General features: G+C 45.9%; 2 protein-coding genes across 4 annotated transcripts; both read right to left on the bottom strand.

Annotated features, from left to right (window-relative positions):
* Positions 1-8633: 8633 nt before the first annotated feature.
* Positions 8634-54433, bottom strand: TTC39A (tetratricopeptide repeat domain 39A). The gene is made up of 18 exons (XM_082053766.1): positions 54318-54433; positions 42554-42658; positions 36280-36411; positions 35562-35638; positions 35009-35076; positions 32161-32225; positions 29151-29250; positions 28524-28589; positions 21671-21779; positions 20994-21061; positions 20805-20864; positions 19883-20044; positions 17999-18090; positions 16787-16907; positions 13860-13971; positions 12750-12864; positions 11973-12089; positions 8634-9070 (listed from the first exon to the last, which is right to left on the bottom strand). Exons 1-18 carry the CDS (start codon positions 54350-54352, stop codon positions 8962-8964), a joined length of 1713 nt encoding a protein of 570 aa, XP_081909892.1. The 5' UTR covers positions 54353-54433; the 3' UTR covers positions 8634-8961.
* Positions 54434-59077: 4644 nt separating this feature from the next.
* Positions 59078-111885, bottom strand: EPS15 (epidermal growth factor receptor pathway substrate 15). 3 transcript variants are annotated; one of them, XM_082054495.1, is made up of 26 exons: positions 111754-111885; positions 103994-104035; positions 102546-102635; positions 102156-102203; positions 101075-101170; positions 100609-100674; positions 100018-100143; positions 99523-99582; positions 95665-95865; positions 93950-94095; positions 92908-93067; positions 88897-88982; positions 81601-81673; positions 77367-77528; positions 76559-76756; positions 74458-74655; positions 73823-73900; positions 73400-73490; positions 71934-71969; positions 70921-71057; positions 69733-69802; positions 68534-68607; positions 67860-68022; positions 62829-63007; positions 62229-62279; positions 59078-60952 (listed from the first exon to the last, which is right to left on the bottom strand). In XM_082054495.1, exons 1-26 carry the CDS (start codon positions 111778-111780, stop codon positions 60806-60808), a joined length of 2805 nt encoding a protein of 934 aa, XP_081910621.1. In that variant the 5' UTR covers positions 111781-111885; the 3' UTR covers positions 59078-60805. The 3 variants fall into 3 exon arrangements, with proteins under 3 accessions (XP_081910621.1, XP_081910622.1, XP_081910623.1); XM_082054497.1 differs by having other exon boundaries at positions 60811-60952; positions 62229-62265; XM_082054496.1 differs by lacking the exon at positions 62229-62279.
* Positions 111886-144179: the final 32294 nt, after the last annotated feature.

Raw genomic sequence — 144179 nt, 5'->3', positions numbered from 1 at the left:
TGACAGTGACAGTCAGTCGGCCCAGCGCGTGTGACTGTGGCAGTGACAGTTGGCCCAGCGCGTGTGACAGTGACAGTCAGTCGGCCCAGCGCGTGTGACAGTGGCAGTGACGGCCCAGCGCGTGTGCCGGTCGGCTCTGCCAGCACCGGTCCCTGGAGGCACCGCGGCAGCTCCGGAGCGACCCGCTGGCCCGGTTGGAGGCGAAGCGGCCGCAGCCAGGAGCGCCGCTCCCCGTGCTGGGGCGGCGCCAGTTACACCCGCAGATCAGACATGGACTTTTGTCTCGTACAACAGAAGAAAAAAACCCCAACATTTTTCACAAATCTGAGGCAGAAGAGATGCAACGACAAGTAATAAATACTCAGCTTTGTAAGACCTTGATGCTTAAAAACTCTTGCATGCTACCAGAATTACCACTTCCATCATTTTACATGTAAGGATGATAATCCTTATTACTTGTTGCTGTAGTTCATTATGTAAATCTGGGAGAAAATCACAAAATTTGTACATAAACAGACACAAACCCCAGCAGGCAATTTGTGAGGAGCTGATGTTGTAGAAGGGCTTTTAGGTTTTCGAAGTTCCTGCTGTCTTGCAGCTTCCCAGGGCTGAAAGCAACTACGTGTTTGGAAGGCTGACGGTTCTCTCTTTGCAGCTCTAGAAATGTCTATTTCTGGGCTAAGGGGTTATGAAATACCTGATTTACTTAAGCAGTGCCAGGACTCCAGTGTTTCCTGTCCTTGCGCAATCGTAGTGAAGAGAAAGATTCTTCTGGGTCAGACAGGGAGTCAAATAAACAACAAGATGGCTGAAACCAAACATACAAGGCCTCTCATCACCTAATCCTGGATTAAAATGGATTGGGAAACAAAGTGGATGGTAGTTGATTACAAATACAGTTTACTACAAACACCACATTTTTACTAAAAACATACAAACTAGTTGGTAACATATAAAACAACATGAATAAAAATCTGTTCAGAAGAACCCTTCTTGACTTATTACCCAAAATAAAAATTAGCCACCAGGATTAACATTTCCTTTTATATGGCATTTAACTTCGAAGAATGTAATTTATGCTAACCATCCTTTGCAGATTTGCATTTAAACCTGTTCTGCGATGAGAGTTTGGGGCTTCGATAAAAAGAACAGTCCAAACATACCCTGCAAAACCATCCTTTGAAGCAGAAGAAATACCTGTATTTGCACGCTAGCAACTGATTTCTTACAACATCCACTCTGCACAGATACTCAGCTCAGTAAGAGCTGTGGAGAGGAATCGATAAAATATTGGTGAAAACGCCCGTCCCTGTTTCTGGCAGCACAAGGCTGGTATGTACTTAGCACAAGGGGACCAACCGTACTACAAACGAAAAGCCCCCAACCTCCATCCTCTCAGTTGAAAAGTAGAAACAAAACCTCCATAAATGTATTGTTTGCAGCACCAACCCCTAGAAAATGTTGTCTTTATGTTAAATAAGGCATTTCAACAACAACTGCACAGAAGGGTGCGTGTCCAAGTGCTCCATGCGCCATGGCTGGGCACACCAGGCCTTGCCCTTGCTCACTAGAGGCTCTTTTGCCAGGGTTCTCACTGCAGACAGACAGACAAACCGCCACCTTTCAGCATCTTCTCCCTGCCCCGCTGGCCCGTGAGCAGCAGCTGCCTCTCTCATCAAAAGTCCCAGCTGGGTAAGCAGACAGAGGGAGACAAGGCTGAAAGTCGGGAGGAAGATGAATCGCCCCAAACCGGAGCTACGTGGGCCGGCCGGAGCCGTCCCGGGCGCTCCCCGCCGGGGCGCAGCTCTGCCCGCCCGCCGGAGCCGTCCCGGGCGCTCCCCGCCGGGGCGCAGCTCTGCCCGCCCGCCGGAGCCGTCCCGGGCGCTCCCCGCCGGGGCACAGCTCTGCCCGCCGGAGCCGTCCCGGGCGCTCCCCGCCGGGGCGCAGCTCTGCCCGCCCGCCGGAGCCGTCCCGGGCGCTCCCCGCCGGGGCGCAGCTCTGCCCGCCCGCCGGAGCCGTCCCGGGCGCTCCCCGCCGGGGCGCAGCTCTGCCCGCCCGCCGGAGCCGTCCCGGGCGCTCCCCGCCGGGGCGCAGCTCTGCCCGCCGGAGCCGTCCCGGGCGCTCCCCGCCGGGGCACAGCTCTGCCCGCCGGAGCCGTCCCGGGCGCTCCCCGCCGGGGCGCAGCTCTGCCCGCCCGCCGGAGCCGTCCCGGGCGCTCCCCGCCGGGTTGCAGCTCTGCCCGCCGGAGCCGTCCCGGGCGCTCCCCGCCGGGGCGCAGCTCTGCCCGCCCGCCGGAGCCGTCCCGGGCGCTCCCCGCCGGGTTGCAGCTCTGCCCGCCGGAGCCGTCCCGGGCGCTCCCCGCCGGGGCGCAGCTCTGCCCGCCCGCCGGAGCCGATGTCCTCCCACTCTCCAGCCCGGAACGCTTTCTGGTGAGGGTTCCAGATTGCCGTTTGTTCTGGGGTGTCTCCTTGCAGAATATACCGCCCGCTCCTTTACGACGCACCGCAAACCGACGCAGAGGGGCTGCGCCTCCTGGCCCCCTCAGCCACCATCTCAAAAGGTGTCAAAGCTTTTTCTAAAAAAAATCTTTTTTTTTTTAAGAGTTGAATTTAATAGTTTAAAGACTCCTGATAACTTTTCAAAAAGCTTTGGCAACAGAGCCTGCTACTGGTATGTGCATGAATATACATACATGGACTTTTTGTGTATATCTAGATATACTTTTATATATGTGTATGTGTGCGACAGATCACACACTTTCAACATCCAGAGACGCATGACAAAGGCACTCGGATGAGATTCCTGCTGTTCCTCAGAAACACCAAGCAGTACGTGCATCAGTGGTGAGCCCAGCATCAGCCCACAGAAACCTGGCTATCCACAAGCCCTAAGAACGAAAGCCAAAGCACATTTTCCACAACGAGAACAATCAGCCATTGGAATAATCTCCCCAGGGAAGTGGATTCCTCAACATTGGACATGTTTAAGGTTCAGCTGGACAGGACATCTTGTCTAGACAGGGCTTGTGCCAGGAAAGGCTGGACCAGATGATCCTTGAGGTCCCTTCCAACCTGGTATTGTGATCCTACGACTGAAATACCAAAACTGTAACTGGCCCTGCTGGCTGCTTCTAAAAACACCCTGTGCAGCTGCCCAGCAGAGGCTGAGTGACCGTGGCAGTGCTGACGGCTGGGAACTGTGCCCCATGAAGGTGACACTGAACATGCCCCACGTACTGTATCATCTTGAGCTAACCAACATCACTTCACCTCCCTAAAGTGAATTACTGAACTCTGTTGGAGCTGAAGTTCCTACTCTGCATCTTTGGACAGCAGGAGCAGGAGCAGGAGCCAACCCTCAGGCATCTCCCAGCACCACCGGGAAAAGCACCACGTGAACCCACGGAACACCCGCTCGCCCCAGAACCGCGCCCGACGCCAACGCCAAACACGGGCCCTGGGGCTCCAGCGTGGCACACACGTCCCGCACACACACACGTCCCGCACACACACACACACACACACGTCCCGCACACACACACACACACACACACACACGTCCCGCACACACACACATCCCGCACACACACACACACACACACGTCCCGCACACACACACACATCCCGCACACACACACACACACACACACACACACGTCCCGCACACACACACGTCCCGCACACACACACACACACACACGTCCCGCACACACACACACACACACGTCCCGCACACACACACACGTCCCGCACACACACACACACACACACACACACACGTCCCGCACACACACACGTCCCGCACACACACACACACACACACGTCCCGCACACACACACACACACACGTCCCGCACACACACACGTCCCGCACACACACACACGTCCCGCACACACACACACACACACACACATACACACACACACACACACACACACACACACACGCACACACACACACACACACACACACACACGTCCCGCACACACGCACACACACACACACACACACACGTCCCGCACACACACACACACACACACACACACAGACGTCCCGCACACACACACACACACACACACACACACGTCCCGCACACACACACACACGTCCCGCACACACACACACACACACACACACACGTCCCGCACACACACACACACGTCCCGCACACACACACACACACGTCCCGCACACAGACGCCCCGCACGGCTCTGCACGCAGGCCGCGCCCCTCACCGGCGCCTGCGGAAGGAGCGGCCGCAGATGAAAGCCAGCCCGACCTGGCGGTTCTGCTCCCGCGCGCCTCCCCACGCTGCGCGGCTGCGGGTCTGGCTCAGGAGATGAACAGCCGCTTCCTCGTCTGACAGCAGCAGCCCCCAGAGAGCGCGGCGGGGCGGGGCGGGGCTGCGACTGCTGCTTGTGCTCTTCCGGTAAAGCAGCCGAGAGAGAACGCGAGTCGGGTTCCCTGCAATACATGGTTCTGAATGAGCATTTTGCCTGTGTTTAGCCAGGATGGAAGTAAGCGAGCCCGGAGAGTTAAAAAAGCCCAGACAAAAATGGAAGCCAGCCCTGTCCTACAAAAGCATGGTTGAATTTGGAGCAAACACCGTGCAGAATTTTACCACAGTGCAAGGCAGGTATTTATTGGCTCTGCTGCTGTTCATCAACCCTGGAGACAGGGATATGCTGGGCATGCTTTTAAAAGAAAGTATCTGCATTTATATTTTTTCAAACACGTAAAGCAAACCTAGATAGCATCTTCAGAAATATTTCACGACGACAAATCATTCAATTAAAAAACTTGCCAATGCACACTTTGCATCTAATCCATCACAAAAAGGTATTTGCAGAACATAATGAGTCTCTTCAGGTTTTCTGATCTCATTCACCGGTGACGTTTCCAACCATTAACCATTTTCCTGTACAGCAGTAAACACCATGACTCACCTCTTTATCTTCTCCTCTTCCTCCCAGAGGGGGAACTCCGTGGAACACATTGTTTCCGTCATTTCATACACATCTGCCTTGGTGCTGTGTTTTTATGCTTGAGAAGGCAAAGAAGTGCGAATCGCAGGTGGAACCGGGGGCTGAGCATGTTCGTTGTTGTATTTAAACCCTGGGATGTCTGCGTTCTGGAGCTGACCTGGAGGAAGCTGATTTCACGCACAGAGCGGTGTCTGATGCTTCTGCTGGGCCAGAGGTATTCGATCATCCCACCATCTCTTAGTAGTCTTGGACCCAGGCCATAGATCAACTACAAATACTAAGCCACTCAATATATAATTTAGTGCAAAAACCAGTGTGAAATGGGAGGAAATGTTGGATATGATCCTGTTCTGTGCTGCTGTATTTTACCAAAGGCCAAGCTTCCTAAGCAAAGGTTTCAAGGCTGTGTCACGGCAGCATGAACAGCCTGAGGACAAGCGCTGTCAGAATGGGACGGTCTTTAAATGAACCATCCATGACCGAATGCATTAACTGTAGATTGTAGCACAACTGCCTATCAGTAATAACCAAAGCATGTTCCCAGGCTACTGGTTTAGTTGAACAAACATAAGTGGGTGTTTCCAAATAATAGTGGTTGTATCACGTATGTCACTTCATCAAAATCCCTTCTGATCAAGAAAACCTGTGAGCAGGTTCAGCTTGAGCCCCACTGTTCTCTGTCTGGTGTTACCTGTAGGACCCAGGTGTCAGTGTAGTTACACCTCATTAGACCTCAGCTTAAGCTGCTGGCTTTTCAGCCCATGTCCTCCCTTCAGTTTACTGAGAGAACATACATACACGTATCCCACATATCAGATCTAGTGATAAAAGTCATGTTCGTTTCTCTGCTTGTCCCTTCCTGGCCACTGCCACTTCCAGGTGACACAGGGATGCCACGAGGCACCATGGCAACCGCTGCAGACACCCGGGACACTGAGCAGTGACTTCTTCCCCTCCATGGCTACCGGCAGGAGACCATTATCCTCCCTGCAAACCTACATAGAAAAAGAAATACAGTTTATAAGTTTTATGATAAAGGTCCTACCAAGTGCAGAAAGCTATTTTCTTGCATATGAGTTAGCAGTTTGCCTTTGGTGAACTTTTCTGGCTTTGCTGAGGCCAGAGAAGGGCTGATACGAGCAGCCGTTGGCTAGAGCCCGGCACACAGGGTGGGCTTCTCGGGCCTAAGTCAGACAATTCAATGTCTAACGCAGAGGGGAGCGCTCCTTCTGCTCACCAGGGGTTGTGTTGACGATATCCATCTGAGCTCCTTCTGCTCACCAGGGGTTGTGTTGACGATATCCGTCTGAGCTCCTTCTGCTCACCGGGGTTGTGTTGACGATATCCATCTGAGCTCCTTCTGCTCACCGGGGTTGTGTTGACGATATCCATCTGAGCTCCTTCTGCTCACCGGGGTTGTGTTGACGATATCCATCTGAGCTCCTTCTGCTCACCAGGGGTTGTGTTGACGATATCCATTTGAGGCAGTACTTACATTTCCTGAATCTTACACCACGCTGAAAATTGTGATTCCATTAGAATATCTGCTGTTTTCTGGTAGGTGAATAGACTGAACACTGAAGCTGCTTGAGAACTTGCACCAATTGTGCTTTTGCTAATTCACTGTACTGGAGACTCCAGAGTGATGAAGCGATGGATCATCCTGGAGCTGCCCCAGGCAGAACTCAGCTGCTCCAGGAGGAGCGATGGAAACAGGACCAGCGCAGAGCTGCCCTGCCACTGGAGAGCATCAGAAGGGACGACACGGATGGACAAAGGGCAATGACGGGCAATTCAAAATGGAACACCTTGCAAAACGTATACAGTGACAATATATCAGACCTTCCATTTATCTTTTAGCAAGCAAGGTGTTCTTTTCCTTTAGTGAGTTCAGAATATTACAGTCTGTAAATATTAGCTGCTCTCTCAGGAAGGTGAATTTTCCTACTGGTTGGGAGCTGAAAAGCCGGAGTGAAAGCATGGGCTGCTTGACCACGATCCTGAGCTGGAGATCAGCTCCACGGTACCACCGGCGCTTGTGCTTCACCCAAGATCACCACGAAAACCGCTGGATCTCCAGCGCTCCAGGACTCGGGGCCGCCGGCTGCGCCGCGCGCTGCGCTCCGTGTCCCTGCGCGGCGCAGCCGAGAGCCGGCGGAACGGGCTGCGGGTGACACTGCGAAGGGCGTCTCACTGGCCTCGAGAGACGAATCCACAGTCAGAAGGATTGTTCACTTTCTGCAAGTACAATTTATGCTGATTTTCATGGCATTGCTTGCTTACAAGATGCTAAGACTGTTACAATATTTGGAAAGGACACAACTGGAAGAAGAGGTGTTATATGCATGAAATAGAACATTTTTTATTCTATACAAAGAATGACTGAATTTTTACACTCAAGTTTTGATATGATATATGTAAATATAGCATAACTTGTTTATACTGAACTTTGTCTGAATTAAGAAATCTATCTGAACTGAATTTATCTGAGCAAGTAACTTTAAAAAATGCGTTCGTCTACAATTTAACTTGGGAAGACTTTTATAAAGGGTGTCTATTTTTAAGACAATGTAAGTTCTCCATGTGGAGGAACAGGGGGTCTGTCTCCTTGCATATTAATTTGCAATTATAAAACAGTGTGGTTTCCTCAGAGGAGGTAAAAGCAGCGCTATAATACGTCAATTTTCTCTCCTGCTGGGAACAATCTCTTTGGAAAGAATATTCACTGTGAGGTACATAGGTATGAATATTCCTGACCGGTATCTCCATTGGAGGAAAGGGGCTGTGCAGCAGCCCTCCCCTTCTCCACAGCTCAGAGCGCGTCACGGGGTGAAGCTCTTTCAAAAGGGAGGTAGAAGTGCGCCCCAGAACCCCACAGGCACATGGACACGGAGCCAGCCTGGAGAACGGCGATGAAGTCAACCCGCGCTACGCTGACTGCACCAGTCTTGCGGAAAAGCAGCAATTAAAGCAGACCCAGCTCGTTGCTCTATTCTCAAAGCCCCTTAACACAGAAATTCCCCAAAAGATCAGCAGAGAGCAGAAAACAAAGGGCTCTCCCTTGTGGAAAGCAGAGCCGTGCCAGGGCCCGCTCCACCCACCCTGTGCCAGCACGGCCCCTCGGGCCAGGAAACCCGGGACAACGGCTCGAGAAGCACCGGGCCGGCACCGCGCCCCCGCGGCCGGCGACACGGCGCTGTGTCGAAGCACCGGGCCGGCACCGCGCCCCCGCGGCCGGCGACACGGCGCTGTGTCGAAGCACCGGGCCGGCACTGCGCCCCCGCGGCCAGCGACACGGCGCTGTGTCTCAGGTCACCTCAGGGACTTGTGCTTTACAGCTGATAGAAACTGGTCATGTTTGTTCTGATGAAAAAACTGTTTCCTAAGGACCTCTCGGTTTTTAAACCTGTCACAGAAGTGATGCAGTTTTATATCGTCACCACCTTCCTCCTCCAAATCCTCAGTAAATCATTCAGCTGCTACGAGCAGCACACTTGACATGAAAACCAAATTAAAGAAAAAGTCAAGATACTTGCATAAGGGAGACCATTCTTTTTCACCAGCAAGTTTCTTACAGAAGCAAAAACTTGACTGGTAAAAGTCACACCCACAGCCGAGATTGATCTGTCAGTCTTTAAAGCTGCGTGGTTTGATTCTCTCCAATGTTTCCCTTTATGCTGTACTTGCTTAGTAAACGCTGCAAACGCAAGGAAACGGCAGACATGATTGAAAAACGGATTACACAGATGTAAGGAATCAAAAAGCCACTGTTGGAAAAACAATATTTTTCAGAGTTATGCTTGGTTTGAGAAGATTTTTTGCCATGTTATTACACTAGATTAATGTTTTATGCATCACCTTTAAAATTACAAATGATTTGTTTTCTCACTGACTTGAAAGAGAAGGAAAGTAACTCTAAAGTGTCGGCAACTTTCTGCACCCGGGTTTTCAACCGACAGGGCGTCCAGGAGGAAGGTTACGGCACGGCCGCGGCTCCGGCTCCTGGGGCCGATCTGGCGTGGTGCAGGGCGGCCTGAATTCTGAAATGTGTTCGTGTTTCCATGGAGTAATTCTTGTAGTTTTGTCTAAAACAAAAGCAGATCCACTCTGATTAATATATGTTTTAAAAACATTTTTCAAGTTATCTTTATATGACTGTTCTAAGCAAAACAACTGTAGACACCAAAAAAGCCTTTCTTCACGAGCTGCTGTGCTGCCCCCTCTAAAACACAAAACACGCGTTCCGAGCCAAACAACACAGCTCTTGATTTGTGGTTCCACTGCCTGGCAATGAGCAGAAAAATACAGCTTAATGCGAAACTGAGTCTGGTCGACTCAACCAAATAGCACCCATATTAAATATCTGTAACACCCACTTAGGTTACAGGCGGAACAAATTTGAATACAAACATTTTCAGGATATATATTTTTAAAAATCATTTTAGTAAGATAGATTCATCTTAATTCAGCAGACACATTTCAAGCAAGTAGAGAAGAGGCAAAAAAGCCCAGGAGACAGAGAGAAGCCGTCCTGAAGCAGGAACCACCCGTCGGTGGGGCAGCAGCCCCACGCGCCCATGGGCTCGGGTAGCGGTGCCACGCTACGAGAGTTACAGAAACATTACAAGAATCTGGATTTTCATGGAAAAGCTTGTGTTAAAAAAAAAGAAAAACTGCCCCAGGACCACACGGAAGTGCAGATCCTGCTTAACAGGAATTAACACGTCATCTCCTGCAGGATGGCTACGGAATCCAGGTACCAAATGGGATCTGACTGTGGATTTTCTGTTAGAAGATACCTGTCATCTTTACAGAAACATGAACTATTGAACAGTTTACAAGCATTTCAGTTAAAAATCTGTCATCCAGTCAAGCACAGCAGCACGGTGTCTGTCACCACGGCGGTGCGGGTGAGAACACCCGTCCCGCACCAGCTCACCATTGCGTGTACACAACACCCAAGAGGCTGAGTGAGGAAAGGAGACGACTGGGTCATGCTGTGTGCTGATCTGGAGCCCTTTGGACTTTTCTCTTTACGTTGAGTAGCTTTTGCCACGCTGATATTGTATTTCTCATCCGTAGGCTGATATTCTTGCTTGTAGCTTACAGTTACACAAATGTAAGTATTTCCACGCATGACCAAGCCCAAACTGTTTATCATCCCGCTCCACTCTCTCTCCCAGAGCTGAAACGTTCCAGCCAGCAGCAGCCTGTGGATTTAGGTCAAGCAAATCGAGCGTCACCGCACAAGCCGGTGCCGTCCGCCCTCCTGCCAACTGCAAACAATTCTGCAGCCCTGAAACCCGCCGCGTTCTCCCCCTGGTGACTGCAAACACGCTCTGCATTCCCAGCTGAAAGCTTAAAACCCCAGCATTCTAACGTGGTGCAGCAGCTGCAGGTGGGAATGTAAAGACTGCAGGTTTTTAATGACTCACTGAAACAAGGAGGGGGGTTTGTGGTGGTGTTTGTTTTTTAAAAAAATATCATCACAGTTTCCTTGAGTTCTTTCCGCACAGCAAGTCTCACGTTGTCTTTCACACACTGGGCGCCAGCGTCTCCTGAAGAGCGGCGGCGCGGGGGCTCCCGTTGGGCAGCCCGTCCGCTGGGGGCCGCCACCGGCGCCGCACGGGGCCGCACGGGGCCGCCACCGGCGCCGCACGGGGCCGCACGGGGCCGCACGGGGCCGCACGGGGCCGTCACCGGCGCCGCACGGGGCCGCACGGGGCCGCACGGGGCCGCACGGGGCCGCTGCTGGCGCCGCACGGGGCCGCACGGGGCCGCACGGGGCCGCCACCGGCGCCGCACGGGGCCGCACGGGGCCGCGGGGACGGCCGAGGCCGAGCGGCAGCGCCGGGCGGGGGAGCAGCTCTGCATCACCAGCTTCTGCATCTCTGCTCAAGATGAGTCTGGGCGAAGGAAACCAGGGCAGGCGGAGAGGGCTGCTCTGAGGAATGCAAAACCAATTTAAGCACTTTCCACTGCGTTGTGCTAATGTAATTTTTGCTCTCCCATGAGCCTACAGAGAACCAGGCTGACAAGCACAGGAGATTCGGAACTGCAGTATTTTAATTCTGCGTGACAGGCTTTTGGCACAATCTCCAGCAGGCGGGCTCCCCTCTCTGCCTCGGACAGCAGCTCAACACAAAACCTCCGTCTGACCTTTCTGAGACCTGGGACCAGCCATCACCTCTGTAGCTGCTCACACCCAGTGACCGGTGGGACCCTCAGCACTCGGAAAGATGCAGAACCTGGACCCGTTCCGGATCCCGGCAGACAGGGAACTCCTCTGCTGCAGGACGCTCGGACAGGGCAAGAGCCATTTGGTTTGCATTCCCCCCATCAAGAAATTTTGGCTCAGCAGAGAAGTAAAGGCGCAGACAGGCAAAAAAAGTATTTTGTTAATTTTATAATAAAGAACATACATGATCAAGTCCAACTATTCCTGATAGACCTACTTTGCTAGAAAAATCAATCACACGAAGTAGTAAATGCAGGTGTTTCAGGTGCCTTTCAGATGCAGATGGAACAATACAAAAGTACTAAATGCAAAATGAAGCATTAATCTTAAATATATTTCATCAAGGAAAGAAAACAGCACCGGTAGCCATCAATTTGAGCAATGTTATTTTAGCCATAACTCAGAGTTTTGATTTAATTTAGTACAGCTCTTATGATTAAGCAAATAGACTACGAAGATTACTACGTTTTGTTACACATGGGTTATTTCTTATGGAAGCCTTTCAAATTCATATTAACATCTTGAAATGTTTTTTGCTCTTATCAGAATGGATGAGTAAGTGACAGACCAGACGATCAGACAATGTCTACAACTAGAAAGGTCCAAACCAAAACTAAGGTATACATGCTGCCATTCAAAAAATGGAACAATGAGTTTCCACTATATTAATGAAATGTGTCTGCTTCCCGCTAACCAATAAAATACCATCCTGACTCATCAGGCACCAGCACAGCCTTTCCCTTGCTTACTTTGCTCTTTCCAGTAGTTTTATTGCCTCTCCTCTTCTGTCCTGGTCTAGGTACAATATCGCCAGCTCCAGCAAGGCATTTGGAATGAGATAATGGTCATATTTTATCTTCTTCTCACTGCATTGGAAAAGAAATAGCCTCAAGATCTTGCAATGGTATATTGTTTCCCTCATTTAACAGCTCCAACACAAATAAATAGATTAGCTGAGAAGGAACAATCGGTCTCTGTTACAACACTTGTCATGTTCTCTGTCCAAAGCTGCCATCCAGGTTATTAACTGTGTACTTTGCAAAACCATCCCACACATCTCAGGGTTGCGAAACCTTGCCTTTATTATCATGGAAGGATTAGAAAAGATGACAATATTATGAGCTCTATCCATGTGAACTGACAAAGAGAGACGCCGCAGCGTCCCCCCAGGAGTCCCAGGGTGACCCTGCTGCCGTCCGCAGGCCGTCCGGCTTTTGGGTGCGGCGCATCTGTGACCCGTCAGAGAACGGGCAAACAAAATACGAGTGCTCTCAACATTTTTCTGCACATATAGCCCCCCAAAAAGGAGAAAACAGCTCAGTAAAGGTGCAGATTTGCAATTCTTCTTCTATACACGGCTAACAACACTGGCAATTAAAACTGCAGTTCCTTAATATCAAAGTAACTGAAATGAATACTGCAGTCCTCTCCCTTCTATTCATCTCATGGTTCCATCTCCTCTTACTTGATACGAACAGTACTAAGAAATTCAAGAGCTCTCCTATATGCCATGTAAGGAAACTTACTTTAAATAGATGTAATTAAAATGGCCTTCTGCTTCCGAGATGTTCCCCAAATGCTTGAGGCATAAGCCCTTTAACAGCTTTATCACGCACTGGTCATCTACTAGTACTTCTGTAGCTGCAAGGTGAAGTAAATGGCACATTTTAGAAAGCCCTGGAGCAGCAGAGACTGTCCTGCCTGTAAGGAAACTTTCACCAGGTAGGTGTGAGCACAACCTGTTTACTGGAACAGAAGGAACTAACCGGTCAGTGTAATTCATTTAATGCAGAGGCAAACACACACCAACCCTTCCATGAATCGACCAAGCTTTGACTAAAAATCGTTGGGCTGTTCTTTCCCTCCCTACTCCCACTGAAAGGCTGTTCCACAATCTTACTGTTCTGGCACCTGAAAACTAATTTACAGTGTCCACTTTGGAAACTCTGAGGTTCAGTTTAAAATCTTTTAACCTTCTGCCTTCACTGCCCTTCCATATTTACAGTTGTCCTTTGGCTCCCAGCCACATGACCTATTAGCACGCAAGTATTTCATCCATTCTCCGCCTTTGTTCAGCTAAACAGAAACGCGCCCAGCTCTGCTGCCCGCGCTTCCCCTCCCCCACCCCCTCACTGTACCTTCTTCTCGCTCCCAGAGTCTCCCCAGTGCCCAGTTCAAAGTCAGGACTATTGTCACCCTTTCTCCACCAGAAATTTTTTGCATAGTACATTTCAGAGAAAATACCTGGCTTTTCCATAGCCGTTCCTTACAGGCAGCTTAGTCTTAATGCTGACAAGCAAAATCTTCAGCTTGCTTGCTCATTTCCAGTTCATGAAATACTAACTAAAAATAATTTCTGCAAAACGTCCGATACCGCACCTCCTGCTATGGAATATCTCTGTTTTCACTCCTCCAAACCTCACCTGGTCCTGCTGCTGCCGCTGCAGCTGACGGAATGACACACGCTGCACGAACCAGCTGCTTCCCTGGGGACTACGCACCTGCAGTTACGGTGTATTACCCACGGCCCTCCTGTGATCAGATTAACTTTACTAATGAGTATCTCTCTTTATTCGCAGATAATATCTTTAGCTATTGCACTGTAAAATAGCTGCTTAAACCATATCACGGGTTACCTGAACTACTTGCCAATGCTGCTTCTGCTTCAGTTAAAGTCTCTAACATGCCTTCTGTTAAGTTGGGACATTTTCCAATTACAGCGTAGCCGTTCCAGATATACATCATTTCCTAGGGTCAGGGAGAAATGACAACATCATTAATTACAGTGCTGGATAAACGCAGTTATCAAATACTTCAGTTTATCTCTGTGTGATGAAAAAGTGACAGATTCCTTAAATAAACAGTTTGTCAAAACATATTTTCATTGCAATTGAAAACTTGTTACACTGGTTTTCTGAACAAATTAGCCCTGGAAGATAACTAAAGAGCCATTTACTTCATACAATGCAAGCAGCATTGCTTGAACAGAACGCAAACACAACCCCACTGAGAGATAAAGGAAAGCGCCAACACAACAGACTTAAACCATTCACGGCAGGTGGGTAGCTGTCCCCTGACCCTCCTCTTGTTTTTCGGCTCTGTCCCAGCCGGGGCAGTAATAACTATCAATAACTACCATGTGCTGCTTCCATAGAAAAATGTACGAAATCCGAGGACAAACAAAACCAAAACCCCTGACCTGTAAGCCAAGGTCAAACAAACCAACAGGATTTCAGAGCTGAACTGTGAACCCCTTAAATTCTCCAGGTTTGTTTGATGTTCCCACACAAAGCAACTTCTTCCTTATTCAACTATTCTTACAGTAAATTTTATTAAAAACTATTAGTTTCATTCCTATTTTTTACTGGGGTTCTCTTAGTACATCACCAGGCCAAATGGGCCCATTGCTGCGAGCAATCACAAAGTTAAATATACTGATATTATGTTGATGCTATATAGACTTACAACTGGTCCTGAAGACAAGCTAGTTATTCTATTTATTTACGCAACCTAGTCTGTATTTGATAATCTAACACTTTTTGATAAAATTTCTGTATAGAATAATTGAATTCTGGAACTCTAGCATGAAAACCTGTCAGGCTGGAACAGATGAGACAGCGCGTTAACCCCATTGCTGCTGCTTTCACCACCTGGTCTCTATTGATTGGAAAACCTGCACTGAGCTTACTGTGTCTACTGCAGATTTGTTAACGGGGTTTTGATACAGAAGTACTCAAACTACGCTTATTCCAGGCTAAACCTCTGACTCTCTCCTCTCAGCAAGTCCCTTCACAGTGAAAAGAAAAATGCCAGAGATGAGATTCTGCACCCAGTATCGCACCCTCGGTGCTCTGAGCGCTGGGCTGGGGCGCTGCTGCCTCGGAAACGCCACCGCAGCAGGAGCGGGACACGGCGCCCGCCGCGCCAGGAGAGCCAGACCAGCTCTGCTCAGCACCCCAACAGCCGGCCGAGCCCACCGCAGCAGAGCCAGACCAGCTCTGCTCAGCACCCCAACAGCCGGCCGAGCCCACCGCAGCAGAGCCAGACCAGCTCTGCTCAGCACCCCAACAGCCGGCCGAACCCACCGCAGCAGAGCCAGACCAGCTCTGCTCAGCACCCCAACAGCCGGCCGAGCCCACCGCAGCAGAGCCAGACCAGCTCTGCTCAGCACCCCAACAGCCGGCCGAACCCACCGCAGCAGAGCCAGACCAGCTCTGCTCAGCACCCCAACAGCCGGCCGAGCCCACCGCAGCAGAGCCAGACCAGCTCTGCTCAGCACCCCAACAGCCGGCCGAACCCCCCGCAGCAGGAGCGGGACACGGCGCCTGCCGCGCCAGGAGAGCCAGACCAGCTCTGCTCAGCACCCCAACAGCCGGCCGAGCCCACCGCAGCAGAGCCAGACCAGCTCTGCTCAGCACCCCAACAGCCCGGCCGAGCCCACCGCAGCAGAGCCAGACCAGCTCTGCTCAGCACCCCAACAGCCCGGCCGAGCCCACCGCAGCAGAGCCAGACCAGCTCTGCTCAGCACCCCAACAGCCCGGCCGAGCCCCCCTGCGCGCCTCCGCCCTCCTCAATCTCCAGAACCTGAAAGGCCAATCAAAGGAACTAATCATTTCCTCTCATTTCAGCCTTACCACTCAGCGGGAAGCGGCCCCAGTGAATACCCATGCTACGCCCTAACAAATGTAATTCTTTGAGAAGCTGTGCCACACATTCAGCTGGTGGGCTGAGAAATGACTACTCGCTGGTGTCTCCAAGAGGCTCTCCTTGCTCAGCCATTTTCCTGAAGAGTATTTACTAACTACCCATCTGTTTCTCAAACACAGCAGCTCAAAGCACTGCAAATTCTAACAGTGTTGCACTTGGCAAACCTGTGTATTCACAAATCTTTTCTGTTCTTTCCTGTGTTCTTTGCAGGTAGATTATTGTTTCAAAGTGCAGGTGGGCGAGGCAAAGGGCCCTTGTGCGGCTGCTCTCGCGTGGCCGCAGGGAACCGGCCAGCATTGCAGGAGAAAAATGAATTAAAAAAGCCAACAGTATGCAGTAGCTTTTTGGAGTGTTAAAGGATTTGGTTGCTTCATCCTGGCACCCGTGAGTTACTTTGGAGAGCAAACATTCAGGAGCCCATAAAATAGGTGCTGACCCGTAGTGCCCAATTCTTGCATTGTTTCCTTGATTTTTCCCCCTCCTCACTTGTACCTTTAAGTCTTCTTTTAGTAGTCTCAGTAAACAACACATGACAGAAGAGACCCAGGGCAAAGTTCCTCAAAAGGAATCAAAGGAAAGAAAGCTGTTAGGAGCACGCTCGTCTAGAGCTGGAATAATGAGTTACACATGCAACACAGTTACGTGTCGCAAACAACTGGCGGAGCTCCCTGCGGCTGGTGCGCGCCCCAGTTTCACCGCATTCCTCGCATTCATTTGGCTTTGCTCTGGGAACATTCCAGTCTCCTGCAGAGGTTCTACCTTAGAAACACGGAAAGATTCAACTCCATCTCAGTTTTATTTCCAGAAATTTTAAAATGATAGTAATGAAGGGGATGGGTGTGTATTTCTAACTTACCAAAGGTGGAACAGGCAAGGGAACGGGGTTTGGAGAAAGATATCGTCGAGCTTTCCGAATTGCAAATTTTTCTGTAGGCAGCGATTTCCCTGCAATTTTCAGTTTCAAACTGGGAACAATCCTGAAAGTTTAAAGGCAAATGTAAGGAATTTTTCCTCTGGGAAAACACATTCAAACATTAACAAAAAAAATCAAACCAAAGAGAACTTTAAAAAGCTGTTGCACACTGAGTTATTTCTACCTCCAGGGAAGCTGCGCAACACACATTCACAAAAGCTGCCTTTATGCGGGGCACGTATGTCTTTATGCGGGGCACGTATGTCTTTATGCGGGGCACGTATGTCTTTATGCGGGGCACGTATGTCTTTATGCGGGGCACGTATGTCTTTATGCGGGGCACGTATGTCTTTATGCGGGGCACGTATGTCTTTAGTCTTCCTCTTTAATCAGGCAGGAAGGCCAGCCCAGGTGGCGCCCCCCTTGCCAAGGGCCCATCGCCCACGGACCGAGGGCCGGGGGCTCTTGCCGGCGCTGCTCCCGTCCTCCCAAAGACCAAACTGATTCGCTTTGTGATGGATCCCACAGCCAGTGAAATCTGCTCGTAATGTTTATATATGATATAGAAGGCCTGAAAAGTATCAATATATTGCAATCACATTAAAAAGTGATATTTAGATTTTACAGAAAATTTTTAAAGCCAAAGAAATCCATTTTCTTTGGACCAACAAATTTTTGGCATTTTTGAGCTTAAACATTACAGTTAGGTTAATCCACTGTGTTCATAATGCATATATTCACTTGCACGTTTAACTATTTCATGTTTCTCTCGGACTCAGAAGCCAGGAATCGAGTTGTACTGATGCTGCCTGCACCAAGGGGACACGTCTCGCAGCCAACCCACTGAAGGCTTCCAGACTTTACAGGCCATTTGACAAAAAGAGAAAACTGGAAAAGAATGCGAGTACTGCAGGAACAGCAGCAGCCACTGCATGGCTGGCAGCCCCAATGCCCTGTCCTGAAGCGTTTCAGGACGGCAGAAATACGCTGTCTGAACTCAGAGTCCACTTCATTTCGTCCTGCAACTTCTTACCAATCCAACACTATTTGTGCGGATCCTCCAAGCTGCGCTATGAATAATTTCGCCTCTCTTCCCCCAACACCACGGCATGAAAAGACGGGAAATTGTTGTAACTGGGTGTTAGCAAATTTTACCTAAATAATTCAACTACGTTGTCTCCAAAAGGACTGCAGTCATCTGGTCCAAACATACTGAGATAAGCAGCTTTCATGTAAATGTAAGTAGCCTGCAAATGCAATCAAAAATATCTGTATAGAAAAATGAATTTACAGCATCACCATTATTGATGTGAACTACAAAACAGGAACAAAGGGGTAGAAGTTGCTGCTTTTGCTCACAAACCTAAGCAATCTTACAAAATTTTAAGCAGGAGATGAGCAGTTTAGAAAGTGGAGTACAGATTCCTTTTTTCATCACGTATGTCTTTGCTTACTTTGTACCAGTTTATAGTTTATGTCCACATTCCAAGAACAAATGTCATGTTTGTGTAAAGCGAATTTTTATTACTCAGGAATGCACGCTAGAAAACTTATGAAAAGGTCATGCTCAGAGAAAAAAAATGCTACTGTATAGTCTGTCTGTTCCCTCAAATATTAGGTTCTAGAGAACATGAAATGGTTTTTGAAGGGTTCCACGATTTCAGATCATTAAAAGTACTGATTTCATAGGAATTCCTGAGCAAACACACATTCAGCAACCAAGGAAAGCAAAGCAGCAGACAGTGTAACTCCTGCAACAGCAGAGGATAACAGTGGCTGAGTTCTTGATTTAACCATGACCTTCAGGAGTTTTTGGGAATATTTTAAGCTGTGATTATTTATTTACACAGGAATCTAACAGTGCACGTATGCGGACATCTTTCATTTAGCTCATGTAGTTACTAATTTGCTACTATCACTTTGCACTGTAGGTTACATATTTACAGGAAGCCTCTTCTCTGCTTCTCTAAGGCCCCTGCAATATAGCACAAAACTCTACACACGGCCTAAATGGACACGTTAATATTAACCCTCAAATACGTACAACGTAGAGTAGAAAAAACAGAGATACTCTCCCCACACACGTAGTTTGATCACGTTAAAACCAAACAAGCCAATAAAACTCCCACCAACCACACATACCCCCTGGCCAGACTTAACTCGTTCTGACGCATTTCCCTGGGGCTCGGGGGAGACAGAGGGAAGAAAGCTCGCGGGTGTGGGTGGAAGGGCTGCTCCCTTTCCCATGCACAGGGCAAGGCGTCTCTTCTAACTACATTTATTATCCTGGAGGCACCACCACGGCTAGCCTCACTCACCACCAAAAGAGCTTATATCCACAATAGAAATAAAGAAATGGCAACTCATACCATTAACTGCAGCGCGTTGATGACACAACCAGTAAATGCACAGCAGAACATCTTTAACAAGTTGTTCTTCATCTACAAGTCAGGCCCAAGAGGTTTCTATTTGCCCTCAATCTGTTCAGATTTGAATGACTACTATTCACATTGTTCTACATGAGCCACAGCAGACAGGGTTCATCTGCAAAGCTACAAAAAGTCAACTCAAGTCTTACGAGGGGCAGCTGTGGGAGCTGGGGCTGTTCAGGCTGGAGAACAGGAGCTGAGGGGAGACCTTCTTGCTCTCTGCAACTGCCTAAAAGGAGGGTGTGGAATGGAGGGTGTTGGTCTCTTCTCCTAAGTATCGAGTGATAGGACAAGAGAAATGGCCTCAATTTGTGCCAGGGGAGGTTTAGATTGGATATTAGGAAAATTCTTCACTGAAAGGGCTGTGGGGCATTGGAACAGGCTGCCCAGGGCAGTGGTGGAGTCGCCATCCCTGGAGGGGTTTAAAAGGCGTTTAGACAAGGTTCTTAGGGACGTGGTTTAGTGCTAGATTTAGGTTAGGTTATGGTTGGACTCGATGATCCTGAGGGTCTCTTCCAACTGAAATGATGCTATGATTCTATGACTCAATCTGATGGAGAGTTAACAGATAAGTAGAGGGCTTTCCACCCTCCTGTTGTGCTTAACTCACCTTTGACCAAGTGTTTTCCTTGCTTAGCAGGTCTGCATAGAAGAAAGCCATCTTCCACTGACGCTTGTAGGTAAAGCACCACATGAGCTCCCAGTAACACATGTGATGGAACTGCTTCCAGTACTGCTGCGCCTCGCAACATTCTTCATACCTACTCACTGCCTGAACACAGAGATTTCCAAACGCTGCCTTAATCACGTGTAAATGCGCATACGCCCATCCTATAACAGACACTGGGTCTCCGGGATCTGCCGGCATAGCTCCTGCAACTTCCCAACTATTAACAGCCCAGTATTCCCCAAGATCACATCTGCTGGCTTTACACAAGAGATTCTTGGCTCTAGACTCAAGCTGGTGTTAGCCAGCTTGCCCCGTCACAGAGCTCCTCATCCCTGGAGGCTGTATTAAGCACAGGTGAAATGAATGTTTGTGTCCAGGGAAATTAGGAAACTAAAGTCAGAGGACAGATGCTCAGCTGACACTGATTATTGCAGCTCCAAAGACTGGAAGGGAGCTCTCACACTGTACGCCAGCTGATCCTCCACCTCCGAGCACTTTGGACACACATTCTTCATTTCCCTAATTCTTTCAAGTCTTGTATGACTCTTTGCTCAGGCTGAAGGCGAAGGATTACCACTGGATGTTATTAAAGGCACAACTTGCTTCATGATAGGAAAGGCAATGAGAAAACTCTGCCATTAATACTGGCAGACTATGACCAGAATTTGAGAAATGAGCAAAATGAGCTCGTCAAACAAGCTATTCAAAATAGTTTTCAAAATTCCTATTTGTAATTCATGAACTAAAGATTACATACATGCCAAAGCCACAGGAAGTATTAGCCAAAATGGTAACATTGTTCCTGGAGGAAAGTTTCTAAAGCTCTTGAAACTTACTTCCCAAGAGCAAAAGGATTACTTACCGCATCAATATTACCCTTCAGTGTTTCTATCCTGCCTGCAAAAAACAGGAATATGGCTCCCTGTAACAAATAATAATAAAAAAACAAGTATTCTGTAACAGTTCTCAAGCTGATCATACAGTCTAGGTCTTTGTTACCTGGCAAGAAAAATTAAACAATCATACAAAACTAAATTATGATTAATTTTACCTTTGGATAGCGAGTCAAGTAAGGCTTAAGTAGTCTTTCTGCCTCCTCAACATTTCCTTTTCCTGTCCCTAGAATAAATAAAAATGCAAGTGATAAAAACAGTAAGAAAAGAAAAAACAAAACAGGAATGCAAGGTACAGATGAGCCATCCTCATCTGGCCAATACATAAGCTCCTCTTTGGTAAGTCAGTCATAAATACAGGTTGGTGTTGCACTAAGCCAGAAGAACCTGAACAACATTGTGCTTACTGACTTGAAAACTCACTTGTGCACAAACACATTTTGTAGAATGCTTTAGAGATAACAGGGAAATATGTCTCAGCAGAAAAAGTCAGGGATGACATATAAACGTGATAAAAGTATTCAGGAAGCCATTACTTATAGCCAGTATTTTAAGCTCCCAAATTATGCACCTGACTGCTGAGGATGGATTTAGCTCTCACAACGTTCTTTGCGATCCTCACCGGGTCCCTTCTCATGTGCTAAGCAAACTTCTGCCTTGAAGACTAAGACACTCTTAAGTTATGACCACTACTGTAAAATTACCCCCAAATGAGTTACATTTAATCTGGTCATGAACAAACAATTCACCAACAAAAAGGTGATGGAATAATCTTTTTCCCCTCTGTGTCCCACAAGAACTAATCAAATCCAAGAGTTATTATAAACAATCTTACCTAACACAAAGGTCATGAAAGTATGATAGCAAAGCAACAGCATGGTACACAGCACCGACCTAAAGCTGTATGACGACGCTCCCTCCTGCAGCTGCCGCAGACCGTGCTCCTGTGCAACAGAGGCAGGACAAGGCGTCGGACAAGAACCAAAGTCGTGTTTTGCTAGTTTGTCAACTTGTGCAGCGTCAGCTACAGATTGCTCACTCACCAGGTTCCCCAAATGCATGGACATCCGTCGCTTACACAGCAATCAAAGATAAAAATACAGGAATTCATCTAACAGTTTTTCATGGAGTTATTGCTTAGCCTGGAAAACATCCAATGGCAGAGCAGCAACGTGGGATGTATTACATGGTTAACAAGGGTGATGGTGGTAAGCTGCTGTTAAACAGCGATCCAGAAACACAAAACACAGAGTTTTGAAATGCAAGGCAAATAAAATGTATCATCTTTGTGCAGTGTAACCATGTTTGGTGTTATTCACTGCATAAGCAAGTTAAAGACAGCAAGAAAAAAACAACCTACAACTAGCAGGGCAAAAGGATGTTTCTAACTATGCTAAGAACAAAAGGAGCTTTGCAATGGTGTTGGCCCACTATCACCAGTGGAAAAATATGATGAAAAGAATATTTCTGTTCCCTTTGGGAAGAAGGAAAGCCATCAAGTACAATACGACGCTGCATTCATATTCAGTGAGAGCATGACGGATAACCAGCTTTAAGGATTTAAGCTCCTGAGGCAACAGCATTTAGCAGCCCATTCTAGGACCAGTTCCCTGACATCAACAGCAAGAATATAAATATGCAAACATATTAAACACAAGATATGCATACTAGTAAATATGCTCAGCGAGACATGCACTGTGTGCGGGGGAAAATTCTGTTTAAAAGTTCCACTACGACTGCAATGGAAAGTTACTGGCACACGATGTATGTGCCTATAAGGACATCCTTCAGAGCAGCTGCTCTATAAACAGGGACCCCGAGGGACGTCCACCAGAGCCGCTGCGGAAGGTACCGGCGACTCCATTCCCATCTCCGCGCGTCCGCATCACAGAGCGGCGCTTCCTGCCCACCCTCACCGCTCACCGCATGACCCTGCAGTCCGTAATCATATTCGAACTTTCATCATACGCGTACTCCTTCAGTTAACTAGTGTGGTTAAGTGTTTTCATATAAATACGGTTATTTTGTATTTTAAAAAAAATTATTAATTACTGTCCTAGAAAAAGGTGCCATTAACAGATATATTTGCAGGTCAATTAGTATAACATCTCACCCAGACAAAATAACGGAAATACTGACTTGCACGTCACTTCAGAATACATTAGAAGATAGTAAAATCAGTACTGAAAATCAATGACTTCATGGAATTACAGCCAACTTCATTTTCAGCTGAGAGCAAAGGTTTGATTGATACAGATCAGTTACAAAATATGATACATTCAGTTTCTTTAAACTGCCCAGATGAAAACCACAAATATTTGGGTTTTTTTAAAGTAGCACTAAAGCACTGGGAGGCAGAAGAAAGACAAAACATGCTCTGGAATGAATTTTGGCAGAAAAAACATCCAAAGTAGATTTCCAAAGCACATTTTTTTGAAGTGAAAAACCTTCAGGCTGGAGATTTCACCGAAATCAGCACTGGGCCTTACAGTGTTTGAAATCTTCCATATAATATAGAAATACATATAAAATGAATGCCGATCACGTTTGCGAATAGCACCAAGAACGATACAGAAACAAATTAAATTAGTCGTATAGAATAATTCAGTCATTTGTGAAGTTGATCTCGCTTATGTATTTTAGTCTCAACAATGTATTTTAACCCGCCAAACACAAAGTCGTCCTGTCGCGGACACGGCACGAAGCCCACGGGCGCCCCTGCGTCCCGGAGGCCTCGGCATGAAGGAGGCGTGGCCGCTGGCCGGCGGGCGGTGCCGCCCCGCACGCCCAGCCCGCCCCGCGCGGCACAGCCCGCCCCGCGCGGCACAGCCCGCCCCGCGCGGCACAGCCCGCCCCGCGCGGCACAGCCCGCCCCGCGCGGCACAGCCCGCCCCGCGCGGCACAGCCCGCCCCGCGCGGCACAGCCCGCCCCGCGCGGCACAGCCCGCCCCGCGCGGCACAGCCCGCCCCGCGCGGCACAGCCCGCCCCGCGCGGCACAGCCCGCCCCGCGCGGCACAGCCCCGCGCGGCACAGCCCGCCCCGCGCGGCACAGCCCGCCCCGCGCGGCACAGCCCGCCCCGCGCGGCACAGCCCGCCCCGCGCGGCACAGCCCCGCGCGGCACAGCCCCGCGCGGCACAGCCCCGCGCGGCACAGCCCGCCCCGCGCGGCACAGCCCGCCCCGCACGCCCAGCCCGCCCCGCACGCCCAGCCCGCCCCGCGCGGCACAGCCCCGCGCGGCACAGCCCACAGTCCTGCTCTGCGCAGCACGCGTATCAGAGAACGCTCACTCTGCACTTCAACACCCCTAACTTCCTGTATTAAACGAACAATACAATCAGCAGACACAAACTGAAAAAAAAGAAATCTATAAGTAGTTACGATCAGTATTACAACACTTGCTTGTAGAAAAGGTGGTAACAAAGCTGCTCCTCCTCAAAAACACTCCTGCCTTTTCAAGCACCTGCTCCTTCTCCGCAGGAGCCTCTGGAGAGCCAGCAAACGAGTCAGCTGAGTGCGGTGTCAGAGCCGGACAGCACCCCGGGTGATCCTCACCGCGGATCAAACCAGGATCTCGGGACCAGATCACGGGCAACCAGCGCCCGAGCCTAAGGAGCAGCGCTGCAAACAACCCGCGCCCACTGGTGCCAGTCACTAGGGAGCACATTATATTTAATTGTTAGGACACGCCTTCTAGCCACAAGAAACCCATAAATTTCCCCCACACCTATGTCACAAGTGATATGAGCAATCCCAGAACACCAGGAATGAGCTTCCAAACAAAGTCTATTACAGGGCGTATTGCTACAATATAAAACTGATGTCAAGGCAATAACTGCTTGTGATTTCTCCAAAATACCTAAACCACATCAACATGTTTAGGTTTTGTTTCACATAAAACGTACATTACTCTGAAGGGCATATGGTATAAGGCAGAGCAGGGAGCAATGATGCTTCTTAAGCAATAAATGTGATCCAATATGTTAACTTCCACCTTTCTGTGCAATTTGCTCGTAACATACCATGATCTCTTAATTCCCAAGACTGTCACTACATTGTATTACGTCAGCATCTCATTGATTTGATCCTTGCCCCAAGACATCCCGTGCTCCGTCCCTCAGGCCTCCCCCCAGGACCGGTGGGGATTCCCACAGCGAATGCAGGGCCAGCGAGGACACTGCTCAAAACCACTACCAGAAAATACTGAGATTGCTTGATACTTGTTTCAGCTGTCACCGACTAAAATCCATCTACCTTCCTGATGCAACAGCTCTTGAATGATATCTTAAAATCACTCCCTTTTAATCAGGGATCTCGACAACAAAAGCAAAGTCATCTTTCATGTCCCATGACCTGATGACAGTATCGCAGGCTTAGCAAGAGGGATGGATAAAATTAACAGCCTTTACAAAGAACTGACTAATTACACTGGTATACAGGGCATCTGAATATATCCCATGAAATACTTTTAGATCTAACTTCATTTCAAAGTTGCAGAAGAGATAAAAATACAATTCAAAAAGATGGTTAGTGGGGAACTGAAATTCAATTTATTACAAATTAACACATCAAAAATATTCTTCAGCTCAGCTGCTTTACGAAAAATATCCTCCCACATCAAAAATTATGATTTCAAAGAAACTGGTTCTATCTGAACGTTTTCGTGCCTTCTCCTGAAACCACGCTGTCATCTTACCCCCGACAAATTGCATTTAACATATGGTGGGCTCACATCAAACTTTTCTACAGTTTAGCAGCACAGCATTTGTAATCGTCTACAAAATAAGAATGAGAGTAAATACTACCCTGAGACTGGCAGAGAAGCCAGCAAGAAGGGCTCGGTGCCGACACGGGGACGGTGCAAGGGCTCCCATCTGAGTTAGTGCCGCGGCGCGCAGCTCCGCGCGGGACGCACGGCGCACGGCTCCCCGCGGGACGCATGGTGCTCCGCGCGGGACGCACGGCGCGCGGCTCCCCGCGGGACGCATGGTGCTCCCCGCGGGACGCACGGCGCGCGGATCCCCGCGGGACGCACGGCGCGCACAGCTCCGGGACGCACGGCGCGCGGCTCCCCGCGGGACGCATGGTGCTCCGCACGGGACGCACGGCGCGCGGCTCCCCGCGGGACGCATGGTGCTCCGCACGGGACGCACGGCGCGCGGCTCCCCGCGGGACGCACGGCGCGCAGCTCCCCGCGGGACGCATGGTGCTCCGCGCGGGACGCACGGCGCGCAGCTCCCCGCGGGACGCACGGCGCGCACAGCTCCGGGACGCACGGCGCGCGCGGCTCCCCGCGGGACGCACGGCACGCACAGCTCCGGGACGCACGGCGCGCGCGGCTCCCCGCGGGACGCACGGCGCGCACAGCTCCGGGACGCACGGCGCGCGCGGCTCCCCGCGGGACGCTCGCTCCACCTGCTGCCCAGCGGGGGGGGCAGCGCCGCCCGCACCGCGCGCTGGGCGGCAGAACCGCACCGGCCTCAGCACTCAAGTACCGTTTAACACAAATAAGCGTGTATGTTGACTAACGATACAAGGCAAAGGAACAGTGACAACAGCACAACAGCCACATCCTGGACTGGTGGGGACAAACGCGGCCTGAGGCTACTTTTACACTTAATACTTTTATACTTTCTTGATCTTATCCTACCTACTGTTCTGAGACTCCAGACTGCTGTTAAGTTGATCATGTTGGCCACAGTGCCTACAAATGGTTTAGGAGGTAATGGAGCTTTGGGCACGGCCTCATTTACTATCAGACACGACACATCTGCGAGACAAGAACAGTCCCTGGGGGCAAATCTGCTGGCCTGAAGGCAGATTAGTGTCGTGGAAGATACCACAATGTAATTTCCTAACCAGTTTTAATCAACACATGACCCACACCACAAACAAGCTGTCCTCTGGTGCGCTGTAGCTCTCCCAGGTAAACTGTAAACAGCCCAAGGCTCTTGGTTTTTGCACAAACTGATGCTCACCATGAGCACTGAAGGGAAAAGGTTGTGAGATCAAACACAGATGTATTCAAAACCCCTTTCTTCTGGACGGGGTGCAGCACATAACACACAAACCTTCCCTCTCATCTGCCACTGTTTCTTTCACCTTCCAGACTCCTGTCTGTATTGCAGGGGACACCTTCTCGCAAGCTTTGGAAAACCAATTGCAATTTTGCTTTTCGCATCTGACTCACAAACATTAAATGTAGACTTTCTAGGATATTAAAATAAATGACCATCAATGAACTTTAATCAACATGTTTAAAATACTCCTTTTTATGGTACGCAGAGAACAGGTTTTTGCTTAACTTTATGGTAATCTAGGTTATGCTTCAGTGAGTTATTAAAAAAACTGGAACAGGAGCTGACTCATCAACACAAATATCAGCCCACTCACAGCCACACAAGAAATCCCAGGGCCAAAAGAAAACATCAGAAATTCAGTCAGAGGGACAATTTTCGTTTGCAGCAACAAGATGAGTGTTCAGCAAAGTATTCTCAGAACTCTGCTGGTGAGTGCACTGCCCTTTCATTTCACGAATACTTTGCTTTAGCTGCTCTCTGTTTTCACAACTGACAGGTACAGCCATTTGGTTTTTGCCTCCACTGCTCCTGCTCAGCACACTCTGCCGCAAGCTCCTCGCTTTAAACTAGACAGTTTCTTTTCAGATCTAAGATCCTTCCTGTAAACCAATAAAATGGCGATGACACTCACCCACCCAGTACCCAAGGTGGCAGCTCTGATTAAGGAAACATTTTTCTCCTTAAAACTCATTTAGTCAATAGGAAGCATTACAAAAGAGTTAAGTTTGAACATGTTTATACAGCTTTTTGTGTGTCCGCAGGACATCAAACATTTACCTTTACCCAGTATTTAGGAAATAAATGTGACTAATGGTTAAACAGACCATGTTTTCTTAATCCAGGGACCCAATTTTGAGTGAATCTCCTGTTCTGGTGGCAGATGGAGAGACAAGAGCAAGTACAAGGCACCAAGGCCAAGATATTCCCATCAATTTAGAACCCAATTTTAAAACAACAAATCCACGAAAAACTACCACAGCGCTTTCTGTGCATCTGCCCTGCAGAGTAACTCAAGTTCATGCGAGTTTACTGGTGCCTCGTTACCGAACTTCTGTCTTTAAACGGCGTGTACAAACAACACAGGTCAGACCAGTTACTCTCTGGGCAAAAAACCCGAGTCTTTTGAGCAAAGGGGATTTAGATGCCGCACTCAAATGATCAGTTACTATTAAAGGCACAGAGAAAAAAAATCAGAAATAAGTTGAATTATTTTTTTCCCTGACTGGATGTCATGCTGAAACCTGTCAGGGAGACTCAGATGTCATAGTGACAGTAACTATCAGGTAAGCTAACATATTTAAGGCTAAGAATACACCATGGCTATGGATTTCTAAGCATAAGCACTAAAAAACCAAATGTGTCAACACCATCGTATTAGCCATTGTCTTTATCACGTACCATCACTGAAAAATGGTGTCACAATCTTTGTTAAGTGTAACAGTTCAGACAAAAATCTAAAGGAAGAGTGATCTGCATCATGTATCTCAGCATCAGTGGCAGCAGCGACCCCAGAGCCTTGCGGAGGGCTCGGGCTGCAGAGCGGAGGAAGAGGCTGTGCTCTCAGTTAACAGTGACGGGAATGTACCAGTAAGAGTCAGTTCACATTTACCTTGTTTCCAGAAAATCCAACAAACTCCAGTAATCTCAGAATCCGTGCGGGAAACATGGACAATGTCTACAGAAAGAAAGACAACAGTTATGCAGTAATAAACCTCCTAGCTCCCAGTTGCCTCTTATAACTTTTCCAAACACAAGAAATCATCACTAAAATTATTAAAAACATCTTTATATATCTGACAATTTCCAGGTGTATACCTGCTATATTTTACATACAATTTAAAGAAAAATATTTGTTTAATACAGAGACCCTGCTTCTCCAGGAGTCCCTGCATAGAAATATGCTTACACAGCACACGCTTAGTAACTCATACTTCTTGGATGTTTCATAAATACTGAGTGCATACCACACAGCACATATTTGTACTTTATGCAGTAAATCTAACATTTGGGCACGTGCTGGACTCACCCAAAGTAATGCAAGCAAGGGGAACCACCATGCACTTTCTGCAGCCCATCAACTGAACAACCACGTCACCCCTCAGCATCTCAGTCAATGTCTCTCTGACATATCATTAGTAACACGGATGTCAATGGGACTTCTCTGGTATTTAAGTTAAGATTATTTTCAGAAATGCAGAAGGTTGCAGCGCTTCAGCTCAAAACCGTTGGTACATACCAGATTAAATGCTCCAACTCCAAGTTTTACGCTGCCCTCAAAATGGAGATGGTTCTCTCCCTTGACATAATGTGGAGACTGTATGAGACTGTCCAGCTCCCTGAAAATGCACCAAGATTCTGTTACGTTGTCAGTAAACAAAATAATTAATTACAGTTCAGTAAGAAAGTAAACCAGTTACCGTGAACTACACAGTAGTTCAAAAAAGGTCTATTTGTCCTCCCACCCAGGTGAACAACGTTTACAACATTTTGTTGGATTTATCAACAAATCATTTCTGTCACATTGCTATCAATTCAAAACCACGCAGTCCTGGAGCTGAACTCCTGTCAAATACACATAGGCAATTAGCAAGCACATTTCTGCCCAAAAGTGTTCCAAGAACGGTTGTTGGGAGCAACATCAACCTTTACAACGGCAAAAAAGATGACGGGGCAGCGCAGGCGAGTTAAATTTAAACCAGCAGATTTAAATCAGCAAACGTGAGTTTCACTAATCCTGGATTAGGTATTCTCTTTTTGTGCACCTTCCTTCAAAACACTATTTTCTTATATATAGGAAAAGACAATTTTAAGAAATATTTTAAAATGGGCAGGTATATTGGAAATTACTTTTCACTTAGTTTTGTAACATTCAGGTATCTCAACTTTGTAGTGCCCCTTTATTTCCCTGTGTAATCCATCTGGATTTGAACCTGTTCTGTCTCCAAACCTTCTACGCGTTTTTCACAGTATTGTTTATTTTGTTAAGTACTAGAAGAAAAATACCGTTTCGATGGCAGCCACATATTTGTACTCAGGCCGTCAGGTTTTAATCTGCTGGTTGCTCCAGCAGGTACTTTCCCTGTAAGTGCAGCCGTCACCACGGGCCTGCGCTCAGTCACCCTCGCCCGCCCGGACGCGGGCACCATCACCTCCCTCCCTGTCAGCACCTGACACTTTGGACAACGCTTTGTGTATGTTCTGAGTTCAAATTTAACATCCTAAAATAAACCAAAATACGATGCATATTTAGCTTTCACTTTTAGAAATTATTCGTACAAGTTTGTACTACTGTGAAAGGTTTCTGATACTTTTTATTCACTAACCATTATTTCGTTCTATCTTTTCTACAGTGTATGGTAACCTTCCTCCCTCAAAGACAGGTTCAAAGACTGATCTTTGTGACATTCACTCCTGCCTTTCCAGGGCTGCTGTTGGGGACTATCCAGGAGCGGGGAAAGGAAAGATGGCGCTTCTATCAGAAACCGTGTTGTAAAAATACCGATCAATCAAAGCAAATTCTTGTTGCCATATTTCACTGTTCTCTCTGTAACCTGCCGCACCACACTCTCACCAAAACTGCAAACAATTACTTCTTCCCACATCAAAGGTACAGGATGAAACTGTAACCGCCAACCTCAGATACAAACCTTCCCTTTGTTAAAGCACATCTTAGTAATATTCAAGTTGTTGTTAGCATTATTTTGAAGACCACCCAAGGGTTACCAGATTTATAATACTTTGTTTTTACATATGTTAGAGCTGATCTTAATTTATTAAGACACAACTGAGTCTGCTTCCCGTAGTGTACATTTTAATGTCATTTTTAGAATTTACTACTGCCCTTTCGAAACCTTTTCGCATGTTGAAAGCAGCTCCCCGTAACTTCCTGCTTGAAAAGAAACCTGCTTAAGCAGATGTTTTTGGCTTATAGACACCAAGTAATGGGCATAGTGCGAGTTCAGACAAGCGACGCTGCTGGTCATTGCCAACAGCGCCCACCTTCTCCCAGAGCAGAGCCGCCGCACCTCACCAGGTCACAGTGCAGCTAACGGAGCACGTCCTGCAGCTCACCAGGTCACAGTGCAGCTAACGGAGCACGTCCTGCAGCTCACCAGGTCACAGTGCAGCTAACGGAGCATGTCCTGCAGCTCACCAGGTCACAGTGCAGCTAACGGAGCATCTCCTGCAGCTCACCAGGTCACAGTGCAGCTAACGGAGCACGTCCTGCAGCTCACCAGGTCACAGTGCAGCTAACGGAGCATCTCCTGCAGCTCACCAGGTCACAGTGCAGCTAACGGAGCATGTCCTGCAGCTCACCAGGTCACAGTGCAGCTAACGGAGCATGTCCTGCAGCTCACCAGGTCACAGTGCAGCTAACGGAGCATGTCCCTGCAGCTCACCAGGTCACAGTGCAGCTAACGGAGCATCTCCTGCAGCTCACCAGGTCACAGTGCAGCTAACGGAGCATCTCCTGCAGCTCACCAGGTCACAGTGCAGCTAACGGAGCATGTCCTGCAGCTCACCAGGTCACAGTGCAGCTAACGGAGCATGTCCTGCAGCTCACCAGGTCACAGTGCAGCTAACGGAGCATGTCCTGCAGCTCACCAGGTCACAGTGCAGCTAACGGAGCATGTCCTGCAGCACAGAGCGGCCTCTGGGCCGGGGCTGCCCGGGGACTCCGAGACAGAGAGGCGGCAGCTGCTCCGCTGTGCTAACCAGCCCCTATAAACCCATTTCCTGTACATTTGGTTAATCTTTGAAGACATTTATAACTTTCCACTGCAAGCTCTTCAGTTTATTGTCTCTTAATTTCGCTACAGTTTCATGCATTTATTATGGAATTACTTGTGCTTCAGCTACTGGTTTTGAATGTTCCAAAACGCTGCAGCTAGAACTACAAAGAAATGCCATTCTGTATGCCCAATGGCAGTGGAACCTCCAAATTATGCTATGGAGACACAACAAGCACTACATCATTCAGAATAGTTATTTTTTGCCATAATTTCAAGCATATAATACTTGAAGCAGGTAAACCTTGGGAGCTAACGGCATTAGGGTCCACTATCTCCACATTTCAAATCAACCATAGTATAAGTGTCCTTGGTTATGCAGAGGAGTGTGTGTGCGCTGAGAAAGGCTACAGGCATGAGGCTTATAATAACAGTAATTAATTTGTGAATTTGACAATTTGACCAGCGGCACTTTTTACTGAAACTACACTTAATTACACCGTAACTCTGACCTACCTGTACGTTTGGTAACTGTTTCGGACTTTGATGCCTCCTTTTATGAAGCTAACCATATTCTCATCCTGTTAGAATAGAAACACATTAGTGATATGGATTTTTAAGAATTATAAAGGGCTTTTATTTTTCTTGAGAAGAACAAGCCTTGAACGTGTCGTGACATAGGCAACAGAAGTCTCTAAGAAACAATACAAAGATTTAGGACTTCCTTCCTATATTAAATTATTTTTTTACTCTGTTGAGACATATACACTTTATTTTTATACCTTCTGAAATTAGTTTAGCCCTTGTGCCCTTTGGACCATCCGTATTTGCACCAATGAACATAAGGACTAAGCTAATGGATGGCACCCAAGGCACGTGTATTTGTGGCTTTTTCAAAAAACAGCTTTCTCTCGTTTGTCCCTCAGCGCAGTTGAGATCCAAACACCTCCTGGCTCGGCCTGAGACAGAAATAACTGCTTGTCCTCAGGAGTCTACTCCATAGAGCTTCCCATCCTAAAAAGGAAGCAGGGTAATTAAAGTTATGCAGGATACGCTCCTTCTGGTCTGAATATTCAAGTGTCTATGAGATCCATACTAATATGGTAAGATGTTACACCAGAAGCTATATCGAACTGAGAACTTACAGCAAAGTGTATTTGAGGGACCACTAGTTTACAGTCGCACCCCAAAGAGGGAACTCTTGAGTCTCCTAACTTTCCAGTGGCACCTTCTTGCCTTGCTCATCCTATATGATCTGTCACTCTGGTTTGTTTTGGTATCTGCTGACAATCTGGGATAGGAAGACTACATGTGTTTTAGCAGATCACTTTTCTGTGATGGCATTTTAAGGGGCTATATGAAGCACTGTGGAGAAAATAGCCTAGATCAGGTGAACATTTGGTTGTTTTACTGTTCCTGTTAAGGATTTGGGGCCCAATTGTATTTAGTGGTATGTACACAAGACAGAACCTGCCTCAAAGAACCTTCCATCCTCCTCTAAGTCAGGAAGATATTTCAATCAAAGTTACAGTTCAACTTCTTACAGACTTTGCTTTTTAGGAACTAGTATGGGCAGCCTCATGCTGAACTGCCCGTGTCCTTCACAGCCACCCGTAACCAAGGTGACCAACAGTGACAACTGCGGACAGGAACTATGTACCATAAATGAACATGTAATTCCTGATGATATATCCCCAGAGACTTGAATTCCAATCACACACAGACAGATAACCGCTGAGAAATATGATCCTGTTTTAATTTGTTCTGTGGAAAGTTCAGTTTTTAATTAGCAGCTGGGGGAAGGGGTATGGCAAACCTAACTATATGTAAAAGTTCAGTCATATTTTCCTTTCAGTGGAAAATGGAAAGAAGATGGTTTAAAAATGTTTAAATTCAGCATTCATTATACGAACAACAGAAGTAACAACGTGAGAATAATCCAGCCCTTGAAAAATCCCGAGACTAATTTTTACGTGTTTTCACCTGGATTTGGTCATTTGCATTAAGCAGCAAAACTAACCACTTCAACAGCTGTCGGAACCAAGTACCTTTGTTTCATTTTTAAAACCAGTTCATGTGTTCATGAAAAAAAGAACACAGAATAGAAGAGGAAGCAAGTAGACAGAGATTCTTTATGTGGAAAGGACAATAAATTATTGTCTTACTCTCATGTATCTATAAACATTTTTAAAAACAGATACCTGTGAAAATAGTGCTTAAAACAAAGAGACACTTTTCAGAGGCACAAAGAAGTTCTGAAAAGCCTTGCTTCCACAGCTTCGGATACTGCCCGAACCATCCCCAGGGCGAGAGGCTACTCATGACCCAAAGGAACACGGGAATAGATACCTACACCTTGGCCACTTCAAAGTCCATCATTTTACACTAAGTCACCATCATCACCGCTCTAAAATCCTCCAGAAGCAGCTGCTCTGGCTACGGGTTTGCCAGGAAGCGATGGTTTCTAGCAGAGGGGCACGGCGGATCGTTGACAAAGGTCACACGGTTCATAAACTATGAGCAGCGCAGATCAGAGCCCATTTGACAACTCCCACACATCACAACATCACCACATCACCACCTGCATTTCATTCTCTATCAGCATCTGTGAGCCAAGAGGCAGAAGCCCTTTGTGAATGTGACTTTGATTATCTCCTCTGCAAAGATGAAATGGGCCACTGTCATATAGCAAGTCCGGCCAAATCAAGAAGAAAATTCAGTTATTTCAACTATGATTAACAATTTAAATTGAAAGCTGGAGCCCAACTAAGTATTGCTAACGTTGATCCATCAAACAAATCAAGTTTCATTGGTACAGACAGATAAAATTCAAAGAAGAAGGAGAGCTCCCCTCCTTTCAGACCCAGGCGGCACTGTTCAGCAAAAAGCCTGTGAGGAGCCTAATAGACCAAAACAGCTGTTCAAGGACTAACAAGTGAGAAAGCAGCCTGGGAAAGCAAACACCCAGCGGACTGAAACAAGAGTCTCGCTTGCACTCCAGCAGAGCACAGCTTCAATAGCCACCCTTTTAAAAAATAATTTTAAAAAGTCTGATATCCCAATATAGAGTGTTCGAAACATCACTGCTGACCGCAGTTCCATCGCGCACATCCGAAAGGGGCTGGAGAAGGGCGTCGCAGGGGACCCAGTGATACGCGCAGTGAGACTACCACTTTAAACAACCACGAAGGACAACAGAACATTCTACTATCTCATCAGCAGGTAGTCCAGATAAAATCCAGATTTAATACGGATGAGAAAATCTTACACCATTAGGTCAAACTAGGGTCTTCTACCATTTCATTCATTTTAAGAAATGAAACCTGAACTTCTTTCCTCCCAAAGAGCCCTCGGGAATCCGTACCTGGAGGAACGTGAGTGCTGCTCTCTGAAGCAAACATTCAGCATAGCAAATCTCTGCGTGGATTTCCTCTGGTGTCACACAGAGCAGGGAAGAAAACAAATCAATCAGACAGAGTAATTGAAAAACGCTTGGCCTGTGAATACAGGAATGAGATCACAAAGCTCAAACTGAGAAAACGTTTTGAAATTTGCTGCAGTGTTTCAGTTCCGGACTACTGACGTTACCCCAAACAGCAAATGACACACAGTTCCAGAAACTCTGGAGGAATTCCTCTGGTGCTTTCCAGGAATTCTGGATCTAGAACCTTTCTAGGCATTTCCCTACTTCTTTCAAGGTGTTTCTTTACCCAGCAACTATTGGAAATGCTGAGTCAGCAGCCAACAAAAAAGTCAGTAATTTTGGATGTGGTGACACAGCAATTTTGGAAATGCCAAATCAGCAATTTTGTCAGCGAACTCACAGTCTGCAAAAACATCTTGGGTGAGCAATTCTACACAATTCACACTGCAGCAAAAAAGAGATGAAAACACGATGCACTTAGAGAGAATCTTACCTTCAGTAAAGTGCTCAAGGGTTTGCCTATGCACAAGGTTGTTGATAGAATCAGCTACTGTTGTTTTCTTCCTGAATCTGCAGAAAAGTGAGTTTGGTCATTCTGGACAGGAAGCATCAACAACAGAGAACGTTATCATTCAACTGGCCACGCATACAGCCGCTAACGTACCCCGGGTGCTCACCAAGTCTCTGCCATCTCACCGCATCCACAAACTTCAGCATATTCCACGCAGAACTTAGTCAACATGGTCCTCCTGGGGTCCATCTTTTACCCTTTGTGTGCAGAAATCTGGCTTTTTGATTCATGTTGTGTGTATGTATGTGTGCATATGTGTGCACAGAGGTGGGAGCACAGCTGTCCCCAAGACAGCACAACCGTCACCGAACGGCGAGATTCCGCAGTGTCTGCAAACGCTAAACAACCTCCAGGCCCCGCAGGAGTGGGGACACAGACAGGACAAAAATCTCATTGACAAGAAAAATCAGATATTGCAGCAAGCTGAAGCTTTCAAGGCCAGACTGCTGAAAACCCTAAATTATGCGGTCTGACCTCACAACCGACCCCCCTTTGAGCAGGAGGCTGGAGCAGACGACTCCTGAAGCCCCTTCCAACCTCCTATGTTTTCTGTGAAATCACATGTCCTTTTTTAACCTGTATGTCTTTCAAAAGTTTCCCATGAAGAGACTATTTATTGACTGAATCTCTCCCCGCTTACTTTTGACAAGTGGCTTGCGCTTCCTTCATTGTGTTTCCTGCATTCAGTATGTCCTGAGGATCAAACGTCATCATCGCTTGCATCTCCAGGATGGTGGCGTAAGTCAGTGCGTGATACATACTATCTTTAGTTCTGCAAGAAAACACAAGGTGCAAAATACAGCTGATTTGACTATATTATTACTTTTTAAAAACAAATACAAATCCAATTCCAGAAACTCACCAGTCTGATGGGAACTAGGTCTAAGTAAACTAGAAATGAAACACAAAGGATATGCAAAATAATCAAGAAATGCTAATACATCGATATTTCTACAGGAAATCACGTCCACAGCTCCAGTTTCAATACCTGTGTTAAGATGTTTCAATTCGAAGCCATGAGTAGGTATTTAACATAACAAAGCGTAAGAACTAACCACATGGCCAACTATTCAGGGACCATAGAATCACAGGGTTTTTTACCGGAGTATCTAATGAATACTACAACACGTGATGCCAATCCAATTCTTCTTCTATTTTGGGACAGCTGCTCAGGACAGACTCAAGGGGATAAGTAACACAATATTATAACCACGGCCAAAGTGGAATCTTTTCAAACAGATCTTCCCAGCAGAAGCCTTCCAGTCCACGCCAAACAGAGCGTTTTTTCTCCTCTCCTTCTCTGCTGACCTTCCGCCCCAAATTGTTCAACTTAAATATTCTTCTGTGGGATTTCAGATGGTGCCTCTTTTGCAGAAAGTCAAAAACTTTGGCATTAGTGCAAAGAAAACAATAAACTCCAACCTGCAGCCATTGCCAGCACCTTTCCTCTGGCAGAAGAGTTTTCACATTGCGCACGTTTACAGCGCTCAGGCAGCACCCATGGGTGTTCTAATCCTTTGCAAATGAGTTGCAACATCTTCAGGCCTAGAGGTCCAATAAAGATGACTTGGGAAATACACCGAAGGGAAAGCTCAGATGAATTCCTGAAACTCTCTGTAGCCCTTGCTAACCCACTCCTGACAAATAGCACGACTTGGACAAATGTGGCTAAAGAGCAGTGGTATCATCCTGACTTTCTTTGCATATCTATTTTTGAGGTCTAGGGACACCCAGCGCTGGCACAGACAGCGTTACAGCGATACCTGGTGCTTCCCTTCCAGCCCTCGCAATGACAACGAAGGGTCACGTTCTCCAACACGCCTGGCACAGAGCAGGCTGGCTGTACTGAGGAAACTTGCAGGGAACACCTTTAAAACCACTGCAGTCTGTGTTTTGTGGCTGTCCCTAGTTTCTAGTTGCCCTCACCACATCCACAGGCTACTCAACAAGCTGCTCTAACCAACCCCTAAACCGACCCAGCATAAAAACCATTCTGGGTCATCACCAGCTGCCATGAGTCCTGTGAGCCCCAGGCTGTGCTGACATCCATCTCACCTCAACACGAGCAAGAACAGACAGGTCATGAAGAGGCAGGTTTAAAATCCAGTGGAGTCAGGACAGCTCTGTCTTGGCCTCCTGCGTTACAATAATACCAAGTAGAAACAAAATGAACATACCATAAACCACCAGCCTGATGGAGTGTTCCTGCTCGTTTGATTATCATCAGCCTCAGGGGGTACAGGGAAAGACACTTCATCTCATGTTTATTAAAACATAACCCTTCCAGAGGTTCAAATTCAATGTACAAAGAAGGCACTAAAATAGTCCCCTTCCAGAATGTTAGGAATTTGCTTTCAAAATCAAAGCAGGTAAATACTAAATTCACTGCACTAAAGGGAAAATTGCTACTTTTGATATGTATGTAAAGAGGGATTTCCCTCTACAGTAATTTGCTCCTGATCACAAATTGCTCCTGCCCTAACAAATGGTCTAATCTATTTTGTTTCTTATATTTTAAAGGAGATATTAATTAACATTTATCATTAGTCAGCTGATATTTATCAACACTAACATTTACTCTCTTCTTCTCAGTGGCTGGGAGGCAGGTGGAAATGCAACCAAATGTAACAGTTTTCTATGCTATTTATACTGACCATGCAATTAAAGTTGCCAGCTACATCCTGGCATATTGCCCGAAGTCTTAAGGCCTGCGTTTTGTATGGATGGATACAGAATGAAACTAGATAGCTTTTTAATGTTTGCTTCTTTTGATTTCTCAGCAGCACTGTCCCCAGGACGCTGTTGGAGTTAAGAAGCCTTTATGACATAAACACAACCAATATTCTGATTAATGACTTATCCCAGTGGTTGGTATCACATGGCCGAATAAGAGGATTACAAGTAATATCTTCAGGCAGTTACGGAGCTCGGGCACGCGCCCGTTCTCCAGCTAGGTCATTGTCCCCTTGCAGCACCCTCCTCTCCTGAGCGCTGATGGAGAACACGGTTACTCCTGCTTGAGAACAGGTACCTGAGAGAGGACGGTGACAGCTCCTCCCTCCAGCTGAAGTACAAAAATAGAAAGGCTTGGCCTGTGTTGAAGTGACCCAGGGGCTCGTATTTTTTGTGGAAGACACAGAGCCCAAAATCCTTTTGTAGATCCTTTTATACTACGCAGCAGGCAGGATACGCAAGGTCACAGAAACCCCAGGTTCAAGTCCATGCCCACACCGAGTATCAAGATGGCGGTGAGAAGTGAAACAAATCCAACAGCACGGAGTGACAAAGACCCTCCACAGACCCCCCGTCCTTCACCCAGGTGTACCCGGGAGCGAGAGGCTCACACCAGATCTGTGTCAGGAGAACGTGGGCACACGGGCCGCAACGCTTTCCTCAGCTTTGATCAGAAGGTCCACCCCATGTCCAAATAACCCATTAGCCCTAATACATGGGCTTCCACAGAAAGTTTCTGTTTTGATGAATCAGTGTTTTCCAATAAAAACCTGTTTCCTAGGAAACTCCCAACTAGCTTTAAGTTTACAACTAGAACAGACCATTCTAATCAATCCCCAGCCGGGTTCCCCAGTTACCAGGAGCTGCCAGTCTAGTCTAAGCCTGGTCTAAGACAAAAAGCTGCCATTCCACAAGGGCACCCCCGAACCTTTTTGATCTAAGCCATTCTCCAAAAGTCGTAATCTAGTAAATTGTTTCAGCTAGGAGGCGAAAACAACAATTAAGAACATAGAAATAATTACCTTCTTCATGTTCTTGATGTTCTTTACAGTAAGTAGCCAACATGAGCTTTCTGCAGAGCTGCACACCACCTTCATCCAACCACTGTCTAGAGCTTCCCTCTGTCTCCACGTGCCTCCCCTTCCTCCCTCATCGCGCTCGGTTTGACGCTCACATCGCTGTGTTGGGTCAGTTCCCAGAGACAGCTCCTCCGCCCCACTGAACAACCTCATGTTCGCTCGTGTTCTGCTAGGGCAGGAACATTTCACCACACCATGAAAACAGCCATTACGAAAGGCTTCGTCTCCTCAGTAACCTCTTCAAGCTTTTTAAAGATCAGAGTACACAAGACAACATTTTTAATATTGTAAATTTGGTTCATATTAAAAGTTCCAGCGATAGCAAATAGGTACCAGAGAACTACACTCTTCCAATAAGAGTTTCACAATTAACCAGCAACACAATCTCTCCACGCCTACCTGAGATATTCCCGCACCAAAGGACTGAACTGGACGTTCAACCACAGCCACCCTGGGATAACACTCCACCAGGTGCTTTTTGGGGACTATTTTCAGAAATAAAAAGTCAACTGCCCGCAATGAATCATCCTCATATTGTTCTTACGATACTGCAAGGAGCAGCACACGTGTTGCAAATCATCCAGCAAGCCAGATTACTTACTCTGTGCCATTAATTTATCTTTACTATTTACCATTCTCCCAAGTGATCTGACATCAGCAAACTATCAGGTGGCTATGTCACGTTTTCCTTCAGGATAATTGTTAAAGTATTAAAAATTTCTTGGGGAAGAAGAAGGGACATCTCACCAGAAACAACTCCATATCTGCAGCTACATGAAGGCTAAAATCTAGTCAGTTTTAACCAATTTACTCTATGTGTCTCTGGGCTGAGGAAGAAGATTGAATTTTCTCCCCACTCCAGCGACCAGACGGTCTCTGTGTCACTCACTGTCACAGTTAACAGGTCACATATTGAAAACCGCTGCTGCGTTTAGTGACTGAATTTAAGGAATTTCTTAAGAGTTCTTAGTGTGAATACTCCATATAAAAGATTAATTTAATTAAACTTACTGCAGAAACCACTAGATCATTGGAGCCCACTATTGTACAATGATTGTTAATGATAATGAAGACTCTAAAACCTAAAAGGTAGCTGAGGAAACAATACAAGTTACGTAACATGAAGCAAAAAATGCCAGATGATTTTTTTAAATGAAATGAGTTATCTGCTTTATGGTGGATTCGCTTTTCTAATAGAAAAACGAACAAACAAACAAACTAAAAAGGAGCTTTATCTAAACACATGTCTAGACACCATCCTCAGATATTATTTTTAAACTGCTAGGAAACGCCTTTCCATGTTAACTCTTGTGCACTGCCAAATCTGTTCCCAGTTACACCTGGTACAAATCAGTTGAAAATACACTTATTGTGGAAGACAAACGTGAGTGATTTAGTGAATCTCCAATAATGTAACACAGAACAGAGTATGTCCTACAACATAAGTGGTGAGGCTGCAAAATGGGAGATACGAAATCCCTTACAGGCATGTAAAAACTGAGAAGTATTTCTTTAAACAAAGACAGTATGTTTATCGACGGTGAAAACCAATTTCAAACCTCAGCACGCTCAAAAGCAACAGTGAGGAACTGACGACTCCTAAAGAAAACAGTCAGCATTGCCACAGGTGCCCACTCCACAGCTCCTGCCGTTCCCTGCAGACATGGACGTGTCCACAATGAGATCAGCCATCGGGGAGCACTCGGCGCCCTGTTTCCGCTCCACACTCACAGAGATCGCTGCCAAAGGCAACAGGAGTAAGGGCCTCCTCATAACAACAGGCTAACGTGAAAAATCAGTTGCAAAATGGTTTTGCAGTATGGAATATAGTCAGGTACAAAACCAGTATTGGCTCATGAAATATGTTCTGCAGGCCCCAACAAAAGCTGAACGGAAACAACTTACAATAGGAGAAAGATGGATTTACAGGAAAAACGCCCCACAGCCCCACTAGCTTTGCAGTGTTTTGGAAACCCCCTTCCATAAAACCTCTCTCTGTTTTATGCTAAGCACGGAGCAAACATTCCCAGATGGGCACAAGGGCTTTGCTGTCAAAATTTAATGAAAACAGTTATTCTTCTTACCATTTTTATGATATCTTCTGATTATATATAAACACAAAACAACACTGCTGTGAATAAAACCAGTATTATTTATACGTCTGAGCCTACGACATATCATGAATGTCTTTCACAGAGTTTACTTACATGGTTAAGCTACAGATTCCGGCAGCAAAGACTGAGGCTGACAGCTCAGCAAAGCAGATAGCTATCTCGATGCATATCGAACACACACTACTGCGTTACCTAGGAATTTTACTTGTTTTTTCTTGTTTTGTTTAGTTGCCTCATATTCCAGTGGCCTGGAAGAAGGCACGATACAATCTGCTGATGGCTCAAAGGGAAATTCAGTAACTTGGGGGAAAAAAAGTGAGCTAACCACAAACTTCAACAAGCCAAGAATGCAGGTGGCTTCAGGACAGGGCACAAAAAATCACAGACATTGTAAAGATATAACAATTTTAGAAGTTATTTTATGACCTCACTGCTTGCAGCTGGGCCACTATTACACGCTGGGCTGCAGTGTAATTCGGAAACACAGTGTATGACCACAACACTGAATTGCAAAACAAGCTGTGAGAAAGTTTCTGCAAGTGGTTACTGAAAGCCAAACAAACAAAAGGAATTAATACCTAAAGTAATGTGTCTCAGACCAGGCAGTTCATGGTCAGCTGCTCCTTGAGACACAAAAGTCTAAATACACAAATTCTCAGAAAAATATGGGAAGAGGGGGGAAAACGTGACAAAAGATGGTTTCTATTCTCACATAGTGTACTACAGCTGAGGGGTTACTTCTTTGGACAACAAGCCTGTACGTTTTGTAGTTATCTTTGATCAATTGTGTTATTTACTCACCCAAGTGTGAAGCACTTATTCTGTCTTCCCCAAAACTTAACACATTAACTTAGCAGCCCCTTCTGAACCAAAGGCATGCAGTCTTATCGACCATTAACAGAGAACCAGCTGTCTAGTCAACTCTCCTGAGAAAAGGTGAAGCAAAGAAAAACAGACAGAGGAAAACTAGTAAAAGTGATCAACTTACTTTGCTTGTAAAGAAGCTAAAGCATCCGAGAACTTGTTGTTAAGAAATAAATCCAGAGCTGCCATGCACTCATGCAATGCCACATTGAGGTCTGATGTAGGTGACCTGCCAGAAAAAGAAAGAATAACTTCAGCACATCTGTTCTCCTTCTACCAGTGCATTAATGCTACTTTCAACCCCCCTTCTCCAGTTCCAGCCTTATTCCCATGTATAATCTGCTATTACACTGCCAGTGACTGCAAGGCAGTAAAGTGACTTTTTTTTAACTATGCTCTTACCCTCTGCCATGTGGAAAGTCACTTAAGTTTTGCATTTTCTGAAAATAAGATAAGCTGCAAGTACTGTCAATAAGGACCTGGACAAGCAGAAGTTACCGTGTACAAGCGTGGCAGCTGGATGAGCTCAGGTTTCTGGAACACAGAAGCACTGGGTGACAATGCTGATCTGCGTGTAACGTCGACAGAGACTACAGGCTGGTGACATTATGATCACGTTGTCACTTTAAGGATGAGATATTGCCAAATTGCATCAGATTATTGTATCGACTGCTGCTGGAACATCTGCGTTAGTCAGCTTGTGTTCATGGCTCCTGACCATACAACCACGAGAGACTTGCAGGTGGGTTAAAATGCCAAGCTGTGCACACTCGTGGGAACATCACCGTCCCTCAGAAGTGTTCCTGCACTCAGACAAAGAGCTGCTGCTGCCTCCCAAAGCCAGGAGATTCCCAGGGGCTCACGCAGGCTGTGCCTCTCTCCTCCGCAGCATCCCCATGTCAGCCTGACCTGTCACAAGTGTTCTCAGCTGGTCTTTGGGTTACTGACAACAGGGTAATACAGATCAGCTGAGTAAGTTTGGCCCAACTTCATCACCACCAGAACTGCTGGACAAAAAAAAAACACAGAAGAAACAAAAAGTCCTCGTACTAACCAAGTTAAGGTCACCTGGGCAACGTTAGGACAGTCAAAACATCTGCATCTAATGATCAAAGAGCCACACTGCACTACCATGTCGTATATAAGTCTGCACAAAAAAGCTCCCTCAAGAAAATGCAAACAAATCCTCACCATGTTTCTGTCTCTGAACAGCTCTGATGTGACCTGTCTTGTGACTTAGAAACTATGTTACTTCCTTAAAAAAACGGTACAAGACACAGCCTGCTAAAAGGAAAAAACAGAAAGCAAAGTCCTGGTGGTATCTCAAGGAAGAGCCAGGGGAGCACAGAGCAAAAGCGTCTGTAATAACCACTGACTGCAGCGGTGGTTTGGTTTAGTTTTTAAAGGTAATAACTGAAAATAAGAGCATAATTATAGATGTGAAAAACAATGATAAATTTGAGAGAAACATTCTGTGACGCTGTTCACAGCGGCTGCTGCCATCGCACTCCAGACGCTGAAACCCTCCTGCGCCCAGCAGCCTCCGCAAGTGCTTCGCAAACACCGATTAACCGAGTCTCGGCATCCGTCTCAAACAACATGTAGTATCATGTCTGCCCAACTACCCTGAGCCTTACTCACTGTAATAATTAAAACTTTGCCAGTCATTGTTTACATGTTACAATTCTTACCTGCCTTTTAAAAATGTGTTCCCGAACCAAAGAACATACTTAACATGATATCAAACATATTCTCATCTGTTTTAAAATATTTAGACTAGTTACATTTTACCTGGGTTTTTTGTTTGTTTCTTGTCATGCAGGAGAATTACCCCATTCAACACAAACAAACCTTTTCAAAATATTTGTTTGAAACAGAAAGATGACAAAGAAAAGAACAATGTTGAAGCTCAAAGCACAAATAAGATATATCAATCACTTGGCATATTTTCTGAAGAAGAATTATTTACACAGTGCCAGCTCCAGGAAAAAAATGCAAGTTGCACACTCCCTTCATGCTCCACGGAAAACTGACGTTTGATGTAGCTCCCAAGTAAAGGGCTGAAGACCTGAACACAATAAACACCTTAAAGAAATGCTACGAATCACCATTTGTTGCTGTTAACAGTAGGGAAGAAATACTTTAAACTAGAGAGCGCTCAGCATTTTAGCAAACTGATTAGTCATGCTTCAGCGGCTGCAGCTCCTCTCTTGCTTTTCACAGCAAGATCAGCACTGCCCCTCCATGCAAAAACCGCCGCGTGCTGCTGCTCACCCTCCTGCCGAGCCTCCGGTGTCCTCCGCCATGGTCACCGGTGCGCCCGCCCGGGCACCAGCGCGCGGCAGCGGCGCCCGCAGGGACGGGGACACGGGACAGCGCAGCACAGCGCCCGCAGGGACGGGGACACGGGACAGCGCAGCACAGCGCCCGCAGGGACGGGGACACGGGACAGCGCAGCACAGCGCCCGCAGGGACGGGGACACGGGACAGCGCCTGCCTGCCGCGCCCGGCCTGCCGCTGGTCACCGCGGGTACCCAGAGGCACCGGTCACAGCACCGCGCTCCAAACCAGCAGCCTGGAAGCCAGCGCGGGACACACGAACTTGCGCACCCTTGGATAACCAACGTGCTGCAGCTGCCGGCGTACCTGTGATCTCCAGAGCCTCTGCAAGCAGCTCCCGCTGCCTCGCATTCAGCACAATCCAGGCTGAGGTCAAACACCCCTGTAATTACAGACCTGAAACAACCAAAATTACTGCACAAGGCAGTGGACCACACTGGAAACCTATAAACCAGAAGAGGCCAGCTGATATGCAGGAGAACTGAGGCATTAATTGCTGCAAATACAAGAAACAGGCAAGAGAGACAATAAAGTGCTTCTGCCTGGCAAGGATTCTCTGCAAAACAGGCTTAAACCCCCCGGCCAAACTGCTGCTTTCTCTTGCATCCTGTAATTTTGGGAGGCAGTGAGACTTTACATATTCTTTGTCAAAATCTCTCTTTAAAGCATACAAAATGAGGAGAGTATAAGCAATTTAATGAGCGGAGTGAGATCATCTGGCTGACTCTGCCCAGAATAAAACAGCGTACGCTCCCAAACTGCTCAGCCGGCGCGTCAGCGGCTGGTCCCGCGGGTGAGACGGGCAGCGCCCCGCAGCCAAGGCGGCCACCTCCCCACAGGACAGCAGCAAAGGCGGCCACCTCCCCACAGGACAGCAGCCAAGGCGGCCACCTCCCCACAGGACAGCAGCAAAGGCGGCCACCTCCCCACAGGACAGCAGCAAAGGCAGCCACCTCCCCACAGGACAGCAGCAAAGGCAGCCACCTCCCCACAGGACAGCCACCTCCCCACAGGACAGCAGCAAAGGCGGCCACCTCCCCACAGGACAGCAGCAAAGGCGGCCACCTCGGACAGCCGGACCACGGAACCTACAGCAGCTATGAGCTACGTGTACCAGTTAGTTTCACCAAAAGCATCTGAGGTTAAAAATAATAAATGTATTTTCTCCTGTACATGGCCTCATTTGCTAGATTACACAAAGCAGTGCCAATAATGAAGACATCAACTGCTGAAGGAAGACCCAAAAATTATAAGCAAGTGAAGGATAATTTCAGGATCTGAAGACATTAACATGCCTGATTAAATATCTTGCTGTTTTTATGACATCCTGTACAGGAAAAACCTGCGCTGCATTTGGTATAAAAATTATTGCAATAGATCCAGAGGCCGCCCCGCTAATGACTCCATTGTATGTTTATAACAGCACTATGTACCTGGGCCACAGCAGCAGATAAAAGACATTACCTTTTCTTTTTTCCCAGTTGAGAAAAACGACTGGTTACAACTGAAAATTAATCAGGGTGCTTCCATGGCAGAATCAAAAGCTACTCTGGAAACATTATTTGTTGTTTTCACTAGCTGTTCATACAATTTCTAATTGATGTTGTATTTCTCCCAATAGTTTTAAAGTTCTGTGTGGCGAAGGCTCTGGCAGCTTCTGCCAAGTTCTTCAAGACCTGAGCTGGCAGGTATTTATCTGAATACCATTTCTCTGGAAACAATTATATGCTCAGACAACCTTCTAAAAAAAAAAGAGATCTGAAACATTTCCAGATTTAGGCCATCTCCCCTTGGTTTTAGAAGCCTCTTTCCTTTTTTGCTTTTTGGCAGCAGGTCTTGCAAGCACAGTCACACGGTTCTTACTGTAGTTTTACTATTTATGAAATCATCACTCTCTGCCCCAAGAACCGTGACTGGGGGCGCTCTGCAAATCATAATTCCAGTATATCCTGTGGCTTAAGGTAAGACCTGATCTCCTCACTCCACAACCTCCCCATTATCTCCAGTCAGAAGTGCAACTGCTCAGGACACCCCAGGCAACGCCCTTTTTGCTTAAACATCCAATCCTTTTTATGCCAATAGCAATATCAAACAAAATATTTCATTAATAAAAAGGATCATGAACTTTGTATTCTGCAAAATGCTGAACTACTGACTCGTTTTACCTGAGTAATTATCAGGACTTGGCAAAAAAAAAAAAAAGTCAGTCTGAAGTTTGTGCCTTTATAGTAACACTTTAAATAGTAATTCAAAAGCTCCTTCAGAATTGTGAAACACTGAAAGCAAGTTAGATCGGTCATATCCAAAATACGGATGCATTTCTCTGCCAAATCTACGTTATCTGCATAAGTCAGCTGAGGTAGCGTGCACGCAAACTTAACTTGGGGAAAGAGAATAAAATACAAAGAGTCAAGCACAACTGAGCTAAACCAGCAGCTGACGAGAAACCGCCACAGCGGCACCAAACCGCTGGTGACTCAGGAGTTGACTCTTCTCTCCATTATCAGGAGACTCGGAGCAGGAACAGTGGAAGTACATTGTGTTTTCCCCGATGTAGACTAGTCTTAAACATGCAAAGCAAGCAAGATGCAAGATCAAATAAAAACATCTAATGGAAATATTACATTCCCATTCCAAAGAAATTTCACATCGAAATCTCTATAATCATACTAGGGACTTCTGTCTCAGGGGCTGGGACGGCACCAGCGCAGCGGGGCTCAGAATGACTGACGCTGCCCTCATCTCGCTCAGAAACATCGACCAGGCTCCTCTGGTGGACCCAGCCGGGGTTCCGGCTCCATCGCTGCCCCAGCGCTGTCGGTGCTGCCCCCAGCACCCCCACCTGCCGCACCGAGGGCAAAGGAAGCACAGCGGCTCATCTGGAGGGTTACTCGTTCGGGTTACGAGTTTGCTGTTAGGTAATCTTGAAGTATTTGTTTTTCATTTTTTATTGAACAATCTGGACAATACGGTGTTTTGTCCTCTTTTACTCCCTTTATATCAAGGGCTCTCTGTGAAACGCGGTTTCAATTTTTGCACGATAATGCTAATACTATGCTATTAAAGTCAACACAAATGCTCCTAGCACTGGTAGAAAGGACTGGGTTGCACCAACACATATTTTTGAGCTGTTTCAAGCTACCTGCATCAATAGCACATACGCTTATTACTACAATGGTGGAAAGTTCACTACATACACAGGAACAACAACTAGCTTTACGTTCTCTCTATCCTTAGAAAGAGATTTAGAGAGGGTTGCTTCTAGCCACATAGTCAGAAAAAAAGCTAATAATTTCTTAAACTATCTCTTCATAGAGCATGAAATGGAACTGAAAAGAGATCAGTCTCATGTGCCCACAGCAGATTCATCTTTTTGCAAAGAGGAGGGAGACAGTAACACCATCCTGTGCCCTACAGACGCGGTGCCGCTCGGGCTTCATCAGCACTGAGACCGCAAACCGCTCACAGGCTGAGCAGCACCCCGGCACCTTTCGAAGGGCCGCGCTTCAGTTCCTAACAAAATCACATCTGAGACACGTCCAACGCCGCTGGCTCGCTGACACCGAGGCCACCACGTGCGGTCGATACCGTCGCTGGCACCCGGGTGTCCTCACCGCATGTTCTCAAAAATATCACCACTGAATGCAGAAATTCTTGCCACGACTCCACTTTCTGTTCTGATAACGCTGGATAATCAGAGACGTTACAAGACACACCGGGGGTAACTTTCCCAAGCCTTTTCCAGTTGGGCAGGTCATTCCTAAATCGATGACCACCACTTTTCTAGACAGATGACTGCTTTGAGCAACACTGCATTACAAACATTCTGAGCCCGAGGCTGAAAAAAATCCCTACATGCAAAGAAATCACTTGGGAAGAATTCTTTTCCTCTTTTGCAAACACTTCCAAAACCACGCGAGATCAGAAATAACCTGGGATGAACAGCGCTCTCACTACCGTGAACAGGAGAACCAGTACGCAACTCTTACAATCTTTGGTTACTATTCAGTTACCAGACAAAACAGAAACAACTTCATAATTTGAAAGCAAATAAGTTAATGCAAGAAAATGAAGTCTGCCGTATTCCTTCCTGTTCTCTGTGCCAAGCCAGTAACACCTCGGCATTTATCCTTCTGTGTTGTTGAACACGTTTCTGGCCCGCGACGAAACCCCCTCGGTGCCGCAGACACAGCATCGCTGTGACAACAGAGCAACTGGGGGGTCTCAGCAGCCACGTTCTCCACACATTCTGCACAGGGACACCACAGGGATGCAACTGTGGAATCCAGGCCATCGCAGCCAGTACTTCAAGTTGCACGTGAAGTAGGACAAAGTTTATTTTTGAGGTTAACTCAGCTCTGAAACTACCAAGCTGTTGATGCCTCATTTTTTGTTTAAGATACTCAATTTTTCAGCCCTTCTGTTTCAGCCAAAGCTTCACAAACAAAGGGTTGTGGCAAAGCAGTCAAGTGAGCAGAACAAAGTCCAGGGAACGCGCAGACTCGCATTCTGCCCCTGGTTCCACTGCTGTTTAACTTGAACCAAGCAGGATGCAGGTTGCATCACATTCGCAGTTCTCATCCTGTATTTAAACGGGCAAACAATGCAATAAATTCATTAAGGCAGGTTTGTTCAGACAAACAAAACATCCTGGTGTCATTTTTGCAGTTCCCTTTCCGTGTTGTGCTGCCACAACTGCTCACAAAGAGCTAAACGCACCATTGTGGGTGATTACTCACAGTCAGTAGAACTGCCTGCATCAAAGAGAATGGAAAAAACCCATATATATGCAAAGTATAGCCTGGCAAATTACAAATTATCAAACCCAGCATCCTGGAACTGCAAGAACCTATTGGAATGTAGGCAGAAAAATATAGCTCACGTTGGGTCAAAATAAAATACAACAAATATATCCAGCATTAAAGAAATTTACATGAATGCTGCAATTAAGAGCAATATTTCATCATAAATCAGCCTGTACTGATGCTTCACAAGTTTTAACAGCTCTTCCTTTTCAATTCAAATGCTCTACAATCTTTGTCACTTTGGAGGACAGATGTGATTCATATCATGCCTTTTGGGTTTTTTTTACGAGTCTTACACAACCTTGCAATATCCATTCGCTCTTTTCTGACAGTCCTGACTTCCCACAGCCTCAGTGCCCCCGCTCAACACACACTTCTGACACGGTTACTCCCGATTGTTAAAGGTCTAATCCTGCTCCTGTTAAAACTAATGAGAAACCAACAAGAGCTGCACTAGGCCACTGTCTCCAATAGTGTTGAGCACATCAGGTACCCAGCAAACAAACAGAAAAAGCATTGAGCAAAATGCAGGCTCACATCTGCCACATTCACAGTGAGAGGCCAGACAAAATCAGTGAGATTCGCTTTTGTAAGGGGTCAAGGCAGAGTTCTGTGTTGTTTCTGAAATAAGATTCGGTGAGAATTCAGGGAGGGGCGTTATGCGATTTTCCATTCTCATTACACAGCAATAACAAAGACTGACCGGCAGCTCACAAAGCAGCTGCCTGTGCACCTTCAGCGCTTTGCGCTTTTCCTTTGCGGACTCACACTCCGCTGGTTTCAGACGTCGGTGTGGTGACAAACACGAAGAGACGAAACACACCCCCTGGCACGTTCCTCAAGCAGTTCATCTGAGCTGAAATGGTTCTGGGTTTGGTATTTGGTTTGGTTTAGTTGGTTTTATTTGGTTGGTTGGCTTATTTTGCTTTTTTTGGTGTGGTGGTTTGTTGTGGGGTTTTTTTTTGCATTAAATCTATGCAAAGAATTCTGAAAATTAATTACTCTGTGCTATGTTTTGTTACAACTTAAAAAACCATGCTTTTGCTTCAGTTCCATTGCTGAACAGTACTTCAGGTTCTCATACAGAAATATACATAGGAATGACACAAAATACTTTAACGAATAGGGGTTGTTGCTTTGCCTTTCATCACTGCTTCACGCGGAGCTGCCGGCTGCGCTTCCCTGAGCGCTCCCAACAAACGGAGGTCGCGCTCCCGCGCCGCCCGCCGAGCTTCGGCCGGCCAGCGGCGCCTCCTCGCAGCCACAGCCCCTCAGTGCGCCCGGACAGCCCCTGAACCTGCTGCTGAACCCGCTCAGCCCCTCAGTGCGCCCGGACAGCCCCCGAACCTGCTGCTGAACCCGCTCAGCCCCTCAGTGCGCCCGGACAGCCCCCGAACCTGCTGCTGAACCCACTCAGCCCCTCAGTGCACCCGGACAGCCCCCGAACCTGCTGCTGAACCCGCTCAGCCCCTCAGTGCGCCCGGACAGCCCCCGAACCTGCTGCTGAACCCGCTCAGCCCCTCAGTGCGCCCGGACAGCCCCCGAACCTGCTGCTGAACCCACTCAGCCCCTCAGTGCGCCCGGACAGCCCCCGAACCTGCTGCTGAACCCGCTCAGCCCCTCAGTGCGCCCGGACAGCCCCCGAACCTGCTGCTGAACCCGCTCAGCCCCTCAGTGCGCCCGGACAGCCCCCGAACCTGCTGCTGAACCCGCTCAGCCCCTCAGTGCACCGGACAGCCCCCGAACCTGCTGCTGAACCCACTCAGCCCCTCAGTGCGCCCGGACAGCCCCCGAACCTGCTGCTGAACCAGCTCAGCCCCTCAGTGCGCCCGGACAGCCCCCGAACCTGCTGCTGAACCCGCTCAGCCCCTCAGTGCGCCTGGACAGCCCCCGAACCTGCTGCTGAACCCGCTCAGCCCCTCAGTGCGCCCGGACAGCCCCCGAACCTGCTGCTGAACCCGCTCAGCCCCTCAGTGCACCGGACAGCCCCCGAACCTGCTGCTGAACCCACTCAGCCCCTCAGTGCGCCCGGACAGCCCCCGAACCTGCTGCTGAACCCGCTCAGCCCCTCAGTGCGCCCGGACAGCCCCCGAACCTGCTGCTGAACCCGCTCAGCCCCTCAGTGCACCGGACAGCCCCCGAACCTGCTGCTGAACCAGCTCAGCCCCTCAGTGCGCCCGGACAGCCCCCGAACCTGCTGCTGAACCCGCTCAGCCCCTCAGTGCGCCCGGACAGCCCCCGAACCTGCTGCTGAACCAGCGCTCGAGAATAGAACAGAAGTACTAGTAGCAAGTTTTCTCAGCACTCCGTGTTTCTAAAGCCATTTTGAAGAGTTATTCTTATTCGATGGCTTTGAGCAGACAGTTCGTACTCTCTCCAAGCAAAAAACAACTAAGTAAGCTACATGAGGACAAAAAGCAAGAGCACGGCTGATTTTGAACTCAATCGGAACAGTGTGGGATCCTTCTGGCTTTTTTTCTCTTTGACAGGAAACATGGACCGGTCGAAACCAGAAACTTGGATGCGTACGCAGTTCACCATCAGTTCAGGGTGACAATTTCAGCCAGAGCCAAAGAGAAAGGTAAAGCTGCATGGAAGTCCAGGATTGCATTCTATTTGACCTGCATTTGACATTCAAGCCATTAAGCCACATGTATCTGAATTACCATTTGAACAATGACTCTCTTCTCATAGTTGTTTTTTTTCCACAAAAGATGAAAGTTCTGTTATCAAAGTGAAGACAAAAGCTGAAAATCTGCAAAAACAGCAGGTCATTTTCCATCACTCCTACTCAAAAAACCTGGCATTTGGTTTTTAGTTCTAACCAGTCCACTAGACCATCGTGTCCTCCAACCATGAGCTAAACGTTTCAATCTGCTCCCAAAACACACCTGAAACCTAAGAAACCACAAGCTCAGCCCTGCAAAAACATTGTCTGGGAGCTTCCTTGGGGTCTTAAAGGAGCATTTCAAGTAAAATGTGAACTACAATAGGGAAATAGTAATATTTTTTTCCAAAAATTAGCAAAAATCCTGATATGCATATATGTTTTCAACATTTTGTAGTACAGCAACCAAAACATCTGAAGCGCTTTACATCCCGGTGCAACAACTGAACACAAGAGCTGGTTCCAGCAGCCGGAGCTGCAGAAGGATGAGACCCCGCGCCGAGCTCCCCAGCAGCCTCAGGAACAAGAGTCTGCCTTGGGACAACCCGCCCGACCCAGCAAAACTCAGCAACCTCCTCCCTGCTGCTGAGCACGCCTGCAGCGTTCTGCCGCAGTTCCAGCCTTTCCGAGGCGCAGGCAACCGCAGTCCCTCAGCTTTTGCTGCTACTGTTGTCAACGCAAACGCGAGACCTGGAAGTTGCTTAATGCCATTTAAAACCACTGTTGCAAACGTATGGCCCACCTTCCTGGCACTGAGAATAAAAATAAAACATAATTTTAAAATTTGGTGGTCCACTAAAGAGTTATCGAGAGAGAACATGGCAATAAAATTGAACAAGGCTATTAGAAACACTAATACGTGACATTTTGGATGATTAGCAAGGACTTTGCTGCTTTAAGTGCCACTAGACCACCTACTTCCAGTGTCGGCAATAGCTCTAATGTTAATACAGATGCCAGCAAAAAATCTGTATTCTTGTGTACCTTATATCATCTAAAATTCAGGAAACATTTTCCATCATGGTTTCTGCAGATGAACTGAAGCCTGGGGCTTAGGTTTGCTCTTTTCAACTTTAAAATATTGGGAAAACATGCAGGGAAAGAGCAAAACACCATTTCCAACATTTCACAAACGGACCCTCTACCTCTCTTGTAAGTGGGGAAACTGCTCGCTGACCTCTCAAACAACTGCACTCTTAAATTTTAAAATTCCTACTCCTGCATGTATTACAAAGCAGATGTTTTCAAAGGTATTATGTCAAACAGGCCTTTAACGCAGCCACATCTACAATTCAACGTGCTGCCATCAGCGAGGAAGAATGTTATTTGCACACCGATTCGCTTGCACAGAACCAGCTCCCTCACACCACAACGGCCGTGTCCGTGTTCCAGGGGCAGCGGAGCGCCCGTGCCAAGGGGAAGGGAAAGTTCCACCTGCAGCTCCTTGGGAAGGGCGAGCACCGAGTGACAGTCACGGCAAGTGCTGCGAACTGTGCAAAGAGCTCCAGAAAAGCACTCGGGTCTTCCACAGGCTTCGGAGACACGACACCACCCTCGAATCGCTCTCTGAAGACCAAGGTGAACTGCTAATTACTGAAGGGCTGCAGCACAGGTATGTAGGTTCGCTTAAGCTAATACTTTTGTCTAAGGAAAAAAAAAGGCCCCGAAAGAAAGAAAAACGGTTTCTGCCCCTTCAGTGGCTGCATTAAGGTCGTTAAGCAGATGGAGAGTCGTTTGTCCATCGCTGTGTGCGCCTGGGGGGAAAGGCCCCAGGACCGCAGCCGGAGACGGGCCGGGCTGAAGCCACAAAGGCTCCGGCTCCCGCGGCCGCCCGGAGGGACCAGGCAGGTACCAGGCTCGACTATTGGGCTCCAGACCGAGGCGGCTGCTGAGCCGGGAAACGAGCCGCCCTCGCCCCCCACCTGGCACCGCAGCCGCCCGCGCCCAGACCCTCAGCTCCGGCCGGCACCGGGACGGCTGTTCCCGCCACCGCCGCCCCCTTTCCAACCCGGGACGGAGAGTCCCCAAAGCTCCCCGGGGGAGACCCCGCTGCCCGCCCCCCGCCAGCCCCATACCGGGTGTCACCGCTGGTGCCCGCCCGAGACTCCATGGAGGCGTCACGAAGGGCGTCCCCGACTCCAGCGGCTGCGGGAAGGGAGGCCGAGCCGAGGGCCGGCGGTGCCGCCGCTCCCCGCCGAGGCCGGCAGCCGCAGCCACCTCGCCTGCTGCGAAGCGGCGTCTCGGCGCATGTTCGGGCAGGGCCGGGCCCGGGCGGAGGGGCCGCCCCCGCAGGTGAGAGCGGCGGCGGCAGCGCCCGCCCCTCCGGCGGCGGCGGCGGGCGGGGAGCGGGGCCGGCGGGGAGCGGCGGCGGGCGGGGAGCGGGCAGGGGGCGGCGGCGGGCGGGGAGCGGGCAGGGGGCGGCGGGGAGCGGGGCCCGGCGGGGAGCGGGGCCGGCGGGGAGCGGGGCCGGCGGGGAGCGGGGCCGCCCTCCCCGGAGCGGCGGGAGTCCGGCGTTTCTCGGGGGCCGCCGCGCGCCGCGGGGTCTCCGCTGCGGAGCGAAGGGTTGAGCCGGCAGGTGAACTGAGGGGAGGCCTGTGGGAGCCCCAAGAACAGCTGAGAGGAAAACACCTACTGTGTGCTAGAATTAGAGTCATTTATTCCTCTTCAGAAAAAAACAAAACCAGGAAAATATAATTAATATTTAGCAGAATTTCTAATTAGCCTAGACTTTGTAGGAGCCTGTTCCCAAGAGAGTGTTTGCCTGGGCGGAGAAACACAACGGTCAGTGAGTTGTACAAAAGGAGTAACACCCAACAGTGTTTACAGTTCAGATTTATCAGTTTATGAACAAATTATTTAAAATAATACAACTCGAAAAAGCTAAACCTATTGACATTACTAACAGGCATGCAATGCTGAAAAATTGTTTTTATTTGTCCACTTGTATCAGTCATGCAGCTTCAGATTACAGGGATAAGAACAGATTAACAAAATAAAGGAGTTTGTGGAAGGAAGTAAGTGGGGAAAGAAGGCAAAGGTACACGCGGCCCAGGGAGTGGCAGGACAAACAGAAGGACTGGGTTGACATTTAGAAACAATGGGCACATTAATGAGAACAGTGGGTGTATAAGGTTAACAAAGGAAAGAATTTGTAGCTGAACACTGACGATGCGGCTGGCGACGTGGGAACCAGCGGCCCCGCGCTCCGGGCACCGGGCACCGCTGCTCTTGGAGCTGAGACAACTGCAGAGACCTCACCTGCCTGATCGCTGGAGCGCGATTCTTCAGTCAACGGGCCGAAATTCGTGATTGAATTGGATAAATCAAACATTTTTGATCAGTGATGGGCGCGGTAAGGAGGGGTGGCAGGCACCGTCACGGAGCTATTCTGGTGCAGATGCAAAGCCACATTTTTCAGCACCTGTTACATACCTTGAGCTTTTCGAATTGTGAGGCTCATACATTCCAGCTCACAGGTTTCATAATGAAGACTCTGCACTTCAGACACAACCCATTGTCAATAGCCAGCCACATTTAACCTAAAGAACATTTTATTTAATAACCACCCCAGAATATACTCTAAATTGATTTTTCCAGCTTTTAGGAATTCTATGTTGTAGGGACAGGTGAAAAAGATAAAACAGAAAGACAGATTTGTATCATTAGCTTAACTGCAGTTTGAATTATTCTCCTGAGCATATTATTTTATGTTTGTGAACAGTTGTGCTTTTAATATCTGACAGTAAAATACATATTTTTAAATAAATTGATAGCACATTAAGCAAAATTAGATAATTTAAATCTACAACTCTAACACTCAACTAGTACTTTTACATACAGTTTTCAGGGTTCTAGGTCACTGGTTTCAACCTCAACTGAATTATTTATTCAGTAAAAGTTATTACTGGATGTGGGCCCAAAATGGGATTCATGGTCCAAGCTCCTCAGAACTCTTTAGCACTCAAAGACCCCAGTCTATGTTACAGAAGAGCATTGAAAAATAAGGAGGTATTAATAGAGCTTTGGAGAAGTATTTTAAAAAAAATCTACAAGAAGAATTTTATTTAAAAAACTATTAAGCCTTTCAAAATTAGCTTTTTCTGTGTGAGGGACCACACCTGTTCCTGTAACATCTCAAGAGAGACCAAATTCTGTGGAAAACACTCCTAAAGACCTTTTGGCTTTAATATAAGAAGTTCAATGCTATATAGTTCAACAGTATAAATATTAAATCTGTCCACACAGGAAAATTAGTCTGAGCAAGTTGATCAGGATGAATCCTTGTATTGACCTGGGCACCACCAGAGACAAAACCAAGAAAGTCAGCGGTTTGCAGATGCTGTCACAAGGATCTGCTGGGACAGACCCCTGTGTCAAAGGGAAGAATTTCGCCCTGTATTGTCAGCAAGCTATTAGGAAACCCTCAAGAAAACACCTTCTTCAAAGCAGAACTTCTGTCAAATTCTTAATCTGTGTCCAGTTACTTGTATAGTCCTGGCATCCATCTCTTCTATAAGATACACACAAGTAAATGAGATAAAATTCCTTTTACTCTGGACAATATTGTCATTCTAAATTAGAGCGGTTACATAATATGCTATCAGACCTATTGTCACTTAGAAAACAGGAAGCAGATTAGCATTAAGAAATGGTTTGTCCAAAATCATTTAATAAATCAGCACGAGATAATGAGAAACAACATCCTGACCTCTTGAACACACACCCAAACAATGCATTTCTCCCTCTATCAGCTAGTTACCTGATCACCTGCTTTAAACACTAATGCTTTTTGTTTTCAGTTTAAAATCTAAGGTCCTTCAGCTCTAGATACCTCAATTTTGGCACAACAGGAATTCTTAAGTAATTCTGAGCAAAGAATGGCAATGCAGGTGGTATTATTTATGTATTTTTTTATTGTTCATGTTTCTTTAAACTTGTGAAGGGCGAGCACCGAGGCACCGAGTGACAGTCACGGCAAGTGCTGCGAACTGTGCAAAGAGCTCCAGAAAAGCACTCGGGTCTTCCACAGGCTTCGGAGACACGACACCACCCTCGAATCGCTCTCTGAAGACCAAGGTGAACTGCTAATTACTGAAGGGCTGCAGCACAGGTATGTAGGTTCGCTTAAGCTAATACTTTTGTCTAAGGAAAAAAAAAGGCCCCGAAAGAAAGAAAAACGGTTTCCTGGCTGGCTGGCTGTGGATGAAAATTACTTCTGTTACCTGGTATTACTGACCTTGACTTGATGGCTTGTCACCTGAAAAATTAGAAGTTCCTTCCCATCTTTTCTGGGGTAATAGACACAAGCCAAAATTTTCCATGAAGCTTCCCACAAAAACCCGCAACAAGGGATTCTCTTACTCATCTGTCAGTCCATAAGCACAAGAGGAAAGTATTTTTTACCTTCCCCCCCACTTACTTTTCTCCACATAAGAAATTTCTTTACATTAAGCTGTCTGCCCTCCCTGGGCGGGTACCGAGTTACAGTTCTGCAGCGAGCACAGAGCTTTAGGCTCGGAGCTCCCTGCGAACACAAGCTTTCCAGCTGTTTAGGTAGCAAGTTTGACTGCTACTATGAATAGCAGAGATACCATGAGCACAGAAGGATGCCAAGACCGTCTGGTTGTTGCCCCAAGGCTGAGGTGCGAGCCTGGAAAGCCCGTCCCTCCCCAGCGGCAGCTGTACCTCAGCCACCACTTCAGAGTTTGGTTTGTGCCCTCACCCACCTGTCACCTTCACCTGTGGTGAAGCAGGCAGTTTTCCAGAGAACTTCACTTGAATTCAACCTATGTCAGTTCCTTCATTAAGCACCTTTATTGCCATTTTATTGTTTGTCAATACTTCAGCGTAATATAACAGACTTAACATCAATCCCCAGTACATTCTTCCAATGCAGTTTCTAGTTAAGTTGCTTCAAGTAACTTGCACTGGGAGCGTAACTGTCAAGTTCATCTGCTGGACATCAGAGCATCTCTTGAACCTTTTGAGTGCAATGGTCTTCTGTGAACACAACAGAAACCTTTACATGACAGTTAGAACTTCATAGTATAGGAAGTTAGTGAAAAAAGGATATAAAATGATTCAAGGTGATTAGCAACCATCTTCAGTTTCACGATAAAGGGTTAAATAGACTGCATGCAGTTTGGAGGGGAGAGAGGGTTGAAAGTGGCACAACTAGAGGCAAAGTGTGCTCAAGATGGAAACTCGACAGGGGACTTAAAAGGGAAAAAAATAGCCTGCAGGTTTCAAACAGCCTCAAGAATGTGTGTGAAATGGAGAAAGCTATTACATTGCCCAACACAACTCATTAAAAGAAAACAGGCAGAGAGATTTGGGTCCACTTAGATGAGTGTATTAAAACCGAGCATTACCGGTCCAAGAGGATCAAAGACACCTGTAAAGGGCTGCTGGATTCCTAAACCTCTGGCCAAGCAATCTGTACCTTGACACACAGGTGACATTATGCCGACAGACACATTTAGAAGAGTCGTATGCTGGGTCCAACTAAGGATGTCTTAAGCCCTAACCAAGGATGTCTTAAGCCCTGTATGCTGGCAGCAGCCAGCAGAAGACGCTTACGTAGAATACCTTCACAGCTAAATCTTTATTATCAAAACATGTGGGCTCTGCAACCCTCGTGCTGGCAAAAATCCTCAGACAAGAGCAGCCTGAATTTTCTCTGAAGTTGCCACAACTAATGGAGCAAGTGACAGCCAGGAAAATTAACCCACTCCCAGCAGACTCCAATCAAACACTTGACATGGTTTGCATTACAGTTGAGTGTTGCTTTACAGCTCAGAGTACCCTTTTAAAAAATTAGGCAAACATTTCACACTTACGTACTTAAACTTTATTTCTTTATAATTACAGGCTATTGTTAGAATTTTTAAACAAAATGGAATCTATAAATAGAGGCTAATCCCACCTGAACGAGTTTTTTTGTTTAAAAAAAAGTTAAAACTTCATAAAGTAATGCCATTTAGCTCACAGCAGCAGTTTGTTGGTGTCTGAGTAAAAGTACTATAGTCAGAGTCAGTAACATGAAATGTAACATCAAGTGACTCAAAACTTTAAATTCCCTAAGGGAAAGCAGGAATATATATATAATATATACATATAACATTATGTTGGTCCACTGAGTATACATTTTTAACAAAAGATAAGAAACTATGTAATCCAGTTAATCATATGATTTGAAAGATTAGTATACACTCATTACAAAGATGTATAGATAAGTTATTACTATTTAATACTTGCAAAATTTTAAGTTACTTTTTTTGAGCAGGTGTTTAAATGATAATTTCCCAGTGCAAAAAAAAAAAAAAAAAAAAAATCCCAGTCAGGTTACCCATTTTTCCTGAAAAATTGAAAACTACCCTCAAACTGGTACAACAGCAGCACTGAGGGTAACGGGAAGAGCTGAAATACACGGGAGCGTGGCGAGTCCTCCCCGCTGTGTGTCCAAACTCTTCAGCTGCTTCATCAGAAACACCACGGGTTAAAAGTGCAAGGAAAAAACCCTCTTGATGTTCACGCTGCTGCCATCCATTCCTCTTACACAGGGCAAAGATTATTCTTCTTGGAATGAATTTAATGAAACTGATTCTCCAGAATAAGATTTCTTTCAAAATGAACAATAAGTTATTTTCACTAACATTCTATTAACCCTACTCTGACTCAGTGACCATAAAGAAATCATTCAGTTTAAGGTGCAACTATCAGTTGGCATCAATAAATTACATATACAGAAAACAACTGTGGTGGGTTTTTTTAAAACAAAAAGCAGACTGTTTTTTCTTTCTATTCTCAATCCTATTTCAAATTGAACTTATTAACTTGCCAGTTCAGCTGCATATTTCACAGGTAAGAGTGGCTCAAACAGCAGCAGGGTCTCATATTCTGACAGTCATCTTGGCCAACAGTAAATGTATATGAATCTTCAAATTAATTGCTTTATAAAACAAAATAGCAGGTCTGTCTGAAAACCTATGACCATGCAAGGAAAGCATTAAAGGTTTCAGAAAGTCTCACTCTTTCTGACTTAAGAAGAACCTCCATGAAGATTGTTATTTCAAATCCAAACACGGAGTCCTCAATGAGAGGAAAATCTATATGCATATGTGTAAAATAAAGCACTCCACAACTCTGGCATTACTAAAATCTCTTTAGAAGGAGAAAAGGTTTCAAATGACTAACTGTTTGACCGGAGACAGTCAGCCCTGCAGAATAATCGCTATGTTCACTTCATGCTCAGTTACCAACTGCTGACAGGTTACAGTCAAACTACAACCTTGCTATCTGCATTTTCAACTGATTTGCTTACAGCTGGGAAAATTACTTTGTTCTCCTGAAAACTCGAGAGAAACCGAATGCTAAACTTAACAGTTACTCAAACAATAACCAAAAGGATTGAATTTTGCAGAAACATTTACACCACTTTCAGAAATTTTTAACCTTTTCATAGTTTCTTGTATATATGTATTTTCTGATTAACATTTAAATAGGTTAGGTATTCAGGAACAGGGACAAAACAGTTGACATCAGACAAAATCTTATCTAAACTTCATGCTTCTGATATTTCAGATTTACTGAGTGCAATAGCCAGTTCCAAGTCTTCTTGCTCTTGCTGTTTCAGTCTTGCCAATCGTTCTTTCTCTTCTCTCTCACTTTCCCTCTTAGCCCATTCAATCATGTCTTCCTCAGTAGAATACTGCATTTTTAAAAGACAAAATAAACCAGATCAACAATACAATGATCACTAATACTGTCCAAGTCCTTGGTTTAAGGGACAATTACAGTTTTTCAAAATACTGTTTCTTTCTAGTCTTCAAATATTACTTTTTAATTTTACTACACTATTAAGCCTAAAGCTTAACTATTAAGGACTGCATTGAAGCCACCCAATTGATGTATTTTTATGAAATACGCCATGTTTCAAAATTCAGTATTAAGTTTCAAAAAAGCTACTGAGTAGAAAGTGCTATAATTTAAATTCAAACTATTCTGGATAAAAACCTGTCTATATAAGAAAAATATTGAATAAATCAGGAGAACACTTTGCAAAACACACCCCTGCCCACACTGTGGGACATCCTGATTTACCACGCTTGCAGTAGGGATGATTTTTCCAGGTGGCAATGACTGCAAAAATTAGCTGTAGAATGACTCTGTTTAATTGTGCAGATGAAAAGTGCTTCTGCTAAGAAGCAGCAAAATAATAAGGTGACTGTACAGTCAGAAGCCTCGTGGTAAAACAGAGAAAGGTCAGGGTGATACAAGAGGGGAAAAACAAGAACATTCTATGTACATCGATGTGAACAGAACGTGAATGAGACTTCTGTGGTACAATGATTACAAATCAGAGACAGGTAAGTGTATTATCTTAAATAAAATAAAAAAGGTTACGCTAAAGTTTGTTTCTAGTCGGCATGCACAAGAGGTAAGAGGCAGGTGAAGCCCGTGTCTTCATCCATGTCCCAGTGTTAAGTCTGAAAGGGTTATCATTATATACTCTGGCTAGTTTATGCATTGAGCTGCTTCTTTGGGAAATAAATACAGAAAAGCTTGAGTTTCTCTATAGTTCACTTAGTATTTTCAGTAATTGCAGCTGGAATACTTTTTCCTTCATAAAGAAAATTAATATTTTTGCTTTCTCATCCGCATTTCACATTTTGTCCTTCAAACTGGCTTCTCAGTCCCTCGAACTACTAACAGTGATCAATAACAGCATTTGAGAAATCATCATGCTACGAGACATCAGCCAGCGCAAGTCAATTCTGAGAGCCTGTCAATCCTCAGTTCACCTCAATCGAGCACATAGTTCATTAGGCCCGAAAGTGAAAAGCACTATGATCGAGATACTGTAAATGCAAATTGCATTTAACAGGTATCAAGCTTGAAAGTGAGACAATGTCTTTCAAAACTCCTATTTGCAAGAACTCAAGAGAAAAAGAAATAAATAAATATATATATAGGCACGCACAAACCTTTAGATTTGCTTCTACTGCTTGGACACCACGACTTCTATGGAATGGATTCTGGTTATAAAGAGACACTTACTACCTTTTACTTATTTTGTACATACATCTGGAATTTACTAGCCATTCAAAACTCATCGCATTATATTTCATCAGCACACACTGTTATGAGGCTGCTTATCAATATTTCAGTACATTGAAATTATGACCAAACAGTTCAGTGACAGCTAAATTAAATTAACACCTTTTGTTTTATTTTTAATTGGATAGTTAACAGTGTGCTTGTTATAGATGTATAATTTAAATCTGCTGCACAATCTTATAAAATGGATAGTTCCTAGAACATAGATATTTTTTCTAAAAGCTAGGAGGCTTCCATGAAAAAACCCATAAAAACAATACAATTTAAACATTAACTACAACATTTTGCAGCATTTTGTTTTAGGACAGCCTCAGCTGCAAACAAAATGTAAGTACTGTTTTAACTGGAAACGAGATCCCTTTTGTAAATGGGATACTTCTTAATATTTTAAATTACACTGAAGTCTTCAGCGTGAACAATTCAGAGCTGTCATTACACTGAAACAAATGTTTGAAGTGTTTACTCACAGTACTGAAGTTTGCAAAATTGTTGGGGTCAGCCTCTTTACTGACGCTGGTGGGAGCAAATGGATCAGAGAACAGGTCTGCTGCTTGTTCTTTGGGAGTGTCCGGGGTGGGGAAAGGCTGAAATGGGTCTCTCGGTTTAAAGGAATCTGAAGAGTCCATTTGATTGGTAGGTCTCTTCCCTTAGATTAAAATGAATTTAAAATAAATTTAAGATAGCAAGTAATAACATACCAGAAATAGTAAAAAACAAAAACACAACCCCAAGCCCCCCCAAATTCAAGAGCTACTCGGAATGCAACCTCTTCTAGTAACTTAGTGGACTTGCAGATACTTCAGAGGAAGGGTTGCCAACTAAAACAAAAAACCAAACTGAAACGGTACAGTCCACGGTGTCTGAAAGGGTAATCAGGTAAAAAAGAACACGTGTCTGTTAATGACTCAAGAACACCATTATGTACTAAGCAACTATTTTGGGAAGCCAATTTCTAATAGCCTTGAGCCCCTATTCTGTCAACAGTCTTTTTTTCTTCTACTTATTATCAATGTCCATGATCATTCCAGCCAGGCTCTTTTATTATTTGTTTGGATCAAGTTAACACAGTTTCATTCAGAAACCAGAAACATACTTGTAAATCTTCAAACACCATGTCCCCTCACTATCCTAACACGTGGCACTTCTGTAGTTTTTAAACTAACAGAATGAAGGAGTATGGTAACAAGCAATCACAGGCTTAACTATTTTGTTAATCCTTGCTTAAGTAGCTGCAGATAACACAGATCAGGCACAAGCCCCCACTTACTTTGTTCTTTTTTCAGCTTAACCCCAGTCAGCTTTCAACACCCTTGAAGACATGAACCCAAATACTTCCAAGAGCAGTTGAGCTGAATTTCATCCCATCATTCTCTCTGTATTTTACTGCTTACAGAAAAGGTTTCATTGCAGTTTCTTGAATTCAACTAGCTGGTTCTGCAAGCGGTTCCACACTTAAAATGGCCATATTTTAAAACTTGGTTCTGTTGCTTTTTTAAACTGCAGAATCAAACTAAAGTGCTTATTGTTTTGCATATCACTGCTGCAAGTTAGTCTAAACATTCTCTCATGGACCAAAAGAGATTCTAATTGGGCAGTGATTTAGAGAATGTAAGATTTGGGCACTTGGCAGATAACCTTGGTGCGGTGGCTTTCACCCGCTGGTGATCAGTTACCGACAAACAACGCGCATCTTCTTCTTGAATAATGTGGGAGAAGCAGCTTCAAGTGACAGCTAAGGAATTTTATTTCTATGTGGGATGGATTAGTAAGTGTAAGAATATGAAGTCTATAACCTCTAAATCTGCCCCAAAAAATCATGAAGTGAGGGTGTTTAAACTACCTAGAAAGGCAATAATTTTAGAGGGATGCGAACAGGGGAGTAATTAAAAACAAATACACTTAAGTATCTCCATTTTATATCACAGAACCAACTGGGTTGGAAAAGACCTCAGAGACTGGTCCAGCTCCAGTCCATTGACTAGATCATGGCACTAAGTGCCATGTCCAATCTGAGTTTAAAACCCTCCAGGGCCGGTGAGTCCAGCACCTCCCTGGGCAGCCATTCCAATGCCTGACCACTCTCTCTGCACAGAATTGCTCTCTAATCTCCAGCCTCAATTTCCCCTGGCAGAGTTGAAGCCCATGGCCCCTTGTCCTATTGCTGACTGCCTGGGAGAAGAGCCCAATCCCCACCTGGCTAGAACTGCCCTTCAGGTAGTTCTAGAGAGTGCTGAGCTCACCTCTGAGCCTCCTCTTGTCCAGACTAAACAAGCCCAGCTCCCTCAGCCTCTCCCCATAGGGCTTGTGTTCAAGTCCCTTCCCCAGTCTTGTTGCTCTTCTCTGGACCCGCTCCAGCACTTCAATGTCTTTCCTGACCTGAGGGGCCCAGAACTGAACACAATACTCCAGGTGTGGCCTCCCCAATGCAGAGCACAGGGGAAGGATCACTGCCCTCGTCCTGCTGACCACGCTGGTTTGGATACAGGACAGGATCCCATTGGCCTTCTTGGCCACCCGGGCACTCTGATGGCTCATGTTGAGCTTCCTGTCCATTAGTCCCCCAGGTCCCTTTCTGTCTGACTGCTCTCCAGCCACTCTGTGCCCAGCCTGGAGCGCTGCAGGGGGTCGTTTTGGCCAAAGGGCAGGACCCGGCATTGGCCTTGTTGAACTTCATCCCATTGGAATCAGCCCATTTTTCCAGTCTATCCAGATCCCCCTGCAGAGCCTCCTGCCTTCCACCAGATCGACACTCCCTCCCAACTCTGTGTCATCGGCAAATTTGCTGATGATGGTCTCAATCCCCTCATCTAAATCGTCAATAAAGATGTTAAACAGGACTGGACCCAACACCGACCCCTGGGGAACACCACTAGTGACTGGCCGCCAGCTGGATGTGGCCCCATTCACCAGCACTCTCTGGGCCCGGCCCTCCAGCCAGTTCTTAACCCAGCAGAGAGTACACTTGTCCAAGCCACGGGCTACCAGGAGTATATTATGGGAGACAGTGTCAAAGGCCTTGCTGAAGTCCAGATAGACCGCATCTACCGCTTTCCCCTCATCCACCAGGTGGGTCACCTGACCAAAAGGAGATCAGGTTGGTCAGACAGGACCTGCCCCTCCTAAACCCATGCTGGCTGGGTCTGATCCCTTGTCCATCCTGAAGGTGCTGTGTGATTCCATTCAGGATGATCTGCTCCATAACCCTGCCAGGCACCGAGGTCAGGCTGACAGGCCTGGAGCTGCCAGGGTCAGCTTTGCAGCCCTTTTTGTGGACTGGGGTAACATTGGCCAATTTCCAATCATATGGGACCTCCCCAGTGAGCCAGGACTGTTGGAAGATGATGGAGAGCGGCTTGGCGAGCTCTTCCGCTAGCTCCCTCATCACCCCAGGATGGATCCCATCTGGTCCCATTGACTTGTGAGGATCCAGATGGCTCAGTAAGTCACCAACTATTTCCTCCTGGAATACAAGGGGCCTATTTGGGTTCCTGTCTCTGTCGACCACCTCCAGAGGCCAGCTGTCCTGAGGGCCACCTGTCTTACTGGTAGAAACTGAGGCAAAGTAGGTATTAAGTACCTCAGCTTTCTCCTCATCTTTGTTAACTATATTTCCCTCAAAGTCCAACAGAGAATGGAGGTTTTCCTTGCCTCTCCTTTTGTTATTAATGTATTTAAAGAAGGACTTTTTATTATCCCTGACAGAATTGGCCAAATTAACTTCAAATTGCACTTTTGTTTCCCTGATTTTTTTCCTGCATGATCTAGCCATTTTCATAAATTCTTCAGAAACAGCCAGCCCTTTTTTCCACAGTCAGTAAACTCTCCTTTTATTTCTGATTTCCTTCGGAATCTCCCTGTTTAGCCGAGCCGGTTGTCCTCCCCGCCGGCGAGCCTTTCGGCACACTGGTATAGCCTGCCTATAGCCTTTCGGCACACTGGTATAGCCTGTCTATAGCCTTTCGGCACACTGGTATAGCCTGCCTATAGCCTTTCGGCACACTGGTATAGCCTGCCTATAGCCTTTCGGCACACTGGTATAGCCTGTCTATAGCCTTTTGGCACACTGGTATAGCCTGTTCCTGTGCACTCAAACCTCCTGCTTGAAGCGTGTCCGACCCTCCTGGGCCCCTTGTTTTTAAGCACTGTTTCCCAGGGTATGCTCTGAACTAGACTTCTGAATAGGCAAACATCTGCCCTCTGGAAGTCCAGTGCAGAGGTTTTATTAAAGGCTCTCCTTGCATCTCTGAGTATTGAAAATTCTATTATTTCATATTTCCATTAGGAAAATTAATTATTTGGAATGGTTATCAAGGTAACCACAGAATCATTTTGAACACGTGCAAATGAAAACAGGCCACTTTTTTCTGTTCATCCATTGATAAGGATGCTGCTGTTCCACTCTGAAAGTGCATCTGTTCACCACAGCATAGCCACTCCTATACAATGGGTTCATAAATCCTTTTTGTGTTTTAAGTAAGGACCAGGGTAAGAGGAAATGCTATGAAATATTCAAATTACCATCACTTGTCAACTGTTTTAATGTTATTTAAAATGAAACTGACTACTTGCAAGGCATGAACATGAACCAGATCTCACACCAACATCAGAAATTAAACACCTCAGTTTAAACCCTACTATTAATATTCCTACATATACTGTGTTTCACTTCTTCTGAGGAAAAAGATGAATACACGTTTAAGTTTCATGCTACAGTTTTCCAAAACATTCATCCATATAGGATAATAGTAAAAAGATGCAGTAGTTTTTAAAGCAAATGAAACTAAGCACAGAAACTTAGAAAGGAATACTAGCAATATATTTTCCAATCTATGCAAAAAAAAAAATTGAGAGTGAGGAGCCTGCTGTAACATGGGCTTGTTGCAACCACAAGAAGGTGTCGTCGTCTTTGATAACCATGGCCTTTTCTGGAAAGCAGGGTGGTTTGTGTCAGAGTAGACCAGAGGACTCAGCTCTCACTGAACACAAAACAGCCCAGGAAACTCAGGTTTTTTGACTACGACATTGGCCAGGTTCACTGACACGGACCGCTGGGAAGACGTTCATCTGAAAGCCTGAGGCAGTCATTTAACCCTATTTAATTCATTTTGCATTAAAACTAAAGGGTTTGCAATGAATGGAACACACTTCATGCATAATTTAATGCAAGATTCACAATGTGTCACATTAGTAACCATTTCATTTGCAGCCAAGCTATGTTCTTGCAGATACTTGTAATAACTCTGTTTTTGCTTGTTTTCTAAATCCTTTCTTTCTTCAAGAAAAAAAAAAAAACAACAACAACAAAACCAAACCAGCCTATGATCCCAAACACCATGAAAAATTCAACTGAGGAAACTGCCCAAGATAAGGAACAGACTTATTTCACATCTTGCTCAGTCATTCTAAATTCAGACACTTGACCATCCCCTCATAATTACTGACCTACTGCCAATATCAAAGCAACTAATTGTCAACAACTTCTCTGTGTCCACTCTTACCAGGGGGTGGTGGGCAGGGCCTTGTGGGTGTTCCTGTTTTCGGGGGCAATGCAGGAGGAACATCCTCATTTTTAGCTGGTGGTTCCTCAAATAAGTTTTTAGTTATGATCACGCTGTTGGCAGAACCCGATGTGGAAGAGCTAAAGGGATCCTCGTTGTTGGTCTTCAACAAAGAAAACAGCAACATACACATTTTCAGTGCAATTCTAGTATGCTTCCCCTTCTCATCATGCAATATTTATTTAGAACTAAAAGGCTGGACTAATGCAAAAAGCAAACACTTTTGTTTGGTTTTAACATCATCCACATACTTCAGGAGATTAGAAATAAAGAAAAATCAGGAATGGTTACTGTGCACAGCAATAGAAAGTTGAGCACAGTTAAACATGCAAAAGTAATACAGCTCCTGTTAAACTCATTTTTTTCCCTTAAGTAATTATAATATCACTTCAAATATAGAGAAAATAATTATAAAGCCACAAAGATTGCATTGCATTCTTTCCAGTGGAACTGCAGGACAATGCACTATAAAGACCTTTTTTCCAAGGAAGTCGGCCCTTATACATTTTTAGTAGTGGCAAAAAAGTAACAGAACTGGTGGCAGAGAGAGTAACCTACGTCTTGGTACCACAGAGTTTCATGTATTTTCTATGAACAGCAGTAGCTTCATATACCTTTGACAGCGTGCTGAAGTCAAAGCCTCCTCCGAAGGATTCATTTCCAAACACAGAGGCAAAGGGGTCGGTAGCTAAATACACAGAAATCAAGTCAACAGAATGAAATTAAAAGTTAAATATTTTAGAGGTTGACAAAAACCCTACAAGAAGAAAGCAACAGTTACATATTTTGCAGCATAGACTAATGCAAGTGAAATATTTTATGAAGTGGGAACTTTTAAGTTACTAATTAAAAATAATTCTCCTGAACAGGGAGTAATTCAAAAGAAGTACCAAGATTCCACTGAAAGTATCAAATAACCATACTACTGGATGTTTTGCTGAGATACATGTATGTATACACACAGAGGTATTTTTTTGTGTGCATACAGCCATATACATACAGAGACATATACATATATATATATATATATAAACATGAACAAGAACAAACTTCTGACTGTAGGATCACTTGTGAAATAAATTATCTAAACCTCATATACTCTCAATCTACTCCAACAGTACCTTTGCATTCTTATGTGCCTCAAAATATGTAAAATGTGCTATTCTACTCTAGAGCAAGAAGTCCATTGGCTTTACCAATACTCGCTTCTGCATCTCCAGAAAACAGCATTTTGTTCCCTACAATTGACCTGAACAGGTTTACAACATGAAATCACACACAGATTAATGTTTTGGATTATCATTGTCAGTGCAACTTGGGAAAATAGCAGATTAGAGTCTTCTCCAAAACATCTTTATCTCTCAGATGACAGAGGATCGTAGCGAAACAGAAGGGACAAACTTTAACAGTAAAAATTATTGATGAAGTAGTTGTTCTATGCCACATCTCCCTTGTATGTTACTTAGAAAGTAACATGAAATCTTTCAAAACAATCCAAATGGGTAGCAGCACGACCATTCAAAGAGTCCAACGCTTAGATCAGGATATTTCACCAGTGTTTGGTAAGGCAGAGGAACATTTTAGCAGTATCAGCGTTCAGTGATACGCACTGCAGATATGAGACAGTTTTACTTTATAAAAATACCCCCCTGCAAACTTGCACCTTATGTCATACTTTACATGAAAATCCAGGAAAAGTAGGAAATCCCTAAAATGCTCCATTGCAAATTCAGTTAAAAGACTAGAAACAAAAATGAGCAAAACAAAATAAAAATAAACCCCAGGAAGTCTGACATGTATAATCTGCTTTTACCTGGATCATTTGATGTAGTAACAGTTGTTCCACCAGGAGCAAAAGGGTCATTCTTCTTTGATATCTCTGTCTAAAATTAAAAAATGTCTTTGGAGGGAAATTTGTTTTTCAGCTTAAAATATTCCTATTTCTAAGAATACAATCACTATCTTAACTTAGAAGTTTTAAGATAAAGTATTATGGAAGTAGCTTTTACCAGTATCAGTAAACAAGACTGTCAACAGAAACTCCTCCTCAAAACAGCAATTAATGCTTTCAAAGGAAAAAAGATACAATATGTGCGTATACTTCTACCCATTTTACACACACACAAAAAACTGGAAGTGAAGAATGAACAGAAGCAGAACTGAGGAGGAAAGGAGATGGCAAAAGGATAAGAGACAAACTTATGACATGAAGAATTTCAGCTTCTTAGATTGTTTGTCTATCAGCCCTAAATATTATCTCATGTTCATCAAGTTCCATCCTACACCAGAGAAGGTTTCATGCCCAACTCTACCTTATTACAGGCTCAAGACTAATCCATAACTGCTTAGTTGTAATGTGAATAGCTGAAAGATATACCCAAGTATACCTGAACGGGGTACCTTCAGTAAGAAACTCCACATTATGAGAGGGCTTCAGTGACTCTTATTAAAAAAACAGACAAAAAAACCCACCCACAAACCAAAACAAACCAACAAATAAACAAAACCACAGAAAACCCAACAGAACCCAAGCAACATACACCTATGCAACAATTTGTCTTTTCAGAGGGGAAACCCCATACCACATCAGATTTCAGATAAGATATGTAACATACTTATTGATCCTATAAGCTTTGGAGGCAAAAGTCAAATGTCTCAACATAACTTGGCAAGATCAGTCTCAGGTTTCTTCCAATGTTTAGTAAGTTCTGCCAGCTACCAATAGAGCTTAGTTCTTGATTCTCAAATGTTGTTACAATAAAGCAATAAAGCTCCACACTGAAACATTTTAAAAATGTGTTTATTTTTGCTTTTGTTTCATCTGTAACTACATCTAGAAAATAGGACACAAAAGACAAGACAAAGCCATGGGGTAAGAGGTAACCTTTTACCTATATGATTTCTGAATATCAGCTTTTTAAGGTGTGTCCCAATGTACAAAAAAGGTTATTTTGTCCAACTCATCTACAGAAGGAATTAAAAGAAATGCTACCAAACTTACTGTGATATTATTGCTGTTGTCTGCAGTGCTAAATGGATCAGTGCCAGCAGTCACAAAAGGATCACTGGAGGATTGTTTGAAAAAACAGTCAGCTGCAAAAGGATCTGAGCCTTTGAAGGGATCACCACCAAAGGGATCTGAAAGGTAAACATCTCGTTAACATTTCTGCCACCTTTACTAAGCTTGATATTTAAAACCTAAACATTATATTGCTTTTTTCATACTGCAAGACGGTGACGCACTTAAGACCAAGGATCTCTGAAGTATGAAATTAATCTCTAAATAATTTGTATTCTGTGATTCAAAACATTAGACAAGCCAACACTTTCTGCACATCATTAAAACTCTGGATGCTGCCAGTGGTTCAGTTCCAGGATCACCTGAGCATAGAGATTCTTCAACCAAGCCCCCTAAAAATGAAGCATTTTACAAAAACTTGTGTTTCTCAGAACTCTCCTACCCTCTTCTCCCTCACTCCCCAGACAAAATGGATGTTCTTTTATTTGGCACCTGGTGCACAATGTTATTTTGCTAGAGCCTTCCTACCAGCCATTTTGCTGCTTCATCACCAGTAACTCTGTTCAGGACCAAGAAGAGAACGCAATGATGTTGCCTATACAGCCTGTCCACCTGGAGAGACTTCCCACCTTTACAATATTTCGTTCTAAAGAAAGTTGGTAAGTTAAGAGCCTTTAAAGGAGTACGGTCCTACCTGTTTCCATACAAGAAAGGCAGCGAGAGTTCTGGCCTCCTGTTCACCACTTTCATACACTCAAATCCCAACTGAAGATACTTCTAACAGCGAGAGAACTTCACTGGCAATGGGCTTCTCTGAAGAGCTTTAACACAAGCAGCCAGCTGCTACTGCCGTATGTTTATCTATCCTACGGTGACTTTGGGGACATTTCCATCTTTTTTGTGCTGAATGTGGTAACACTTTCTTTCCCCCACATACTCTTTGAGCAGGAATCATTTAGAAAAACAAACACATTAGAAGCTACAAAGTTACTTACCAATTTTCCCAAAAGGGTCATCTTTGAAGGGATCACCTGTTTTAGAAAAGAAAAAAGTAACTTATCATGCAGCATGTCCTCCAGTGGAAGCCTTTTGGATACAAACTCATTTCTAGAGCTAGAATTTAAACAACTCTCCCTCAGAGGAACAGTTTCACTATTTTCAGTGGAACTACAAGAACTAGCATTAGACAAAGCAAATATTCATTAAGTAATTCCTTACCACCATGAAACACACATAAAAGCAGCCATCTCAAAGATACGTCTCTGTTGGCTACTGTCAGTAAACACCCACATTATGCAGTATTTACCAGCGCTGTAATCCAGACAAACCACTGACAGAAGTTTAGTCCCAGTTTTGATTAATTCTGACAGGTGCTGTGGATGGTAGCACCTAAGTGCTCATTCCTGTACCGAAGCGATGGTGCTATTTGTATCACTTCTACTCCCTCATCTACCTCTAAGAGACATCGATGTATTTTCTCCTAGCTGTAGGTTTCTACCCCGGAACATCACTGAGCACACAAAGCCCATAAGATTGGTGACTAACAGATGCAGCTTTCTCCTCTGGAAGAAAGGCCGTGCCGAGTGCTGTGAGTAGGACCACTTCACTATCAACAAAAAAAATCAAACAATATCTACACAAAAACATTCAAGCTGTTTTAAAGTAGCTTGATTTATCCATTAGAAGTATTAAATATGCACTGACATTATTTCAGAAGCCAAGTGATCTGAAACAAATTTAGCTTATTTTCCCTCTGAAGCGATAAGAGCTAAATTGATCAGACAGACCATGTTGATTCTGAAAGCATGTAAAATCATATTAAAGTGGCTGAAAACATCTGCTTCAGCAGTTAATCCAAATTAACTCCCCTTCTCCAAGTGGCTCCACATAGACAGATCACTTCTTCCAACATCAAAGGAAAAAATAAAAATCAGAGCAGCAGCATTCGTAAGTGGTAAGTTCTGAAAATAAAGCACAGCACTTCCGCAAGACAAACAGATGGTGCAGTCCCACATTACCTTTCTCTGAGTGCCAAACTCACCATAAGTAGGCCACAGCCATTCACTCTCAACCACCCACACCCTCCCCACCCCACAGCTCACTGAACCCTCGGCTGATCTGTTTGTGGATCTGGGCTGCAAATTAAACGAGCGACAGCACGTGTTATTGCAAGTATGCCCACCCCTTTGAGAGGAAAAGGCAACCTCTAGGGAGTGGGGGCAGAAAGAAAGGGAAAAAAAAAAAGAAAATATTCTAAAAATTCAATTTTCACAGGTAATTAGAAAGTCCAGATGAAGGAAGGACAAACAACCTGAACTCTCCTTTCCATAATTTCTATTTTTGTAATGCTATTGGCTCCACACTCCTGTCACCCAAACACCTCCACATTTCTTCTACAAAGAGCAGTTCCAAGGTGACAAGACCTGTTTCTGCAAATGTGCACCTAGAAAAGTTCACTTACTGTCAACAAAAGGGTCAGACTGGAAGAACTCTAAGCTGGCTTCAGAAACTAGATCAGGCAACGGATGAGATTCAGCATCAAATGGATCTTCCTAGGCAATGAAATAGGAGGAGAGAAAGGAATTAAATTTATAAGATGTGCAGGATGAAAAACACATCGTCTCGTGTTACCATTTAGTGGTTTGTTAAGGCTAAAAAAAGGGACAGCTAGAATTCTACAAAATTCATCAACAGAGTTGCAAAGTATTTCTCAACAACCACCTGCCTGCTACATGAGATGAAACGTTTTCATAACATCACACTCTAAATAAAAATAAGTGACAATTTTATTTTTCTGTTGTTCTGTGACCATCATGCAAGTGACGTGATACAAGCCTGAAACAGTTTCTTTACTTTTTCCTCCTCCAAATCTGAAGAAACTCACTTTTTTGGGAGCAGTTGCAGCTGGGGTCTCCTTCTCTTCCTCCACAACAGGGGCTGTTGTTTCAGGACTATTCCTCACCTGTAGAGGGATAAAAGCAATTCACCACAACGAAGTAAACAGCAGACTACTCGATACAGAATCACAGAATACACACCATTTTAAGTATTAAATAGCTACAAACATACTAAAGGATACTTCAAGAGGTTCTTACTTATTATAGAACACAACAAAATGTTCCATAAATCTTGTGAAAGTTTAAAAAAGAAAATCAATCAAGAATCTACTGGGACATACGGAGGCACATTTAAAGCAAGACAGCTTTAGATTTTCTGTACTATTCCTTATTCCATGGAGACAGCTGCTTTCCTTTAATGTTAATTCTACTATTCCATTTATGGTATTTTGCTTGGAAACAAACACAGAAATTTTTTTATTGACACTTTCTAGGCAAGCTAAAATTGCATCCTTTTCTGCTTATCAACTTTCAGATAGCTGAAACATAGTCCCTCAGAATAACACCCTGAAATGTCACTTGTGCCAGTGTTTAAAAATATCATCAATCTTGATACATTCTTAACTTGTTCCAACTTCACAGCTGCATTGCATCACGATCAAACAGGCAAAACACTACTCACTGGAGACACACTGTTTATTTGTTCATCTTCTGCTATACTTTCCCTTTCAGCATTCTCATTAAGGTTCGCAGTTTCGCTGCTGCTGTTGCTAAGACTAGAATGATCCGCAGTTCCATTAACAAGTGTATTATGTGGCTCAGAGTGCCAACTAGACTGGTTGTTTTCCAACTCTTTGAGCTCGAGAAGCTTTGTCTGCACCTGTAAACACATAAATGTATACACATCAGGATGGCAGCACACAGAAGCCATCCTCTCTTAACTATGAGATGGAAGTTATGTATCTGAAATTCTTACTTCCAAAAACAAATATTATAAAAACCATGTTCTTTCAATCGAAGGATGAAATTTGAGAGATGAACACAAATCCGATTTAGAAGAGATATAATGTGGTTGAAGGACAGATCTGAGAACCTTCTCCAGCAGAGGAAGCGGACTGCACCACTGCCAACACCAAGACTTCTTGCTTTGTTCCTACGCTAACTCATAAGAAGAATTTGAGGTTTTTTGTTTGTTTGGGATGGTGTTTGCTTTTGTTTGAGCTTTTGTGTGTTTTGTTTGTTTTTTTAAATTATGTATTTGCAATTGCCTTAAACTCTAAATTAAAAAGGCTGCTTTATCAGAATTCTCATCTTCCAAGAAGAAAAACCACGAGTTCATTATCTCCTCCCACACGACCTTTGAAGTCCACAAAATCCACAGTACGTCTTCCTAAGTGGACGTTACATTCACATGTTATTATTTCAGCAATATGCCTAATGCAGTGCCCCCCAGCAAACTTTACAACCAACTTGTCAGTTATGAAGGGATTCTTGGACTGGGCGGATTATGCAGAAGGATGAACACAGTTCAGATGCTTAGGTGTCCAGATCCCACTGACTTCTGCTATGTCAGTCACCTAATGGAGTTTGCCTTGCCTTGGTATGTGTCACAAGTCCGGTGGCAGCAAAGGCAACACCAGGAGTCTTTCAAATACACTGACCCACAAATAATGTTTCATTATTTGTGAGCCAAGAGCAATAAAACCAAGAGTACTGACATAAAAACTATCAAAACCCCAATGTCTGTAGTACAGTCAGGCATAACCCCTTCCATTATCAACCTCAAATCTGTTCATTGCAAGGACCTGTTGCTAGTATATTAAAATAGCACAACCTGTTCTCTACCTGCGATGGAACAATGGAAAAATCCATGTGTTTACTTCTCAGTTTCTAAACCTCCAAGTCAAATTTAATAATATTTACTAATATGTTATAAGGCTCTTCAACAGAAGAAAGTGTTCTTGCACAAACACTAGCAATGGAAGTCTTGAGGAAAAAAAAATTGTTAACAAGTTACAGACCTGAGCTGTATGAAACGACCAAGCCAAAAGTCAGCCGTTTCTAGGGTTCAAAGGCAATAGGAAGGTTTTTCACTTTGTGTTTAACTTGGCAATGACGTGACTGGCTAATACATTAGAGAGCTGGCAAGTCAAAGGAGGATAATGATGAGGAAAGGGTGTGCAAGCTAACGCATCACTGAAGTAATAATAAATCACTGATTACAGACAGGAGCTAAAAGTTTCCTTTAACGTAATGGCAGACACTTCGAAGCACAGTTCTGTGCTTCAAAACCAGCACAACCATCTCTGCACGTCTCAGTATCTTGTCTCAATCCAATTTACTCTTACATTCACCTTACTTTCCCCCTTCAACACTGCACTAAGCAAATGTTATTAGTAATTTTCTACTGACATCACATCAACTAAAGAATAGTGAGAGCACACCCCAGGCCATGGCTGAGGAAGAAAGCTGAAGTGACTCCTGAACACAGAGAATTTGAACAAGCATTACAAATTTTTCATTCATTACATTGAGACAAATTATTTATGAAGTATAACAAGTTAATCCTTTTTTATTAAAAAAACTTGGAGAAAAATCATGAAGTATTTTGAGTGACCTGAGTCAGCCTCCAATAATCCTAACCGTGACTAGCATAGAACACGTGTGAGCAACTACAGACATGAGCAAACAGCAAAGAAAAAGGAAAACAATGCCTTCCCCTTAAGAAAAAACACACTAAAGGTTGTCAGCTACATTTTTTTTTGTCTTTCACACTGCCTTACTGAATGGATTTCCTGCTGTGAATCCTGCAGATGTTGCTGAAGAGGCCCCAGCTGTGCTCTCCCAGACTCTATGCAATGCTCCAGCTCGGCCGTTTCTTGCTGCAGGCGACTCAGCTCCTCCTGAGCTTTGGTCAGTTCGTCTTCATACGCTGAAATCTTTGATTCCTGGCTTGTTATTTCAGCCTTCAGCACGGCAATCTAAAGCATGGACAAATATTTCAAAGCCACATAAAAAAAACCCCCACACCTCCAAAAACATCCAAATACTATTCTTTATGACCAGAAAAAGTAAACACCTCATAGCTATTGCAGAGATGATAGATCACATCTGAATGAAAGGCTAGCTCCCTATTGGTCTCAATAAGATCACAGTATTCTAGCTGTTTTCCTGACCAACACAGATATTTCCAATACTGTAAATACCTTTTCAGACCTTAAAGAAATACCATAGCTTTATAGTACTAAAAAACTATCTAACCATAAGATGATTTTTTTTAACCGCTAAGAAATCAGTCCCAGTAATTAGTGCTTCTAATTACACTTATATTGTATTACAAATTTGCATTATTTGTTTGCACGTAAGCTTGTGTGCAAGTATAGCTCGGTAAATTTGTTGACACACCAATCCTAAATTAGGAGGTCACTGAAGTGACGTATTTCCTGTTCTCTGTTGGCGTCAAAATCTCGACACTGAGGCTGTTTCTCCATTAAAGGTTTTTCCTCCTGCCCCAACAACTGGAACGCCGCAAGGCTCAGTTCTTCAAGATGAGGCATTTGCTCTTTCAGGGGCCATCACCAGAGACCTTACCAGACGGGCCTCCTCTGCACACTTGTGCCTGATGTCATCCAGCTGCTCTTCCAACTTGGCCTTCTGCTCGTTGAGGTCGTGAAGGATTTCCTGTGCTTCCTGCTTCTGGGCTTGCAGCTTCTGCAGGTTATTGCTCTCCCGTTTTACTTCATCTTGTAGATCCTGTAACAGAACAGATCAGCTTTGCATTGATCCCTCTCTCCTAACCACGGAACTCCACAGCATAAACAGCACTGTTAACTCGGATTTCAAAGTATCAACAAATTCTTTCAAACGCTTGCAATTATTACAAGTCAGACAAGCAAGCGTTCTCAAACTCTAATTGTAAGACATATAAATAATCCGGTTATTCGCTTTTTCTTTGGTAAAAAGAATCTCTCTGAAATACTGAAGATGATGCAGAGATTAACTCTCTTACTCAGAGAAGTGAGGGTTTCGTTTTGAATTCAGAAGTGGTCTTTAATCAGGCTGCTACGTGGTCTCTCTCCTGTGTTTCAGCAGTATGTTTTACTGAGTTCCTTAAGAGAAACTCTTTATTCTGCCGCTTCCCCCTTCGAAAACACATGTCCAAAAGAGGAACTTGTTTTATTCAACATGGTAAACGACCAAGCCAGTGCATTATTAACTCCAGTGCTCTCCTTTCTAGAACTGCCGTGCCTCTAATTTGTCAAAAATCAGCCAAAAACTTATTTTCCACGTACCAGTACTGGTAAGAAACGCACATTCCTTACACAACAATATCGCATCTTTTAATTTATGGAACAGTAGTAAGTATGCATCTTGTGTTCCAAGTACATCAAGTAGCATCATATAATAATCAGTTCATTTCTGAGCAACAGGAATGGTTATACTTCAACAAACCACAGAGATAACATTGAAAAAAATGTCAAAAAAAGAATTCAGGAAGAAGAAAGAATCGTCAAAGTCAAGAGGAAGATACAATACAAGGAGATCAAAAGGATTAATACAAAAGGAAAAGTATTAGATGAAAAGAGAAGACTGCAGCCTCTGACAAAATATGGTAATTGTAGGAGGAATCACGAAAAACAGCAACAAAAAAAAGAGAGAGAAAGGAAAATGAAGGAATTTCTGATTAGATCATATAATTGTGTGCTGCTCTAGCTCAAGATCCTGTTGTCTTTTTTTTAGTGGTGTTTTGTCTGGGATTTTTTGGGTGAGAGTGCTAGTTTATCCACGTGTGTTAACACCTCCAGATAATCAAGACAAAAAGCCAGACAGAACTAGGAAGGCGTATGGTGCAGCAGTCAGATGCTCCGCAAATAGGTGACCCTAACAAAACTGTGAGACTGCCTCAAGAAACATCATAGGATACGTTTGTGGGAAAACAAAAAATAAAAAAAAAGTAAACCAAACAAAACACACAAAATCCGCCACCCAAAACCCCCCAAATCAAATGTGAAGTTCAGTAAAGGGTATATGACTGATGTACAGCAGTCAGACTAGGTGAATGACTGATTATTTCTAGTTTATGAAAGACAAAGCAGCACACACACACAAAGCTTTTACAGCAGGCTGGGACAATTGGGAGACTCCTGACCCATTCATTTTTGACATTGCTTTGGAAAGCAAGTACCAGCTGACACTCGAACGACGAGGGAAAAAGCAACCGTTTAAAGAGATTTCAGTCTCCTTTCTCTGAAAAGAAGCAAGAATTCACATGCACGCAAGCTGAGTATAGATCACCCCCCGCCTTGCTTCTGTTCCTTGAATCCCAATGTCGGTGCTGGGCACAGTGGTAGAGAAGCACTGAAGAGACCTGACTGAGCCTGATGGCTCCCAGGAGAGAGAAGAGGGAAAAAACCACGACCAAAACACAAATGTGCTCACATAACTATTCCAAAATTAGAGGCCAGAGTAGACACGACACACAGAACTGGGGATAATACTTAAAGATACATCCTCATGAAGTAAACGAAGCTTCAGTCAAGCTTTGATTTCTCAGCAGAGAAGCAGTATCTTAATGTTCAAGCACTCTGTGAGATTCTATATAAAAGACCATTAACATATTTGACGTCGTGCAAACTAGTGTTTTATGGTAATACTAATCTTTGCATTAGATTTGCAATCATTATAACCCTCCATGCTGATGTAGTGTAGGGCAAGGCAAGTCTAGAGATCTGTATTTCCACAGACAGACTGTGGATTTAATAGCTTGCCGGCCTGTACTTCTCAAAATGATCCAAGTGCTAAGGACCAGTAAACCTGAAAGAGCACAGAAAAGTTCAACTTCACTGACTTTCTAATGGCTTTGGTGCATGGCCACAAAGAAAGAATCACAGTATCACAGTATGTTTGGGATTGGAAGGGACCTCAAAAGATCATCTAGTCCAGTCCCCCTGCTGGAGCAGGAACGCCCAGGTGAGGTCGCACAGGAACATGTCCAGGCGGGTTTGAATGTCTGCAGAGAAGGACAATCCAATGCTGAGTGGGATACTCAGAGTATAAATCCATCATTCTCTCCCTCCTCCCATACAAATCAGTTCAATCCATCACAGATCATGGCTATATTTTAGATTAGTATTTGTGTCCATGGAAATAATTCTGGTATCAGAAATCCAGGAGCGTGATGCCACGAAACCAGCTTGATCCAAGGTGGCAGATTAGAACTCACTGGTGGTTTTGTGCACCACCTTTAGAAATGTCACCTTTAGAATAAAACCAGAAGAAAAAAGCATGACGTAAAGATATTCTTAGCCTGTCACCACTGGTCTCTGAAGTTCTAGACAGTTTCCTGAAACATGCAGGTCCTCTAACATTCAGGTGCAAGCAAGGGATCAAGGATGAGGGGCCAACAGCTGAAATAAATGCTGCAGCCATGTCCCATTTGATCCTGATGGTTTCTCATTTTTCTGACGAGCCAGTGACAGACTGTTCCTTTTGCGCAGACTGACAGTGCCCTATAACGTTATATCTAACAAGGGACAAATATCTTGTGTGATCACTAAGAGGTTAAAGGCCTGAGACAATAGCTTCCAACATTACTGCTCTAGATACAGTGACTTAATTGTCCTGTGATGCTGCTGACTATCAAACACTAAACACATCCTGATGATGCTAACAGTGTAACATTAAAGGTAAGGTTTTTATTTAGCTTTATATACCTTTTGTGTAAAGGCACCAGAGAACTGAACCTTCACATGAACACACACAGATTCCAGAACACGCTAACAGAACCAGCAATACCTCTAAGAATTGTTAACGGTGTGAAAAGGTGATCTGCAGAGCGGGGAGGGGAAGGACCGAACCGAGACACGGGCAACTTCCGCTGGCATTCCTGCAGCTGCTGTGGTGACTAATAGGCCAGCATCTGATTATCTTCTGAAAGGTCAGACTATTAATTAGCACCAAGCTCTGAGGATATTAAAACAGCCAAGCACAAAATTCACAACGGTTGCACCACACTGGCTCTTTTTCTGCCCAACACAAAGTAAAATGCAGAAACCCTGCATAATTTGCTCTTAATCAAATAAATACTATTTAAAGCAAAAATTCCTAAAATAACTGTAGAAATAAATGTGAGCGATCAGATATGATACTGAAGAGTATTTCTTCTTAAGTCAGCAACTCCAGTTGCTTTTGCAGCTTAAAATTTAATTGAAATATTGCTTTGCAGCATTTAATTCAGAGCTTGGCCTGACTACGAGCACCCTAAACGCTAATGCTGAAGGTATAATTCTTAATCCCCATAAAACACTTGTACATTTTCAATCTTCTGATACTCTGGAAATTCAGTGTCATGCTTTTAAATCAAAATCAAACATTATTTTTAAAGTTCACTTATGCAGGCAAAATAAACTTGAAGCAACATTCATCTCAAACTGGTCATTGCTGTGACTCTTAAGAAGCAGCCCATATAAAAGCCCTCTTAATTCAGACACTTCAGTTTATTAATTTGCAGTGCTACAGTGCCTTCTTTAGTTTTAACTACACATTAGATAGCCTTGCTAAAAAAAAAGGAAAACAATTATCTTATAATGTTTTTAAATTTCTCCATGTCCTAAGAGGCTGCACATTTATAAAAACCGACACACCTATACCAACCCACATTCCTACAGAAAATACACTTCAAAGTACACTGATCTTCTTAGCCGCCCATTTTTTTCTTTTCACTGAATAAGTGACATGATCTAAAAAACTCAGTAATCCCACTGCCATTAAAGCACCATACGGTGCAATATCAGGTGTCTGAACAATAATTGTGTGTCTCATTTACCTGGACCTCACTTGTCCTCTGCTTGATGGTATCTTCTTTCTCCTTCAGGTCTTGCTCTACATTATTCTTTTCCCTAGAAGACCAGCAAACAATGCAAGAATACTTCAGAACATCAGCTACAGCAGGTACAGTTATCCAGCCCCCTAAGCCTGTATCTCTCTTTAAATACATGGTGAAACATCAAACACAAAAGATGTAAGGGATTTCTGCTTTCCAAATTATTTACGAGACAGAAGCCCGCATAAGCGTTCTGCATAAAAAACCCCTGTCTTTCCACCCAACTGCACTTCAGTGATAAGAATGGCTCAAAAATGGAAGGGGGCGGGAGGGAGAAATCAATGAAATCCTGTCTCCAGTGATCTCACTGTTGCTATGGAGCACTTGTCTAATGAAAACTGCTGGGAAAAGTGGGAGGGATTGCATCAGATTCCATCTATTAACCCCTGCAAACACAGCGATTCCTGAGTGAACAGCGGCTAGAAAACACTTCAGCAGGCCAACCTGGCTGATCAATGAATTTTGCCTATCAGATTTTAGATCTGTGTTGGTGAGCTCAGTCAGAACGAAGTTTAGTTTCTGGAATCGCCATCTGCCTGAAGACTCCATACGCGGCTATTTGCTGTGTCATATCAACTCTGTCTCTACAGACGTTTGTTCAAGTTTAAAAGCAACTACCGATGACAGGGGAATTATCATCAATAAATTCTTGGCAGTCAGACATAACAATAGCTTTATGAAAGGGAAAAAAACAAACCAAAACATAACCCAGAAGTGTTACTGTTTAAAAAAATTATGAGTGTTTATGTCTAGACAATATATGGAATCTTTTCACCCTTCACAGATGCAGAAAAGCATTAAGCATTAAAGTGTTAACACTATCTTCTGTATACAGAAATTTACTTTCATAAAGATTTTGTTAATAAATTAGCACACACATTAAAAGTTAGAATTTGAACAAAGAGAAATGCCACAGTGAAAAGCTATTGCTAGGTTACTAGTACGTATTGAAATCAAGGTAACTTCGTATTTTAATAGCAGCAGAATGGTAATCAATCTAAAACTATTAACCTTACGGTTTATTCCTATTAACATAGAAGAAAGCAGTTCTGTTTCCAAAGCAAAGCAGGTCTAAGTTCTCTTTACTCAAGCTGAGGAATTCTTGTTTACTGCTAAACCACATCCAATGGAAAATGAAAAAATCCAGATGTCACAGATCTTAAATGTACATTCACTCAGAAAAAATAATTACTATAGATTATGCTCAGCTATTATTTCTCTCAGCACCTGATTAAAGAGCAACTTGCTGACTGTGCCCAAGGTGAACACTTAAATGGAAGGAAAAGGAAAGATGTGGAAAAAGGGACTTTGATGAACATGGTTAGTTATTTCATTACGTGTGAACCTTCAGTTTCCTAAAATTCCTCCCTCTCCATTCATCATAAAAAGAAAGGACCATGGAAATTCTAAGCAAATCTTTACCATATCCATGAAAGCTATAGCACACTCTTCTAGCTCAATAAACTAGTATTTGTGGCATAGTTGTACTTAGACATTTAAAGCGTTTCAACACAGACTTGAAATAAGTTCTGTTGATTTTTGCCTTCCATAATTTTCCATTAACAAAGGGCCTCAATCTCAATAAGGCACTTCCGGAGAGCTGAATACAAGTTGGGCTGAAAAATACCTTCAAGCCCTCAGACGTGCATCGAGCACAGCCAACAACTCAGGCATATAGCTCCTGATTGAAGACAGAAGAGAATAATTGACTAGGTAAACAAATGCTTGTTACTTCTCCTGCTTGGGTATGAAAACCGAGCAGGAAACAGAAATGCAAGCAGGCATGTGTGCTTTAATATAGGGACTTTCTATGTCTCTGTCACTCATATGCCTGCGAGACTGTCGGAGATGAGCATCACTTCCCTTTTATTTCAGCAGAAGCCAAGCCAGGTATCTCAACCCTGCAATCTCATCTATGCTAAGCAAGCAGCAGGCTGCAGTATTCACCCGCAGGCAGCTCACACTGGCCAATCACAACAGAAACAATGAACTGGGGGGAGGAAAAAAACAACATCAATTGAAAGAAGTATTGTCAGGCAGCACAAGAAAAGCTTAGGCAGCAGTCTGGGCACAGGAAAACAAGCTGAGCATATACAGCCTACACGGAACACATCCCCTCCTCCCCCAGTAGTGTGTCTTTGTTTCCAAAATAAAACCAAACCAACACGACACAGACCTACTTAATTCACTAATTTTTCTGATTGCCTCCATTTCTTTTACAAACTATCTGGTATGCCTCTGTAGGAATACTTAGCAACTGAAAGAACCAAAAACAAGTAACAAAATTCATTTATTGTATGTGACAGATTTCCTGGAACATAAAGTCCCTTACTATATCAGCGCTTAAAGAAAGAAAAAACACACCACCACAACTACCACAAACAACAAAAACCCTACAACCAACCCAAAAAGAACTGTGGTCTTCCAATAAAGGACACTTGTAACCAATTCAAGTCACTTTATGAGAGCAATACAATTTCCCTGTGTATTTTAATGGTAGTCAGGTCAGGAGAACCTCATCTCAAAAAACTAAAAGCAATGAATAAAAACACCTCCAAAATTAACAGATGGTTTCTGCAGTCCAGATGCTTCATGATTTACAATCAAATGATCTAAAAACATCAATTGAAAGAAGTATTGTCAGGCAGCACAAGAAAAGCTTAGGTATAAGCCTTATACCAATTTGTGAACGGAGTAATTTATAAATGTGAGCCAGCACACTGCAAGTATTTTTTTACAGCTAACAACTGCAGAGTCCCACATCAGCAGAAGCATGCATAGAATCACAGGATGGTTTGGGTTGGAAGAGACCATAAAGACCACCTAGTTCCAAGCCCCAGCTGTGTGCAGGGACACCTTCCACTAGACCAGGTTGCTCAGAGCAACCGGTCTTAAACACTCCCAGGGATGGGGCATCCACAGCTTCTCTGGACAGCCTGTTCCAGGCCTCACCACACTCGTGGGGAAGGATTCCTTCCTTGTATCTAACCTAAATCTAGTCTCAATTTAAATCCATCACCCCATGTCCTGTCACTAGATGCCCTTGTAAAAAAGTCCCTCTCCAGCTTTCTTGTAGGTCCCCTTCAGCTACTGGAAGGCTACTATAAGGTGTCCTTGGAGCCTCTTCTTCTCCAGGGTGAACGATCCCAACTCCCTCAGCCTGTCTTCCCAGGAGAGGCGCTCCAGCCCTCTGATCACTTTTTTGGCCTCCTCTGGACTCCCTCCAACAGGCCCATGTCCTCTCACACTGAGGGCCCCAGGGGTGAATGGAGGCAGCAGAGGAAATGCCCAGAATGACAACGTGTAGCAAACATGGCTTCTTGAGAGACGGAGCAAAGAATACAGAGGTGACGTGTTTGCAGCTCAACAGTTAGTGTGGGAAAGAGTTCTGGTAGCCAATAGCTTTTAAATCCAATTCAACAGAAACAGCATCAGGAAGTTGGAGGTGTAGGATCAGATGAAGAATAAAATGCAGAACACTTATTAGCAAGGATAATTCCTCTCTGGTAAGGAGAAAGATTTGCCTAGGGATGTTGTGGAATCTGTCATTTTGAGCCTGTCAGCACTGCTGCCTTTAAATTCTGTTTCAGTTGCACTATATTTTTAGAAAGCTATTTGAAGCTTTTTTGATCAGCATCATGGGAGACTAGACCAGATGTTTTTAATATTCTTTTTTGAGCCATAAAAACCTTTTTCTTCCTCAGCAAACCCTTCTTTCCTTTCATGCATTCAAAGCTAGCCACAGCCCACAAATTAGTGCAATTTCTTTGAGCTTTACCAATACTACATTCCTCTCTAAGCATGTTAAGTAGTTGAACTTAAGTTGGTGTATCTCACCAGAGGTACCATCCTGCACATGTGTTGGACAGCAACAGTTATCTTTTCTTGAATGTAAATCAGGTTAAAAGGACCATAAAGCTGATAAGCTGGTCTCTCTAAAGAGCAAACAGCAAAATATCCCCAGAAAAACAGGGCAACCTCTCCCTGCCATATACTTACATCAAGCCTTTGAAACAAAGTTCAGAGGTGTATACCTGCTTAACAAAGCAACAGTAAGAATTTTAACATAGGCTAGATTATTGCTTCAAACTTCTGATTTGGAAGTAACTGAGCTGTTGTAGCTGAAAAGGTTGTGGGGGACAAAGGGGAGAAGAAATAAGACAAACTGAAGTACTACTACACAAGGAATTCCTGCAATTACAGTTGTAGGTGAAAATAAGAAATGCTGGGCAACTGTGAGTGTAGATAATGCTGCCAGCTCTGTGAGTAGTCATCTGTCACTTATTATGGGAAAGACCTGTGATTTGTTTTTGCTTTTCTAGCTAAGGTGGTTCTAAGTGTTGGCCATGAAGAAACCTGGCCAGGGTTGTTTCATGTTTGGCCTCAGTTTTCACCAGCAAGAGCTCCCCAAGTCACAGAAGGCGAAGGCAGGAACTGGGAGAATGAAGAACTGCTCACTGTAAGAGAAGACCAGGTGTGAGGCCACCTAGAGAACCTGAAGGTGCACAAGTCCATGGGACCCGATGAGATGCATCCAGGGGCCCTGAGTGCCCTGGTGCATGAAGGTGCTAAGCCACAGATCGGAAAAGTTGGGGGAGTCCAATGAAGTTCCCACTGACTGGAGAAGGGGAAACATAACCCCCATTTTAAAAAGGGCAAGTGCACTTCAAGAACAGATTCAATGTCTATTACTGGGTCTCAGGAACACAGCTCTCATAGATACTTCTCAGTGGAATCATGGACCAGAATTATAACATATTGAGTTCAACAGCTGGGCAATATCACAGTATCACAGTATGTTTGGGATTGGAAGGGACCTCTAAAGATCATCTAATCCCCCTGCTGGAGCAGGAACGCCCAGGTGAGGTCGCACAGGAACATGTCCAGGCGGGTTTTGAATGTCTCCGGCGACGGAGACTCCACAACCCCCCTGGGCAGCCTATTCCAGTGCTCCGTCACCCTCACTGAGAAGCAGTTTCTTCTCAAATTTAAGTGGAACCTTTTGTGTTCCAGTCTGTACCCATTACCCCTTGTCCTATCACTGGTTGTCACCGAGAAGAGCCTGGCTCCATCCTCCTGACACTCACCCTTTATATATCTGTAAACATGAATGAGTCACCCCTCAGTCTCCTCTTGTCCAGCTCCAGAGCCCCAGCTCCCTCAGCCTTTCCTCGCACGGGAGATGCTCCACTCCCTGCAGCATCTTGGTGGCTGCGCTGGACTCTCTCCAGCAGTTCCCTGTCCTGCTGGAACTGAGGGGCCACAACTGGACAAAATATTCTAGATGGGGTCTCACCAGGGCAGAGTAGAGAGGAAGGAGAACCTCTCTCGATCTACTAACCACCCCCCTTGTAATACACCCCAGGATGCCATTGGCCTTCCTGGCCACAAGGGCACAGTGCTGGCTCATGGTCATCCTGCTGTCCACCAGGACCCCCACGTCCCTTTCCCCTACACTGCTCAATATATCTTATTTAATAATGAACAAAAATAATTTAAGGTTCAATTACACTTTTGTATAACTATCCAGACTGAAAGTGTACTTTACCAGTAATAACAGATATGTGGATTCGCCAAAGATGTAAAGTTTCCTACCCTTAGCACAGAGATTAATCTGCTGCCTAGCACTGCCACCTGTGCTGGGGAAGGTGCAGAAAAGTAACAGTTAGTCTGCTACCAAAATAATTCACTGAAGGATTTCCAAGTAATAATAAAAAAACAAAAACAAAAACATTTTACTTGAACCACAACTCACTTCGTGACTTTGAGAGTTTGCTGGTCATTTGCAATGAAACCACACAAAACTCTTACTATTATGTTTCAGTTTGACAATACAGACTTAAGCCTCTGATTGTTAACCCTGTTTTAAATCAGATCCAAGTAAAATTCACCTTTCTAAAAATAAACACATACTAATAGTTACCCATACCAGATCTTCAACAATCTATTATCATTCAAATGTGTCTTAAATAATTGTTCAAGTACATTTGCCACTGAAGAAATGGAAGCAATAACCTCCAAAAGCCACGATTCCTTCGTACCCCACAGTAAGAAAACAAGACATAAACAGACTGGTTTGCATTTTAGGCAGCAAGCCCACCTACTGAAAACCAACTTCAGCTAAAAATTCATGCTAGTGAACAATTTACTTCCTTCTAAGATACTAACAGCAAATACACACTGTTCTAAATCATATTTCAGGTTAATAAATGTGAGAGTCCAAAATTGGATTTAATACAACCTAAAGAATAAGAGACGAAGGCAGAACAGGGAGAAGTGAGGAGGCAGTGGGAGTAATGAGGGAGAATAAGCAGCCAAGGGAAAAAACATTTGTGTATTTAGGAAACAGACTGTGCTTTGACAGATTGCCAAATTCAATAATTCCTGCAAGTGACATGAATTAGACAGGCAGATTTCATCACGACAAAGCACCCTCACTTATAACATAGTAGAATTAACTGTTCTTAACAGAATTTTCTGTAGATGTATGATAGCACAAAAAACAACAACAACAAAAATCACTGAAGAAAAATGCATACTGTGTCTTGAGGGTATGACAAAGACTATACAACATATATGAGCTTGATTTTCATAGTCACTTGAAGTCATCTTCTTCACTACCTTAGAAATAATTAATGGAACCCAAGGGTCTGCAGACTTCAAATTTAAACAATATTCCTCAGTGCAACAGCTTATTTTATAAACAGAAGTGAGGTATGTCCATCTTTACCACCACCAAAACCCTGGCAGAGGTCCACATACAAAATGTTATCTTCCTGCTCTCTACCCTACATACTTGTTGATGTTTCCCATCTCACTTCCTTACTGCCGCTAGACAAAAAGTCCTTAGAATTCCCTCTACAAATCAAAGACAACTAACACCAATTTATATCACGGTTCCAGCATCCCAAAGATCTGCTCCATTCTCATCTACCAATTAAGATGAACAAAAAGGAGTATTTCCATCTCAGGATGCTAAAATATGCAGCTCTCCAAAGCATAGCCAGAAGGCACGACAGAGAGACCTTTCATCTGAGTGAGCAACGAGTGGAAGTGTTAATCAGAACTACAGACATTTACAGACAGACTAACCATTTATTTTAGCAAAGCAGACTATAACCACCTGTTCTTCTCTCATGCACTGGATTGATTTTGTTGTTTTGTTTTGTTTTCTTTTTTTAAAAAAGTAAGTAGCACAACAAAATCTAAAGCAACTATGACTGCTCCTCCATTACCTACCTCTGCAGGTCTACTATTTCATTGTTCAACGTATCAAGTTCTTTAATGGCAGAAAAATCTGCTACAGAATTCAGTCCTTGAGTACTCTGAAAGATAAAAAAAAAAAAATACTGTTAGTTTATAGTTTATGCTGCCCAACAATTCTGTTCACTTTTTGTGACAGCATGATATCCTCTTGTAACAACTGTTGGTAGTATTGTATTTCAAATCTTCAATCTCAAAAAACCCAACACAGTCCAGATGCTGTAGTAACAGTACACAACATGCACACAATGCGTCTAGTAATTCGCAGAATCACAGAATGGCTGGGGCTGAAGGGACCTCTGGAGATCACCCAGTCCAAGCCATCTGCTCACGCAGGGTCACAGAGCAGGTCACACAGGATCACATCCAGGCGGGATGGAATGTCTCAGAGGAGGGGACTTCACACCCGCTCTGGGCAGCCTGGGCCAGGCTCTGCCACCCTCAGATTAAGAAGTTTCTCCCGCTTCACAGATTTTTGTCTCCTATACACTCCTGAAGACATCTTCCACAAAGGCGCAGGACCACGTGATCAAACAACAAAAAAAAATCTAGTTCTAAAGTGAGATTTATTTTACAATTAATGTTTAGTTGGCTTTCTATCATTCATTTAAGAATGGTTCTGTTTGTTTACTACTTTTATATTTATATTTCTTCACCTTGGTGATCCTCCTGTTGGAGAGCATAGACACTTATTTGCAATGCTTTAAGTGATATTGAGCTAGTTCAATGTCAACCTCCAGAGCACTGAATGAAACTTAAACAATACAAAGTCATAGGTAAGTTACACCCATGAGTTCCTATTTATTTAATGTCCTTCTATTAAGACAACCACTGTAATACAAATTATTTGTTTCGAAAGAGTACACATAAATGGCTAGAGAACAAATGTTGAAGACACAAATTAGCAAACACTCCAATTGTTCTACTGTGCCTTATCACAACATGAACATGGTTAGGAAGCCATAGTCACTGTAACTACCTTCTACAAATACATCCGTTCCTTCAAGCCTTAAATAAAGTCATCCAGGACAAACACAAAGTTCTGAGGAAATGTATATACATGTAATTAAAAAAGACAAGTGATAGCCCCCCAAAAACACCAAAGTCTTTAAATGCAGTTTCTCTAAAGATAAATCAAGATGCTATTGACTGTGTTTATTCAAGCTTATACTGTGTTGGGGGAATAAAAATACATCAACAGTGAAACCGAGCACACCGTGGCAGGGGACGTCATTCAACAGAACTGCAGATCATCAGTGCACGTTTTACTAGAGCAAACGGCACAGACTGAGAATAAAAAAACCCAAACACACAGCTATTCTTAAACTGGTCAGTGTACAGCTTCTCAAACGGGCAAAATAGCTATGACGTTCAATCCTGTTCTAAAGGAACTTCACAGGAGTTTTGCAGAGCTGCTCACGGTGCTCCAGTGAGAAAGTTTTTACTTCTCCTAGGAAGGGGGTAGAAGGAAAACATGGAGCTATTAGCTACAAATTCAAATTCCTTCCAGGCCTCCTCCTCTCATCAGTTAAAGAAATCCTGCACACTAATGCCAGCAATATTGAACAAAATATAATTTAACCTTCTTTTCTGTTGTTCAGGAGAACCGGTGTGGGGCAGCAACATAAAAGCCAACATTCCTACCTTCAACACGCAAGTTAAAAAAGACAAAACTTCAAACTCTTGCTGCCATTTACTAGACGGCAATATACATGTAAATAACGCTTCAAGTTTTTAACTCAAAATAGTAATAAAAGTAAATTACTTTAAAGTTCTTCAAATTTCCTCAAAAGAGGAAATTGCATATAAGTTTAAATTTTATGGCTGGTAATGCAGGTGCAATTTGGTGACTACAAACAATCCCAGGTAAAGAAACACAACAACAATTCCTAGACTGCTGCTGTGTCCCATGCAAGGGATCTGCATTCAGACCTCCAAACTGACATAAAAGTTGCACACTACTGTGGTAATAAAATTCTGTAAGGAAACCAAACATTAGATAACAGCAATATACATACACACGCATTCTGAACATCTGCCAAGAAGGATCACAAGTTAACTTTCCCTACTTTAGAATATAATGGATTATTGTTACTGATACTTCTGCTACTACTTCATACTGGTCGAGTTAGATGATGAAGCCTACGGTTTTATTTACAACAGGGGTGTCAAACTCATTTTCATCAGAGGTCACATCAGCCTTGTGGTTGCCTTCAAAGAGCCAAACGGAATTGTAGGACTCCAGAGTTCTAAAATGACACTCGGCCCTTTGAAAGCAACCGCAAGGCTGATGTGGCCCCCAGTGAAAATGAGTTTCACACCCCTGATTTACAGTGTAAGCCACTCCCCTTCCAAGAAAACCAGCAAAAAAGGCTATTTCTGCCTCCTGCACTTATTCTCTGGGTTGGATCCTTGAGCAATCATCTTGGACAAGCAGGTTTTTTCATAACAAGACAACATTTATTTTGAAAAAGTTCAAAATGAGCTGAAGTTCAAGCTCAGTCCAGTAAAATCAGTTCTTGGTAAGGGTTTATAGAGCTAACTAAAAGAGCTCTTACCCTCTTTCACAATATTCTTAACTCTTATCGTTTATGTTAGTAATGAAAAAAAAAAAATCACAGTGATGTCTTGCAGAGTTCTGTAAAACAACGTACACCCTCAGAACAGCAGTAACTAACACTGACCTCATCTAACGTGTTCCGATCCCTACGCTTTCTACGGTATAATCAATAAAACCATGGGGATTAGTCCTAATGAGAACCGTCAACTGTCACGTTGGGTTACTACTGTCACCACTTCCCCAGCAATTTCAACAAGGTAAAGCATCTTCTGTTCAGTTTAAGCAGCACGTATTACCAACGGGTGACGGCCACAGAGGTCTGGGTTCAAGAAAGAACCTTGGGGTTCTTCCAGATGAACAACAACGGAAATCAGCAACAATCTGAGACCACAACATACTGTGACACTTCAGAGAAGGGCTGTGATATCTCAACGATTATGCAGGAGTCTTAGAAGGATGTGCATTATTAAACCAACAGACAGTAAATATTAGAAAAGCAAAGATTCTCTAACCTTGAGAAAGCAGAGTTAACAAACTGACAGAATAATAAGGATGAAAAGCAGAGTGGTGCAGAATGGAAAAAATAGTCCAAACTAGAAGAGAGACATAGAAAGGAAAGCAAACATACAGAAAAGATTAGTAGAGTTGCAAATAAAGCAATTACTTTTTAAAAGCAGAATGTAAAAAGAAATACCAGTTACAGAAACTCAAAAGTAGTGCCAAATTTTGAGTTTCGTTTTTTCGGGTGTGAATTTTTCATTCTGTTTAAGAAAGTTGTAAAATTAAGTCAATGTGTTGCACAACCAAGAAAAGGTAACTCACATCAGACTTTGCGATGTGTAAAACAAGTAAGACCTTGTGGTGACCTCTACCATTCCGATAAACACAACTTGAACTGTTGGGGTATCGTCTACAGCTGCATTAGGATGGATGGCAACCAACAAACTATGACGACATTTAAACTATCTGTGAAGTATAAAATGGAGGCCCACTTACTGTTAAAACTTTAAATATATCATTCTAAACTTTATTTACTTCTTATTGTTTCCAGATTTCTTAAAAAAGAAAGACATAAAAAGGGTAACTGTGAACATGTTATGAGAAAAACATTGAACTTGTGCATACTATTTCAAATGCAAACTAAAATTTCTTTAGACAGGTAATAGGAAAAACTTATTTCAAAATAAGGAAATAATGCTTTCTCAACATAACATCTCTGCTTGGTTGGCATGCGCAATAAATGACAGCTTCATTTTGAAACACAAATGGAACAGTGGTTCATCAATTCTTTGCACTTAAGACTTGTTTTCTTACTGATATTGCAATAAATTTAAGGTATGCCAGTACTTGTGGTGCTTCTTGCGTAGCCTTTTAAACGAACATTCTTTGTTTGAGATTTATACCGAAAATGCCAAATCCATCCTTACCTTCTGTAACCCAACACCCCTCTCTGAAGGTGGAATCATCTCTGGAGTCAGCGCCTGAGGTGGATCAATGCCCTTCGTTAACTTCTGATTAATTAAATAGAAAGCCAAAGCAAACTGTTCCTTTGAAAGCTTTCCACAGTCCTTCGTGTCACAGAGAGCCCTGTACAGAGATGCACATGAAATAAATCAAATCCTCACTTCTGCAAGTATAGCCCTGTTTATTGTACTTGCTGTCATTTAAAAATAGGAAGATTGCTAGTGTGTATCTCCTTTTCTAAAAAAACACAATATAGAAATAAGGCATGGTAATAAATAGGCAGCATTACTCAAGCATCCACAACCACCTTCCCTTGGCATGCTAAGGCCCACAGCTTGGTTACAGTAAGTTCCGATCTGGTGCAAAGCAGAATAAAGGCCATGAGTCACTAATACCACCTGAGTATCTGCAAGTGAAGCTCCTTCTAAAATAAAGAAATTTTCAAAGCCAACACAAGTTTATGTCATTTTCCTAAATTTCCCTGAATTAAAGGTTAACCATACTTCCTTATAAAAAAGAAGTTTTTCCTACTAGAGTGCCCTGGAATATCTTACAGTAGGAAAGAATTAAAAAACACAGCGAGTGTCACTACCAGCTGTAATGAAAGACAAGTTGCAGAAATAAATGGGCCATAAGTCTTGCATGCTAAGAATTTTATACAGATAATTCTCATTACCAGTATAGGGATAGTCTCTGTGTTAATGTAACACAGCAACACTATGATGCCTTAAGTACAGGGATTTAGCTGCAGTGCAGCATTTGTTTGTAACAATCTGTGTTTTGGGTGCTTTACTTCTTCCCTTAGGAGATGACACATAGCATAAACCTGTTTTGCCCCCTTTTCTGTCCAAAAGTAGAAGCAAGTAAGTTACCACTGCTTATACAGAAGCCATGCTATTATATATAAAAAACAACTTTCACTTTCCAGAAATGTCAATACAGGAAGGAACAAGAACCATGCCATGGGCTAAACAGCTGTCATGGAAAAAAAACCAACAAACCTACCAGATATGTGCAAGAAGAGCAGAAGGCAGTCCTGTCTTCAAGAATAGTTCTCTGGCTTCCACACCTGACACAAATCCATCCATGTCCTTGTCAGTTTTCACAAAGATCTCATCATACTTAATTTTGTCTGCAGGCAATACAACCCACTGAAGGGGGTGGGGGTGGAAAGGAGAAAGAAAAAAAAAAAACAACAAAACAAAAAACCACAACACTAAGATATAGGCCCTTCTGTTTTCCGATAGTTACTTTCAGAGTTACATAATTCAAGGGCTACAGCACAGATTTAAGATGTGATATAGGTGCCTGGTTCATGAACCAGTTCTATCCTCCAAAACAGAGATGCAGAGAGATCCACAAGCCACTGCAAAAGCAGAAGCAAAGTCTTTCCGTCAGTGAAGCTCCAAGGCTGGCTGACACTGCTCTGCCTCTTTGCTTTTGTACTCAAAGTGTTCCCTGGAGCCCAGGTCTCCTCCCAGCGTGGGGGGCTGGACCCTCGTCCCTGTGCTCAGGCACTGTCCTCCTTACTGTCTGGCTCCATCAGTTTTGTTCCTCTTTACACAGCTGGAGAGCTTCAGCTGGAGGGACTGAAGAACTGCTCAAGCCCAGATTGTTGATAGTCGGCACCTTCTGAATTGTAGAATTTATCTCCCATCAAGGTAAAGACACGAATTAAAGCTACTACTCTTATTTCAACAATTTTTCCAAACGCTAAGCTACTATAAAGATGATTTCTTTTTGAGTGAAAGTACCTTCAGGAGCAAGCTTGTGGATGCTAATTAATTTCAGCATACGAAGACATTTAGATGAATCCCAAACAGCGCCGTACACAAAGCATACAGTGAAACACTCATCCAGAACGGCTTTGCTTCCTGATACACAGCCAGACTCACCACATTGAAAACTTTGGCATCTACAGAATTAGGATGCCAGTTTCTGATTACTCAAATGTGGATATCCAAACATCCAAGCAGTATCTTATGCAGTAAGTACTACAGTTCTTACCATAGATTCTCTTCTCAGGTTTTTTTCTTTAAACAGAGCAACTAAGTTATAATCTACTCAGAAAGACATCTTCCCAAATTCGGCATTCCAAAATGACTGGGATTAAATAAGACGCTTGGAGGAGTGGAAGGCATCAGGTTCCCCAATAATAACGTTTAAAAAAAACCTACCAAATCTCATGCGTTTAGATGAACATGCCAGACCTTTTATCTTCATTACCCATTGCTTGCATCTATCTACTCCATTTTCATTTGTCTTCTTCAAATTACAGGCACGCACATGCATACAGCTGCACATACGTGCCTGCTAAAATTTGTTTTAAAAACTTGTTCACATTCAAGTCCATCCTCAGCCAGAAGACTTACACTCTGCAGAAGTGTACCTCGGCTGTATTTTTAAACTGGTTTCTTAAAATGCTGACCTTTGGGTTGAGTTTGATGCCTTGAAATAACTTATTTTAGAAATATTGTCAAAATCTTTACTAAATAATATTCTTTTATCCAACTGTTTATATCTGATGACATCTACAAAAAGCAGAAAATAAATTTTGTACCTCTGCACCTGGTCTTCCCATCAGCCTCCTCTAATTCATCAACCAATAAATATGGCAAAACAGCAACTAAAAACCTGTGTCAAGGCTCTTCACAGGCAACATCCAAAGTGCAGCATTGAAACCAGAAATCTTCTAACCCCAAGGAAGTGCAGAACTATACCTGTGTTAAAGGTGTTTTGGCAGCTAAAATGCTCACAGGTGGCAAGGACTGATGAGACTCTTTGGTGGTTGCTGCAGATGGAATTAATGGCACCGCTGCGGGAACACTAAGAGGTTTCCTCTTGGATGGTGGCACCAAAGCTGCAGGCAAGGACATTGGCACTGGTTCCTTCTCCAAAGCACAGTACACCAAAAACATGGCCTGAACAAGAAAACAAGGTGTGTGGATGCAAATATAAGAAATAAGTATATATATAAATAAAATCATTTGTTAAGAAATAACTTCGTAGCATTTTCTCATTACACTTCTTTACAGGCCCCCTCACCTGAATTGCAGCTCGTTGCCTTCTGACCTGTCTCTATCATTCTGCTTTTGAGGTTCGGCACTTAGCAAATGAACTTCAGTATCTTTTAGAACATTAAAAAGACTCTCCTAAATATTACCAAGCTTGTACCACCACTTGTGGAATTTTATTCGGGAGAACACTTTAAACACTTTTATTTTCTTGTATTCACTGTTTTTGCAGGAGTCACCCCACTTAGTGACTATTCTTTTGTTGTGGTTGTATGTTTTAATAATTCTATGACTGTTGTTCAAGACACAGAACTTTACACATTATCAGTTTATCTCCACCATTTGCCTAGAGCACACTGATCCTCTGTTCTCTGAAGAACTGCAACCCTGGATTTCAGCAGGGCAAACTTTGGCCTTTTCAGGCGATTGCTGGGGGAAATCCCATGGGTAAGGCTGCTTGAAGGTAAAGGGGCCCAAGATAGTTGGTTGGTGTTCAGGGACTGTTTCTACCGGGCACAAGATCAGAGCATCCTGACACGTGGGAAGTCAAGGAAGGGAGCCAGGAGACCTGCGTGGTTAAACAGGAACTGCTGGGTAATCTCAGGTGGAAGAGTTGAGTTCATAGATCATGGAAGGAGGGGCTGGCCACTTGGGGAGAATATCAGGCTGTTGTCAGAGGGTGTAGAGAGGCAAGTAGGAAAGCTAAGGCCTCCTTAGAATTACACCTGGCAAAAGGGGTCAAGGACAACAGGAAGAGCTTTTTCCAATACATGGCAGATAAAACTAACACCAGAAGCAATGCAAGCCCACTGATGAATGAGCTGGGTGCCCTGGTGACAGAAGATACAGAGAAGGCAGTTACTGAATGCCTTCTTTGTCTCTGTCTGCTCTGCCGGGGGCTGTCCTGAGGATCCCACACCGCTGAGGCCCCAGAGGAAGGCAGGACAATGGAGGAGTTTGCCTGGGTTGATGAGGACTGGGTTAGGGAGCAGTCAGGCAATCTGGACATCCATAAATCCATGGGTCCGGATGGGATGCATCCGCGGGTGCTGAGGGAGCTGGCTGAGGTCACTGCTGGACCACTCTCCATCATCTTTGACAAGTCTTGGGAAACGGGAGAGGTGCCTGAGGATTGGAGGAAAGCAAATGTCACTCCAGTCCTCAAAAAGGGCAAGAAGGAAGACCCGGGTAACTCCAGACCAGTCAACCTCACCTCCATCCCTGGGAAAGTAATGGAACGGCTTGTCCTTGGTGTCATCTCAAGGCATATCAGGGATAAGAGGGTCATTAGGGGCAGTCAACATGGCCTCACCAAAGGGAAGTCATGCCTGACCAACCTCATTGACTTTTATGAGGACATAACAAGATGGATGGATGATGGCAGAGTGGTGGACATGGTCTGCCTTGACTTGAGTAAGGCACTTGACACAGTCTCCCACAGCATCCTCACAGCTAAATTGAGGGAGTGCAGTCTGGATGGCCGGGTAGTGAGGTGAACTGCAAACTGGCTGAAGGGAAGAAGCCAGAGGGTCATGGTCAATGGGGCAGAGTCCAGTTGAGGCCTGTATCCAGTGCAGTGCCTCAGGGGTCAGTGCTGGGGCCTGTGTTATTCAATATATTCATCAACGATTTCGATGAGGGAATAGAGTGACTGTCAGCAAGTTTGCTGGTGACACCAAGCTGGGAGGAGTGGCTGACACTGGAAGCTGTGCTGCCATCAGAGACCTGGACAGGCTGGAGAGCTGGGCAGGAAAAAATTTAGTGAAATAGAACAAGGGCAAGTGTAGAGTCTTGCATCTGGGCAGGAACAACCCCAGGTTCCAGTGTAAGTTGGGGAATGAGCTATTAGAGAGCAGCGTAGGGGAAAGGGACGTGGGGGTACTGGAGGACAGCAAGGTGACCATGAGCCAGCACTGGGCCCTTGTGGCCAGGAAGCCAATGGTACCTGGGGTGGGTTAGAAGGGGGTGGTCAGTAGGTCAGAGAGGTTCTCCTGCTCCTCTGCTCTGCCCTGGGGAGACCCCATCTAGAATATTTTGTCCAGTTGTGGCCCCTCAGTTCCAGCAGGACAGGGAACTGCTGGAGGGAGTCCAGTGTAGGGCAACAAAGATGCTGAAGGGAGTGGAGCATCTCCCGTGTGAGGAAAGGCTGAGGGAGCTGGGGCTCTGGAGCTGGAGGAGACTGAGCGGTGACCTCATTAAGGTTTACAGATATATAAAGGGTGAGTGTCAGGAGGATGGAGCCAGGCTCTTCTCGGTGACAACCAGTGATAGGACAAGGGGTAATGGGTACAAACTGGAACACAAAAGGTTCCACTTAAATTTGAGAAGAAACTGCTTCTCAGTGAGGGTGACAGAGCACTGGCCCAGGCTGCCCAGGCGGGTTGTGGAGTCTCCTACTCTGGAGGCATTCAAGACCTGCCTGGACACCTTCCTGTGTAACCTCATCTGGGTGTTCCTGCTCCAGCAGGGCGATTGGACTGCATGAGCTTTCGAGGTCCCTTCCAATCCCTGACGTTCTGTGATTCTGTGAATTACAGCATAAACACACAAACCCAAGTATTGTAACAGTTAATTATTAATACTAATCTTAAAGCAATCAGTTTCCAGAAAAAACTGAAGCATATAGGTGCCTCAAAATGACTAAAAAAATATTCAGGAAAGCAATTCTTACGCTTTTATCCTTTCTCAAAAATATATTTGACAGGAGAAAAAGGTAAATTCATCATATTTACATTACCAAAAAAAAAAGCAAGGTTTTGACATTGTCCATAACATCTATTCTGACAATTACACCGGTATTAACTTTTTTAAATTTTATTTTTAAATTTTGACTCTGAAAGGATGAGCAGCAGGTTTTCTTGTATCAATTAAAGGCTGGCTGAGGATAGAAAGCTCACATTACTTTTTCAAGATTCTTGCACTGCAGAACTGCAGTTATCTGTCAGCTTTTCCAGACCTTTAAACTTTGGAGTATCTCTGCATAAAATGACACCCTCTCCTCTAGACAGAATTATAATTCCTTCCTCTTCAATTCACTTACATGCAAAAACAAGCTGAAAATTTGGAGACTAAGTTGATGCATGGTTACTGTCACATTCAAGACTTAGAGAATCTTCAAAAGCAAGACATGCCATCTCTAGAGGGAAGTGAAACTTAGTCACCGCTTCTTACATTATTTCAGCAGTCCTGGCATTAAGTGTTAAAATTCTAATTTGCCATGAACTTTTGAAGAATTGATACATAATTTTCCTCAAAGTTATCTTGAAGCATTCAAGTCCTAGAAACACTGAAGGTTAAGGTAAAACTTGGTGAAATCACTCGGTCTCTCATGGGACAGCAGATCACAGGTGTAAGTTTTAATGGCTCATTCAGCCCACAAAGATAGTTACTGTTGTGCAGTTAGAGACATTCAATAAACTGACAGAAATACTAGCTAGTACTAGAACTTGATTAATGTCTTTGAATAAAGGCAATAAGTGAACCACACAAACAGTCAATTTTATGCATCTATTTCAAACCTCTGTCATGAGGCTTTCAGAACACCAGGAGGCAGAAGATACTTACAACTGCAAATTCATCTCGATCCAGCATTCCATCACGATCAATATCACTCAATTCCCACACCTGCCAAGAAAAAGCAGAATATAGGGATGTTTACCTAATCTGCAGCAGTTTCCTACTGAAAATCTCATTAAAATGGATGTGAGAACAGCCTCCCTCCACCATATCCTAAGTTCTATTAACATTAACAGCATTAGTTTTCAGTGAGCACCATACATTCACATGAACCATGCAAAAGAAGAGAGCTGGAGACAGAACGCACTAACAGCACCCTGCCCTGAACCAAGTGTGAAAGAGTAACTGATAAACTGTGGTAAGAGCCAACCTATCCATTTTTAACTTCCAATTTTTGTACTTGTTATACATGTGGCCACCCCATAAGATAGTGTTCAATAGTTGGGCTTATTACTACAAGTCTTCAATATGAAAATCAGATATTGCTGAGTGTAGCACAGCTATTATTTGTGAATTAACAATTAAGTAGAAAGATATGCTTACTCGCCCTAAGATGTCCACTGGCAGTTTGGAGTTAAGAAGTACAGGTTTCACCTTATCGCCTGACAACAGTCCATTCACAGGATTTAAGCTGTCAAAAATAGCATCATACTTGGCCTTGTCTTCCAGCTGCAGGGGCAGAAGAACAATATTACTTATGGAAACAGTCACGCTTATAGGCTAAGATATGGTCACACTCATAGGCTAGGAAATAGTGGTTCTTTAAAAAGTATTAATTTTTTTAAGTTACAGTTGGAAACACACAGATGATTGTTCCTGATGTTTAAAAGAAAATACGAAAAAGATATTATTTCTAAGTCAGCTGGAGACTAATCCAAAACCCAGTGAGATTTATTCTTCAATTATTTTCATGGCTTCAGGTAACTATTCATAATGAATCAGATTTCTAAACACAAAGAGACTTCCCAAGGGACAAGTGTTTTTATCAAATTAGGTCTACTAGCCCAATTACAGATTTGACATGAATGGTAATTTATCGTAACTCATTAACTATAGCTACGTGTAGCATCATATTTTTCTCAAACACACTTATGTTTTCTTGCAAAGCACATCATAGCCTGCTCTTTAGTTTACCTTAACAGCCCATGGTACATCACTTGATGCTGTTCCACTGAGTAGCAAAGGACTACTAGTATCAGTCTAAAGAAAAACACAGGAAAAACATCCACATTAAATAAAAATGGTTCTGACCTTGCAAAACCACTCCCTTATTTAAGAGGAGGCTCCTTCTGAAAGCCAGAACTGTATTTTTTTCACTTCTACCTTAGTTAAGGATACCAAAATTTGCAGCAAGAAAATTTAAATGCGTTTTCCATTAAGGACAACACTAATAGAACAAATACCACACATATATTTAAATTATACATGTAGCACCTTACTCTTACTTCACATAGCTCAATTTTCCCCTAATGTAGGGTGATATTGCCCTCCAACATCACTTTCAGAGGCATTTGGTATTTATACCAAACCTTCCTAATTGTTCACTTAAAAGCGGTTCTTATTAATGAGCTGATATGTTCGATTAAAAAAGAAATCTTACAAATCTTGGTGGAGGAACAGGCAAATTAAGACTACTCAGGGAAACGTCCAATCCATTCTGTGCACATGCCACAAGTCGTAAAGCCACAAAAAATTCCTACAGGAAACATGAAATTTAAAAGGATTTATTATACGAAAATACTCAAATTTCAGAAGAATTATGAGTTTTTCTAGTATTGCTATATATACAAAGGGTTGCAAATAGCTTCAAAGGGAGTCACAAAGTGACAGAAAGCTGCAGTCAGAAACTGCTGATTTCCTTCAGAGGGGCAAAGTTTGTAATCAGTAGCTCCAAACATTTAGTAGCTTCCTAGCTGGTGTAGCCAGCTCTCAGCACTCGGTTCTTCTATGGCAGAGCAGTGACATTTTAAAGTAGCAATTACAGCCATTTATCTTGGAGGAACTGAGTTGATCCCAAAGGTGGCAGGTGACGGCAAGAGACGAAAGAAAGGTACATACATGAGAAAAAGGAACCAAAAGGAGGAGTCTGAAAACAAAAAATTGTTCAGTAGATGAGACAATCTCCTCCTTTTCCTACACAGGATGAAGCAGTGAGCTCTCCGCAGGCTGCTGTTGAAGTAACTACACTTCAAACCAAACAAGAACGCACATCAGGGCTTTTCAGCAGCATCACTGACACACAAGCCTGACTGTTGGACTGCTCATCGCTGCAACTTCGGAAGAACAACTCCAAAGTGAATGAACTAATGCGAAACCCACCAAATCAGATAGATAACAATTTTAATTTCCACATTACGTTTCCTCCAAGATTAAGAGGAAAAGTCACCTTTGTAGTAAATACAGTACATTAACCCTTAAATTACTTCTCAGAGTATTGTATTGGACAGCTACAGAGGAGCCCATTTTACGACTTAAAGAAAAACTCTGAGGCAGCTGAAGGCTGCTCAATTTATTGTAGCTTACACTGACACGGGAAGTACACACCCAATTCCAATTACAAAAATCTGAAAAAAAAAATCAGCTAGAAAACTACTCTCCTGAACCAGAAGTCTTATTTTTTATCTTATTTCAAGCCTTGCTCATGGTTCAAGTAACCTCATACATCATATAAATAATCATACCTGTTTGTTCAGGATACCTTTGCCATCAGTGTCAGCTAAGTCCCAAATCTAAAACAGAAAAAATCCAGACACAAAGTGTTCTGCACCACTGAGAGGCAGCTGGCAAGTTGCCACTCTATTTAATAACACATTCTTAAATTAAAGTTCAGGTCTTAACTTTCCTGATAGCACTTATTCGTCACGACAAATTTAAATACTGTTGTAATTTCCACTACGTGCTGCAGACATAGTAAAACAAGCAAGGATACTGGAGTTGGGAACTATCGGATAGCACAACTGAAAACACACTAGGAAAGATCATGTATCCTCTAGTACCACTAAGTACTTTAATTTACACTGAATACTAACTGAAGCAAGAGACAGGCTAATTAAATAATTGTCATTAAATACCTTTCCAAGTACCAAATCTGTCAATCCAGACTTTTTCAAGAACACAGCTGCATCAGAAGCTAACACTCTTCCAGCATTCGTAGCGTCAACCTGGGAGGAGGAAAAAAACCTCACGTTGACAATCTAGCTTTCGAATCGATGTGATCTCTAACACAGGCTCCCAAAGAGCTGGCAAACAAGAATACTCGAGTTAACACAGTCACTTCGAGAACAATTTTCAGACTCTTTAAAAAAAAAAAAAAAAAGAAACTCCCTTTCTTTAAAAATAATGTTACATTAAAAGACATTTTGAACTAGCTGCTCTTGATTTCATATCAGGCTTCGGAGGTTGATGTACTGAAGTAACACTGCCAAATTTCAGAAATATTATGCATATACATCTAAGCATCTTCACATTGTGATGTGTTTTACAGTCCTCCAGAAAAACACACTATTATCTCCATCTATCAGTATGCAACTAAGACACGGAGAAAATAAGAATTTTGCCCAGATGACCCAGGTTGGGGCAGAAGCAAGGAAGGTAAACCAGGTCTCCCAAGTCACAAGCTTATTCTTATAGGTCATCAGTGAAAATTTAGGTTAATTCCACTTTGAAACTGAGGAAAACACATTATGGGAGACAAACCACCCTTTTTTTTTTCCAAGGGGTCATCAATTACTCATGAGGTCTTTCTATTAAAAATATAATCTATTTTAATTGTTTTATACAGTCATCCCATTAGTTTACATTTCCTTAAAATCTTTCATATTATCCATGTTTGTAAAATAATATACATTATGTACATGATACAAAATATTGCTATTGCAGAGTAGCTAACCCAGCAATTTTTTTAAAAAGCTGTATTTAGAGCAATTAATACACCTTATTCTTGCTGGACCTGAATATAAAAGTCAGGGGACAAATAAAATGTATATTATTAGAATTTATTTTATATACATAATATTTTATTTTTACATTATAAAGTAAAAGGATTGGTATCCGTTGAGTGAAGCTGCAAGAACTCCATGCATTCTTTTGGCATTCTGTGACCTTCCGTCCAAATTTCGGTCCTTACAGCATCCTGCAAGAACCTCTGGGGATACCGCCAGAGAGATGCAAGTCTTACAGAAGGCTAACTGCACTACAAACACAAGAAATTCAGTTTCACTTGTGAAAAGAAATCAAGACCATATTAACACAGTATTTTGCAAGAATTTACTCCATTCCATCCTGTTATAACTGTAAAGTTATAGATGTCACACATACCTGGTAGTTCACGAGCAAATTAAGTAAGTCACCTTACAACCACTGTTAAATTTATACTCGTATAGCTCAGACCTAAGTGTAATTTACTATAATAATGTATGTTAAAGTAGAACAATTTTCCTTGAACTTTGTTTACACATTGTTGGCCATGCGGAAGTCCACAGCAAAATAATGTTTGTTCTCTCAACAAGAACACACATACCTGTCGATAGAATTTTTCATACACAGGATTTGCACTTGAGAGCTGTAAACGAGAGAGATAAAATTAACCTTAAAGATCTATATTTCAATTCACCTCTCCCTGGATAAAGATATAAAATACTTTTTACTGGTCTTCAAAGAAGCAGTAAGCATGTATAGAATTCTATTCATTCTGTAAAATGATGAGGACTATAACAGCTCTTCATGCTGTAGCTTTTAGAAGATTAACTTGTTGTTTTGAAGTCAGGGATACTAACCACTATCAGATTACTGTCAGACAGGTCACCAGCATGAAACAAGAATTCTTAAGCAAGATCATCTACAGGCAGAAGAAGAAACCTGAAACGATACAGGCTAGGAAGTGTTCTCTAATGACTACAATGCAAGGTAATTTTATTTCGTTCTCCACTGCATCATTTTTTATAATTCAGCATCATATGCAACTAGTATGTAAAATTTTCAGATATCAAATTAACTCCTGGATTAACAACTAAATCCATAGCAATGGTATCAAATTAAGAGAGACTACTGCTTTAACTAAGATTTTTGAAACCTGACTCCTTGCCAGATAACTTCTGCCTTAACTCCACTGCCATCTACCAGACATTCACTGCTCACCTAGACTTGGGTGGACAAGATAAAACAGCTTCTTGTCAAAGGCCCTATCTTTATGAATTTCTTTTTAAACCGTTTTTAGAAACTCCAAAAAAGCCCAAGGCCCGGAACCACGTAAAACGTAATATTTTGGCCTATACCAAATATCCTTGCCAAAGAGATTCCCAGGGAACGTCTTGCTAGGGTTACCTCTCTTCCGCGATGTAAAAACAGGCTCAAAATTAGGTCCTATTTTCATGAAGTGCTTGTTTCCTAAACCAAAGACTGGGTGCATTTATGCAGAGGACAACCCTAGAATTATGGCAATGTGTTGCCCTCACAAACCCAGCTGGAACAACTGAGCATAATACCAGTCAATTACACAGTACATACTAAAACCAACCCCAAACCACATAACTTGGAAAATAATCCAAAAATAGAATTCTCCCCCTTAAGAGGAATATTGTCTTATAACCCAGGACTTACAGACCTTTGTACAAACTAAATCCAACAAGGTAGTTTCTTCAGCTTTAAAATTCAGAAGTTTGCATTGAAATATAGAAACCAACAATATTTTAGATGTTGACATTCATATAGTTGTAGAAAACACTTTACTACAGCACTTATAAATGGTGACAGCTTAAATAAAACCACATACATTTTCCTATAGCAACAGCTAATACAGTTGCCCTTCTGGCTAAGCACTTAGATGTTCACAGGTGCTGATTATCAAAGAGTATTATGAGGAGAACTTTGGTAGAAATCAGGTGTTTAGTGTGATGCTGTTCAACTATGGAAAATGTGCAGTATCACCAGAACATCCTGAGAGATAAATTATAGAGAACAGCTAGAAATAACAGGAGAACTTTCACTCAGACCTTGACATCTGCTTAATCAGCAAGTTTAGGTTGGATATCAAGAAAAATTTCTTCCTGGAAAGGGCTGTTGGGCATTGGAACAGGCTGCCCAGGGCAGTGATGGAGTCACCATCCCTGGAGGGGTTTAAAAGACGTGTGGATGAGGTTTTTAGGGACATAGTTTAGAGGTGCACTTGGCAGTGTTGGGTTAACAGTTGGACTCAATGATCTTAAAGGTCTTTTCCAACCAAAATGATCCTAGGATTTTAAGAGACACTTAAAGAGACATTGCTCCAGAGACACTCAATTTCTTCTAGGAGCTACACAGCATCTGCAATTCTCTAGTTGGTTTGGCCTTTTATTTTGGAGGGGTGGGGGCTGGTGAGTTTTTGTTTGTTTATTGTAGGGTGGGTGAGAAATACCTCTCACACAGCCAGACATTAAAAATTAGACATGCTGGAAAACCATCATTAGTATTCACTGCAACACCTCCATTTATATAGTTTAACCTTGCTCTGACATTGCTCTGGTACCCAAAGACTTCTATGATTTCAGCCATCAACTAAGCAGGCACTTACACATCCCTTAAAATGGCCTGATGAAATATATTCATGTTTTGCCAGACCTCTGACTACGATAACGTCAACATAACCAACAACACTTTCAACCACTATACTGTATTTTCTTAACGAAACCTCCTCAAATGCTGCACTTACCAACTCAGATATGCTCTGAATAACAATCTAGAGGGGTAGTTCTCCTAAACATCCGAGTATTTTACTAAGTATTACTGCATTATAAAGTAAAAATATAGGCACAGAATCAAATTAAAGCTATGAGCAGAAAACAAGAACAGAGCTGGCCAGTGCATACACTACAAGTATTAACTCTCATGCATCATCCCTCTTGCCCAATAGCACCCTTTGTTCTGCTAAATGTTTCATTATTACAGCCAAACCGCTCGTTGTCGCTCCTGGACAGGAAATATCCTGTTGAAGTCCTGCAATGAAAACACCAAGTGCAAAACAATCTTTCCATTCAGTACTTAGAGTACAAGCCAGTAATTTTTATTTGTTTCATTAGTGCTTCCAATATTCATTTTAACATCAGTATCGCTGCAGTAACTGGAATTTCCTGTGACGCCAAATCGAATAATAATAGTAAAAAAGTTTCCCAGGCTATTTTACTAGTAACAGACTTGTTTTTCGTTCAAAGTGTGCCTCACAACAGGTACAAATATAGTCTCGGATATTCTTTTGGGATAAGAAGAAAAATATCTCTCGATGTTTTTCAGTGTTTCACTGTAGAATTTACCTGGCAAAGTTGTTTTTATGGGATTTGTAACAACCAATTGCAAAGAGTAAACTCAAATTGTTTTCAATTCAAAAAGGAGGGAAGGAGAAAAGGTCAGATTCCACAGCATACAAAACCAGAAATACATTATTACGATTCAGTTTAAAAGTTTATAACTTCATAACAGTAATGTCTGTTCCAGTAATTACAACCCTTGTTACAAATCTATGAACTTTAGAATACTAACCTAGGAAATAAAAAACACCTTCAGGGACACCTGCCCTTTTCATCTTCTGCTGTCAATCAAGCCTTTACATCCCCATGTTTACATCCCTCTGGCACACTCCTCTTTAGCTGGGATAAGATACTACTACCAGTCTCTCCACCACATCCATCCTCAACCTTCCTTCACACAAAAAGATTTAAAAACAAACAAGCAAAAAGCTGTCCATTGAGAAAAAACAACTTTCCCCTCCAACCCAAGTGAAATAAAAAAGGAGAAACAAGCTATTCTAGCTTGATTAAAATCCAAAATGCTTATCCTACCATGATGCAAACTCTAGGGTTCATTTAAGAGTTTCCAGGCCAAATGACAAAAATTCGGTCATAAATGTTCTTCACAGTATCACAGTATGTTTGGGATTGGAAGGGACCTCAAAAGATCATCTAGTCCAGTCCCCCTGCTGGAGCAGGAACACCCAGGTGAGGTCGCACAGGAACATGTCCAGGCGGGTTTGAATGTCTGCAGAGAAGGAGACTCCACAACCCCCCTGGGCAGCCTGGGCCAGGCTCTGCCACCCTCACCGAGAAGAAGTTTTTTCTCAAATTTAAGTGGAACCTCTCGTGTTCCAGCTTGATCCCACTACCCCTTGTCCTGTCATTGTTTGCCACCGAGAAGAGCCTGGCTCCATCCCCATGGCACTCACCCTTTATATATTTATAAACATTAATAAGGTCACCCCTCAGTCTCCTCTTTTCCAAACTAAAGAGCCCCGGCTCCCTCAGCCTTTCCTCACACAGGAGATGCTCCACTCCCTTAATCATCTTGGTTGCCCTACGCTGGACCCTCTCCAGCAGTTCCCTGTCCTGCTGGAACTGAGGGGCCCAGTCACACAGTCAGCCAGCCAAAAAGCAGGTAAGTTTAAGGCAAACTGGTCTTCTTATAATGCCCTTTCCAAATAATAATCAACTTGTCTCTTTCCTCCAATTGCTTTACTGTCTCATCCAAAGTGTTTCACGCTTTCTACTGCTTTCAAGCATGTCTCCTACAGCAATAACAAAATATTTACTATCAATTTGTATTCAAATATTACCAAGTACTTCAAAATTCAGCACTTCCATTCCCCCTGAGCAGCTGAAGCATGCACAAAAGCTCTGCCATCTTCTCTCTGCATAGATGTCTGTCACTGCATAATTAAGAATGGTTCCATTTCATTTTCAAATTGCTACAGGAAACCTGTACCACCTTCTAATCAGTACTGAACAAAGCGTGTATAACATGAAAGGGTAGCTCCACGGCCTTTTTGGATGCAGCTACTAAAATGGTTGATGCATTATCAATAATAATAATTTTTTTAAAAGTTCTATCTGCTTTAGGAGCAACCGGCCTCCTCTAGACATGAGTTTAAACACATACACACATACTCAGATTTCCTCATCGCCCATGGAGGACAGAAAGAGGAACAACAGATCTCTCACTCCAGTAAAAAGAACAAGCTAAGATCTTCATTTTGTTGTTCTCTTGAAAAATGCAAACAAAACACCACAAACACAACCACACAGCCACCTGAGGCTTCTGAGACTTGCAGCTGATTAGGATACAAATTGATATTACATGACTTTATCTTGTTTACCAACAAATAAGTTTACCACATTTTTCACAAAAAGCATTTCATCACATCAGGAAGACAAACACAAGAAGCTATCTTCCTATTCTCCCTGAATATTTCTTTACAGTCCTTCCCTGAACTGTGAGCTTCCCCCTCAATCGCACACAGGCAGTTTTTCAGAATAAATCATAAACCACAAATTCCATTTTCAAGAGCAACAATAAGTTTTTGAATGTTCATATTATGCCAGCTTTCAACAAACATCTTCCCCACTCTTAGCAGGCGTTTTCTGCATCTTCAGTTTTCTGTTCCTTCGTCCCTAAATTTCTGAAATTAAGCAATTAAGCAATCATCCTTGGAAGGTCAAAAATACAACTCCTCATGTTGGCTGTGGCTTAATTTGAGTTTTCCAGCAACAGATGACAGTTTTCGAGATAGGAACAGCTCCTTCTCACTGATGTTGCTGGCTTGTTTACAAACTAAAGGCAACCACAACAAAATATTCACTTGCTAGAAGTTCCCTATTCCATTCACAGTTATGCTCTGACTCAGACACTTAGCCAGCAAATGCAAGTGGCAACAAGATGTTGCAGAATAGGTTCAAAATGGAGAGATAAAAGATACTTCTGATTATTACTAAATTGGGAAGAGGAGGTGGAGATAATCACCTTCATTTTGCAACATTCTTTCAAGCGTATTTGGTGTAATAAATTTCACCACAGTTCCAAGGTCCTGAAATATTTTTACTGAACAGCCAAGAGAATAGAATTAGCACCAAAAAGTTTCAAATTAGTTAACTAGAGCTTTGATATGCAAACAAAGGATGCCCAACCTGCTCATTCACTGCAGCTGCAAAGTCATCTGAGAACACCCAAGTCTCATTTGGAAATACCCAACTTCCCAGCCCTGTTAAATCGCAGTCAAACCAAACAGGGAAGGAGAAAAGAAAATCTGACACAATTGTGAGCTTGACTGAAGGTTAATTTGCCCTTAATTCTCTGCATGTGGTTTACAGCAGAAAGTACCTCTCCGCATACTTTTTATTGCTGGTGTTAGTAACTGATCTAAAAGCAGCTGGTAACTGTACCCCTGCCCCGTACTGTCATTTTCACTTCCGCATGCTCATGGAAACAGATTTAGAACACTTGGCAATTTGTTGTGACTTTTCATAACGCTGACATTCCAGAAGGTAGAATCCACACTGAAGAAATTATCTTTAGGCTTGCTTGACTTTCTAAGATGATTCTCATGCAATGTAAGAAGAAAAACAAAAAAACAAACAAACAAGCAAAAAAATGAAATCCCCACATAAATGGTCAACAACGACAGAAATAGCTTCCTCTATTTAACCACTGATGACAGCTGTAGTCACAATGGTTATGAGGATACTAACAATTTTTCTGCTTCTGTCAACATTATCAACATTTGTATTTAGTCCCCCTTTCCATGTGACAAAAAAAGTAAATAAATTCTACAATGAAAGGATTAAACAGCCTGTAAGCAATACTGTCTTGCTGTAGAACACACCAGAACAGACACTCCTGCCCTCTCCCCAAATAAAGGCCCAGAACAGCCCATGCCTTTAGACCAGCAGATTTAAAGGCCGCTGGTCTATGAAAATTGTTTTCCTCTACAGAAAGGAGATATTTTAAACGTTCTTTTGCTTTTAGGCTGTTTAAAAAGCCACAGTGAAGGCTAACCTGCCATTTTGTAATATTAAAGCAAGCTTTCACAGAATATACTATACTTCATAACTATGTATCCTTAAAGACACATTTATTCTCTGCATATATTTGAAGTTCATCTTTCCATTGCACTATCATCCTTTCTCTCCTTGAAAGAGTTGATGATTTTCTCAAAAATCAACTACATAAGTAGCTGCAAATTGAGTAGTCTTGCTGCCAACTTTGTAAACTTACTTATACATGCTTAAGCGATTCACGCTTATTTACCAGCTTTACTTTCTGTAAATGGGACAATTTATTATTGGACTGAAGCATCCCAAGCCAGGAGCATGTGCACCAAGGGGCTTGTGTTAGGTAGAAACCCAAATTTCTCATGTCACTGCTAAATGAAACAAAAAAAGTACCAAACGGTGCAGTTTATTTGCTATCAAATCTCTAGGGAATAAAAGACAATCTTAAAAGTATGAAGCAGTTCTAAAACCATCAGGGAAAAATGCAAGCAACAAAGATATCAGCAAAGTGAGATCACCAAATGGTATAGAATGAATTCGGTTGGAAGTGACCCTCAGGAACATCGAGTCCAACCATAACCTAACTCTAGCACTAAACCATATCCCTAAGAAACTTGTCGAAACGCCTTTTAAACCTCTCTGGGGATGGTGACTCCACCACTGCCCTGGGCAGCCTGTTCCAACGCCTGAAGATTGGTGCCAAGATTCTCCAAGTTTTATGATCATCTCCTACAAAGCTCTTCATTATTAGCATGCAAAAGCACTGGGGCCCACAAAAAAAAAAAAAAAAAAAAGGCAAAATTACTTCCAACCAGTATCTTCAAAGTTAATTTTCTGTTAAAAGAAGGAATTAACCTCTCCCTTCCGAGCCCACCTTCTTGCACAGTGCCCCCAACCCGCTCCCTCCCGACCCCGCGGTCAGTCCCCCGCAGAGGGTACCCGACCCAGGGCGGTCGCGTTTCCAACCCCCAGCGAGCGCTCCGCTCACAGTTCACCACCTGCCTTCGAAATTCACGGGGCGGGTTTTTCGGTTGTTTAAACCAGGCGCTCTGTGTGTTTTATAAAAGACAAAAGACCAACCGCGGTCACAGCCGCCGCAGCTCTGCGGGCCGCTCCCCAGGCCGGGTCCTCCCGTCCCGGCCCCGGGCAGAGGCACCTGCAGCCGGGAGGGATCCGGTTTCACGGCCGCCCCGCGCTCCCTCCCGCACACCGCGGCCCCGCCGGCACCTGACAGCGGCCGTTAGCGCGGCGGGCAGGGCTGAGGGGCGGCGGCGGCCACACAAAGGCGCAGAGCCCTGCGGGAGCGCCGCGCCGCTCCCCACCAGCGCCGAGGCGGCCCCCCCACCCGCCTCAGGAGAGGGTCAGCCCCGGGCCCCGCTGCTATCCCCCGCCCCCGGGGAGGCGCCCAGGCCTCAGAGCGCGTCGGCTGAAGGAGGCGAGCGGCGGGCAGGGGCGGGGAGCCCCTCGCCGCCCAGAGGCCGGCGGAAGGTACCTGTGTCAGGGAGAGGTGGGCGGCCATGCTGCTTCCATCATGCCCCGGCCGGGCCGCAGGAAGGACGCGCCGCGGGCCCGGCACTCACGGCCCAACTTCGGCAACTTCCCCAGCCGGCCCCGGACAAAACCCGGCACCGGATCCACGGCGGCCGGAGCCTCCCCCTCCACCATACGGCAGCGGAAGCCGCAGGCAAAACCAGGCGCCGGAGCGCGCTCGCCGGAGCTCACTAAAGACAGCTGCAACAAAAACGCGGAGCCGGAGGTTTTGACCTGACATGGCGGCCAACGTCTCTGCTCCCAGTTGCAAACCTTTTCCTTACCTTCTTCGTTGGCCCTGCTTCTGCTGCAGATGCTTCAAGCATTTTGAATGGTTGCAGTATCCTAGTTTAGTCATGACACAGGTAGGGGAACTCCCAGAACAGGAGGTGCATCAGGTCTGGGTTCAGTTGCAACACAATTCAGTGAGGCCAGCAGGATGCACTGATTACTGTGGCCTCCTGCCTCTTTCCCCCAGACCTCACCGCTCACAGAAATTATATGCCCACCCAGACAACTGCTGGCTGTATACATCCACCTCCCCGTCAGCCTGTTTGTACACCAGCAGGGGGAAGAGTGTGTCCTATAGGGGGGAAAAGGAGAAAGGGGACAAGCAACCCTTTGGACAGGAAGAACCATGAGACAACAAACACAGGCAATGAGAGAAAGAGGAGCAAGCTGGAATGGGAAGCCAACTGCACCCATTCTCCTAAGGCATGAGAAACAATTGTGTACAGACTGGCTGAAAGTGATATTCATGTCACCACTTATTTTCCTGCTCTTTCTCAGGTTCAGGGCTCCAGCTTCACCCAGGAAAAGCTTCCTCTGTTGCAACAGAGCCACGGAACAAGAAAGCACTAACTCCTCCTGTACCTGCGCACTCGCACCCACTGGATATTGCAACTACTATTTTGAGCTCTTTACACAACCACATCACGCATCAGTCACTGAGGGTGGGGAGAAAACATTCTTATTTTTTTACTTTACCCTAAGATGGCTCAGGCACAAATTTAAACTTGAAATACACATTTGTACTAACAAAAGGAAATTACCTGGAGTCATACTTGATTATTAGAAAGGTTTCAAAATTTGCCTGCCTTTCTTTCTTTTAATTCTCCACCACTTTGCACTTTTTTCTCCTCCAGCTCAGTTTTGTGCTTGTGCTAATGCTCACACCCCCACCTCTGTATCCTCCTGCCCCTCAGCTGGCAGTCACTCTGAGCTGCTATTTCTCGTCATCTGTCAGGAAGCAGGTGGGATCCCTCCCTCCCATCCATTTTCTCATAGAGGTTTTATAGAAGCTCTGCTTCACTGACCTATTTCTCATTGTTTCAGCAAGAAAAAGAAGATATGGAGGAGAAGAATAATATAAAAGCCAAACAGAATAGATATAAAAATATTCACACTGTTCACAGATTCCACCTCATGCTTATTTCTTCCTAAGTGAAATCCCTGGAAAAAACACAGACTATTATACTTCCAGGTTGATTTTTTTCTTCTTTGATTAAAATAGGAATAATATCCCACAACAATACCTGGGAATTAAAACAGAAGATTGTAAAACTACAGCTGGTTCTCCCGAGGACACCAGTATTTGAGCCTGTCAGTGTCTGGGAGGGGGCCCACGAGTAGAGATTTGGAGGGCCCAGGTTTTTATTTGTTGCCACGATCCTGTGTGGATGCTCCTTCCTCTGTCAGTTGTTTTTCTCTTCTCTCGGTGTCCTCTCCCTGGGTGAGGAGAACAGCTGGAGCTTGGCAGGCTGGTGGCCTCTCAGGAGAGAGGTTACACCCAGGCTGATGTGTTCTCATTGCAAATAGAAGGAAAATGCAAAACAGCATAATGGGACCTGGCTCTGGAGTTAGAGGCTTGATGCTGAGAGCTGCTGCAAGCAGGATTTTGTGAGCAGGCTGACTCAGCAGATGTGTTCTTGCTGCTGTTCCCTCTCTCTCTGCTGGGTATTGCATCAAGTGTTTCCCATCTGGTCCAGGACTAGACCCACAGCTGCAGCAAGGCTACTGAAATAAGGATGTGAAGGAACACACAAGAACTTGTAAAGGTCCTTGTCTCTCCCAAGAGTCCTTCATGCAGGGCAGCCTCACGCAGAGCACGATTAACTGTCCCGTGTCCCCTCTGAGCAGAATGTGCTGTCCAGAAGGTACGTCTGCTCTGGCCCAATGACTGCCCCTCCGGCCCTGACCTTCCCGGAACCTCTGGGCTGGAAAAGAAACACAAAAAATGCACCATTTTGGTCCCTTAAACTGTGATGTGCACAAGAGACTGCTGCTGCAGAGAGCATCTTCATGCTGCTGTTGGGCTCTCCTGGGCAGCAGGAGGAGACTACGAGTTGTACTTTCTATTTAGGAACTAGCGGGCAGTGCCAGGTACGTGGTTACATACCTTCACACCCCGGCCACGCATACGGTGCGTTTGGCTTCTCAGAGAGGTGGACAGGTGTTCAAAACACGTGGTCATCATACATGACCACTCTGCCCAGAGTCAGAGTGCAAGAGTCACTCAAGGTAATCACTGTGGCCTCTGTAAATTATAATGAGTTCCATCCATGAACACTGGATTGGTGTGGTCATGTAGATCTTTGCTATTGTTGAGCATTCTGTGTCTCCTACAGACAAACATTATCCTGGATCCCTCCAACCATCTGAGATAAAACAACTGTATCGCGGCCTACAACATCTCTGTAATAATCACAACGGCAATAATTACAACCTGTGGTACAGCAGATCTGTATGAACCTGGAATGACAGCTCCCAAAAGGAAACAGCTGTCTGCTTCTAAGTTGGAATTGAAGTGTCATGACCTCACGTAGGGTCATAAAACTGGACTTCATACTTATTTTCTGTCAAGAGAAAAATTAAGGCTACTAAATCTACCCAAAACCGTTTGCGGGCTTGCAAAACAGTGGCCTCCACCTGCCTTATTGGGTTTGCCACGGGCAGCTCACTGGGGCTTGGCTGATGTGGAAGAGCTCCTGAAATCTGGAAACGGAGAGGTTAGTAAATGTGCCTCTCCCCTTATCTGCTTCTCAGTGGAAACTCTGTTTTTTTGTCTCTCCCTTTGCTGAACCCTTGGGCCCTTTGCAGTACCTCCTGCACTGATAATTGTGTAGCTCTTGAAGGGGTGGTGGGATTATGTGCTGGGTTTTTGGGAAAGCTTAAGAACATAAGAAAGTCAAAAGGTCAACAAACTAGGTAAAAACTTAAATTAGTGGTTTCATTTTATACCTTCTCACAGTCAACATGAATTCTCCTGCAGGAAACCTGTTTTTCTGTAATCTGCTCTGTCATAACTGATATATGTTGATCTGTTTGTCATGAGATTCTCTAGTATGGGACACTTTTAATATCAAAAGGACACAGAGAACAGTATTAGCCTGCTATTATTTGTAAGTATAATAGGATTTTCTATGATTCTAAGTACTGATATTTTGGCAAATGGGTACCATATCTATGTTCTTTATTGTTTCTTCAAAAGTACAATGCACAAAGTTAAGTCTACACTGGACAAATAAGTGACTACCAATAAATCAAAACCAGCCAAATGGCTTGTGAAGAACAGGGCTTGCACCAGTGCAACTACAAAAGCCACAACATTACCGTTTTGGTGTCATTGTAAGATACTGCATAAGTCTATAAAGTGACTTGTTCTAGTATAGTTGACTTGAATTTGAAACCTGTGCTACAGCAAGAGAATGTAAAAAGGCCTTACACAAGTCAGAGTCAGCCACTAAGGACCTCTGTGTTTTATATGTCTTATGACCACCAAATATCTGTCTTCGTAAAGCTAATAACATTTTAATCATATCCCCTGGTCTCCCTGGATATAGCATCTCAAGTGTCCATCGCTTCCTTTATTATAGCTTTGTTTACATCATGGATCAGCACACAGGAAGTCCATTGTTTTTTTTTTTTTTCCAAAACAACACACAGGCATTTAGTATGACTTGTTCTGCTCGTTCTAGGAAACGTATTGTTACAATCCACGAACACGCGGGAGGATGACTAGAGGAATGACTCACTCCTGCCTCCTGCATACCTGGACATGAAATGATGTACTCAGCTTCCTGGAAATGCAGTGCAAAGCAGATTAGTAGCTCCAGTACCATAGATACAGAATTAAGGACTTAAATGTCAGAAGGATTAAAAAATTCTGAGTTTTACAGAACAAAATGAACCATATGCACGAGCACACAAAATGATTTCTAAAACAAGTTGGAAGACAACTTCATGGCTACCAAACTTAAATTGTTATAAAGTCTATTTGCAATCGCGATACACATTTTTGTAATTTGCATTCTAGCCTGCCTTTCAATTCACTGTTTTAGGTGGTGCAGTGATATCCGTTTCCAACTCCACTACAGAAATTATAGAATCTAATAATTACAAGGCATGTACTATAAGAACAAGTCTCAAGAAAAGAGGGGATTTGATAAGAAGAACAAAAATATTTTAGAAACCCCTAAGCCAAATGTAGCAAGACTGGGCCTAATGTAACAGAAACCTGACAGAGAAACAACAGGTCTGTGGCCACTGGACACGAGGCAAAGCGGGATGTCCTTGGCTGGCAAGCTGGGAAAGCGGAATGATCCGCTAAATGGAACTACTTGAGCTGCTTGTCTTTTGCTGAGCAGCAGCACAGAATAACAATGTGCATGCTCAAGAAATCAGGTCAAGAAACTGACACTGGGGGCACCGGGTTGCAAAGACCCTGGGGACCAAGAGAGACCCTTGATGGAGACTCTGGAATACCAAAGATGTTCTGCCAGCAAAAGGTGGGGTTGTGAAAATAATTAATGTTTAATGCATTAACTAAACAGCAGAAACGAATGAATGTGCAATAGGTGTATGTAATAAATACCAAGAAGCGCGAATCACACGCATACTCGATTAGAGGAGCGGTCCTCTGAGCATCTGGCGCCCTGTAATAAAAGTGCTGCTTGTTAACACTTTCAAAACTGCGTTAAAGAGTCTTTTTGCCGAGTTTTTGGTATCAATTGGGATCTTTTGGTATCTAAACCTTTGAGCAAGGCAGGGGGAAACATCTGTGAAGTTCCTGCTAAAAGAGTCTGAGTGTTGAAGCATGAATGTGGGACAGATCACGTTCAGACGATTTACTCCTGATTCAGAGAGCACAGCAGAACGTTTCTCTGCATTTCACCGTCTGCAATGGCGTGTTTGTGCAGAACTCGTCGCTGCACACCGCTGTTCCCGTCACGGCCGCTCCCGCACCCCCTGTGCGGGGTTTTCTCTCCAAGGCCCTCACGGGGGGCGGGGCCTCGGCCGCGCGCGGAGCAACCTCTGTTCCCGCGCAGGGCGGGGCGGCCGTGGCGGGGCCGCGCGCGGTTCGTGGGTACTCCGTGCCGGGTGAGCGGGGAGCAGATGCCCCGCTACGCCCTGGGGCTGCTGAAGGCGCCGCGCAGCACGGGGGGCAGCACCGAGGGCTGCTCCAGCGGCGGGGCCGGGCCGGGCCGGGCGGCTCCTGCGGTGGAGCCCTCGCTGCCGGCGGGGCTGCCGGGGCGAAGCCGCCGGTTCCCGGCTGAGGAGGCGGGGCGGCGGCGCTGCCGTCTCCCTGCGGGGCTCTACCCCTTTTTTACCCAGCTGCCTCTCTGCTGGTCGGTTCCAAGCACCGGCACAGCTCCTCTGTTGTAACAATGGTAGTCGTTTCTTGCAAATATTTAACTAATTATTTTTCTTTACTAAGTATCGCAGTATCCGAGTTCCCTGCTGGGATCAACAAACTGGTCTGAATTGCAGCACGATATTTGTCTTACTGGAGATATGAACCACGTTCAGCTGGTTATGGATTTTGGTTTTGTGATTGTTTTTTGGCTGGTTGTTTTTAGGTGTTCGGTTTTCTCGGCTTGCCCTTTGCAATGGCTTTAAGGGCCGTTATCCGGGACGTGTTGAGACGTTGTGACCCCGCAGCTGGGGGTGCCGCCCTGTGCGTGCAGCTGCTCCGCGAGTTCGAGACCCCTCAGCGGCTCCTTTGCCCTGAGCGGGGGCTTCAGCCCACTCAGCAAACCTGGGCCTGCTCGCGAAGCCTGGCTTGTCAGGCAGGAAATAATTGTTCAAATTATAGTTTTTTTTCAATGAAGCAACTATAAAAAAAATTAGAAATTCTTCTAATGCTTGTTGAAATGTATTCTGAGGTACCTACATCTCCATTAGGCATAAGTTTGAAACAGGTAACATGTTCTCAGGTAATGTGCGTTATCAGTCACAAGTCCTACAGAAAAAAAAAAGGCAACAAACCTCTTAGATTGCTAATAGGAGTATGGCATAATTTATGTGTTAAATGTTGGTTTTAAAAAATACCTGCAGGTGGTTTGGTTCATATCGTTTTTTAAATTATGTTTTTCCCCATGTTAAGCCAGATTCAGTACACTCTAAGATAATGGTGAAGTCTCTACTGCCAAACTTTGAATGAACTCATTAAAAAATCTACATGGATGCTATTTGGATTTTTATGTCTCTTAATACCTGAATTTTTTTCAGTTTTAAGCTGAAATCTTCTGTTTATTTTTTTTTTAATCTTAAAAAGCAATTATCCAACTTAGATTAAGGATGCAATATTGTTTTTTAGTCGAGAGACCTAAAAATCAGCAAAATGTTGTAAAATAATTTATTGATACTAAAGAATGATCTGAGAAACAGAGATTTTGCAGGATACAGAGATTTTGCAGAGATTTTAAGATACATGCTTAAAAGAAACTGCAGATAACAAACATGTCCCAGGTCATTGTATGAGTTCTAGGAGTTGAACCCCATACATTCAAAGGGAGATCTTTCTCAAACTGAGAGGTTTTGGACATGATTCTTGGTTCTCTTTTATTGTCCTTTTTCTAAAAATAATGGTCAACCTCAAAAGAAAAAAAAAAAAGAAAAAAAATGAACATGTGTATCGTTTCAGACACAGATTTTAAAACTGTTGGGCCACTGTGAGATAGAACTGACTTACCGCATTCTTTCATGAATCTAGAATTCATTAGACTACAAAATTATATGTTGTAAATTGATTTATAGTACTTCAAGCAACAATGTAAACAAATATTTGTATTGGTGCTGCAAGTGGTGTCATTGTGGAAGATGATAACCATATGGATCTGGCTGGTTTTCAAATCAGACTGATTTTTATTTCATTTTATACTTTGGAGAGCTTTGATGGAATGACATTCAAGTTTATTGCTTAGATATATCTATTTATAGTAAGCCATAAAAAGCTTTCTAAGCTGTATATATTGCTTTCTGAATTAAAAAAAAATCTTATTTTTCAGTGAAGTGATAGACAAATTAATGTGTTTGCTTACAGAAGTTATTTTCCACCCCCCCCGCCCACGATTCATATTTTGGGGACAAAAGTTCTTGTGTGTAAAATACCAGCACATTGAACCTCATGAGTTGTTCTATGAGAGCCCCGGGCAGCGTGGGCGTGTCAGAACCCCCCCGGACAGCATGTGTGTCAGAAACCCCCTCTGTTCAGCAGGTCTGTGTGCAGGAGCCACCCCCGCTCATGGGGGAGCTGCCCCAGACCCCTCCAGGAAAGCTACCTGAGATGATTTCTCTCTTCTGCTAGAAGCTCCCTCCTCTGGGATTAACTTGAGACTCCTTCCATGTATCTCACATAGTCTTTGGACCTCTGCCTTAGGGACCTGAATTTCTCAGTAGCAGCCTCAGACTCCTCCAAGGAAGCTGTCCAGGATGATTTTTTCTTTTTCCATAGAAGCTTCTTCTGCCAGGACACAGCCAATACTCCTCCCATGTGTGTCCCAGAGTAATTTTGACCTCTGCTTTAGGCATCTGAGATGCAGGGCAGCAGCCTCAGACTCCTCCAATGAAGCTACCTGGGATGTTTTTGTTATTTGTAGGAATCTCTCTCCTCCAGGATCCACCCAAGTCTCCACCCAGGCATCTCCTGGATTCTCAAGAGCTCCTCTGACAGTACTTCAAGATCCTGGTACCAGCCCCAGACTCCTCCACAGAAGCTACCGGAGAAGACTTTTTTCTTCTGCAGGAAGCTTTGACCTCTAGAACGCACCGAGACTCTTCCCAGACTCTGCTGCAGCTGTTTGAGCTCTGCTTTCACTGTCTGAGATCCCAGCTCGCTGCCCCGACTCCTCCAAGGAAGCTGCCCAAGATGACTTTTTTTCATGCTAGAAGCTCGCTTCTCTGGGAAGAACCCAAAACTCCTCCCAGGCATCTCCTGGAGTATTTTGACCTCTGCTTTAGCGACAGAAGATCCTGGGTGGCAGCCTCAGACTCTTCCAATGAATCTACCCAAGGTGATTTTTCTTTCTGAGTGGAAACTCTGTCCTGCAGGATCCACCCAAGACTCCTCCCAGGTACTCGCAGAGTCACCTCACTTCCTATAGGAAGCTGACACCCCAGGTGGAAGCCCCAGACTCCTCCAGTGAAGCCACCTGACATGGTTTTTCTCTTTTGGAGAAAACTGCTGCATCTGGGATCTACCAGAGACTCCTCCTGCTCTGGTCCTGTCTGGTCCCTGCCCCACGGTGTGTCCCCAGCACGTGTTCCTGTGCCACCGCAGCCCTGGGCCAGGCACCATGCCCTGCAGTAAGGTCACAATGTCTGGGTTCTATCTCCTCTTCCTGGGGCTGGTGTTGCCTTGGTTTCTCGTGGTGTTTGAGGGAGGAGAACCTGGTGAGCAGAGAGCGTTGATCTGGGAGATCTGCAGCCATGAGGAGGATGAGGGCGCTATGAGGTGAGGGGCTGGCGGGAGGCTGAGGCAGCATCTGTCCCTCCAGATGCTGGGGGCCGTGTCCTCGTCACCTCCACTCCCGTCCTGCTGCCAGGCACCTCCCTGAGGGCTCCGTCCTGCCCCTGCCCTCCATGAAGCAGCCTGGGATGGCTCTGAGACAGCCTGGCCTGGCGGCTGTGGTGGTGCTGCCCAGCCCCAGCCCTCCCGGGCCCCTGGCAGAGCCCCGTGTCCATCCCTGCCCAGCTCAGCCCCGCGCTGGGCTCCCTCCAGCACGTCGCTGCTGTCCTGGCACTGGGGACCCCCGACTGGGCCCAGTCCCCCAGGGGGTCTGCCCAGTGCTGCAGCGAGGGGCACACTCCCTCCTCTCATCCCACCGGCTGCTCCTGCCAGCCCAGCCCGGCACAGGCTGGTGGTGCTGGGGAGGCTGGGAGACCTTCACCCCCCCTGCTGGAAGCTCTGCGGCCAGCAATACCAGTTCCTTCTTTCCTTCCAGCTCTCTGTCCATGCATGTGTCCCCCGTCCAGAGCCTCCAGTCCTGAGGACAGAGACCGGGCAACCGGGACTGTCCCTGAGGCTCTTGACACCTTTGTGGCCATTGGGACATCTGGGCTGAAACAGCTGCAAGACCATGAGGTGAGGCGGGGGTGAGGGCTCCCCTCCATGCCCTGGGCTTCCCCAGGGCCATGGCAGAGAGGGATCTTGTTTGACGGCATCTCTGGCCTGCAAGCTGTGTCCCCAAGCGCTGATCCTGCCGCTCAGGTGGGACTAATGTCGCTGCTGCCTCCCTTCTGTCCCCAGGAGCTCTCAGCTCCCTCCTGGGCAGGGCAGGGCCTCTGCCATCAGCCCCAGCTTCTCCCCAGTGCCTTTCCCCAGGTACCCAAGGCCCCTCCTGAGCTTTGGTTTGGAGCTGTCCCTGCAGCCCGGGGCTCCTGCCTGTGCGAGGAGCGACACCGGGTGCAGGGTGCTCATGGCTTCTCCCCCTCAGGGCAGGGGCTGGTCCCCACGCCTTCCCCTTGCCCGCCTGGCACCTTCCCTCTGACCGCCACCTTCCCCGTCCTCAGGAGTGACCCCACGGCCTCTTCCCCTGGTGGGGTCCGTGTCCCTCTCTGGCTCTCTGCTTGTCTCAGAGCTGCCACAGAAGGTCTTGCCATTGCCCATGGCTCTCCTGACGTGATGCCTGCAGCTCGTACCTCATGCCTGTGTCCCACAGATGGTTTGGAGGACAATGGGTCTCTCTGGTGGCTCCCTGGGAACGAGGGCAAAGCGAGTCCCATTGCTACCCTTTGTGGTCTGTCCCCAGGGCAACCGGGTGGACACATACCAGGAGCTGGAGCGTGCCTTGCAGGGAGAGGATGGCTGCTTGCCCAGTGGTGTTGTGAACCGCCTCATAGCAGAGACCTCGGGTGACCTGCGAGCAGCCCAGGTGAGCTTGTTCTCCGACAGGGCCACCAAAGCAGCCTGCCTCCATCCCTGGGTGCTGGGGAAATACAGAGATGTTTATCGGTTATTCAGACCCAGGGAGATCCTTAGAGAGAAGCTCTGGGGGACTCCTCATGACAGAGAATTTGAAGAGAGGACAGAGAGCTGTGTGGAGAAGTGGACTTGGGGTTGTTTCTAACTGAGCAAGAGCTGGGGTCAGGCTCAACATTACTTCTCGAATACCGTGTTATGCCTCAAAACCTGGGGTCAGTTTTGGGCCCATCACTACAGGACAGCCCTTGAGGTGCTGGAGCGAGTGGAGAGAAGGGAACGGAGCTGGCACGGCCGCTCGCCCGGGGCTGGCGCGGCGGGTCTCAGTGTCGCCGTCCTGTGGACAAAGCGCGGTGCTGCACCCGGCCGCCCCAATGCGGTGCCGCGGCGCGCCTCAGTGCTGCCGCCCTGTGGCGAAACTCGGGTACTGCAGCGCACGGCCAGTGGGAAGAGACGCTGTTTGACCCGCAGGGTTCGCAGTCAGGTATCTGTGTGTCAGTGTCCGTCCCCCCGACGGGGGTCAGGTCCCCATTTGTGTGCAAACAACATCCCTCCCTTGATGGCTCCTTAGAACATTTAATCCTAATCCTCGTTTTTTTGACAGCGGTGGATCTGTTACCTCACGGAAAGCTTAATCTTTAGTGATAAGTGGCATGGGCATAGTTAATGTTTGAGCATGTGGTTGCCAGCTGAAACGTAAGGGATGAAACCTGATGGAAACTAATAATTGAACTCACTATGGCACAGAAAAGGACTGTATTAGTGTCCCCTGAAATACCAGGCAGTGTTGGTGGAACAAGGTGATGTAAATATTGCTACTACTAACATTGTCAATCTGGCTACTTTCCTCAGTGGATCCCTCTTGCAGTCGGTGGCCCACGAATGCTTGGCAACAGCAGGAGCGGATTGAAAGGACCGGCCGCTGGAGGATGCCGAAGACTCCTGGGTCGCTGATGGAAGCAGCTTTGCGTAAAGCAAGGGGTACGTGAAGGCGGGCTTGCGGGGACGGCTGCCCAGCAGGTAGTGGGAGCTGAACCTTTACCTCCAGGGACTTCTGCCCAGAAAGCTGAAGAACTTGCTCTCAGGCGAGCTTTAGAGTTATGCAAAGAGAAGAAGATTAATATTTGCACTGATTCTAAGCAGGTTTTTCGAGTGGTGCATGCCCTTGAAGCCATTTGAAAAGAATAAAGTTTATTAACAGCACAAGGAAGGCAGATTGAACGGGATGCTCCAGTTGCTGGAAGCTGTGCTGTTGCTAGAAAAGTTGCCGTCATGGGTTGCAAAGGGCCTCAGAAGGGAAACGCTGATCAGGAAACTGGAAATAAATTGGCAGACGCCGCTGTAAAACCAGCCAGCGAAAGGACAGAGACCGACACAAAAGCCACGTCTCTGATCCCAGGTGGCTGTCTCCTCCAAGCAACATCAGGAAACTGTAACAAAGAGGATAAGAAATTAATAGGAGATTTATAGCCGAATTAGAATTAGGGTCCAAAGAAGCCGTCACCCGCGACGGGAGAGCAGCGGTGCCTCGCGGCGTGAGGAGCTGATGCGCTCTGTCAAGGTTAGACGAAAAGGTAAGAGCGAATTTAGAAACTCTTTGCGAGCGAGTGACCCGGCAATGTGAAATGTGTCTAGAAAACCATCTTAATACTGTATACAGGGTACAGAGAAGAGCAACTGGACGAGGGAAATGTACCGGGGCAACACTGGCAAATAGAGTTCTCCAAACTGCCTGGAGAAGGGGGGTGTCGATATTGGCCGGCACGAACAGCTCCCTGCTCAGGCTGGCCAGCAGCATTGCCGTGCCGGGGGGCAGCTGCCGGCCTGTGGGCCGGGGGCTGCGGCTGTTTGGGGCGCTGCCCCCGCTTTGTTTTCCTAGGGGAGCCCCCCCACTTTTGGGGGGTGGTGGTACGTGCACGTGTAAATGACACGATGTTCCCAGCTGCTTTGTTCTCTGCCTTGTTTTTTCAGGTGCCTGTCCCTGTGTTCTCTTCTCGCTTTTGAAGAGAAGCTGCCAAGTTAACATATGCTGCGATGAAGTTATAGAAGATGTAGCCCTCATGAACCGGTTGACGTGAGGGAAATGCTTTCTGAGCGCCTGCACGGTGAGGGGACATTTTTCGCCTTTTAGATCCTTCTGCATGAGAGGAGGGAGACGGAAGGTCAAGTAACACGTTGTTTAGAAGCTGAGAGCTTAGTTTATATTTAACTAATAATTAACAGATGTGTTGTCAGCGAGAAACCAAACGGTTATAACTAACCTCATCCAATGCAGTACAGCACGCGGCTTAGCAGCGCCGCTGACTCTGCCGTCCCGTTTCTTTCCCCGTTTCGGGCGGCGAGGCGGCCGGAGGACCCGCTCTGTGCGGCCGCAGGACCCGTGGAGTCGAGGACTCTCTCGGCGCGCCCCGGGGATTTCTGTGGAGAGACTCCTGGTCTCGGTCAGGTCGCCGCGGGGACGCGCGTGGACGGGTGAGGAGTCTTTCTTTGCTGAGAGCTGGGGCCGGGCTTTTGGTACCGGTTGTTGCGGTGCTCCGTTGCGGTGTAAAGCCAGCTCTGTATGTAGCGGTGAGGCGTACCGTAGTTCGGTTTAATTCTTGCATAGGCCTTGGTTCTGACCGTGCACTGGAATGGCAAAAACTACAGCTTTTCCTTTTTCCAGGTTCAGAGCCCGTGCCTCATTTGGTTATATCTGTAAACCTTCAACATCTTAGCACGAATCACAGCTGCATTTTTGACAGTTGCCACGTTTTCTTTTTATCCTCTTGATTCGTGCTTTGGCCTCAACGTTAGCTAGTACTTGCCTAGCGGCGGCCAGGTCCAGTTTGGTGTTATCTTTGAAAATCATCAATTTATACCCTGTTCCTTTTGTTGCCATTTCAGGATCTATAGGCACGGCTGAGATTTGCATGGCTTGGAGTACTGAATGTATTAACCGAATAAAGCACGGGATCATACACGGTACAAACAGCTCCCCCAAAGAAGTGATCCCACCAATGGCCGGTAAGTATAGAATTCCATTTCTGTACTGGGACATGCGCAACTCGTTTTATCTCCTCTGCTGTTTTCATGATAGCTTCCCCATTACCATCTATTTCTAAACAACAGTCAGAAGTATTCCATTTCCCACAGACACCCCCTTCTTCAGCTAAAAGATAATCTAAGGCTACCCGATTTTGGTCCACTGCAGCCCTGGTCTGAGACAATTGTCTCGCTATGAGATTCAGTGCCTCAGCTGTCCGGTTGCTTATTACTTCGACCACTGCTTGCAACCGGATAATTCGGTTTAGCATGTATATTGGGGTACGGTATCCCCAGCTTCCATCTTGGGCCCAGGTGGCTGGATCATAGTATTCAATTATCCTTTTCGCAGGCCATTCATCATCTTTCCAAGTTTGCGTTCCTCCTCTGGGGACATTTGTTAAACCCCTCTTCTCTCTGTTTAAAGTTTCGTACAGAGGTTTCCCCAGATGACTCCCTTTTTCCTTTGGGAAAAGGAAAAATGCTGGTTGAATTATCCCTATTGTACAAGACCCTCTCCATTTAGGCATTAGCTCGTTCTAAGCTCTGTTCCCACATATCCAAAATAATCCATCGGGGGCTTTCCGTGGTTCGTTGACATCGGTAGAGGCAGGATTCTGCCAAGATCCCCTTAAATCCCCCATTTCTCCAAGGGGTTTGCTTTGCTTCGATTCTTCCAGCATATCGTTTCATTTCCCAGGCTACAATTTCCAGACCAATATCCATTAGGTGGACCTGGCCACCGAGTGGGAGGAATAGAGGTATTTGATGAATTTGCCCGTAACACTAACTTACAAGGGGTTTGTCCAGCGTATTCAGTAAAATCCAGTTTACCATCATCCCTTGACAGGCATATCTGCCCTATTATTAAGTGACTTAATACCCATCCTTCTGGTCTTTTTTCTCGAGTTACGTGAGTTCTGTTCCATCCCAGTAATCCTTCTGGGCTTACACTCTCTCCTCTCCAAGGCCACCGTTCTGCCGTTGGAGACCCCCCACATCCCCAGGCTGTGCTGGGCCCACAGGACGGCTGCTGGTGGAACCAAAGTCCAGGACAACTTCTCAGAGGTAAGAACCTTTCGATTTGTTCTCCTCAGGACACGTCCCTTTGCCTCTGGCCCCCTCACAAGCTTACTCGCCTAATGTCGCCATAAGCAGAAGGGACGAAAAAGAGCAAAGAGGACGAGATCCTCATGATCTCCCACTTTTATATGAAGTATTCACGTGAATGGGATGTTATACACAGTTGGTCAGTTTCTCGGTCACCTGTTTCTTGTTGCCCCTCTTGCAAGATGTGAATGTGTCCTTAGCAACAAGTTAGCATTCCATTGATCTGTTTACCACAACATGTATCTGGTTGTCCAGGAAAATGCAGCTAATATGAAGCTTTAGCTGACAGGCAAATTCACTAAAAGAGAAACTTGTTTTGTAACAAAACCAGCACAGCCCCCCACCGCGAGGGGCATGTTTTTTTCCCCCAGGAGTTCCGGAGGGGGACCCAGGAGTTCCGGGGGGACCCAGGAGTTCAGGAGGGACCCAGGATTTCTGGGGGGACAGAAATGCCATTTGTGCCGCGGCGGGTCTCAGTGTCGCCGTCCTGTGGACAAAGCGCGGTGCTGCACCCGGCCTCCCCAATGCGGTGCCGCGGCGCGCCTCAGTGCTGCCGCCCTGTGGCGAAACTCGGGTACTGCAGCGCACGGCCAGGGGGCAGGGACGCTGTTTGCCCCGAAGCAGCCAGAGGTGCCAGATAAGAAACACAAGCAGTCAGAGGTGCCAGATAAGAAACAAACGTCAGAACCGGCAGGAGCTGCGGCTTCAGAGCTCTGTCAGCGTTGATCTTATGACTCTGATTTTGATGCGAGCCATTTTGACTTACATTATGCTACAGTGTTCTGTTTGGTACTGCTAGTGGGTAACAAATAATTGTGCTGTACCACAGCACGAGGTGATAATATTTCGTAGATTTGTACTGCCAAAGAATTTGCAAGTATATTGCAAAGGGGGGAATTCAAGAGAAGCTGCTAAATTAATGTATAGTGTGATTAAGTTACAAAAGACAAGCCTGTCATCAGGCAGTTGACATAAGAAATGCTTTCTGGAAACGTGCAAAACGAGGGGCTATGTTTCAAGAACTCTCATGTGGAATTGCTGTGTTTCAGGGGGAGCTGTGACCGCCCCATGCTCAGCAGACCCCCAGCCCCGGTGGGGGGAGCAGCGCCGGAGCGGGAGACGCGGCACCGTCGTCCGTCCCCAGCGTGCCGGGGGGCGGCTGCCGGCCTGTGGGACGTGGCTGCGGCTGTTCGGGGCGCTGACCCCCGGGTTTGGGGGCTCTGGTATGTACGTATGTGAATGGCATTTTAAAGTAATGAGCTGCCCGCTGGGGCTGTTTTCCTTTTCTAACTTTTTTTTTTTGGAGTGAATCAATGGGGGAACTCGGGGGATGACGATGATGTTACCGGAGGAGCAGGCCAGTGAGAGCTGGGGGCTCACAGCCCCAAAATGCCTGAAGAATCAGGGTGTTCAGTGGTAGTGTGAGGAGGAGAAATTTCTCCCTGTCCGCTGCAGGGAAAACAGAACAATCCCCCATCAAAGCTGTCCTAGAGAAATACTTGCTGTTTGTCATTCAGGCTCTAGAACGGCCCAGTGTCCCGTTAAAGGTTGCGGTGGTGCGGGTCAGGGATCCCCAGGCTGTGCCGGGACCACAGGACGGCTGCTGGTGGAACCAAAGTCCAGGACAACTTCTCGGAGGTAAGAACCTTTCGATTTGTTCTCCTCAGGACACGTCCCTTTGCCTCTGTCCCCCTCACAAGCTTACTCGCCCCCTGGTTCCCTCAGAAACCCATTTCCTTCCAGCTCCTCTGCGATGACCCTGCCTGCCTTTGGGTCCCTGCAGGCTCTTTGGTGGCATCACGGTGCCCGTTTGACCTCTTGCCCCATTAAATTCCCCTCTTTTCTCTCTTCCCCTTAAAACTCCCCATTTGCCCTTGACACATCCCAGAGGCCTCATTTTTCCCTCTTGTCTCCTCTCAGGACCCCCCATCTGTTGGCCCCTGTCGAGGGTTTAGATTGCGGGGTGACAGTAAAACCCTGGCAGGTGTATTGTTAACCCCCTCTCCCCGCCACTTCCCCCTTTTGCCCCTCCCTCTCCCCCCGTCCCACTCAGGACAGGCAATCGGGAGGGGGAGAAGGACAGAGAGAAGAGAGCTGGAAATATTAACAATGTTTTACTAATGCTACTGATAAGAATAGAGAAAATAATACAAAATATACAAAACCAATCTTGAATGTCTTGAATACCTGTAGAGAAAAAATCTCTAGTTTATAATAAAAAATAATGTGTGCTAGTTAATCCGGCTGGTAGTAATGTAATGATAAAAATGTTAAAGTGTAAATAAATGAAATTATTTAGGCGTGAGCAATAACTAAATTTAATTTCAGCTATTACCTGGTGAACTAGACAGCAGTTATTCCCAATCTGAATCCTAGTTTAAAAACCACATTGTTTGGAATTCCTTTGAAATGGTAAAGGCGGAAAACTAACGTGGAGTCATTGGTAGCTCCATTTGTACAACCGTTATGAAATAAACTGCAGGCACGAATGACTGCATAGGAAACAAAGTAAGGAAGCTTTAGATTTTAAACAGCATTGGAAAGTAATCGGGAGTGTTTAGTATTTAAATTATAACAGAGCCATGAGATTGGAGGCAACAACGCTCAGAACCAAACGGAGTCAAAACGTTACTTTTTTTTTTTTTTTAAAGAGAAGTAAAAAGGAACCACTAAGTAGCGGCTGTTTCTAAATGGTGAGGATTCAGAATGGGCCAATCAGATCGCTCGGGAGGGCTGGAGGGGCGGAGCGCTGATAGGCGGGGAGAATGGCAATTGATGTGCGTAGGCAGCCAATCAGGTTGCCGGAGGGGCGGGCGTTGGGGTGTCCGCACTGCGCATGCCCAAAGTGCGCAGTCCTCAGTCAGGTCCGACGTGAGGCGGGCACCTGGGCGCGGACCGCGGAAGGCGCATCCAATAGGAGGACGGCGCGGTGGGGTGTAAAGCAGCCAATCAGAGTGCGCCGACTCAATCCCGTTTGAACAGCTGCCTGCCTTGCAAACGCGTCCGTGGTGTCTCGGGGCGGGTAGTTGGAGTTAACGGGGAAACGGGGGTCGGGGCGAGGGGGGGGAGGCTGTGGAGCGCTCGTTTTGGCCTCTCCGTCCCGTTTGCCTCGCTCTCCCTCTCTCTGTGTCACCTTGTCTGGCTCCCTGTCACTGTCTTTCTCTGATAAGCTGACCTGCTCTTTGCTCTCCTTTTTTGTGGAATCACAGGCTCATTCTGCTTGGAAAAGACGCGTGCAATTTTAAATTTGGGGTTGACTTCTAGGATTTTTTTTCCCCATTAGTGTGAATCGATGGCACGTTGTCCTGCGGCTCAATCCCCATTCTGTTCCGTGGAGTCTTCAATTTAGGATGTTCAGCTAAGAAAGTTTGTCCTTCCAGAAAAGGAGCCGTCATTGGTAGGACTGAGAGAGGCTTTAAATACACGATCAGAATTGAAGCCAGATTGCACTTGATGTTGCTGCTGTTGGTCTTGGCTTTCACTGGTTTCCCCACGGCTCCCTAGTGTTTGGGAGCTCGGAGAGGGCATGTTTTTTCCCCAAGGAGAGGCCGTGCTTAAAAAAGAATTTGTTTCCTCAGAGAAGTGCAAGTCCGTCTGTGTAAGACAGACAAAAACCCCAACCTAGTCAAGTTCTGAGTGTGCGGGTGAGAATTCAGAGCGGGCCAATCAGATGGCGCGGGAGGACTGGAGGGCTAGAGGGATGGAACGCTGGTTGGCTGCCTAGGCACGTCAGTTGCCACTCTGTCCGCCTATCAGATTGCTGGAGGGGCGGGCGTTGAGGGCTCTGTACTGCGCATGCGCGAAAGAGCGAGCGCTGATAGGCGGAGAGAATGGTGACTGGCGTGTCGCCGACAGCCAGTCAGAATGCCGAAAAGGCATTCCCTACTGCGCATGCCCCTTCTCGGAGCGCTTCTAGGCGGCGATCGGGGGGGGGGGGTAACGGGAAGCGAACGGCAACCGGGTTCGGTGCGGGCGGAGCCCGGCGGGAGAGCGCGAGGGGAACGGAGCGGAACGGCGGAAGAGGCGGCAGGTGAGTGCGGCCGCGGCCACGGGGACCGTGCCGTTGGAACGGGGGGAGCGGGATGGGCTCCGTTTTCCCCCCGCCCTTACGGCCGAGCTGGCGAAGCTGGTGGGCGGCGTGCGAGCCCGAGGGCAGGTGCGCTGAAGGCTTGCGGTCTGGAGCCGCGTTTCCCTCCGGCGCAGCGCCCGTGCCCGGTCCGGCAGTCCCTCCGGGAGCGGCGCAGCCCCCGTGAGTGGGGGCACGTTTAAAAGCGGAGCTGAGGCGCGGTTGCAGGCTCGGTGGTGGGGCGCCGCTTCGGCGGGAGCTCGGGGCGAGGCGCGGCGGGTTCCGTGTCCTGTAGGCGCGGCTTTCGTGCCGCGGCTCTCCGTGTGCTTTTTTGTTTTGTTGCGTTTGTTTTTTGGGTTTTTTTTTTCGGGATTCCCGCGACACGCGGCGCGAGCGCTCGCCCGGGGCTGCCGCGGCGGGTCTCAGTGTCGCCGCCCTGTGGCGAAACTCGGGTACTGCAGCGCACGGCCAGGGGGCAGAGACGCTGCTTGCCCCGAAGCAGCCAGAGGTGCCAGATAAGAAACAACCGTCAGAACCGGCAGGAGCTGCGGCTTCATAGCTCCATCAGCGTTGATCTTATGACTTTGATTTTGATGCTAGTCATTTTGACTTACATTATGCTACAGTGTTCTGTTTGGCACTGCTAGTGGGTAACAAATAATTGTGCTGTACCACAGCACGAGGTGATAATATTTTGTAGATTTATACTGTCAAAGAATTTGCAAGTATATTGCAAAGGGGGGAATTCAAGAGAAGCTGCCAAGTTAGTGTATGCTGCCATGAAGTTATAGAACTCATACCCTCATTAACCAGTTGATGTGAGGTAAATGCTTTCTGACCCCCTGCACGCTGAGGGGATATTTTTCACCTCTTAGATCCTTTTGCATGACAAGAGGGAGACAGAAGATTAAATAACACGTTGTTTAGAAGCAGAGTGCTTAGTTTCTATTTAACTAATAGATGTGTTGTCAGTGTATTGGCCAGCGTGCCGCAGAGGAGCAGGAGGCGCCAGCCGGCCGGGGGCAGATGCCGGGTGCATCCCCAGCTCGCCAGAGCTCCCCCTGAGCCTCCTCCCGCGGCCCTGCTCGCCCCGTGCAGCCGCCCCCAGCCGCGGCAGCTCCTGCGAACCCGTCCCGTGTTCCGGGGCCGCTCCCGAGCCCCATGGTGAAGGCGGCAGGCCGGCCCTCGGCACCTCTCCGGTGGCCCGTGCGGAAGGAGCAGGCTCAGGCAGGGGTGAGCTACGGTGCTAATGGCTGCTGCTTCTTCTTTCCCGCTCCCAGATGCCATGCTGAGGATGCGGCCGTTCGCTGCCACCCCGGGGATGCCGTCGGCTGCGCCCGCCTCGGGCTGGCGAGGCTCGTCTGGCAGCGCGTCGGGAAAAGGGACGGGGGAGCGCGTCCCGTCCGTGGACGGGTGCTGCCGCGGCTGGAGCCGGAGAGGTAAAGAGGAAGAAATGCGGGTCCGTCGGCCCGACGTCTGCTTCCTGCGGCGGGCAAGAGAGGGAGCCCCTCTCTCCGGGTGGCGAAGGGTCATTCTGCGTGGCGTGCAGCGGGCCAGGCCGTCAAGGTGCGTGGCAGGTCCGTGCGCGTATCCCGGAGCGGGACGGCTGCGTGGCGAGCGAGCCAGCGAGGCTCCGTGTCCCCGAAGCCTCGTCTCGTAGCAGCCCTGACACCCCACCATGTTCTCCTAGGCTGAGGACGGCCGAGCGCCCCGAGGGAGGAGAGGAGGGGACAGGAGCGTCTGAGCTGTTAGAAGCCTCCTGGCAGCCACCGAAAGCGAGAGCCGCTGTGAGTCCCTGGCCCTCGGGCCTCGTCCCCGGCTTGTTTGTCCTGGTGCCTCCCTGCCCCTCCATCTCCTTTTTCTCCACGCTTTCTCTGGCCCGTTCTTGTCCCCGCTGTTCTCTTGTCCCCGCTGCGCTCTCGTCCGAGTGCGTCCGTCCCCCCGCTGCGCTCTCGTGTGCGTGTCCATCCCCCCGCTGCACTCTCGTCCGTGTGTGTGTCCCCCCGCTGCGCTCTCGTCTGTGTGTCCCCCCGCTGTTCTCTTCCTCTCTGTGTCTGTACGTGCTGCTCTGTCCCCCGACCTTCCTGTCTTTCTCTTTCCTTCCTCCCTCCCTTCGTCTTCTCTCTCTGTGCCTTTGTCGTGCTCAGCGTTGCTGGCGTTCTTCATTCTGTACGGCGCTGTTCCCGTCCTCGTTCCTGTTCTGAGCCTTCGTGCTGCCCCCCGCCCCGCCCCTTTTTTTGTTGTTTTTTCCCTGCCCTCCGTCTCTCGGCGGGGCTCCTCATTCCTCTCTTTCTTCCTCCAGCCCCCTGTGCTCCCCGCGGTCTCTCTCGCTCTGCCATCGGTTTTGCCTGTTGCTCTCCCTCTTGCTTCCCGTTGATAGGAGGGACAAAAATCTTTTAGAAAACCCTCGGCATAAGGTAACAAGACCAGGCCTAACGTAACAGATACCTAACAGAGAAAAACTGGCTCTACAGGGACTGGAGGTGGGGCAAAGCGGGATGTCCTTGGCTCGCAGGCTGGGAAAATGGAACGTTCCACAGAATGGAGAAGGAGCTACTTGAGTAGCAGCACAAAATGACAGTGGGCGTGCTCAAGAAATGAGGTTGAGAAGCCGACAGTGGGGCGGGGGGGCACCGGGGACCGCTGGAGACCCTTGGTGGACACGCTGGCACACCAAGGATGGACTGCCAGCGAAGGGTGGGGTTATGGAAAGAGCTTCCGTCTAATGCATTAACTAAGCGCTGGGAGCAAATGAATATCCAATAGGTAGATGTAATCAATACCAAGAAGCGTGAGTCACATGCGCGCTCGATTACAGGGGCGATCCTTGAGCGTGCGGTGCGCTGTATTGAAATTGCCTGCCGTTTAACACTTTCAGAACAGTGTTAAAGAGTCTTTTTTGCCGACGTTTTGGTATCTCCCCGCGTCCCGTGGTTTCTCGCTGCGTCTCCGTGTCCCGCTCCCTGCCCGTGGCCGCGTTCCTCTCTGTCCCATTGACCGTGCCGGGCTTTTTTCCTCCGTCTCCGCCCCGCCGCGCCGCTTTGTTTCTTCCTCTGCCCTGTTCCTCGGTGCTCTTCCGGCCTCTTTTCCTCTGTCCCCCCCGCTGCAGTGTTCTCTGCCTTGTTTTTTCAGATACCTGTCCCTGTTTTCTCTTCTCGCTTGTGAAGAGAAGCTGCCAGGGGGCAGAGACGCTGTGTGACCCGCGGGGTTCGCAGTCAGGTCTCCGCGTGTCAGCGTCCGTCCCCCCGACGGGGGTCAGGTCCCCGTTTGTGTGCAGACAACATCCCTCCCTCGGTGCCTCCTTAGAACGTTTAATGGTGTAAATATTGCTACTGCTAACGTTGTCGGTGCGGCTTCTTTCCTCAGTGGATCTGTCTTGCAGTCGGTGGCCCACGAATGCTTGGCAACAGCAGGAGCGGATTGAAAGGACCGGCCGCTGGAGGATGCCGAAGACTCCTGGGTCGCTGATGGAAGCAGCTTTGCGTAAAGCAAGGGGTACGTGAAGCCGGGCGTGCGGGGACGGCTGCCCAGCAGGTAATGGGAGCTGAACCTTTACCTCCAGGGACTTCTGCCCAGAAAGCTGAAGAACTTGCTCTCCCGCGAGAGAGCGAAGGGGGGTATCGATATTGGCCGGCACGAACAGCTCCCTGCTCAGGCTGGCCAGCAGCATTGCCGTGCCGGGGGGCAGCTGCCGGCCTGTGGGCTGGGGGCTGCGGCTGTTTGGGGCGCTGCCCCCGCTTTGTTTTCCTAGGGCAGCCCCCCCACTTTTGGGGGGTGGTGGTACGTGCACGTGTAAATGACACGATGTTCCTTTTGTTGCCATTTCAGGATCTATAGGCATGGCTGAGATTTGCATGGCTTGGAATACTGAATGTATTAACCGAATAAAGCACGGGATCATACACGGTACAAACAGCTCCCCCAAAGAAGTGATCCCACCAATGGCCGGTAAGTATAGAATTCCTTTTCTGTACTGGGACACGCGCAACTCGTTGTATCTCCTCTGCTATTTTCATTATAGCTTCCCCATTACCATCTATTTCTAAACAACAGTCAGAAGTATTCCGTTTCCCACAGACACCCCCTTCTTCAGCTAAAAGATAATCTAAGGCTACCCGATTTTGGTCCACTGCAGCCCTGGTCTGAGACAATTGTCTCGCTATGAGATTCAGTGCCTCAGCTGTCCGGTTGCTTATTACTTCAGCCACTGCTTGCAACCGGATAATTCGGTTTAGCATGTATATTGGGGTACGGTATCCCCAGCTTCCATCTTGGGCCCAGGTGGCTGGATCATAGTATTCAATTATCCTTTTCGCAGGCCATTCATCATCTTTCCAAGTTTGTGTTCCTCCTATGGGGACATTTGTTAAACCCCTCTTCTCTCTGTTTAAAGTTTCGTACAGAGGTTTCCCCAGATGACTCCCTTTTTCCTTTGGGAAAAAGAAAAAATGCTGGTTGAATTATCCCTATTGTACAAGACCCTCTCCATTTAGGCATTAACTCGTTCTAAGCTCTATTCCCACATATCCAAAATAATCCATCGGGGGCTTTCCGTGGTTCGTTGACATCGGTAGAGGCAGGATTCTGCCAAGATCCCCTTAAATCCCCCATTTCCTCCAAGGGGTTTGCTTTGCTTCGATTCTTCCAGCATATCGTTTCATTTCCCAGGCTACAATTTCCAGACCAATATCCATTAGGTGGACCTGGCCACCGAGTGTGAGGAATAGAGGTATTTGATGAATTTGCCCGTAACACTAACTTACAAGGGGTTTGTCCAGCGTATTCAGTAAAATCCAGTTTACCATCATCCCTTGACAGGCATATCTGCCCTATTATTAAGTGACTTAATACCCATCCTTCTGGTCTTTTTTCTCGAGTTACGTGAGTTCTGTTCCATCCCAGTAATCCTTCTGGGCTTACCCTCTCTCCTCTCCAAGGCCACTGTTCTGCCGTTGGACACCCCCCACATATCCAGCATGACGTGACGTTTAATTCTCGGGCTATCTTTTCCATAAGACCTATAAACAGGTTTTTCCCTACTGTTGGTAATTGTAATCCCTTGTCTTTTTTCCTTATTTCTTCATACCGATCGCTATTTTTCGGTACCAGTTTCTGTTTCTCTTGCCTTCTTTTCAATTCCTGAGTGGCACTCTTAACTAACTCCTCCTTATACTGATCTTGCACCCCCCCTCCATCTGAACAGCCCCACATAGCAGCTTGTGTAAAACAGATACTCTGTTGTCCCCTAGGGCAGGAGACAGAGCCCACACCGAGTCCACATTTCCCTAGGTGAGTTGCTACCCATAACTTCTGCCCTTGGATTTCACATTTTTCCAATTTTGTTCTGTCATAAAACCCAGAATTAACATGAGTGTGCTAACTGAGAACATCCTGTGTCAGTCGTCCTATTCTCACGCGCTCATAGCATTTGGTACAGGGGTTGGCCAGGCTAAGTTGGGAACAGTAAGTCCCCACTCCTAGCAAGAGGATCAGGTCCAGGTTTCTACACCCTCTGCCTCTCTGGCCGACCAGGTTGCAGCCGCAGCCGAGTTCGTCATCTTCTCGGCAGCAAGGGCAGCGTGGAGTCGAGGACGTTCTCGGCGCGCCCCGGGGATTTCTCTGGAGGTGGCTCTGGTATGTACGTATGTGAATGGCATTTTAAAGTAATGAGCTGCCCGCTGGGGCTGTTTTCCTTTTCTACCTTTTTTTTTGGAGTGAATCAATGGGGGGACTCGGGGGGTGACGATGATGTTACCGGAGGAGCAGGCCAGCGAGAGCTGGGGGCTCACAGCCCCAAAATGCCTGAAGAATCACGGGCAGGGTGTTCAGTGGCACTGTGAGGAGGAGAAATTTCTCCCTGTCCGCTGCAGGGAAAACAGAATAATCCCCCATCAAAGCTGTCCTAGAGAAATACTTGCTGTTTGTCATTCAGGCTCTAGAACGGCCCAGTGTCCTGTTAAAGGTTGCGGTGGTGCGGGTCAGGGATCCCCAGGCTGTGCCGGGCCCACAGGACGGCTGCTGGTGGAACCAAAGTCCAGGACAACTTCTCAGAGGTAAGAACCTTTTGATTTGTTCTCCTCAGGGCACGTCCCTTTGCCTCTGGCCCCCTCACAAGCTTACTCGCCTAATGTCGCCATAAGCAGAAGGGACGAAAAAGGGCAAAGAGGACGAGATCCTCATGATCTCCCACTTTTATATGAAGTATTCACGTGAATGGGATGTTATACACAGTTGGTCAGTTTCTCGGTCACCTGTTTCTTGTTGCCCCTCTTGCAAGATGTGAATGTGACCTTAGCAACAAGTTAGCATTCCATTGCTCTGTTTACCACAACATGTATCTGGTTCTCCAGGAAAATGCAGCTAATATGAAGCTTTAGCTGACAGGCAAATTCACTAAAAGAGAAGCTTGTTTTGTAACAAAACCAGCACAGCCCCCCACCACCAGGGGCATGTTTTTTTCCCCCAGGAGTTCCGGAGGGGGACCCAGGAGTTCCGGAGGGACCCAGGATTTCTGGGGGGACAGAAATGCCATTTGTGCCGCGGCGGGTCTCAGTGTCGCCGTCCTGTGGACAAAGCGCGGTGCTGCACCCGGCCGCCCCAATGCGGTGCCGCGGCGCGCCTCAGTGCTGCCGCCCTGTGGCGAAACTCGGGTACTGCAGCGCACGGCCAGGGGGCAGAGACGCTGTTTGCCCCGAAGCAGCCAGAGGTGCCAGATAAGAAACACAAGCAGTCAGAGGTGCCAGATAAGAAAGAACCATCAGAACCGGCAGGAGCTGCGTCTTCAGAGCTCTGTCAGCGTTGATCTTATGACTGATTTTGATGCGAGCCATTTTGACTTACATTGTGCTACAGTGTTCTGTTTGGCACTGCAGGCGGGTAACAAATAATTGTGCTGTACCACAGCACGAGGTGATAATATTTCGTAGATTTGTACTGCCAAAGAATTTGCAAGTATATTGCAAGGGGGGGAATTCAAGAGAAGCTGCTAAATTAATGTATAGTGTGATTAAGTTACAAAAGACAAGCCTGTCATCAGGCAGTTGACATAAGAAATGCTTTCTGGAAACGTGCAAAACGAGGGGCTATGTTTCAAGAACTCTCATGTGGAATTGCTGTGTTTCAGGGGGAGCTGTGACCGCCCCATGCTCAGCAGACCCCCAGCCCCGGTGGGGGGAGCAGCGCCGGAGCGGGAGACGCGGCACCGTCGTCCGTCCCCAGCGTGCCGGGGGGCGGCTGCCGGCCTGTGGGACGTGGCTGCGGCTGTTCGGGGCGCTGACCCCCGGGTTTGGGGGCTCTGGTATGTACGTATGTGAATGGCATTTTAAAGTAATGAGCTGCCCGCTGGGGCTGTTTTCCTTTTCTGACAGGCGATCGGGAGGGGGAGAAGGACAGAGAGAAGAGAGCTGGAAATATTAACAATGTTTTACTAATGCTACTGATAAGAATAGAGAAAATAATACAAAATATACAAAACCAATCTTGAATGTCTCAGCACCTGCAGAGCCGGCACCCGAAGCGTGGTGAGCCGGCACCCAGCCGTGGGGCTGGTTGGGCGCGTCGTTGGCGGAGCCGGCACCGACGATCTCTGGACGCGTCGAGGCGCTGCGGTGGGTTTTCCTGGAAATTCCAAGGCCCTGGTGTTTTATGATTGTAACTACTTACTTACTGTAAGACATTTAGAATGAAAACGTAAATAAGAGTAACCAGAAGAGTCTTTGGGAGTAAATAATGCCTGTCATCTACTCTAGCTGTTACTCAAAACTCTGCAGACAGTAATTATCTCCAATTGATGTAGTAAAATTTAAAAGAGTGGAATATAAATACTGGAGCACTAATTGGAAGTAATACCTGTGGAGAAAAAACCTCTAGTTTATAATAAAAAATAATGTGTGCTAGTTAATCCGGCTGGTAGTAATGTAATGATAAAAATGTTAAAGTGTAAATAAATGAAATTATTTAGGCGTGAGCAATAACTGAATTTAATTTCAGCTATTACTTCTTGGTGAACTAGGCAGCAGTTATTCCCAATCTGCATCCTAGTTTAAAAACCACATTGTTTGGAATTCCTTTGAAATGGTAAAGGCAGAAAAGTAATGTGGAGTCATTGGTAGCTCCATTTGCACAACCGTTATGAAATAAACTGCAGGCAGGCACGAATGACTGCATAGGAAACAAAGTAAGGAAGCTTTAGATTTTAAACAGTAGTAAAGTAGAAAGTAATGGGGAGTGTTTAGTATTTAAATTATAACAGAGCCATGAGATTGGAGGCAACAACGCTCAGAACCAAACGGAGTCAAAACGTTACTTTTTACTTCTCTTTAAAAAAAAAAAAAAAAAAAAAAAAAGGAACCACTAAGTAGCGGCTGTTTCTAAATGGTGAGGATTCAGAATGGGCCAATCAGATCGCTCGGGAGGGCTGGAGGGGCGGAGCGCTTATAGGCGGGGAGAATGGCAATTGATGGACGTGGGCAGCCAATCAGGTTGCCGGAGGGGCGGGCGTTGGGGTGTTCGTACTGCGCCTGCCCAAAGTGCGCAGTCCTCAGTCAGGTCCGACGTGAGGCGGGCACCTGGGCGCGGACCGCGGAAGGCACATCCAATAGGAGGACGGCGCGGTGGGGTGTAAAGCAGCCAATCAGAGTGCGCCGACTCAATCCCGTTTGAACAGCTGCCTGCCTTGCAAACGCTTCCGTGGTGTCTCGGGGCGGGGGGGGGGAGGATGTGGAGCGCTCATTTTGGCCTCTCCGTCCCGTTTGCCTCGCTCTCCCTCTCTCTGTGTCACCTCGTCTGGCTCCCTGTCACTGTCTTTCTCTGATAAGCTGACCTGCTCTTTGCCCTCCTTTTTTGTGGAATCACAGGCTCATTCTGCTTGGAAAAGACACGTGCAATTTTAAATTTGGGGTTGACTTCTAGGGTTTTTTTTCCCCATTAGTGTCAATCGATGGCCCGTTGTCCTGCGGCTCAATCCCCGTTGTGTTCCGTGGAGTCTTCAATTTAGGATGTTCAGGTAAGAAAGTTTGTCCTTCCAGAAAAGGAACAGTCATTGGTAGGACTGAGAGAGGCTTTGAAGTGCACGATCGGAATTGAAGGCAGATCGCACTTGCCGTTGCTGCTGTCCGTCTTGTCTCTCACTGGTTTCCCCACGTCTCCCTAGTGTTTGGGCATGTTTTTTCCCCAAGGAGAGGCCGTGCGGGTGAGGATTGAGAGGCTTCAGAGCGGGCCAATCAGATGGCGCGGGAGGGCTGGAGGGCTGGAGGGGCGGAGCGCTGGTTGGCTGCCTAGGCAGGTCAGTTGCCACTCTGTCCGCCTATCAGGTTGCTGGAGGGGCGGGCGTTGGGGGGGGGGCTCCGTACTGCGCATGCGCCCAAGAGCGAGCGCTGATAGGCGGAGAGAATGGTGACTGGCGTGTCGCCGGCAGCCAGTCAGGATGCCGAAGAGGTGGGCGTTGCGGTCTCCCTACTGCGCATGCCCCTACTGCGAGCTCTTATGGCGGCGATCGGTGGAGGGGGGGGGTAACCGGAAGGGAACGGGAACCGGGGTCGGTGCCCGGCGGGAGAGCGCGAGGGGAACGGAGCGCCGGAAGAGGCGGCAGGTGAGCGCGGCCGCGGCCACGGGGACCGTGCCGTTGGAACGGGGGGAGGGGAATGGACCGGCGCGGCGCGGAGGCGTTCGTTTCCGTTTCCCCCCGCCGAGCTGGCGAAGCTGGTGGGCGGCGTGCGACCCCGAGGGCAGGTGCGCTGAAGGCTTGCGGTCTGGAGCCGCGTCTCCCTCCGGCGCAGCGCCCGTGCCCGGTCCGGCAGTCCCTCCGGGAGCGGCGCAGCCCCCGTTAGCGGGGGCACGTTTAAAAGCGGAGCTGAGGCGCGGTTGCAGGCTCGGTGGTGGGGCGCCGCTTCGGCGGGAGCTCGGGGCGAGGCGCGGCGGGTTCCGTGTCCTGTAGGCGCGGCTTTCGTGCCGCGGCTCTCCGTGTGCTTTTTTGTTTTGTTGCGTTTGTTTTTTGGGTTTTTTTTTTCGGGATTCCCGCGACACGCGGCGCGAGCGCTCGCCCGGGGCTGCCGCGGCGGGTCTCAGTGTCGCCGCCCTGTGGCGAAACTCGGGTACTGCAGCGCACGGCCAGGGGGCAGAGACGCTGCTTGCCCCGAAGCAGCCAGAGGTGCCAGATAAGAAACAAACACAAGCACTCAGAAGTGCCAGATAAGAAAGAACCGTCAGAACCGGCAGGAGCTGCGTCTTCAGAGCTCCGTCAGCGTTGATCTTATGACTCTGATTTTGATGGCCTGTCATTTTGACTTACGTTATGCTACAGTGTTCTGTTTGGTACTGCTAGTGGGTAACAAATAATTGTGCTGTACCACAGCACGAGATGATAATATTTTGTATATTTATACTGTCAAAGAATTTGCAAGTATATTGAAAAGGGGGGAATTCAAGAGAAGCTGCCAAGTTAATATATGCTGCCATGAAGTTATAGAACTCATACCCTCATTTAACCAGCTGATGTGAGGTAAATGCTTTCTGACCCCCTGCACGCTGAGGGGATATTTTTCACCTTTTAGATCCTTCTGCATGACAAGAGGGAGACAGAAGATTAAATAACACGTTGTTTAGAAGCAGAGTTCTTAGTTTCTATTTAACTAATAGGTGTATTGTCAGTGGGAAATGAAACATTTATAACTAACATAATCAATAATTTCTTAGGCTAGATATATTGTATGTTTAAAATTCCCCAAAATTGTAATGAATATGTAGCAGTTGTGTGACTACAAGCAATGCAAGAGCATCCAGTCGTGGGAGCACTTACAGAGGACGACCCCTGGAGCTCCCCAGTGCTGATGAAAGAAACATTGCCTGCTCAGCAGTGTCATTGACTCTGCTGTCTCGCTTATTGCTCCGTTTCAGTACGAGCCCGTCCCGTGGCCTCACAGGGCTGTCTTCTGTGGCGCTGCTGCGGGGAAGGCGCGAGATGCTTTCCCGCACCAGTGGGAGTGTTTGCTTTTATACTGAGCGTGTCCTAAACAGTGTCAGTTTGTCTTAATGCCATCTGGCGTTGCTCCAGTCGCTCTGGTTTCTCAAGGCTGCCTTGCGTTTCGAGGCAGCCCATTTCCCTGGAATCCTGCGTTAGCTCAGCTGCTCTCCTGTCCCTTCTCCTGACTAGTTCCTCTGCTTTCTCCTGCTCTATTTTTTTCAGCCGCTGAACTCTAATTTGGAATTTCTGTTTTTCAGAGGCGGAGCTGTGAACGCCCGATGCTCAGCAGACCCCCCAGTCCAGGCGTCCCGTGTTCCCGGGCCGCTCCCGAGCCCCATGGTGAAGGCGGCAGGCCGGCCCTCGGCACCTCTCCGGTGGCCCGTGCGGAAGGAGCAGGCTCAGGCAGGGGTGAGCTACGGTGCTAACGGCTGCCGCTTCTTCTTTCCCTCTCCCAGAGGCCACGCTGAGGATGCGGCCGTTCGCTGCCACCCCGGGGATGCCGTCGGCTGCGCCCGCCTCGGGCTGGCGAGGCTCGTCTGGCAGCGCGTCGGGAAAAGGGACGGGGGAGCGCGTCCCGTCCGTGGACGGGTGCTGCCGCGGCTGGAGCCGGAGAGGTAAAGAGGAAGAAATGCGGGGCCGTCGGGCCGACGTCTGCTTCCTGCGGCGGGCAAGAGAGGGAGCCCCTCTCTCCGGGTGGCGAAGGGTCATTCTGCGTGGCGTGCAGCGGGCCAGGCCGTCAAGGTGCGCGGCAGGTCCGTGCGCGTATCCCGGAGCGGGACGGCTGCGTGGCGAGCGAGCCAGCGAGGCTCCGTGTCCCCGAAGCCTCGTCTCGTAGCAGCCCTGACACCCCACCATGTTCTCCTAGGCTGAGGATGGCCGAGCGCCCCGAGGGAGGAGAGGAGGGGACAGGAGCGTCTGAGCTGTTAGAAGCCTCCTGGCAGCCACCGAAAGCGAGAGCCGCTGTGAGTCCCTGGCCCTCGGGCCTCGTCCCCGGCTTGTGTGTCCTGGTGCCTCCCTGCCCTTCCGTCTCCTTTTTCCCCACGCTTTCTCTGGCCCGTTCTTGTCCCCGCTGCGCTCTCGTCCCCGTCCCCCCGCTGCGCTCTCGTGTGCGTCCGTCCCCCCGCTGCGCTCTCGTGTGCGTCCGTCCCCCCGCTGCGCTCTCGTGTGCGTCCGTCCCCGCGCTGCGCTCTCGTGTGCGTCCGTCCCCCCGCTGCGCTCTCGTGTGCGTCCGTCCCCCCGCTGCACTCTCATCCGTGTGTGTGTCCCCCCGCTGCGCTCTCGTCTCTGTGTCCCCCCGCTCTTCTCTTCCTCTCTGTGTCTGTACGTGCTGCTCTGTCCCCCGACCTTCCTGTCTTTCTCTTTCCTTCCTCCCTCCCTTCGTCTTCTCTCTCTGTGCCTTTGTCGTGCTCAGCGTTGCTGGCTTTCTTCATTCTGTACGGCGCTGTTCCCATCCTCGAAGAAGTCCCAGCTCGTCCGGCAGTCGCTGACAGCGCGTCCGTTCAGCCGTCTGCCCACCCTGACGCGCTTGCCCCCAGACGGACCGGCTGGACACACACACGTGTACTGGGGAACTCGCACCAGCGCCGCGTTCTGGGGACGAGGGAAGGACAAACCAGAAATCAATCCTGCAAGAATCCGTCTCTAAAACACCGTAGATCAACAATGACAGTCGTAAGTCACAGAGACTCCTCATTTTCTCTCTGACTCTCACAACAGTAACAAGTCCCGAAGGATGGAAAACACCAGGATAGGCTGGGAACAACAACAAAGGTAGGTAAAAGAAGGTGAATGGGGGCTCTCAGGGCCCCAAAAGACAAGCTCAGCTGTCCTGAGAGGAGTAGATGGGAATCAGAGGAGTTCTGAGGGGATCACAGTGGGGGGCTGTCCTGGCTTTCTCTTGAATTCCCCCCTTTGCAATATACTTGCAAATTCTTTGGCAGTATAAATCTACAAAATATTATCGCCTCGTGCTGTGGTACAGCACAATTATTTGTTACCCACTAGCAGTACCAAACAGAACACTGTAGCATAATGTAAGTCAAAATGACTAGCAATCAAAATCAGAGTCATAAGATAAACGCTGACAAAGCTCTGAAGCCCCAGCTCCTGCCGGTTCTGACGGTTCTTTCTTATCTGGCACCTCTGACTGCTTGTGTTTCTTATCTGGCACCTCTGGCTGCTTCGGGGCAAACAGCGTCCCTGCCCCCTGGCCGTGCGCTGCAGTACCCGAGTTTCGCCACAGGGCGGCAGCACTGAGGCGCGCCGCGGCACCGCATTGGGGCGGCCGGGTGCAGCACCGCGCTTTGTCCACAGGACGGCGACACTGAGACCCGCCGCGGCACAAATGGCATTTCTGTCCCTCCTGAACTCCCGGGTCCCTCCGGAACTCCCGGGTCCCTCCGGAACTCCCGGGTCCCTCCGGAACTCCTGGGTCCCCTCCGGAACTCCTGGGTCCCCTCCTGAACTCCTGGGGGAAAAAAACATGCCCCTCGCGGTGGGGGGCTGTGCTGGTTTTTTTACAAAACAAGTTTCTCTTTTAGTGAATTTGCCTGTCAGCTAAAGCTTCATATTAGCTGCATTTTCCTGGAGAACCAGATACGTGTTGTGGTAAACAGAGCAATGGAATGCTAACTTGTTGCTAAGGACACATTCACATCTTGCAAGAGGGGCAACAAGAAACAGGTGACAGAGAAACTGACCGACTGTGTATAACATCCCATTCATGTGAATACTTCATATAAAAGTGGGAGATCATGAGGATCTTGTCCTCTTTGCCCTGTTTCGTCCCTTCTGCTTATGGCGACATTAGGCGAGTAAGCTTGTGAGGGGTCCAGAGGCAAAGGGACGTGCCCTGAGGAGAACAAATCGAAAGGTTCTTACCTCTGAGAAGTTGTCCTGGACTTTGGTTCCACCAGCAGCCGTCCTGTGGTCCCGGCACAGCCCGGGGATCCCTGACCCGCACCACCACAACCTTTAACAGGACACTGGGCCGTTCTAGAGCCTGAATGACAAACAGCAAGTATTTCTCTA

This window comes from Streptopelia decaocto (genome assembly GCF_964273445.1).
Source record: "Streptopelia decaocto genome assembly, chromosome: 5".
Taxonomy (NCBI): Eukaryota; Metazoa; Chordata; class Aves; order Columbiformes; family Columbidae; genus Streptopelia; species Streptopelia decaocto.
This window is presented reverse-complemented; position numbering and strand designations above follow the sequence as displayed.

Excerpts from the sequence above, each read along its gene's own strand:
- EPS15 (XM_082054495.1), bottom strand. The coding sequence starts at position 111,780 with ATGGCCGCCCACCTCTCCCTGACACAG. Across the intron at positions 100,675-101,074 it reads CTGTTCCTCCACCAAGATTT|ACTGATACTAGTAGTCCTTT; the intron begins GTAAGATTTCTT and ends GTTTTTCTTTAG. Across the intron at positions 74,656-76,558 it reads CACAGCAGGAAATCCATTCA|GTGCAGACAAAGCTTCTCGA; the intron begins GTAAGGCAGTGT and ends ATGTGTTTACAG.
- TTC39A (XM_082053766.1), bottom strand. The coding sequence starts at position 54,352 with ATGGAGTCTCGGGCGGGCACCAGCGGTGACACCCG. Across the intron at positions 35,077-35,561 it reads CCTTGAGCACTTTACTGAAG|AGGAAATCCACGCAGAGATT; the intron begins GTAAGATTCTCT and ends GTGTGACACCAG. Across the intron at positions 29,251-32,160 it reads AACAGTTACCAAACGTACAG|GGAGCTGGACAGTCTCATAC; the intron begins GTAGGTCAGAGT and ends GTGCATTTTCAG.